Source organism: Sceloporus occidentalis, unplaced genomic scaffold (assembly GCF_023333645.1).
Source record: "Sceloporus occidentalis isolate IW3139 unplaced genomic scaffold, rSceOcc1.0.p SCAF_199, whole genome shotgun sequence".
NCBI classification, from domain to species: Eukaryota; Metazoa; Chordata; class Lepidosauria; order Squamata; family Phrynosomatidae; genus Sceloporus; species Sceloporus occidentalis.
Genome location: NW_028317179.1, coordinates 638851 through 783029, shown reverse-complemented (window position 1 = coordinate 783029; position 144179 = coordinate 638851). Strand labels below are relative to the sequence as shown.

At 41.2% G+C, this 144179-nt stretch overlaps 2 protein-coding genes across 2 annotated transcripts; both read right to left on the bottom strand.

The window, feature by feature from the left end:
* Positions 1–22348: 22348 nt before the first annotated feature.
* On the bottom strand, positions 22349–24880 carry LOC149278161 (toll-like receptor 5). The gene has a single exon (XM_089502272.1). It carries the CDS (start codon positions 24878–24880, stop codon positions 22349–22351), a length of 2532 nt encoding a protein of 843 aa, XP_089358398.1.
* Positions 24881–51633: 26753 nt separating this feature from the next.
* Positions 51634–125782, bottom strand: LOC149278160 (sushi domain-containing protein 4-like). The gene is made up of 9 exons (XM_089502270.1): positions 125668–125782; positions 85675–85887; positions 73514–73693; positions 66558–66746; positions 57524–57715; positions 54410–54554; positions 53500–53932; positions 52191–52500; positions 51634–51710 (listed from the first exon to the last, which is right to left on the bottom strand). The coding sequence occupies exons 1-9, from the start codon at positions 125780–125782 to the stop codon at positions 51634–51636; spliced, it is 1854 nt and encodes a 617-aa protein (XP_089358396.1).
* Between the last annotated feature and the right edge of the window lie 18397 nt (positions 125783–144179).

Genomic DNA, 144179 nt, shown 5'->3' with positions numbered 1-144179 from the left:
CCACTCCATATGTAACCCAGGCACACATACTAACACGCAAAAATCACTCTAACACTGTACATTGTAGAAAAGAGACTTCGCCAAAACTGTTCTCACAAAGTTGGAAGCAGAGCATTGTCCAAAATGTCCTGGTATGCCGAAGCATTAAGATTTCCCTTCACTGGAAGTTAGGAGCCCTAACCGTGATTTCAATAATTAAGGTGTGTCCCAATACTTTTGTCCATATCGTGGCGCACAAAGCAAGGGCCATAAAGCCATGCTTGGATGAGTTTGGGGTGGAAGAACTTGACCGGCCGCACAGAGCCCTGACCTCAACCCCATCCAACACCTTTGGGATGAACTGGAATGGAGATTGTGAGCCGGGCGTCTCGTCCAACATCAGCGTCTGACCTCAAAAATGCTCTACTGGATGAATGGGCAAAAATTCCCACGAAAACCCTCAAGAAAAGCCTACCCAGAAGAGTGGAAGCTGTTATAGGAGAACAACTCCATATTAATGTCTATGTATTTAGAATGCAACGTCATCAAAGTCCCTGTTGGTGTAATGGTCGGGTGTCCCAATACTTTTGTCCATATAGTGTATGTATACTTACGCCAGCCGCTATGTCTGAATATGTGGGTCACACCAAGCTTTGGCCGTGAGTCTACAGGAACTTACCCTGGTCTAGTGATAGCTACCCCCTCTTGTTCTGTGGGACAAAAGGTCTTCACAAGCACTATAAGTAGATTCTTACCACATATATGCCGTACGTGTTTCCATATATAAAACAACCAAAGGTAAAAACAGAACGCTAAGCCCTTTCCGTCGAATATTTACTTACAACAAATATCCCAACAAGCATCATGTATATTTTCCAGTTTGGCAATAAAGTTATTTTTGTAAAAGCTTTTGAAATAAAAGGTTAATGGTCGAAATAAATTTAGAACAAGGCAGATTTTGATCTACGTTCGCAAATGATTGCTCTTTCATTATACTGAAGCCAGAAAGGAAAAGTCCTATACGGCAGAATGAAAGCAAGCTCTCACCTCGACCATTCGGAGTTTGGCCGTTAACCGCTGAAGATGGTTAAACAAACCAAACAGATCTTTAAGTCACCACTCGCAGACTGAAACCTCTTGTCCTTTAAGGAAAAGAAAGAGGCGATCTAACTATTTAAGCACAAGAGACCTCAGTGTGGTGCAAAAGTTCACTGAACACCACTAATTCATACATGTAAAGACCCGAGGCGAGGAGCTAAGGATGCCAAAAATATTCCATTTCTGTAAAAATCCTGTAAACAGGACGTGGGGGAAATATAAACATAATCCAGGTAATTTACGGGCTGTAGAAAAACAACCGAGTCACCACAAAGTCTTTTTCTCAACCACTTTTCCAATAAGTTTTAGTCCTCTTGAGAGGAGGAGGTCTGGATACCTTTCATGAGACTGGAGAAGTAATAGTAGGACACCAGTCAGCAATGGGACAAATTAGGCAGATTCTAGAAGCTCACATGGGTTGGGGGGTCCTTACAAGACAAGCGGGGAGCAGTTTATCAGTATTCCTGCCAGCTGCCACTCACACATATGTTTTACCTATTTCTGGCTATGTTCATATCTGGGAACTTCCCTGGGTAGGCTACCTGGAGCTTTCTGCTCCTCTTCCCAGAGGAAGAAGAAACCGACCAAGAGAGATGAAGAAGAAGGGTCAACCCAGCGAGTTCTCGGGTATGGTTATGTTCCATCCTCTCTGAAACATTGCCACCCAGTTGCAGCATACGCTCACCCATAAAAATTTGTTTTATAGCATGGCACATCACTAATGCCTATGGCAACATAAATCTAACACTGTATCCAGTACATAACTCAGTGTAACATCGGGGCAACTTGTCAAATTTCCCCTGTCTATACATGTACATTACCATTCAAAAGTTTGGGGTCACTTAGAAATGTCCTTGTTTTTGAAAGAAAGGCAGATTTTGTCCATTTGAAATAACATGAAATGGATCAGAAATCCAGCGCAGACGGGGTTAATGTTGTAAATGATTATTGTAGCTGGAAAAGGCTGATTTTTAATGGAATCTCTTCATAGGCGTACAGAGACCCTTTATCACTCCCATCACTCCTGTGTTCCAATGGCCATTTATCACTCCCATCACTCCTGTGTTCCAATGGCCCTTTATCACTCCCATCACTCCTGTGTTCCAATGGCCCTTTATCACGCCCATCACTCCTGTGTTGCAATGGCCCTTTATCACTCCCATCACTCCTGTGCTCCAATGGCCCTTTATCACTCCTGTGCTCCAATGGCACATTGTGTTCCCTTACCATTATGCCAAAAGACATACAACTTGCTCGCAGGATACGGGACGTGAGGGCGTAACAAATTGGATTGTTTACTAAACTGTGTATAATTGGAGACAATTATCCCTCCTCCGTGCTATCCTTTGGGTAGTGTTCTCTTGGCATTTGCCAAACTCAGGTTTGTCCATCAGACTTCCAGATGAAGCATGATCCATCACTCCAGAGAATGCCTCTCCACTGCTCCAGATGCCATTGGCGGTGTGCTTTACCCCTTTCCAGCTGATGCTTGGCATTGTGACCTTCAGCTTATGTGCAGCTGCTTGTCTATGAAAACCCATTTCGTGAAGCTCCCGACACATAGTGCTTGTGCTGATGTTGTTTCCAGAGGCAACTTGGATCTATGTAAGGAGTGAGGCTACAGGGGACAGGAGATGTTTTTTAACACCCGACAACTTCACTCGGAGTGTGCATGGTCTATCACTTCATGGCTGAGCTATTGTTGCTCCTAGATGCTTCAATTTTAACCGGGGCAGAGATTTCACAAACTTACTGGTGGCAAAAGGTGGCATAGTGTATATGTATTAAAAAAATTCATGTCAACAGACATCTTATATCACAGGAGCAACCACTTTACCTTCCTGCTTTCTGGATCTGCATGATAACTAGACTTGGGCACCAGGGGGCTCTTCGTGTTCGTCTTCGTGCTCGTCTTCGGGGAAAAAAAAATCTTCGTATTCCGCGAATATTCGCCCGTTCCTGTCTTCTCTTCGGGCGAATATTCGCGGACATTCTTCGTGCTCGTTTAATCTTCGTTTTCCTCCTGGTTGCCTAGCAGGGGTTAATACGGGGTTAATAACACATCACAGCAGCAGCAGCTGCCGTGAAGGTACGTGTGTGCAGCTCTATTGGTCGTTTCGGCAGGGGGCTGGTCTGGCATCAACGAGTGAATTGCAGAACTGCAGAATGCACTTCATTCGTTGATGGCAGGCGAGCCCCCTGCCGAAACGACCAATAGAGTTGCACACACATACCGAGGTGTACTGTCCATAGATGTTTAATAAAAGAATAGGGAATATTTTACATTTTTAAATTGATTTTGGACCACTTTACATGCCTAACATTTGCTACCTATTTACAATGGCATACTTTGCAACAACCCAACTTACTTATTGGACAGGACTGGAAAATAGCAGGACTGTCCACCAAAATCTTGGGTGTGTTGGCAGGTATGCTGATGGAAAAATGTTGGACAAGAACTAAAAAATAGCTTAGGGTTAATGTACGGTTATGTTTAAGATTAGTAGCAGTGCACTGGTTTGGTTAAAGATGGATTATGTCTAAATAATAATAATTTAATTTTAATGTTTTTTTTTTTAAAAAAATAGGGGTTTATTTAAATGTATTTTAAAGTTAGATTTATTATTTAGTACTTGATTATATTTATTAAATGTTTATAGTAGCGTTACCTACCGAGCTATAACTACCTATGTGTATTTGCATTTTGCATACCTAGTTTAGCTAAATTAGATGGGACAGGACTGGAAAAAAGCAGGACTGTCCCTGAAAAAGTTGGGTCTGTTGGCAGGTATGTGGATGGAAAAATGTTATAGGGTGAAGTGTGAGTTATAGTGTTAATGTAATGCTATTAGTGAGTGAAGGCCAGGGCAAATAACAAGGAAAAGGTCCTTGTGTTTTGTGCATTGTAAGTGTGTGTGTATGTGTGTTATGTGTGATGTCACTGTGTGTTATATGTGTTATATGTGTTATTGTGTGTGTTATGTTTGGTTGGTTGTGTATCAGAAGGAAAATAATGAAATGGAAAAGGAAATGGGAAAGGCAAATGAGTGGGCAATTGGCGACCCGCTCACCTGTTTCACCCCAGGGCAAAGCACCCAAACACTGTCAGTCTTAGACGTTTGGCAGCAGACTTCCAGAGCTCAGACACAAGGCCCTAGCGTAAGCTGGCCACTCCGGCGGAGGTAGCAGGCGTTGCCACACCGCAAACAGAGGCAGCCAGGGGGGAGAAACTGCCCTTACCATTAGGGACATTTTGGGCATGACTCTAGCCAGGAAGCGAACTGGCAGAGAAGAGATGCTGGCACCACCACCAGCAGCAGCATTGAAAAGGCGAATGAGTGGGCAATTGGCGACCCACTCACCTGTTTCACCCCAGGGCAAAGCACCCAAACACTGTCAGTCTTAGACGTTTGGCAGCAGACTTCCAGAGCTCAGACACAAGGCCCTAGCGTAAGCTGGCCACTCCGGCGGAGGTAGCAGGCGTTGCCACACCGCAGACAGAGGCAGCCAGGGGGGAGAAACTGCCCTTACAATTAGGGACATTTTGGGCATGACTCTAGCCAGGAAGCGAACTGGCAGAGAAGAGATGCTGGCACCACCACCACCACCACCACCACCAGCAGCATTGAAAAATTGGAAAGGCGAATGAGAGGGCAATTGGCGACCCGCTCACCTGTTTCACCCCAGGGCAAAGCACCCAAACACTGTCAGTCTTAGACGTTTGGCAGCAGACTTCCAGAGCTCAGACACAAGGCCCTAGCGTAAGCTGGCCACTCCGGCGGAGGTAGCAGGCGTTGCCACACCGCAGACAGAGGCAGCCAGGGGGGAGAAACTGCCCTTACAATTAGGGACATTTGAGGCATGACACTAGCCAGGAAGCGAACTGGCAGAGAAGAGATGCTGGCACCACCACCAGCAGCAGCATTGAAAAGGCGAATGAGTGGGCAATTGGCGACCCACTCACCTGTTTCACCCCAGGGCAAAGCACCCAAACACTGTCAGTCTTAGACGTTTGGCAGCAGACTTCCAGAGCTCAGACACAAGGCCCTAGCGTAAGCTGGCCACTCCGGCGGAGGTAGCAGGCGTTGCCACACCGCAGACAGAGGCAGCCAGGGGGGAGAAACTGCCCTTACAATTAGGGACATTTTGGGCATGACTCTAGCCAGGAAGCGAACTGGCAGAGAAGAGATGCTGGCACCACCACCACCACCACCACCACCACCACCAGCAGCATTGAAAAATTGGAAAGGCGAATGAGAGGGCAATTGGCGACCCGCTCACCTGTTTCACCCCAGGGCAAAGCACCCAAACACTGTCAGTCTTAGACGTTTGGCAGCAGACTTCCAGAGCTCAGACACAAGGCCCTAGCGTAAGCTGGCCACTCCGGCGGAGGTAGCAGGCGTTGCCACACCGCAGACAGAGGCAGCCAGGGAGGAGAAACTGCCCTTACAATTAGGGACATTTTGGGCATGACTCTAGCCAGGAAGCGAACTGGCAGAGAAGAGATGCTGGCACCACCACCACCACCACCACCACCAGCAGCATTGAAAAATTGGAAAGGCGAATGAGAGGGCAATTGGCGACCCGCTCACCTGTTTCACCCCAGGGCAAAGCACCCAAACACTGTCAGTCTTAGACGTTTGGCAGCAGACTTCCAGAGCTCAGACACAAGGCCCTAGCGTAAGCTGGCCACTCCGGCGGAGGTAGCAGGCGTTGCCACACCGCAAACAGACGCAGCCAGAGGGGAGAAACTGCCCTTACCACTAGGGACATTTTGGGCATGACTCTAGCCAGGAAGCGAACTGGCAGAGAAGAGATGCTGGCACCACCACCACCACCAGCAGCAGCATTGAAAAATGGGAAAGGCGAATGAGTGGGCAATTGGCGACCCACTCACCTGTTTCACCCCAGGGCAAAGCACCCAAACACTGTCAGTCTTAACCGTTTGGCAGCAGACTTCCAGAGCTCAGACACAAGGCCCTAGCGTAAGCTGGCCACTCCGGCGGAGGTAGCAGGCGTTGCCACACCGCAGACAGAGGCAGCCAGGGGGGAGAAACTGCCCTTACCATTAGGGACATTTGATTCATGACACTAGCCAGGAAGCGAACTGGCATCGAAGAGACACTGGCACCACCACCAGCAGCAGCAGCAGAATTGGGAAAGGCGAATGAGTGGGCAATTGGCGACCCACTCACCTGTTTCACCCCAGGGCAAAGCACCCAAACACTGTCAGTCTTAGACGTTTGGCAGCAGACTTCCAGAGCTCAGACACAAGGCCCTAGCGTAAGCTGGCTACATTGGCGGAGGTAGCAGGCGTTGCCACACCGCAGCAAGTGCAACCAGGGGGGAGAAACTGCCCTTACCATAAGGGACATTTGAGGCATGACACTAGCCAGGAAGCGAACTGGCAGAGAAGAGACACTGGCACCACCACCAGCAGCAGCAGCAGCAGCATTGGAAAAGGCGAATGAGTGGGCAATTGACGACCCGCTCACCTGTTTCACCCCAGGGCAAAGCATCCAAAAACTGTCAGTCCTTGGCGTTTGGGAGCGGACTTCCAGAACTCAGACACAAGGCCCTAGCGTAAGCTGGCTACACCGGCGGAGGTAGCAGGCGTTGCCACACCGCAACAAGTGCAACCAGGGGGGAGAAACTACCCTTACCATCAGGGACATTCGAGGCATGACACTAGCCAGGAAGCGAACTGGCATTGAAGAGAGACACTGGCACCACCACCAGCAGCAGCAGAATTGGGAAAGGCGAATGAGTGGGCAATTGACGACCCGCTCACCTGTTTCACCCCAGGGCAAAGCATCCAAGCACTGTCAGTCCTTGGCGTTTGGGAGCAGACCTACAGAACTCAGACACAAGGCCCTAGCGTAAGCTGGCTACACCGGCGGAGGTAGCAGGCGTTGCCACACCGCAGCAAGTGCAACCAGGGGGGAGAAACTACCCTTACCATCAGGGACATTCGAGGCATGACACTAGCCAGGAAGCGAACTGGCATTGAAGAGAGACACTGGCACCACCACCAGCAGCAGCAGAATTGGGAAAGGCGAATGAGTGGGCAATTGACGACCCGCTCACCTGTTTCACCCCAGGGCAAAGCATCCAAGCACTGTCAGTCCTTGGCGTTTGGGAGCAGACCTACAGAACTCAGACACAAGGCCCTAGCATAAGCTAGCTACACCGGCGGAGGTAGCAGGCGTTGCCACACCGCAGCAAGTGCAACCAGGGGGGAGAAACTACCCTTTCCATTAGGGACATCTGAGGCATGATTTCAGCCAGGAAGCGAACTGGCAAAAGATACTGGCACCACCACCAGCAGCAGCGTTGGAAACGGAAAAAGGTGAATGAGTGGGCAATTGACGACCCACTCACCTGTTTCACCCCAGGGCAAAGCATCCAAAGACTGTCAGTCCTAGGCGTTTGGGAGCGGACTTACAGAGCTCAGACACTAGGCCCTAGCGTAAATTGGCTACACCAGCGGAGGTAGCAGGCATTGCCACACCGCAGCAAGTGCAACCAGGGGGAGAAACTACCTTAAACATTAGAGAGAAAAAATTTAACTTTCCAAGCTAAGAGCTGGGTAACCCAATTTGGGCAGATTGAATTTAAGAAAGGCAATCTGCTCCATCAGATGAGGTGCCATGCGTGAGCGCTGTGGACTCAGTATGTTTCCAGTCATAGAAAACACGCGCTCACTTTGAACAGTGGTTGGCGGACATGATAGAAGCTGCTGCGCAACCCATGAGAGTGCAGGCCACACACTCTTCTTTTCATCCCAGTAGCTAAGAGGATCAACATTAGGAGCAGAAGGAACTTCACAGAGGTAAAGTTTGACCATTTCAGCAGCACTACTCTCCTTTCTGCTGCTAGCTCTGTCAGATGGTCCAACTATACTGCCAAGTGCCTCTTCCCAAAACGCAGCTGCTCCACTCAGCTGTGTTGTGCTGCTTGTGGCACTGCTGTTGATGCTGCTGCTAGGGGTAGCAGACCACATCATCTCTTCCTCCTCCTGCACCTCACCCTCCTCGGACAGCATTCCCATTTTACGCTGCCAGTCACGCACCTTGTTGACCAATTGCTCCCGGTAGCTACTGAGAACATTGAATTTCAAAGCTAGCTTTCCCTTAATTCTTGGATCACAAAGGCACGCTAGCATCATTTCGGGACTCTCTTCCATTCGCTTGCGAAGGTGTACTTTTAGCAGATCCTTCAGCTTCCTGACTATGGCTGCTACGTCAGGATGTAGAGTGCCACCTTGAACAGCCTCACGGTTTCCAAGGAACACATCCATCTTGCTGCCTAGATGGGAGAACACTGGGATTACCTGGGCCAGACTGGCAGTGTTTGAGCTTAAATTTTCTGTGGCATCCCTGAATGGTTTAAGGACTGCCACTAGCTGGGCGATCACTGTCCAATCCTCCCTATTCAATGGAGAGGTAATCCCAATATTGTGCTCTGAGGCAAGATTATGGATTGCCCTCTGCTGCTCCAAAATCCTCTCTAGCATGTCTAACGTGGAGTTCCACCGTGTACTGACATCCTGACGTAGGCAGTGTACGGGAAGACCTGACCTCTCTTGCTCTTCCCTCAAAAGTTGGCTAGCCTTAACACTATGGTGAAAGTGCCCAGCGATCTTTCTGCAGTGGGACAGAACTACTGCTGCCACATTAGTTCCTTCTGACATTGCTGCCTTCACTACAAGATGGATGATGTGGGCTGCACAGCGCACACCAACAATATGACCATCTCGCAGCGCTTTCACCATATTGGCACCTCCGTCAGTTACCACAAAACCAACTTCAACATTGGTGCCCGCCTCTGCTCCCACCCAAAGGCTAAACATTTTCCTAATCGCATGCAGAATATTTTGGGAAGTGTGCTTTTCATCCATCACTTCTGCATGGAGAAGGAATGATCGGTAGCCTGCTGCAGCAACTTCCTTAGACACACCGGGCTGCCACCAGTGTGCTGTCAAAGAAAGAAAGGCATGCTGGGCGCTAGGTGCACTCCACAAATCTGTAGTGAAATGAACACACTGACCAGCAGCCTTGGAAAGCTCCTCTTTCACTGCTGCAACACAGGACCGATACAGCGAGGGGACAATGTTCCTGCTGAAAGTGGAACGTGACGGAACTGTGTATTGTGGAGCCACAGCCGCCATCAATTGTTTGAAAGGCTCCCCTTCAATCATGGAGAAGGATGCCCCTCCAACAGCAATGAACTGACCAATAAGTCGCGTTACTTTATTGGCCTGCTGTTTGGGCATCGTTCTCTTGGAGTGGAATGCCCCAAATTCTTCCAGGGTGGGCTGGGCATGCAGTGCTCCAACCTGCCTTGGTCTCTGGCTGCCAGCACTAGTTGCTGCTGCTGCTGCTGCTGCTATTGGCTCAGAAGAAGAAGCTGTTGGGGTTTTTCCACGGCCACCAGCTATGCTGCCTGCACTAAGTTTTACCTCTGCATCTTTCCCCAATAGCACAGCGTTGTGTTGAGTGCTGAGGTGATGCTTCATGCTAGCACTGGTAAAATGGCCAGACACTTTCCCTCTGCTTATTAGCTTCCCACAATGTTTGCACTTTCCATAGCGCCCTTCTTCAACATTTTCAAAGTGCTCCCAAATTGGGGCGCGCATAGCCTTGGAGTGTGCCTTGGGTGCTGCTCTTACTGCTCGGGGTGGATGAACAGAGGCAGAACTAGTGGTGGTGGGACTGGTGGTAACAGTACTGGCCATAGTGGGACTGCTAATTGCTTTAGATTTGCTAGGTTTTGCTGCTGCTGCTGGTGGTGGTGATGGTGATGATCGTAGCGGAGAAGGTGGAGGCTCAGGGGAAAATTGTGCACTAGTCATTTGGACACTGCTCCCTGAGGAATCTGATTCCTGACCACTCATCTCCTCTACTTCCTCTGGCTCATAGTCTAGCTCTTCATTAGCCAGATCGAATGGAATTCCTGCTAGGCTGGAGCTAAGACTGATATCGTCGTGAGACTCGTGACTAGTAGTAGTGCGAGCAGGAAGAATAGACTCTGCACTTGGCCTCTCAGTCTCAGGCTCCTCTGCTACCTCGCTAGGTGGAGTTCCACTATGTGTAGCCCTCTCTCTAACTGTCTTTACAAAAATTTTGTAAGGACTTGGTGGCTTGCTAGAGGTACTAGGAGGACATGGCGTGGCGGTACCAGTGGGAACAGTAGGCGCAGCACTAGTGGTGGTGGTGGTGGTTTTCCCTACAAAGGAATGAGATCGCTTTGGTTTGGGACCCCTCTGAGTCTTGCTGCTAATTTGGCTCTGCTTGGTACCTTGCATGCTGCTGGTGGATGGGGAAGATGCTGCTTGGGGCAAAAGGCACTTCTTTTTAGTCACTGGGCTGGTACTACTTGTGCTACCCTTTAACTTTGAACGTGCTTCTGGTGCTTTAGGCTTTCCGTAAAAAACCATAGAGCTTGTGGGCCTAGCCGCACTACTACTGCCTGCTTTTGGTGCCTTTCCTTTACTTGATGATCCTTCAAGCAATGCTTCCCCAAATGATAAGCGAGAGCTTGGCCTACTTGGCCGACTAGACTGACGCAAAGGCTGCATCTTAGAGCTGGTGGTGGTGCTGGTGGTGGTGCTGGTGGTGGTGGTGGTGGTGGTAGATGGAGCTTGTCCCTCCTTAGTCCCAAAAGGAGGATCCATTTCAAATTTTGTGTTGTGTGTGTAGTGTAGTGTAGTGTAGTGTAGTGTAGTGTTTAAAAAACTATAAAAAAAAAAATAAAAAAATAAAAATAAAAAAAAGGAAAAACGAATTAAAGACAAAAAAATTAGAGGAAGTTCTCTTCAGTGCTACTGCTTAAAAAGTAAAACTATGCACTACTGCACTGTGCTGTGTGCAATCTGCCAAAATCCTAAAGTTATTGAAATTATTAACTCAAGATTAACTATTTAATAACTAGCAGTATTTTATTTTTAATTTGAATTTACACGGGCCTAAGAGCTTAGCCTACCACTATGCTAGCCTAAAGCTATATTTCCTTACTATAAGTCTACCTCTAGGCAGACGCTCTCAAACCCACTAAGCTAAAGTGAGGTTAAATCAGATTCAGTATATGATTTATTAATTAATATTAAGTTATATAATATTAATAGATTAGAACTAATTTACTTATATATTATGTATTATAGATAGAAGAATATAGATTATGAATTAGAATTTAGAATTAGAATTACTTATATTATAGATTATGAATTAGAATATTATTATTTATAATATATTATAGATTAAGATTAAAGAAGATTAGAATTATTTTAGTACTACAGCTAGTAGCTTGAAGCTTTGCTTAGTACAGCTCGTCACAGTCAATTTTTCTTGAAAAGAATTAGAAATAAAATAAAATGTCACAGCAAAACAGTTATCTTCACTGCTTGCTGCACTCACTAGCCCAACAAGTTCACTTCACTGATGGACTGAGGTGAGCAAAACACTAAGGGTACTTTTAATAAAATTGAAATAAAATGTAAAATAAATGAGAAAATCTTTGCAAAACAGTTAACGTCACTGCTTGCTGATCAAAAAAAAACACAGCACTTATGCGGCTGCACTCACTAGCCCAACAAGTTCACTTCACTGATGGACTGAGGTGAGCAAAACAAATGAAATAAAATGAAAGATTAATTAAGAAAAATTGACTTGGTCTCTTACTGTTGCTAAAACAAAGCACAAACTATAGAGCTGCAGCACCAGTACTAATAAGATTAGCTGAACTATACGCTAGTAGTAATTAATTAATATTATTACTTTTATTTATAGCTAATTTAATTAACTATTAAGATAAGAAAGAATTAGAGAATTATTGATATTACTGATTTTAGATTAGACACTAGTAGATGTTCTGAATGTCTACAGTACACTCTACACTAGTATACTATTACTAACTATAACTGACAAATATATATATAATTTTATAATGAATTCAATTATTAATTATATTAATTAATATTACTGATTTTAAATTAGACACTAGTAGATGAATGTCTACAGTACACTCTACACTAGTATACTATAGTATATATATATATATGACTGACAAATATATATATATATATATATAATATTATAATGAACTATTAAATTATAGATTCTATTAAATTGTAATTTATAAATTCTATTTAATTTATTTAAGCAGGACAGGCAATAGGCACTAGTGCCAGCCCAGGGCAAGGGCACCCCAGTGCCACTGAGGCACTGGGTGCACTGTCAACTCAACAGCACTTACACTAAAGTTGATGACAAATTAATTTTAAAAAAATTAAATTAATCAAATTATTATTATTAAATATATTAATTAAGTAGCACTGAAGTGAGGATGAAGTACACAGTGAGAAATGGCAGGCTAAGGCTTACCAGTCTCACACAGAACAGAACAATCTCTCTCTGTAACGCTCGGATGCAGCACAGCAGTGTTGCCAAAGCAGTCACAGCGAAAAATGAATGGATCTCTCAGGCAAGCTCTGGTCTTATAAAGGCGCCTTCAGAATTCAAAAAACAGCAGCACAGGCATTGGACGAGACCCTTAGCGTTACGTCACAAGAGTGAGCTGATTGGACAGACGAGGATCAGCTCACTCCTGTTTGAAATTTTGGCGGTTGCGCGGCAAAAACGAAGACGATCACGAAGAATCTTCGATTCTTCGTGATTGTGAGTCTTCGTCTTCGCCTACGGTTTGCCGGCACTGTATTCTGTTCTACGTTCCTTCGGAACGAACAAAAAAACGGCCTCTTCGTGCTCGTTTTCATGTTCGCCCGAAGACGAATGCACAAGTCTAATGATAACTTAATGGGGAGAAGTAATCTCTTCCAGTTTGTTAAGCTGTTGGTTGTTCCTGATTGGTTCAGGCAGCCTTTGGAATGGAAAACCAGGCAAAAAAACCCCAATTTGGCAGTTTTACCGCATTTTGCCACATATCTCACCTTCAATGAACTACAATTAGTCCCTTACTTTTAAAGCAAGCATCTACACAACAATTACACTGTTTGAAGAACAAAAAAAAAACATAAGCTCCAGGTAGATTTAATAGATTAATTTAATAATACTAAAAGCTGTGCTGGCAACAGTTCCCCAATTTTTCTGGGCAGTCCCTGTGGCACCTCTAATAGACACGTTGTCTTGGCCAACGTCCCGAGTGTGACCTGACATTAAAATGCTGCCATGTAATACGAGAAGAACTTGGCTCTGCGAAGCCACCACATTATATGGGTGGAGCGTGACGTTCCGATTAAGAAGGTTAAAATACTGCCAAGAATATAATTTCATAATTTACATTTATGCAATGAGTATAAACCCTGTGGAAAACGCTTGAATGCATAATTCACAAAATAAGTGTTATTTTGTTTCATTCCTTAGCTCATGCATATGACTCCGTTCTCTCCGAGAGCTAAAATAATTTATTAAACCGTTACGTTTTAACTTATTCCTTTCTATAAAATAGCCTTATAAAAACGCAAGCTCATTAAGTGCCACCCATAAGAAATCCAAATGTGTAATCCCCATCCCTGCGAAATCCATTAATCACGGAGAAAAATAACACATATAAAGTGCTTCAAAAGTGATGACCACAAAGTCTCTAATAATTTCTGAATTTTTCCATAAACAGGTCTTAGAATAGGGCCGGTCTGGAAACAACTTTTCCATGTGAACTTTAAAAAGTTGCCAATTTGGCAAGAATTTGATTTCACAAAGAAGGAGGGTGAGCAAAACAAATACCGCAAAATACACTCATGAAAGAGCTTCTTCAGCTTAAAGCACGAACGTTCTTCACCTTGGTGATTCTTAAAAAATATATATATAAAAATAGAACTTATTGGCTACTTTAATTGAGTTTGGCCAACTAGTTTCAATTAGATCAGGGGAGGAATGGCAACTGGGTCGGTGGGCATGGGTTTCTATGATTTAAAAACTTTGGGCCACTTACTATTAGTAGTAAGTGATCCACTAGTGATCCTGTGTGAAATCAGATTTAAACTGTGTGACGGCTCTTGTGCTGGATCGTGAAGGGCGAGTCTTTAGAGGACAGTGTAGAAGGTCCTTTCTCGCAATGGAGTTAAAGATAACTGCTAGACGTGTTCATTCGGATTCAAGAGAATTGCAAATGAACCAAGTTATGGAAAATTTGGTGATTGGTACAAATCCACAAAATCCAGACAGCAAAAAGCTGTTAATTTTTGTTCTAAATTTGTGGGCCCTTTCACTCACACTCTCATTCGCTTAAGCTCTCTAAACTTCTCCCTAACTGCTTTGTCGACCACTTCCGCTTCTTCATTTTCTCTCTTCGTTCACATCTCCGCGGACATAACCTGGAAGAACTTCCGCCAAAATGGCGACACTTTCTGTGACATCCTCTTCCCGGATCCTCCAATTGGGAAGAAGACGTCACCAAGTGAATGTGCGCATCGGACAACATAATTCGTTGCCCAAAAACAAATGGGCCAAAAACAAACCAAACATTTTGCCCAAATGTTTTCTAGCCCACATGTCTAATAACTGCCATCTATCCTGCTTTTTGATTAAATAATGTGGGTAGAACATGAGACAAAATGATGCTGCATCAATATTTTTACATTCTGTCTCAACCTCGACCTGGAGGCCGCCATTGTTGTCAGTCGTGATATTGTGGATGACTTTCCTGCTCATTCACCACACTGAGCTGATTCTTTATGGCAATGTCAATGAAGTCCTGCCCATGATAATACACTTTCTTTCCTCTAAGACCTCAGTTAGTCAGAAGGTCTCCCTGGATGAGTAAGACTGAGATATTCTATTGTTTACCACAATGAAAGGAAGTGATCGTGTTTGACTAGTGTGTTACGCGAACGAGTTAGAACACATAGAAAAAAGCCGCTATAGAGTTGTTAAGAACATTGTACAGCAACTACAAAATAACACTATATGTTGACACAGTTTTTAATGTTACTATTAAAAATAGAAAAACTATGGTGGAAGTCCTATGATGAATGGAAAGGTTGTTTTTTTTCAACTTGATGCAACTCCATGGCCAAGGACTTAAGACAAGTTGGGCCAAGTCGATGGAAATCACTCAGTATGTCAGTGATTTAGTCGAATGTGTTTTGGTGAATCCATAACCCCATGCAAATAAGTAAAACTCCAACAAATGTTGTATTTGTTTTTGGATATTTTTATGCAATGTGATAAAAAAAATGTAGCGCTCTCCATTCCAGCGAATTCCGGAACAGATTACTTTTATGAGAGGCTAGTCACATGGTCGACTTCTTCATGACATCCGGTGCAATAACAGCTGCGTTGGCTTCCATACTGATCTCAGGGATAGGCAGCCTCTGATGTTACAGCTGTCACGGGCCAATGAACCTTTGTAGCTAAACCCTATGGTTTAGTGAATACATGACCCTGTATAACGTATCTCCAAATCTGTGAAACACAATTTAATAGAAAAATCGAAAAATAATAAAAGAATTTTAGTTGAAAGCAGCACACCAAATACTTATATAGGCTTTTATTTGATTATTATATTAGTGGACAGTCCCCAAAGACCCCATCATAACTAAATGTACAATAAGATCTAACAATCTTTAACAATCTGCTATTTCAGCATTTCTGAAAAACAAATTTGACAAAATAAACAGTATTTCTCAAATTTTTAAACATAGTTTTTACTAATAAAAGTAAAAAAAACGTGTTTGTTCATATTGAAAATCCAAAATTTTTAGTATTTGGCATGACCACAATTTGTCTTAATGACCTAAACTGGCATTCATTCTAGAAGTTTGTGCAGAATGTAATAATCCACATTATAAGCATCTCAGAGAGTGTAAACGTAAATAATGGCGAAGCGGGTGAAGAAAGAAGACGGAAGTCAGACGAACAAGAAAATGAAGAGTATGCTAGAAGCGGAGCTGTGAGACACGGAAGAAGTGGTCATTGGAGATGGAAGGGAAACATTCAGAGAGTGAGTGAATGAGGGTGTGAGTATGAATGTGGGTATCAGACAATTAATTTAGTTTCCAAATTTAAAAGGCCCCCCAGATTTTTGTCCAAAAACAGTGATGTGACCCTGTTGCATGCAAGACCCAGATGATTATCTAATGGAAGTGTCCAACGCATCCTTCTCTGCCATAAAGAATCATGGCTTCCTGTGAGCGTACGTTCTGTCTCCAACAGCCGCTCAGCAAAACAATAGCATCGGAAGGAAAAGTCCAAGCATTTCAATAGCCTCCTTAGATTAGGGAGGTTGTTTTTACGTTCTTTAAACTGCTACATATAGATCAGGCAGAAAATATTTGTGTTTCGAAGGAAGTGGAAATTTATTTTAAAGATAGAAGACAGATATATAATTAGGACATGAATATATCACAGTTTCCTCTCGATTTCATGGTATTCCTGACCCTGAAGTACAGACACTTACTCCAATGAGTTATTTTGGGTCAGCACAGATATTTGAAAGAACTTTGAAGCATATTTTCGTAGGATTCCGCAGATTTGGATGCCTCTTTACTTTTGGTTTATAAATTACTTTATATTGAGTTTTTACTCAAAAAACACACCAGAAGTCTCCGGTCCTACAGACTGTCCCTTGATATCGACCTTGAAAATGACCTAAAGGTTCATTCTTTTAGGTAATTTTATACATATTCATTACATCTAAAAATAATAATAATAATTGTGTTTAGAAGCTCCAGAGGTCCAGCGTAACCTCTCTTCGGTGGTCCAACGTTACGTGCAACTGAGATCTCCCCCTAAGCCCAGATCAAGAACGGTCCACATGGGACTGTTGTATGGACTTAACTTAACTTAGAAGACCCCATGTTACTAAACAACATGTTTATCGGATAATAGAAAGGAAATAATGGGAAAAAAAATCATATGACACGAGTTGATGTCAAACGCACATCTCCTCTGTGTTGCTTTGTGTAAAGGTGAATGGAGGAACATATCTCTTGGTACCTTTATGCTAGGAACACAAAGAGCTAGAAGAACCTAGATACCCGGTGCAGATAATTTAACCAGTAAATTCCCAGATTCCATACCTTTTCATTACACCTCATTTACTTTTAAACAACATAGACGAAGGGCATTTATAAAAAGTAATAATAGCCATTTGCACATGGTTTACATTTATCTGCTGGCTCGCTTGGCCAAGTTGAACTTTGGCTCTCCCAAGAGGCCAGAAACCTCATTACATTAATGAGCGATGACTTTTTCTTGTGAGGAATTCTGCCTTCTTATCGCAGATCTCTTAAGAAGGCTGCTATAAATAAATAAACCCCGGGAAGATTATTTAAGAACCTAACTGCATTCCCTCTCTAAACCCAACAGTATTTATTAGGTGCCGTGAGTGGCCATTAATCTCACACTCCTCAGAGGGCCCTAAATATGTAAAGAAATTTATGAAGCAAATGAGCTAATAACGTTTTTTTTTTAACTCTTCCACTACCGCGGGGGTGGGGTGGGGGTGGATAGTCTTGGCGCAAAGGGTTAATGTCACATTAAAGTAGTAGTTTGAAGAAAAACACAGCTGTGATTATTAGACCTCAAAAGGATTTTTCCTCTGATTCCATTATGACAAACATCTGTTCCGCTCCATCTCCTTAACAAATTCAGCTGAGGGGGATTAGGGGTGATACGCGGAGACCGTGTTTTGGCTTCCTGGACGCTCGGCCCGAGGTTGACGAGAAGTCAAAGAGATTCTGGGTCAAAAGATGGCATTTTCAAATTTCCATCAGTTAGTAAATCTCCGCTGCGTGGAATGTTGAGGAATACTTCCCGTGAATACTTCACCATAAATTCTTATAATTTGTTAGTAAATGTGCTTATCCGCTCTGATACCCTGAATACCACGACTTTCGGGATCCGAATCCCACTGTCTCTTTTTTTCTCCCCCAATGTCCCTCTTTTCTAGGTTGCAATGTTTAGTGGAAATAAGGGTAATATGGTGTCCTGCGGTATCCTATAGCCCAAAAGGCCACGACAATGTTTATATCAACACCAGAAAAGGGGTTTATAAAAAAAAATCCAGTAAAATACATTATGCTGTATCTAAATGTGTTATCAATAGGTCACAAAGTCACAAACATCTCAGTAAAGCCCTATTCCATAGCCATGCCTTTAAAGTATAAACGCACTCCTCTTTGACCTTTGGAAATGTTGGGTGGTAGAATACACTGCAGGGTCACTTTCACTCCCAAGTGGGTTTGGTCCCGTAGGGTAATAATACTCTAATAATAATAATAATAATAATAATAATAATAAAAATAAGTTTGCCTGAATAAGTTCTTCTTTCTTTCAGACACCAAACTCGCGTAATGGGCGCCCTCTAGTGGGCTTCAGCATAATTTTGGTTTTGTGTAATAAATTGCAAAATTTTGATGCATTTCCAAATAAAATTGTGAAAGGTTACCCCCTAATAAAGTAACACCTTGTCATTTTTTTAATGATTGGTGCCTTTTAGTATGGCTTAAATCTCCTAAACATAGCACAGCACCAAACTACGTTATACGACCATATAGCACTATACATGTGCCTCAAAGTCATGCAAATAAATTAATAAAACAGTATTTTTTATTCAATTCTCCTCATCTTTCTCTTCTCCTTTTCTCATTATCTCCCCCTTTGTCATCTCTCGCCTTCTTATCTCTCCCCTTTCTCCTCATCTTTCATTATCTTCTCTATCTCATCTCTTTCTTTTTCACTTTATCTCTATTCCTTCTCTACCTCTCTCCCTTTTGTCCTTTTCTATCCTCCTCATTATCTCTCCCATTATTAAATATCTCTCCCCTTTCTTCATATATCTAGTTTCATATCTCCCCCTTTTACTCTCCTCATTATCCCTCCCATATATCTCCCTTTATCTCCCCATTTTGGGCGGCACAATGTTCTTTTCTTCTCCCCGGGCACAAAAAGAGGTAGCTGCGGCTTTGCCCCTCTCGCTCAGCAGCTTCTTTAAGGTCTCAGCGCCAGATGTCACCAACACAGAGTAACGTTATTTGGGGGCAAGTAAATCACCGACGACCTGTTTGGGCCAAAAATGTCGCTGACAAGCTGTTTGGGGAGAAATATAGCATTGATGATCTGTTTGGGGGCAAAGTTGGCACTGTGGGAAGTGAGTGACATATTACATGGTGAAGTCAAGGGGCCCAAAGAGATGGCATAGAAAGTGGGTGTGGTTAGAGAGGTTATGTTTGTTAAGGGGAGGGGTTAGCAATATTGCCACACCCACCTGGACGTACCAAAAACATTTTTGGCACCCAGGTGTCAGTGACCCTGGGCTCGGCCCTGCTTGGCACTGTCATGGCATGTCACCTTTACCCCAAGTAAGTTCCTGAAATGTGCTAGCATGGATGTGTATGTGTAAGTCTTTGTGTGTTAACATGGATGTGTATCTGTAGCTGCTGTTGGAATAGAAATATACTTTCTAAATAGGTCAGGGGTATCCAAAACTAGACGGGGGCCGAATGATTATCTTCCATCTCATTCTTTGGGGTTTAGATGTCTTTGGCCACTTGGTGGCAGTATCTTCCATAAAAAAGTTACACAGGAGACCATGAACAGTTTGTAATATTTTTTGCTGTGAAAAAAAACACTAAAAATTTAATTCTGATATCTTGTCTTTATATGTTCTTAAAATAAAATTCCTGAAATTCGGTGCATCGTCAAACAAAAAGTAATCGATTGATGGTTTCATGTACCATGTCCCTCTGCTGCAAAACCGGGGGCATATCGTCGTATTAGGTGGTCAGACGCGACACCAATCCATGGGCCGGGTGAGGAGATCAAAGATCTTTTATCTGGCTCATATACATGTTTTTTGAAATAATACCCTTATATCCTTATCCGATTGCAGCGCAACACTATATAAATGGTATGGATAATACCACTTTTTACATCGTCACGGCAACAATCTGAAACGAAACCATTTGGAAATATAAAAATAAATTTTATTAAATTTTCAAGAAACGCACAAATATAAAACATTTCTCGTTACAGTGCAATAATAAGCTCTTCGAGGCATCTACTTCACATATAAGAGCCCTTTATCTTACCATAAAAAATCTATAGTTAAAAGCCTTTAATATACAGTATTCCAGTTATTGACACGTAACATAACATTAACATGTATCTAACACGCTAAGGAACTCTTGTTTGTTTTACAAATCCAAGAACAGCAAGAATTTATGAAAAAAATAGAGAAATATTTGATAAATGATGTAAATTACTCAGCTGGTCCATGACTCGTAACCCAGCCCTTGTTCAGATATACAATGTGGTTTTTCGTGACCAAATCACTTTTTTTTTTTTTTTAAATAAAATGATATCTTTTCGCAACTCCGCTGTTGTAGAACATTTTTGGCCTGGTTAACCTAAAAGGAACATTCCATGTTGCTACGGTGATTGCATCACCAAATTTGCACTTTATTAAAGCATTAATAAAACTGCTCTTTATAAAAAAAAACAAAAACAAACAAAAAAAAAACAGATTCTCAGGGACCACAAAAGGCTTCAGTAAATATTTTACTCTGATTTAATGATATCTGAGCCTCCCAATTAGTGCTTTTCTTACAGTTGTTATTATTATTTATTGTTTTATAAAGTGCCATCAAATTCCGTACCGCTGTACAAAGGGTAATGGACTACTTGGTTGCACTTGTACACCGGGTTGAAAGTAACCAACAGTAAGTGGGCTACGTAAAGTTATAATGTATTCTTGCCTATGGCGACGAGACCTGGGGTGACATTTCCAGTGGGGAGGCAGCCCTTTTGGGGGGCAGATCACCCCACTGAGCGATCAGGTTCCATGGTGTGCCAGTTGGGGAGATCTCATCTCATCTCTCTCTTGTAACCGGCCCACATACACCATGGAGAGCTGTCTAGCCAGTACAGCCACCATAGTGACCTCACCTCACTCGGTGCCGCGTATGCTGTGCGCTGGGATATGGGACATCGTAGATGCTGGCCATGGAGGTTAGTGGTGGGGGAATGATGGGGGGGGCTGTTCTGGGTCAAGCCTAGGGTAGCGCCCAGCGAAGCTACATCTCTCTAACCCAAAGTTAATAGTATTTGTAAGAGGTAGGCAAAACTAAAGAAAAATCCATATATACTTTATATATAAATTCATTTTTTTTACATATATAAGTTCTACTTCACTTGGATCATCTGAACTGCGCCGTTAGAACACAGGGTTATCTTAAGCCACCTAACATAATGATGTGGTGTTCTGACGCATTTCTCTTTTCCCGTTATCACCGTCTTTTGCGGTCATTATGAGATTAGATTAGCCATTGACCAAATAAAAAACATCTCTCCAGCACCAGGAACAGCTCCCCGCGCTGCGATTCACTTAATTAACCGGAATAATAAACATAAGGTCTCATTCAATGTTGACATAATTTAATATTTACGATCCTTGTTCCCAGCCGCATTCGTTACAATTGATTGAGGCCATGTGAGCGAGACATCTGGCAAATCAAAGTTCATTGGTAAATGCTACCCAAAATTAAAGTAAATTCAAACCCCTTGAGGTTATTCTTATTTTCTTTAGTTGATCAACAATTATTTTCTTATAATAGTAATAGAAAAATAAACTTTTTTTTTTGGTCTGTTCCAATAGTGCTTCATTCATTCACACAGCTTATTCGCATTTAGATATTTTATCTGTAGTCTTGAGAAAGAATGAGAAATCTCACATCTGTCAGTAATGTACCAATCCAGTTATTACTTGCACACTAAAAAAAATAAAATAAAAAAACAAACAAAAAAACAAAACAACCAAAACTGATGAGGTATTGTGAATTATTTTAAGAGTGACATCAGCTGCCAAAAAATTGCTATAAAAAAATCAGACTTTCAGCTACATGTTAGCATTTTAGGCTCTATTAACGTTGGTATGCATTAAATCTCATAAAAGGCTAATTAATGCATAAAAAAAGTAAAAAACAATATTTTAATACTGAGTTAGAAGACATGATCAGTTCATGATGGAAGCCCCCAGTAATGTGAGCATCTTGGAAGGCGAGCGAGCTTTCGGGTTGCTAAGATCATTGACTTAATATTCTTAATAATATAGATATATTAAATATTTGGCAAACACAGGGTTAACTTTTTCAGACCCCCCTCTCCCAAAAAAAAGCCCTCTTTGTAATGTCTTCCGCTATTACCAGACAAGGACGTACCCGAACTGCAGTTGGCAACGAGTTTCAAAAGTTCAAACATCATTTCGACCCTTTCGATGCCCAAAATGCTGGAGATGTACACCTCTAATGCGCGGCCTATGAGATAGTGGCTATATTCTGTAATTCCAGCGTTGGCGTTTCCTTTGCTGCTTTGGTGTCCTTTTTTGCCACTTTTTCTTCTCTTAAAACTTTATAAGTAAGCCTACCGAGAAACCAGTCTACATCTTGGCTGTCTTCTGGCCATTTTAGATACGGAGACCTTTGTACAAATGCTCTGATGGGCTCATATCTCTTCAGCTGGAACGGGGACAGTCTGCCCACCACCACCATGATCAGCACGTCTTTCAAATCTGTGAAGTATCGGCTTTGAGCGTGGTTAAATGCTTCTAAGCACCAGCCGTCCTTTAGAAAGTGCTTCGTCACTATGCAAATAGTCTTCCTGCTGGTCCAAATGGCTTGACGGATGTTGGTGATGTGATCTTCACCTGGAATAAAGTCCCTTTCCTCAAAGCAGAAGCGGAGGCGATTCTTTTCGCAATACTGAGAATCGAGGTTCTCCAGGAAAGCACTTTGGACCCACTGGAAGTCTTTCTTGTTGTAACACAAATAAGCGTCGTATTGGCACGTGTCACCTGTGCCTTCAGGTCCTGGCGCGTCCAGTATCGCGTTTACAGACATCTTGTACAGGCCAAAACAAAACCATCGGAGGTGCGTGTACACGACCACTGATGTCATCAACGTCACGACGATTAAAGTCATCAGGACGAACAACGTGAACCTGAGCGGCATCAGCACAAGGTCCTCGTCGCAATCATCTACTATTAGAACATGAAGAGGACTATAAAGAAGGTGTCGAGGAGACAAGCAGTAAATGTCATCCGGAGATTCCAGTTCGGTGGTGTTTGTTTGGTTTAACCACAATATGAAACTCACAAGTCTGCAGTCACAGATGAAATTATTGTGTGTTATGTTCAGGTATTTAAGCGAGAGGAACGTTTCGGGATTAGGCGAAAGCAGCCGGTTGTGAGACACGTCTAGGATTTCCAAATTTGAAGGGAGCAAGTCGGGCGACAGATGAACCAGAAAGTTGGAAGACAAGTTAAGCTTTTCTAGCGACGACAATCCATGAAATATTCCCTCCGGAAGGAAACTCAGATGATTGTTATTAAGCTTTAGAACTTGTAGCTTAGAAAGCTGATGGAACACATTTAGACATTGTCCTCCATCCCATATCAAATGGATCATGTTTTCAGAAAGATCCAGGAAGGTCAGCGAATTATTTTGGGTAATATTGAAAAAAGGGTAGCAGACGGACAATCTGTTCAGCTTTAGGGTAACAGTATCGACCGGAGTGGATTGTAACATTTTGTACAGGTCACCGAGGTCTAGCAAAAAGTTACCAGATAAATCAAGGAAAGACGTTTGAAGACTGGTGCTGTCAACGCGTTTCAACTTATTGCCTCCAAGCAAGATGTAGGTTACGAAGGGCATCTGTTCGCAAAATGTCATCGTTTTAATGGCATTTTCCCGGAGATCCAAGAACTGCAAATACTTGAGGTTTTGAAAAGCATGGCGCTGTATCGGTCCGATGTGATTTTGTTGCAGCTCGAGTCTCAACACGTTCTCGAGTCCATCGAACGAGCGGTCATATATTTCACCAATTAGGTTATTTGACAGGTTAAGGTGCTGAAGGTTATTAAGTCCATGGAAAGCATATTGCGCGATGCGGTTTATTTTATTTTCGGCGAGGTTAAGCAACAGGAGCTTAGTGAGGTTTGCAAATACGTACGGGTTCAACGAGAATATGCGGCCGTTGGATAAATCTAGAATCTGGAGGTCGCTGTTTGCCAAGCCGACAAATGTAGCGTTATCCGGATTTTTAAAGTTGTGAAAGCCGAAATCAGAGCCCATTATATGAGAACTTAATTTTAAATGCATAATTTTGGTCCCATTCAGAGAATTGCAGATATGTTGCGCCAGTTCTACAGTGAGTCCATTGTTGGAGAGGATGAGGGTGTCGAACGCAACGTTTCGGAAGGGTTTTCCACAACTCTCCCAGTCCGTTGAATCTGACTTGTAGAGGTGATTATTTGTGATATCCATAACCACAAAGTATTTCCTCTCAAAGCTGTGAAGGTTGCCTTCACAGATACTCGAAATCTTGTTGTGTTTTAAGTCCAGGAGATGAAAATTGTAGAGATAGTAAAACAGCGGATGGGGTTTCAGATACGTTATGTCGTTACTAGAAAGGTCGAGTAATTCCAATGATATCAAATCCTTAAAGTAGTCGTTTTCCAGAATCGAACCGTTTAAATTGTTGTAGTACATGAAAAGCGTTCGTAATTGTGACAAGCCGGCGAAGGCTTCTGGATCCAGTACGAGCATTCTGTTAAACGACACATCCAACACAACAAGTTTGGGTACGTTTCGAAAGCTGTGGTTGCGTATTGTAAGTTTTTCTGTCTTCTGGGAGTCGAGGTGTAACACAAGCAAGTTCTCCAGGGCAGGGAAAGATGTTGAATTTATTTCCAGAATGTAGTTAAAGCTTAACTGGAGTACTTTAGCATTCGTCGGGACGAGAGGGATTTCCGTGAGGTTACAGGAACTGAAGAAGCCTACAGTGTCCATTGTCTGACATTTTGCTTTGTCACTACGGACCAATACCAACCCTTGGACGACAAATACCAAGTGGTATATCCTGATCCCCCTAGAAGGAAAGACAAAATATATATTTTTGAAACAGAAATGATCAGCCAACACTAATCAGATTAACACTCCACTCATACAGTTAGCCGTACACTTAGCTCAGGGGCGTCCAACGTGCGGCCCTCCAGCTGCTGCAGGACTACAACTCCCACAATGCTCTTTCAGCTAAGGGGCTGGCTGAGGAGTATGGGAGATGTAGTCCTGCAGCAGCTGGAGGGCTGCACGTTGGACGCCCCTGACTTAGCTAGTAAAGTGTCAGAACGTTTGGGTGTCTGTACCCTCTGCTCTTTCCTGCATGCAGTTGCTTGCAAAGAGTGGAAAAAATGTTGCAGTGGCGCCCCCTGCCTGCTCAGCCCCATAAGCAGCCACCTATGATGGCTGGGCTCCCCTGTTTCTCAGGATTTCCGTGTAATAGTGACGGGTTATCAGATAAGAGATTGGGCGCCATTACAACATTCTAGAACGCCTACACCACCTGGAGCTTGCGTATGCCCATTCTACTCAAGAAAATGTCACCTTAGTCACTTGCCCTTTATCCCAACGCCCCCCAACAATACCTTCCTATCCCAGATTATTTTTTAGAATATCTGTTTTATGTGTCCTTCCCTTTTGAGGAAAGAACAAGCCATTCGTAAACCAGCCGCCTTTTTTTTTGTTTTGTTCTGTTTTGTGCATTTCCGTCTCGCTTACCCATGGCCTGCACCTCCTGCCAATTTACTTTGTCAAACATCCAAAATAACAGAGTATCAGTGATCTCATTGTACGTCCATCCTGGTTAAAATGCGTCTGACCGCTGATGGAGAACAACGATAGGTAATCTTTCCTGCTACTAATTTGTAGCTTCGGCCCCCGGTACTGATCTTACCCCCGCTGCTACACGACGTGACAATAAAAAAAAAGTCGTGTAACTTAAAGAAAACATATAGATGCATCCATGATTATTTAATAGCATTAATATTATTCCATTATTCAATCATATTAAATTATTAAAGAAACATTAATATCCAATTCTCAATATGAATTTATTCTTGCAACATTGTAGAAATATTCATATTTAGAAGTTAATATTAAAGAAACAGTACAATGACCCAAGAAAGCACTTTAGAAAATATAGGCTGCTTCCCCCTGCTTGATAAGAGTGAGTCCGGCAGCTCACACTCACTGCTCTTGAGGAGACAAGATGGGGAGATCCAGACGGCCCTGCGTAACGTGTGGTTTATTTAGTAATATTACTTAAAAGAAATCTCCCTTATTTAATCATACATTGTACCCGGCAAGCCAGACTTATTCCAGCAAAACCTCACTGGGGCTGGAGCGTTAATAACCACGACCACCCTGCCAACATAAACCCCATGATGGGTTATCATATGAACCATAACCAGCAGATGAAAGGACATACCGTATATTCATCTTCTCCCCTAAGTGTTCATTGACGTTTCTCAGAACTGTCTGCGTTTTGCGGGAAAAAAAAAATGAAAAATGAGTGAAAAAGCGAGTAAAACGGCGAACGATTTTAGAAACACAGAATTTGGCAGCAGATAAGAACCATTCGGGACATCTACTTAATCAGTCGTTGGTCTCGTCTTAGATTCAGCCGTATGCCTATCCCATGCGTGTTTAAATCCCCTTGCTGTATTTACCTCCACCACTGGAAGGCTGCTCCACTTATTTACCACCCTCTCCGGGAATAATAATCACGAACATATATTATCAGATCTTAAAAGGCACAACGTAAACCAAAAGAGGTGATTTATGTTAAGATGATTAAAATCACCAGCTTTTTTATCTGTATCTCCACCTCTAGGACAAGTGAATGATCCACTGAACTTAAAGAAGTCTTCTCTCTGTTAACCCTTTGTAGGCAGATGCACTACAAACATAAAAGAACAACCACAACCAATATACACTTTAAGTATAAAGATGACGAGGATAAGGGGTCGCTTGGCAAATTAACCATTTGAGTGCCAGCAATGTGTAGTGAAATGGTTAAAAACGCGCAAACCCCAGCATGCAAATATACGAATGAAGCGCCTCTTTGTTCTTTGGTTAAAGCAACATGCCGTCTATTGCTTGGCGGGGAAATAGTGTATTGTTATTCTAATACAAGTGATTCATTTACAGTCGTGTTTACAGTTCTGATCATTAATCCTTATGAATGAGTGATTCCCAAGGATTATTCTGTAAACGAATCCTAAGAAAATAAGGAAATATCTTCCGTTCTCAACCAAATTCAGCCCCGCAGCCTGCGAAAATATACGCCGCGTGCATTTTTTTTTCATTTTGTACAGAATTCATTATAAATCACAAACATATCGAAGTTCAAACTTATTACTAAATTGACTTCCGCTTCAACGGAAGGAACTTGAAATCACTAATTGGGCTTTTTTGTGATACTTCGTTTCTTATTTTTCTGACTTTAAGTCCCGACCACAAAGAATTACAACATAACACAATGTCACAACTACAATACAAACCCGTTGGTTACGACATGAAACGGCGTCTGCCAGGGGTCACGTCTTGTGAATCAGATGGGCTTGGTCTGATATTTTTTTAAATCCACGAGTAGAGAAGATTAACCTCATCACTGCCCCGGGCTGAATATAATATAAGGTTTATTTCACACCCCTTGGAACATTGTATTAGTGTTATTCAAGGTCTAATAGGATATTTGGTTAGGTCAAACGTGACCCAATTAAGTGCACTTCACGTGGAGAGATGGGAACTTGGGCTGCTCACCCCCATTAGTTCCTGGGATGTTACAAGCAGGAGCTCACAGCCAGAAAATAAACTCATTTACAGGTCCACGGTCTACAAGCTTCAATCTTAGAGTGTGTTATAAGTAGACACTTAGACGTTGATAAGTTTAAAGAAAAGAGAAAAGAGCCACATGGGATCTGAGAACCGCCAAAGCCAAACTTCCCAAAATCTCAAAATGCGTCCTGGACTTGGTCCATATAGCTAGTGAAGCTTTACCAAGACTTTGTAAGTGAACTTGTTGTGACCTACTGAAGAATAGTACACTGTTCCAAACAACTTATAAAGACATTTCCTCTTCCTATACACATTATTGTGACTTTTAAGGCTGTAGAACCCTATGTTACTCTCCCAAAATTCCGAGCCAGAAAACAAGGACATCGAAGGAAGAAAGACGCAGGGATCCGGGCCCAGAAGGATGAACGACCCTTCTGAAAAGGTACACTTGATACTCGGAGAAAGGATATGAGAAACAATTCAAGATGAGTCGCAAGTACGGAGGAGGATATTACAGGGGGGATGCAGGAGATAGAAGAGGAAAGACCTGGCTTTGGGTGCCATGATGCGATGGAAAAAATATTCCGGTTTGTATAATATATTAAATGCATTTAAATGGTATCTCAAACAATGTTTGTTGACCAGTGAAATTCAATAAGTTTATATATGTGAAGAATGAAGTAGAAGAACAATTCTTATTTCCTAAGACATCATCTGTTTCAATGGATTAAAAGCTGAAATGCCAGCAACTGTACAGTTGACTGATGTAGAAACTGCAGCTCTGCAGCTGGCCTCCTTCTCTGCCACCGAAGCAGCCAATCAGCGGCAGGAAATCTCTCCTACTGAAATCAATGGTTTCCACACATAGGAGTTTTAAGATTTCCCCGAGCCAGTGCTGGAGCTCACTGGAGGCATATATCACACGTATAGGGAGGTGTTCCACTGAACAGAGCTGGGTTGGCGGGGTAAAGGGCAAATATATACGGGGTGATTCTGGAGAGTCAGCTTTTTAAAGAGGGTTTTCAGGATGATAAATATAGTTGTCAGTGATGTACACCTCATTACATTTTATTTAGCTTGAAAAGGTCTAGAGCATCATTTGGGAGAACTATTATCTTTTTCATAAATTAAAAAAAATAGCTAGTAACAGGCTAAATGTGGTTTAAGTATTGAGCTGGAGCCGAGCGGACAAACTCTTCTTCTCGAGGGCTTTCCTTGTGGCGCCACCAACCACCTCGCCCATCAAAGAGCTTTACAGAGCCTTACCGGATCCTTTACATTTTACGAATGAATGAAACATATGAATGAAAGTATGACGAAACATCACAAATCGCTAGTTAATGAACAGCTAAAATGAATTGAATTTTACCTTTTATCTTCAATACGCTCCTTGTTCCTTGACGTTTGGGGATTAACTCGTGAAGGGCTTGTGTGCTACTCAAAGTAACACTTTCCACATTCCTCCCGTTTATAGTCACATGGGGGGGGGGGGGACGGACAACCGGAAAAAGTCTATTTACTTTAGCGATGAGCCAATCTTTCTTCAACTAACTTTCTCCCCATTCGAGAAGAAGAGAGCCAAGCCACAAACTGACCAGCGTGGATTGGCTTGGCCACATTTACTCTCATTTCCTCTTTCTAGTCTTTTTCCTCTGTGTTCATCTTTTTCTCTCTTGTACATTTTTTCATCTGCTCCTTAACATTATCCTGCACTAACATTAACCCTTTCAAAATGTTTCTTCTATATATCTGTTGTCAAACCCCTCTCCCTCCATGAGTTTTTAATATCTTTCCTCCCCAGCCATCTTTCATTTCCCATTCACTTGTGGCTACCTTCAACTCTTTTAATACTACCATTTTTTTTAGCAAAATATTTAACCTTTAAGTATGCATTTTCTACTAGTTTAATTAAAACAAAAAAAAATTACCCTAGTTAGGGGGGGAAGCTCTGGGCCACATCTGTACTCCATCGTACGTTGGCGCCCGGCATATAGAAAACCACTAGAAAGTGAAGAGTATTAAATATTAAATATTAAAAAATGAATCCCTAATCATTATTGCCCCAGGTTCCAGGGCTAGTGTACCCTGTCTGGTCCCATTGGAGATACTAAAAGGGTACAAGACAAAGCCGGCATTCATAACTAATGCCTTTGGTCTTTTCTACATGGCCATTATTGCTTTAGCCAGTGAGGCGGTAAACCAAATCTATTAAGCGCTTCTATTTAATACGTCCAATTTAGTTGGTCGAATGCCTTTTCTCCATCAAGGGACAAGACTGGTATCTGAGTTTTCTCTGAGTAATATGTAAAATATTGATCATTTTCCTTGTAGTGTCTGACACCTGGCGTCCCTAAATAAACCCAACCTGGTCTTTTTGTGGATGGGGTGCCCGTCTATTGGCTCTGATTTTTGCATAAAGCTTTAAACCTGTATAATATATAATATATCATATATAATATATAATATGGAGATTGGTCGGTAATTAGGACATGCATCAGTAGCTTTCCCAGACTGCGATCAGAGCTAATAGTGACTCCGGTGTCGACTACCTCTCACCCCATCTCTGTGCCTTATGTTTGTCACCCCATTCCCTCAAGATTGTAAGCTTGCGAGCCGAGCCTCTCCACCTAATGTATCGGTTTGTCTTAGTCTGTTGATTCTCTTCTCGTCAGACCCCTTGAATTTATGTATTGTATTAAGCGCTGCGTAAACTGTTGACGCTATATAAATAAAAGATAATAATAATACATCTAGATTAAAAATAAAAATTAGAGAGATTCACTATATAAGGAGCCAGGATCTCTTTAAACGGGCTATAGTGTACATTCAGGAAGCCTCCTGGACATAAGGTAGGATTTTAATACACGTATACGACCATAACTGTTATAAAACTTTTTTTTTTTTAAATGGACACATGAAATACAGCAAATACATATTGCACATATAATTGCCAAAGTTGTGTCAAAAGATACAATGTTGTTAATACGGCCAGAATTGTATCGTATCAGTAACCGCCATTCCATGGGTGATTCAGGAATAGTGAAGGATCCGGGAAACTGCTGGTTTGGCAGATCACACGGCCCTGTAACGTGCCGCAGTCCGCCTGTAACTATCTCAAACGTGGCTTCACATGTTCATCCTCCAACTGGATATACATGGCCACGCGCCGTAAAAGCGGACTCCAGCAGGCAGCTACACGGTAAGTCATTTTATCAGCTGCTGGCCTTAAAGTGCCAAAGGCCAATTCTAAACCTGACCCTAAGGATGGATGTGAGAAGACTCACCCCGTTTCAGCAAATGTGCTTGCAGGTTAACTTACTTCCCAATATCAAGTCAGGACAACATTAGACTCTATTTGGCGATGACCATGGAACCAAGCAACATTTCTTCCGCAACGCAACGTTTCTCCATGTAACCAGGAGAGTTACCACTAGAGGTTCCCAGGTACAGATGCATGTTTTTACATTATATATATATATATATATATATATATACACACTATGATTCCAACGTCTATATCCTACAAAATTTCCCACCACTTGTTAAGGTAATGATTGGGTTTCTCTAAGAAAAATTCTAAAAATATATTAAAAAATAAATACACTAATAAATAAAAAAAAAAGACAAATTATTGGTAGCTTTAATTCATTTGTTTTGGTTGTGTTGTCATGGTTGCCCTTGGAGACCTCTTAATAATTGAGTTGGGGACATATTAAGGAAAGAAGTTTCTGGACAGTTGTTTATGGATACACTGACAAAGGTCAAGCAAGAACGTACGGCTCCGGATGTGCAGCGTAACAGGATGTTTCAACACAAAACGCAAAATCAGGAAGCCGTATCGCTGCCTGGAGAGCAAAACCCGAGAAGAAATGAAAAACATCTAATCAGCAGGTTACGGCAGAAAAACATTCATCCGACCTAGAAATCTCACACCAGCAGAACGGTTTACTACTCTAGAACCATAACCCCCCATCGGCACTTTAACACACAGTGTCCCATAATGGGGCAAAAAAGCATTTATTTGAGGAAGAAGCTGCAGCTTCTGAACAGAACCCTGCCCCCATTTTTCATTGGACCAGTGCTGGAGCTCACTAGTTAGCATATCACTTGTATGGAGATGTGTGAAGCATGGAAAATAGCCGGGGGGCAAATTCTGCAGAATCTATCCATGCATTTGCAAGGGGGCAGCATGGATATTTAAAGGGACCACACAGCTATCATACGCATTAAAGTGCTTAACAGATAAAGACAAGAACGCAAATAAAAACGCACCGGCTGCTAGACAGGAGGATGCAGGTCCCTGCAGCGCTGCGGGGGATCTGGATCTTAGTCTTGTAGTCAGACCTCTATTTGAGGTTGGATTATAAGACGACCTCGAACATAAGATGAGGGATATTTTTCAGAGCATTTGCACTGAAAAAAACTACGGTAGTGTGTAGTGAGATAAAATCACGTTATCTTAAAAAAAAAAATCTTAGAATAGCTGCCGGCAGTTCTAGATTTGCCAGGAAAGTCCTGAAAATTAGGATCGCCAAACTGTAGAGGCTGGATAAAGTCCGCATTGTGGTATTTCCCAAGGGCTAGAAGTTTCGACACTTTACTTCAAAAGTTTGTATCACAAGTGCCTTATCAACATTAACCCTTTCCGTTAGATACAGCTAATGTTTCATGTTAAAACCTCATTAATATATATATAAATATATTTAAATATGTCATTTAATTGTGTTCGTCTTCTTCAGTCTTTGCCCCCCCGATCAAATCTCCCTACAATTAAAAAAGTTTTGAATAGCCAAGTAAAAAGTTTTTTTTAAAATTTAAATAATCCTAAATGATGAAAAGCATATATATATATATATATATATATATATACATTTGAAATAACCAGGAAAGCATTGGGCAGCCGCGGGCCATAAGGGGTTAATCAAGCTGCCTATGTACATTCCTAAAGAAGGGACTTAACCTGGTCTTGAAAGCTTGCAATTAGCAATTGAAATCTCGGTTAACCAGTAAAGGCTATCACCTTAACTATACTTTCCTCCTGTTCTTCCACGGCAAACCTTTTGATCATTTCAATAAGTACCTTCCTGCAGAGTATTTAATTACGAGTTGGGGGGCTAGTGGTCCCCCTCACTGGTCCCTTTCCTAGTAAATCCCTTAGTACCTCCGGTTCATTTTCGTTAGAACGCTTACTTCATGTACCTTTCGTTGCCTTTGTCTGTTCTTAAAGCCCTGCGTGGTATGGAGATCGCTCATAAAGTAGCGTATTTACTCCGCGGACCAGACCGGCTACCCATCTCGTAGCTGGGGAGTAGTTAGAGGAAGACGGGGATAGAGTGGTCACCCTGGTTCCCGTCGCAATAACCATGAGGCTTTAGTACAGTATTTTATCCAAACCTTTTTTCAATGGTTTTGGCCCATCTTACGAAGCGATCCTTATCTAGGCGGAATTTTACCATCACAGGCCTCTATTACAGCAAAACGGGCCGTAATCTTAATATTTTTTTGGTACACAGCCATTATCAACAACAACCTAAAAAAGACTTGGCGCCAACCCAGTATGGGGTGTGTGGTTATAAATGGTGCCAACTATTCACCAGTAACTCCACTGGACAAACATTCAATAGAAAGTCAACTTATTCCGCTGTATATCTTATGTGCTAGAGTGAAATCCAAATATATCGGTAAACCTTCAGAAGGGACATTTCAGAACATATTATTTCTAGACATCTGTTTCTAGACGTGACAAAACACAATGACATAAACCGCATTGTTTAGAATTGATGATTTATCACTTAGTCCCAGAAAAAGGAACCTAAACGGCAAAACTTTTACAAGGGGAATCCTTATGGATCTATAAAATGAAAAAAATAGCTTTAACGTGGCTTTTACAAGGAATTTTATTGTACGTGTTATATTGTCTGTTAACGCATTTAAATACTATTTTTTTTGTTCATTTTATAGCATGTTCCCACTACCTTCATTCATGAGGCCTTCAAACCTCTGGATTGTCAGATACATCAACAATGCATTCATTCATTCATTCATTCATTTTTAATTCCTTTACTAATAACTAAACTCAATTCAATAAAATGTTATAACCTAGATTTTGAAACAAACTGAAACAAACTTACATCGATAAGTAAAAGTGAAGCTCTCGTGACAGCAGATTCCTGGGAATCCACCCTGTAGTGAGGTTGTTAGGATCAGTTATTGCAGGGGTCCTCCAGCTGCGGCCCTCCAGCTGCTGCAGGACTACATCTCCCATAATGCTCTTTCAGCTAAGGACCTGGCAGAGGAGTATGGGAGATGTAGTCCTGCAGCAGCTGGAGGGACATATTTTCCCGGGTCAGCTAAACATATTTAACTGAGACTTTCTAGCGGTCGTAGGACTGCAATTAACATTTCTAACAGTGATTTTATCAGTGGAACGTATTTATATGTAACGGGGTGGGGGGGGAGCAGGTGAGTACAGCAGCTCCTCTACATAAACTATTCCTAGGGGTCCAAGTGGTTAGCAGTGGTTTGCTGGTATAGATCTCACTTCACTATGCAGAGCGGGCAGAAGGCCAAATCTCCCAGCTCCATGCTGGACCGCCAAGGTCAGACCCCAGATGGGTCTCCAACCCACGCGGCAAGCAGCAGGGAAGGCTAGAATTCCTCCATGGCATAGGGTCCGTGGCATAGGGTCTCAGCTGCCACCCCTTATGCAGAACAGAACTTTTACTAAGACTCATTGAAAAGTGTTAATTGTGACTGCACCCTCCATACCCAAGCGTTTACAATGCATACGCCCTTTAAACTTTCATGGTGTCTGGCTTGCTAATACGTGGAGGGATTCTGCAAAAAAAAAAAAACCCATATGCATTTGCCCTATTTACCTACCCCCCTATTTACCGAGCAGGCGTTCGGCTAAACACATCTCCACGCGGATCATATACTCACCCCCAGCACTGGCTCGACGAATGCGCCGGGCGAAAGTCTCTGCGCAGGCAACTTTCTCGTCACTAATTTGCTCCTTCGAGAAGTTGACAAAAAGCGTGCCTACCTCCCCGAGTCCTTCATGGTCTTTTATAAAGGAGCCTAAATGTCGCAGTCGTATTCAGGTCCTTTGTTTTTGTTTTGGGAGATGTTTCTGGTGCCTCCCTGGTGTGTCAGGCGCGGGATTCCGGCGACTTCCGACCCCCTCGAAACGTAACTAAATAAAAAAAAAGGGAAATGTCAGCTAAACACTCGACTTCATTGAGTCCGATCTAACGCCGCAGACCTCAGCTCCCAATGCTTTTGTTACAAATCCCCAAACTCTGACGCAGGTAACCGTCGGGTACGGCGGCACAAAAAGGCCAAACATAAAGCAGAATACAACCAGGTAAAATGTCACCCAGCGCTGGCTCATTAAGCCTTCAATACAGTCGCCGTTTAACCCTTCATGTTCTGTTACCTGTTTGCCAAACTCATTTACTTACAGGGGGGCGGTTTATTTCATTTAGCCTATGGGCATATCTGCCGGCTTTTCAGTCCATCTTTGGGACACAAACCCATCCCAAGTCGTTTTCCTTCTTAGATTCCCCTCTTTTGTCGGAGCTCAGAAGGATTATTGGGTTTGAGTGACGTAAGAAAAGTCCAGCCGCTAAGGAGCTGCAGCTTCTCCTTAAGATTTTAAAATCTTATTAAATGATGTCTATGAAAGTACACAGCGTACGTTAATATAAATTCGTCTTTTCCGAGGCTTTCTGGGACGCTTAACGGTCCCTTAAAGAATAACTGAACCACGCAGTTACTCCGTGTAGAATAAAAAGAATAAAGCCTCTATGTGCGGGACGGAACATCAAATGTCCGAGGCCGGTGAATCCACCCAAATTATAAACTTGGAAAGGCTATTTACAAGCACTGACGCATACCTGTACCACCCATCCCCCACACAGAAACAGAAAATCAATAAAAACTACAGTACGGCTGTAAATCTGATTAAAATGTGTTATTTCCATACAATAGGTGGCCTCAATATACCCCAGACTGCGGTTTCATTCATACAGGTATCCGGAGAATAGCCATCCCTACCACTGCTGGTCTAGATCTATGATAATAATAATAACCCTGTCTGGATGATGGGAATGCTAGTCTACCCTTACAAAAATTACTGCACTTTTTCTGAAGTAATACTGCAGTTTTTTGGACATGAAAAAACTGCAATACTGCACTTTTACTGCAGTTTTACTGCACATTTACTGCACTTTTTTTTTTATATTGCAAACCTACAGTCGTGCTTCAATGTACCGCAGCTTTATTGCATTTGTGCTTCCGTACAAAAATAACTGCAGTACAGTGAAGTACAAATGCAGTAAAACTGCAGTAAATGTGCAGTAATACTGCAGTATTGCTTCAGAAAAACTGCAGTATTTTTTTTGTAAGGGTATCAAAATATAAAAGATGTAAGTAAATGTCCCAAAACGACAGAGCTTTTACATATTACACATTGCAAATATTCCACATGGAAGAGTGCGCCAGAATACATGGAGCGGAGCTGCGGAATATGCTGGCGCTATATAAAACAAATAATAAAATGAGAATGCAAGGCAGAATTTATTGTCGTTTTTTTTATTAGTACATTTATTTGCTCCAGGCTTGTAAAAAAAAGAGGGTTCAGGTGAACAATACCTTAAAGGCTTTAGGCTTTCTTTAACCATTTGAGTAAAAGAAAATTATTTAAAAAAAAGACTATTACTGATTTCCATGATGCAAACACACAAAGTAATACTAATCTTAAAAAGACGATATTCATAATAAAGGGGGTTATTCCGTGTATTTTCTCAAACTTATAGTATGAGCTTCCGTTCTTATATTTCATCTTCAATTTCAAATATACGTAACCGTGACGATTATTTCAGGGCCCCCGGTTATCAGTGATCCGTAGGACAGAAAAGTGCAGAAAGCGGGAACTTTTAACTTTTAAGTAGAATCCTCCTTATTTTTGTTTCTGTAAAATCCCAATTATTTGATGCACTCATTTCTATGTCTTGTGTTCAGTGCTGAATATACTAAAAACCTACTGAAAATACTAAAAACCTACTGAAAATACTAAAAACCTGTATATAAATCAATAATAATAATAATAATTTAATGGTAGGAGCGTCAACAATATTCCAGTGTTAACCTTAAAAACTAAATTCCTACATTGTATTCATTGCGGTGACGGCGTGGAAAGTCATATATTCTGTGTCCGGAGCCATCGGGTAATGTGTGTCTACTCTATCACAACGATCACAAACATATAACTCCGAGCACAATACAGGAATCAAACATTTGCCTGAAATCCCACGCTTTCAAGTAGTTTCATAGTAATTATTCATGAATAAATTGATGAGAATGGGACAGTATTCTATTAAGTCTCTCTCTTATTTCAGTCTTAAAAGCAATATGTGATTTCTATTTCAGTGTTAATCCTTTTTTTTCAGAATGAGCCCACTTTATTATGCATTAAAATTATAAATATAACTATATATATATATATGTAGTAGGGTCGGAAATACAAAAAACCTACTGGGATGAATAAAAAATTATTTTCGATAGGATGAATGTAAATAATTGATCCCACTATGCACAGGTGGCCAGGTAAAAACATAGAAATTGACAGCATCAGACCCATCTACTCAATTTTTTCCTGCTGTAAAGACTCAAACCTTAATCAGTCGTTGGTCTCGTCTTAGATTCACGAGCCGTATGCCTATCCCATGTATGTTTGAATTCCGGTACTATTAGCCTCTAACGCTTCTGCTGGGAGGCTGTTCCACTTATCTACCACTCACATAGTATAGTAAACTTCATACATCTCAGCCTTTGACCCTCTAGTTTATAGATTAGGAAATTTTTTTCTCTCCTCTCCTGACAGTGTATCCTGCCAAACACTCACCCAAGCGTTTAAAGTAAAAAGACCCCGCCGTTCACAAGCTGACTAGAACATCGGCAAGAAGGACGCGGAGAACCAGGAGGCGTCCACTGCGTATGTCAACATATCAATACAAAAACTATGGAAGAACTGATTCATCGGCCCCCGACTGGGGGCACATTCTCCGAGAATTCCATGCAGATGTACACAGCACTGTACATACCTTCGGGTTTAACACGCAGATACAGCGCGCGGTGAACCGTGACAGCTCTCTCTCTGTGTCGAAATCTATCGCCCAAACTGTTAAGTGTCGTGAAAGACTCCTTGTATCGGAGTTCCTCCCCATGAAGGAATTATATTCGCTCTCCTCCCTTCCAGGAATAAATTCCTCCCCGTTTCCTGGCAGGGAGAGTGGCCGGCGTGTTGAGGAGTTCGCTAGGAGCCTTTTTTACCGACCTGCCATGTGGAGAAGAGATCCAGAATCGCAGAATCAGAAAGAAAAATGCGTCCTTTTTTCTAAATATCCCCCCCGCCGAAGTCCGATGGAATTATTCCGCCTCAATCCAGCCTTCTCCCCCCACCGCCTGCCCAAAGAAAAAAAAACATCCAGCATCGGATAACTTAACCTTTTTTCCCCCGACGAGAAGTTTGCTCCGGATAAACAAAAAAATGCCCAGATTACTAAAAGAATAGACAATAAGCTATTGTTACCGGATCGCTATAATTTATGCGATCCGCATTTCCCCTTAGGTTATCTCCATTAGAGGACAATCGGGACGATGGAATGGAACGGTACAGCGCTGACCTCCTTAAGTTATCACAATGCGTCGAGTTTGTGTAGTTCTCTTATTTACCAGAAAATGGAAGAATTTAGCTGTGGCGATGATTGCGTCACTTTAATGACAGACAATATCTCAGACCAGCGGGAGAATATATTAACTTCTCCATGGGGACAGAGGCTAAACGACAGAGATTGGTCACTAATACTCCATAACTGGTCTAACGACGCGTAGAAGGCCGGAGCGGAAGTCAGCGGCTGTCTCTGCGCTGAAACGTACTCTGTTCATTGGGAGGACTGTGTGCAGGAACAGGCGGCTCGTAAGAACCCCTGCTAAGGCCTTGGGCACTTACATCATAGTGACTGGTACAATATGGCCATTAAATATAAAAAATAACCAACCAGACACAGAGCAGGGGTAAAAAAAGGTCACAATGTATTGAACAATGTGAATTTATTTCAAGGCCAACTGTAATAAACATACGAATAAACTATTGAAACATTTTAGCTTAAACTTGCTAACTGATGCGATCTTGATGACTGTCTGGGGTCTACGAGACTAATGACATCACCACCGGCATGACTTCCCCTAAATTCCGCAGATGCCGGCCCTCAGGGACCCCCTGCCAGCACTTGAAACCAGGTAAATCGGGGGGGGGGGGGGGGCGTGCAATTATGGGCTGTGATCTAAACTCTAGAGCCAAAACACCCCTTCTCCTGAAACTATTACTTTGTATCCCAATAATTTCCCATCCACTCCAGCAGCCCTGTTAATGCTCTAAAACATAATACTCGGCAAGATCTAACTACCCCGAAACATTAAATGTACCCGATGTTAATAGATAGCGAACGTATATATATATATATATATATATATATATATATATATATATATATATATATATATATAGCAAAAGTGTATCAGTGAAGACATTATGAATCAAGTGCTAAAATCCTTTTAAATGATGTCCTAGTGAGAGTGAAATATAGAAGATTTAATTGTTTTCATTCCATGGATTCCAAAAAAAGGCAACATCAGGAAAAGAGCAACGGTGCGGTAACTAAAGTAGAATAATACGATTATAATCCAATGCCCTACGGACCGTTGAGCACATTGTCCAGAATGTTCAGCTCAGGAGGTTTCATAAGGCGCCAAATCTCTCTAAAGTGCTTTTTTCTGGAAGGTGTCGTCTGCATAAAGTGCTCAATTTCATAAAAAAGAATTAAAATCCCAATGGGGGTAATTTAAGGGAATCTCCCCACCAGGTCAATGAATTTGGTCATTTTATGCATCTTACTTGAATGTACACACCCCTCCCTCTAGATTGTAAGCTTGTGAGCCGAGTCCTCTTTAATGTATCAGTTTGTCCTGGTTTTGTCAGAGCCTTTGAATGTATGTGCAGGATTTGCTGGCGCGATAAGGAGAAAAAAACATAACAGTCTCACCACAAAAGCAATGGAAAACGTATTTTTTACAAGTGGCTTTGACTATTAAATGTTTTTAGGTTTCTAAGCCGATTTTGATGGATCAAAACAAACGGGATAAGTGATAAATCGGGAAATTCACTTTATGAGTTAAACAATGCTAGATAAATACCTCTGGTGACTTTTTCACTCAGTTTAAAGATCCGATGGCATTTCTTTGCCAAGTAAATATTACGTTGTAGAATATTGGGATGTAGGAGGACAGGACGTAAGAGGTTAAATGCATTGGGTGAGATAAGCTGGATGCCTGGCAGACCCCTTCAGAAGCTACGATAAACAATGTAAAGAATGTATAGGTTAATATTTAGCAGGCTTAAACTGGTTTTAACCCCTTCATGATAAAGCCCGTACATGTACGGGCTCACACGGCATTGTTTTTAAAGGGTTTAAGGTCAACCTATTGTCCTTAAGGGGTTAAGGAACCGGACCATAGAGCGGGCTAGGGTACAACTTCAGGGCAAAAAGGTATATACTTATTACTCTTCAAACAGCAGATCTGACCTTTAGAACAACTTCTAAAGGCGTATAAGGCATCTCTCGTATGTGATTTTGTAAAGTTGTTAGAAGTACTTGCTTTCGGCACCTGCCATGTATCAAGAATAAACACATCTTCTGATTATCACAGCAGCCTCACGAGAAATAGTTTCTTGATAAGTTACCTTTTATGAATTTAAACGCTGTACCCTTTCAGGGATAGATTAGAAAATGACTTAAAGGGAAAGTATCATGAGAAAATCTGGCTTTCTTTGAACATTAAATAGTGTTTTGTACAGTTCTGTAGATTGCATTTAGGAAAACCTGGTTTTAATCTCATTTTGCTCCAATAAACTCTCTTTATCTGCAGATCTGGAGGCGCCATTGTTGTCAGTCATGTGATATTTTTGGGTGACTTTCCCGGCTCAGACACCACACTGAGCTGATGCTTTATGGCAATGCTAATGAAGTTTTGCTTATTTCATTCATGTTTTATCATTGTTAGTTTATTATGTTGCTCATTAATAAAGGGTTCCTGTTTATGAAGTCTCTGGATCTTGCCTGCCACCTGCTGTTGATTGCCTGTCACTACATATAATCCATTAGGTTTTAAATAGGTATTCTATTTCACTGACCTCTGATCTCTGTTACAAATGGTTTTTTAAAGGCTGGCTATATGGGCACATACAGATTTTTTTTTGTGCATAGATCCAAGGGTCCATACGTTGCCCAAAATCCCCCAGAGTATTCAGCAGCTACCTGGCTGCCCCATAGTTTGAGCAACCGGCAGCATTCTGGAATCATTGGCCCTGTTTGTAGAATTCCATTTATTACCATACATATTCAAATGCTCCCAGGTTTCATAAAAGTCACCCCATCATTAATACAACAACAGAGGGAAAATATATTGTTGCGTGTCATTTAGTATCCACCTGCATTTTAAAAGTATCATCGTAATCCAAAGAGAGGCATGTTCATCGAGCTCGCTGCTAATATATGCTGAGACATAAAATATATATTGTTGTTTTTTTCAGCACAAGTTAGTATGAAAAATATCTAAAAATGTGGGGAAAATTAGGAAAAAAAGGCAAAATTTTCAGTTTCACCTAAAAAAATTATATATATAGACAGTGCAAAAGGGAAAAAAAACCCCAAAAATGTATTTAGGTATTTAGCCCGTTTTTGTCATATGCCTGGTATTTTCATTTATTTTGGCAGTTAATTAAAGGGTTAAATATGAATGACACACACATCATTATTTCTAATTTTTAAATGTGGTATGCTGGGAGTTGCGCCCCAATAGCGGCCAGAAAAAGAAAAACTGCTGAGCAAAAGTATAGATATTTTGAAAGTTGACATTCCGAGTACAGGAATACCCCATATACACGGGTAGGGGATGTCTCTCCGACACTGCGGGTTCAAAATTAGAACATGCGCATTACAGTTTTCAAACATGGAATTTTGACAGATCAGTTTGTTGGGTCCAGGTCTCATCTGAGACACGGTAGATGTCACAATATTTCATTTTAACCCCTTACAACTATATATATAGCATTTTATTAGGTTAAATATATATTGTATTTTTACGTATAGCTGTCAGATCATTTGTAAGTTTCAGGTTTAGGCCGCTGACATTGATCAGGAAGACCGATCAATAATCAGTGACCTAAAATGTAACTTTCAAGTGATCAGGTAATAATTATGTATTATATTTTTATTAATAATTTTTTTTTTATTACTACCTTAGGTGACCCCTCTCTCTTTCTAGGGCAGGGTCATCCAGGGGCTCCCATAACGAGTCAGATCACTCCTATTGGCCAGAAGTGATCTGATCATCAGCCCACTTTTGATTGGTGCTGCAGCAGCTTGAACTCGAAAAGGGTTACAAAGTAATCGCAAAGAGTTTACAAATGAATCAGTCCGCAGTCGGACAAGTTGTTATAAACGGAAAGATTTAGTACTGTGGCTGCTCTCCCTAGAAGTTGGTGTCCAGCCAAGATGACTGCATGGTCACTACGCAGAATGCTCAATGAGGTAATAAAAGAAAAAACATTGGCCAGGCACGGAGTCCATGGCAGGACCCCACGGAGGAAGCCGCTGCTCTTCAATTTAACATCGCTGAGGGCCGGAACTTTGCCAAAGAGCGTCTTGACACCACGGAGTCCACAACACCACTGGGAAAATGTTTTGTGTACAGATGAAACGCACAGAACCATGTATGGCATAAAAAGGGCATCACATACATATATATGAAAACATCAACCCAACGATGAATTCCCAAGAATTCTTTGTGTTCGTTTTCATGTTCGTCCGAAGACGAATGCACAAGTCTAGTTATTAGCCAATATCACACACACAATGCTTAATATCAGTCCATACAGTAGACAAAATGGGATAATGCTATTAATCATGTAGTAGAACCCAATCAAAAGCATATAATGGGGGCTTTGGAGCCCACTTGTCACGTCTCACTTGTTTCCAGAGTCTTTCTGTAAGGCTCGGTACCTTTTGGCGGATTGGTTTCATGCATTGATTTAATCCTTTAATCCCTCATCATCCCATTTAATCCTTCTGCTGCTCAATTTAATGAAACAAGGTATGCTTTCGAATACATTATCTCAGCAAGAAGGAAGGAGATACCTGTTGCCATATTTTAGCACAAGTTATTTATATTTTATAAAATAAAGATTGTTGGGGCCAAAACATCTCACACGATTATTGTATTAATTTAATAATTAAAATTACACAGCCGAAATGTATTTACACTCACTGTACTGTCTCTTCTGGTTAAAGTCAAAAAGTGAAAATCAATAACGGCCCAAATGATGTAGAAGTTGTAGAGAAATGCATATGGAAAATATACTCATGCAAACTTGTGAATCAATACCTTTCGCCAGCTCACAAGATCAGGAAAGGCTTGACTGTGCCATGGTATCGGCTTTCAAAAACTCATCTCGCATGAAGCCACAGACATTCAGATCTCCAAATAATTTTAGGTTTAGTGAAAGGGTTGGCAGATTCTATGAAGTCCCATTCAGATTCCATGAAGGACAAAATAGCTAATATTGCCCAATCTTTGACTTCTAACAGATAAAGCGCACTCTCGGATATGTCGTCATAGAAAATGTTCAGTTTTGGTGGTTTATATATTCTTACCTCAAAGTCATTGTGGGTAGGGATCCCGGACAGACAGAGACACATATGTGAGGATAGGGAACTGGTGAGAGGGCAGCAGAGTAATTTAGGCACTGGAGAGGAGCGGCTGGTCGCAGCTTGATGTACTTGGGCGACCTTGGGTGGTCTGCGCACACGTGGAGCGAAGCATTTCAGTAGGTGATGACTAAGGTAGAACTTATTTTAGTGAGTGGATCCATCTTCAATGCTTACAAAAGCAAAATGGTAGAACTTGGCAGAGCCCTGATAAAGGAAGGCTTTTGGCTACATTATTTGATTAGGTATAATTATAACATTCTGTCGATGCATTAAAATATGGTTGGTTTGGTATAAAACAAATACCTAACTCCATAAGGGTCTTTCTGCCCCCACACGGATCATGATATACCCTTCAATCAGAGCAAACTAAAATATCAGCGTGTGTTACATTCATGTTTGAAACTAAAAGTTACTCCCACTCATCGGCTGCTGCTGATGCCTTTTTTAAATCTTCTTCTTTCTTCGGTCCTCTTTTTTCCTCTTCTTTCTATGTGACCTCCCCTCCAAACGAAAAAGTAGAGGGGGAGCTTGGACCTCCGATTCCAGGACGGTGGCCTGGAAGGAGAAAAGCAAGCTCTGCCCATGTGGGTGCACTCCGCACCCCCCAAGTGATAACACTACAATAACGTTGCTGTTTCATATGCACAAGTATGAAAGAGCAGGCAAGAACGGGCTTTAGAGGAATGACAAGTGTTTTTAGGTTATTTTTTCAATAAAGGTTTAAAGATCATTAAGAAGAAAACCAAAAAGACAAGTTTCTTAAAATTCTCTCTGCATGATGCAGAAATTATTTGGTGATATTTTAAGAGGCCCTCTAGGTGGAGCAGCGCCTTTAATGCAACCTTATATAAATTACGCTTTAGACATACTATAACTATTTCATTTTCAAACTAGGATTTTCTCATCTCACTGATGTCCAAATCTCTTGAAAAAATAAGCAGCCGCTTAATAAAACTCCTTTTTTTTTGTGGAGAGATAAGAACCGATACATAATATGGGGTGTTCTGACATTTTTCATGCAACCATTAGGTAAAAATAAACAGGTACTCTCTATAAAGATTTAATATGTCTTTTATAAATATGAGGGACACGCTTTAACAAAAGGCTGTAGTATTCCATCCAAGTATTCGGACGACCGTGATGGAGTAGAATATATCCCCGAACCTATGGGTCTTTCTCTATCTTTAAGGACATCTAAAATCTTTCCTTTTTCTAGATATGGATTTAATACCTTTGATATACATAATTTAATCTGTATTACTCCATTGTTGTAAGACTTCCTTTTTATAATCTTCCAAATTTTAAGCAATGCCTGGGCCACAGAATTAGGAGACGGGACTGACTAAATTGTAGCTTTTTCCCTGGCTAATGGTCCAGCCAGCAAGCCGTTTTTCCAGTCAAAACACTAAGAACTTTTTAACACTAAATCCGGCAGCTCTCTCTGTTCCTTCCAGGATCACGGTTGCTCAAACTGAGACAGCCTGTTTTACTAAGCCATGTATATAACACTCAGAGATTAACCCCTTCAATCCCAGGGGTTTTTGGTACCTCAAAGCCCAGAGCAATTTTGCCATTTTTGGGGTATGTCGGTTTAGCGATGATTCTCTTTTCCTGTGAATAGTGTACCCATATAAACTATATATTGTTTTTTCAAGGAGAGATAGAGCTTTCGTTTGATACCATAGTTGGATGATTAGCTGAAAATTTAAAATGAGAAATTTTGTAAAAACTAGCGAAGATTAGAAAATCCCCTCCAAGTTTATCAATTCAGGTGTCCTGATTTCAGAAATACCTAATTTATATAGATTTTCCAGACTTTCCCAGCACCAGGGAGCATACTATTAGGTGTACAATTTTGTATAATTTTTATGCCTATGGCTTAACGGGTTTGGGGGTTGTGAACGGGGGCAGGAGGGTTATACTGGCTAGATGTTATGCTAGGGAAATGGGAAGTAAGGTTTTTTTAAGAATTTTTTTTATTATCTTTTTTTATATATATTTTTTTAATTTTTTTATTTTAATTTTTTTTTAATTTTTTGTATTTTTTATATATTTTTTTTACACAGTAATGGTTAGAGGTCCTCCTAGGGACCTCCTGAACATGCCAGTGATGTCACAGTGACATCACAGCTCACATTATAATTTTTTTTAGTATTATTTATATTCTTTTTTTAATGATTAATTTAATATTATTTGTAAATGCCTAACTTTTTTTTTTTTCCAGCTTTTCTGTTACAGGACGGGAGGGGGAGTGAGAGAGATGGTTTCTCACTCCCCTCCCCGCGATCCCCCTGCACCGATCACACTGTGATCTCTATGCAGGTCCTCACAGACCTGCATAGAGATCGCAGCGTCTCTGTGCCTCATCGGAGGGCAGGATATCCCCGCAGGGGATATCCTGCCCTCCGATGACCTTCCGGGTTACGTCAGCAGTGACGCAACCCGGAAGGGAATGCCCGATCGCGCGTTTGAAACTGCGCGATTGCGCGATCGGGCAGTTTACCGGTAACAGCTTACCGGCTTTCATGCCGGAAGCTGTTACAGGCGATCGGACAGCAGAAAGCCGGCAAAGTTGGCTTCTGCTGTCAGTTGGGAGTCCAGGCTGTCAAACGACAGCCTGGTCTCCCGTGCAGCGGCAGGGATGTGTCCCTGACGCTGCACGAATGGCTGGACGTACCGGGACGTCCATAGGGGTTTCTTTGTGGGCGTTTTTTGGACGTCCCGGTACGTCTATAGGGGATTGAAGGGGTTAATTACACCAGAGAAAGCTGTGTTAATTGGACTTTGTTAACCCCTTAGTCACAGGGAAACACTGCCCTTTCCAATCTACTAATGTAAAAGCCCGCATTCATCCTGTCAGAGTACTTATTGACATTTAATATTTATAGCAGTGACCAAAAATATACAGTGACACAATATTAAAATTATTATCCCTCCGCAGAAGTTTGGGTGCCCTCTTGCCTTTCTGTGTTTCATTGTCACATCAGAAATATAAACCATGTTCTTGCACGAGCGCCCTCTAGATGGTGGTAGCCGGAACTGCATGCTGATTTATTTAGAAGTAAATATTGGGTGTAAGAACTCGTTGGAGGAGTAAGGATAGTCACAGGATCAGATGTCTACACATGAGTACATTTTAATATCTGAGAACAGGTTGCCAGCCTTACTAATGCGACTGATGTATCCACATTACTACATGACCCAAAAAGCTTATTACAACCTAGAAGAGGAGGCTGCCAATTATACCCAGCTTAAAAACAGAAATCTTAGAAAGCATGTGGGTGACGGCCAAAACTATTCAAAAACTCAAAACTATTCAAAAAGGATCACAGTTTACATTTTTTCAATACTACTATAACTTTTCACCATTAACCTCCTAGGATGGCTAATTAAGGCACATAGTGTATAAATATTTAGCCTTTAGTGTAGTGCAATACAAGATGATATGCCGAAGCCAACGTGGATTTGCAGATGATACATTATCTACCGGACACACTGTATGCGTTTATTGACCTGTACGCTTAACTCTTGCAACATCTGACCCATTCAAAACACAGAACTCCTACAAAAATCAGAGTTTTATCATTTTAACCAGACTGTGATATTTATTTGCAAGGTGGCAACAGCAAATTCAGCAGGATAAATGTATGGCTGGATTGAAGAGGATCCTACAAGGAAGGCACATATGTAGCTATGGAATAGACGAGCTATGTAAAAAAAATCTCAATGGTTAAAGGAACTAGATTAGTTAAATCCATATTTTGTATTTCTTCTCTTGGCTATTAATAACACAATGATTATTTTCCTAATAAATAAGTTCTTATTGCCATTATGTCAAAAAATGAAAAAAAAACTATCTAGATCCAAATCGACCTTTTAAACTGTGTACAGATTAAAATATAACTCTATAGTGTTTATAGGATGCTTAATATTTCCATTGTGGGTATTGATGGGCTCTGTTCCTTCCCGATTCCATGCACAGTCATTAGGGTCTTGAAAACAGATCCGCCTGTCATCTGACCCCCCCCCCCCGCAGTTTCTTGGAATCCTGGTTTTATTGTTAATACATCCAGATGAAATTGTCCTAAAATGTCTGACAGTCACTTCTTCTTTCGATTTACCAAACATGTCCATAAAATAAACAGCAGCTGCTGGTAAACGAATCTCTTTTTTTAATTTGTACTAAAATCCAAGCTGGTCTTCTCCCATTAGTTGAATTTCTGAAAAACAAACACAAAGGGAATAGTGTTATTGTTTTTACATAAAAACTAAAATAGATTTGATACGATTAAAAAGTGTTATCCACCTTTTTTTCTTTTAATTTTATATTGAATTTAATATGATCAATATCATAAATGTTTACATTTACTACAAACTTTGGTATGTAGAAAAAAATACACATTGAGTGGTAGTGCAGGGGGTCACTGGCTGCCGGTTCTCTACTCTTTTCTGGCCTATGCCAGAGTTCCTGCAACTGCCCCTGAGACTGCTTGACCAACCTGTGCCCTCAAGAAGTCAAGGTCGAGGAAGTAAGCACCAAGGACTACATTAGCAAGGAGAAAATGGAGATCAGACCACAACTCCGAAAAGACAACATGGTAAAATCTCTGCGGAGCTGTGGCACCTTCACCTTCAGGTTGGTTCTTCTTACCACCATGGCCATCATCCTGATCATAAAGAACTATAACCTGGCATACTGTATTGTGTCTTCCATGGTGCATCCTCCATTGTGTGCCTGGTTGCCTTCTTTTTGGCCTTACAGGGACCTGATGCTAACGCTTTTGGAGAATTTCCGGCATTCATTTGTGTCCATGTCCTTCGTATGCTACATCGTGGATGCCTTCAAATTGCTGTGTGGACTGGCTAAAATTATTACCATCCTTTGCCTCCTGCCAAAGTGTTTAAGGAAATATGTCCGAATGTATGTGGAAAATCCCCATCATCAATATGCTACATCAAGTACAAGTTTGAGTTTAACGTGACAGTTGTTTCATGAATTCATAACCTCCAGGAAGAGCATCAAGCCGGTGGAAGTCGGCATCTGAAGTTCAGAGCACACCGAACCCCTACCTGTCTGCCTCTTCGTCTACATCATGGCCCCTCGGTACCACTGGAAGTTGCTCTATGAAGATAACTGCGACAACATCTGCATAACACTGTCCTTAATTGAGTTGGATGTGATGAGAGCCAAGCAAGGACACAAAACACTCCTGCCCCTTTGCCCCGGAAGGCCTACAGCCTCGTCCTGCCAGGTTTGCCTCACCTGACCAGTTACGAGGGCAAAAGATTTTCTTTTTGTCTTCTGGAATGTTCTAGTGGTCTCATTTCTGATGGTGATGGAGTTCATCATGTGCTAGACATGGTTTGTTACCTGCTGCAAGTGGACGTGTTTGCCAGAGCTCCAATGACGTTCTACATGCTGATAAATGTCTCTGGTTACGCCAGCAAAATAATTTCAATGTAGCACCTGCATTAGACATTCTTTAGAGAAGGGACTTGACTGTTTTGAATGCCTAGTGAATGAACCCAGAACCTTTAAGCGATCCAGATACTGTTTTTTTCCACTAGAATCGCCTGTATCCTTTTAGGCAATTTAGCAGTTTTTTATTGCCTCTCTCTCTTGAATACACGAGCTTTGGTTTCCAAAAAAATAATTTGCTTCTTTTAGGACATTTTCATTATTTCTGCAGGTCTATTGAATTATTTTCAACATTTAATGTCCCCAGATGTGAGTCACTACTCCAAACTGTGGAGTCCTATCCATTCATATGACAAGCAGATCCAACAGAAATTTTAGGTCATTATCGCTGACAGAAGATAATCTATACCTCCTGAATAAAGAACTTGACTGCGAAGTATAATTTTCAAAGTGAATCACGCTGCAAACTGCAAAATATATCATGGGAAAAATAAAAAACTGTTTTCCATATTGTTAATTTCTTTACTCAGATCCAATGCTCATGTTGTAGTATAAGCTATATAGTATAGTCTCAGATGTTTATTAGTACTATTTTAATTCTAGTGCATTTTAATGTCCAGAGAGAATGAACAGAGCGATAGAATGAAAAAAAGATGGTGTGCAACCAGGCCCGGACTGGGACAAAAAATAGGCCCGGGCATTTCAGACTGAGCAGCCCATTTTTATGAAAAAACATATATCTACATACATATACATAGTACTTGGTCATTCAACATGGGTAGCCTGAAGCCACAATTTAGTGCGACTAATCCTTGAAATAAATATTATAGAGTAAATAACACAATACCTTAACTTTTTCACTAAATGATTTCAGGGCCTTGAATGTTTTGTCCCCTGAAGTCACTACAAATTCAGGAGGGCATTTTATCTCTGGATAAGTAAAAATGAAATAGTTCCTACTGTAAATTAAGGAAACAGATAACCAAACACACACACCAGGACAGGCTTTTTCACACTGACACCCAAACACACACACCAGGTCAGGCTCTGCCACACCGACACCCAAACACACACCAGGACAGGCTCTGCCACACCGACATCCAAACACACACAAACCAGGACAGGCTCTGCCACACCGACATCCAAACACACACACAACAGGACAGTTAAAAAAAGAAGAAATGGTTCAGCACTCAACTCCCAGGAAGCTGGGAGCTAGCAGGAAAAAAGGGCAAAACAAAAACAGAAAGCATAACAAAAATAGCAACGTTTCGGCCAAACAGGGCCTTTTGAGCTTGACAAAGGCCCTGTTTGGCCAAAACGTTGCTTTTTTGTTTTGCTTTCTTTGAATAAAGTAACCTAAGGATTGGAAGCTGATTCGAGTGCTGGGGTTCTTTTCTGTGTCCGTACACATACCAGGACAGACTCTGCCACACCAACACCCAAACACACACCCCAGGACAGGCTCTGCCACACTAACACCCGAACACACACACTAGGACAGGCTCTGCCACACTGACACCCAGACACACACATCAGGACATGCTCTGCCACACTGACACCCAGACACACACACCAGGACAGGCTCTGGACAGGCACACCGACACCCAAACACACACACCAGGACAGGCTCTGTCACACCAACACCCATACACAAACACACACCAGGACAGGCTCTGCTACACTGACACCCACACACACACACCAGGACAGGCTCTGCCACACCGCCCACACACACCAGGACAGGCTCTGCCACACTGACACCCAAACAAACACACACACAACAGGATAGGCTCTGCCACACTGACACCCAATCACAAACACCAGGACAGGCTTTGCCACACAGACACCCGCATCCAGAGGGTTTCCAAGGATGGTTTCACTCAGCCTGTCTGTGGTATCTTTGCCCCCAAAACAGCCTGTCTGTGGCATCTTTGCCACCAAAACAGCCTGCATATGGCATCTTTGCCACCAAAACAGCCTGCCTGTTGCATCTTTGCACACACATATTCATTCACTCGTTCACAAATATTTATTCACTAATTCACAGATAATCATTCACTCATTCAGATATTCATTCATACATTGATACTCATTAATTCCCTCATTCAGATACTCATTAATTCCCTCATTCAGATACTCATTTACATATACTCATTCACAAACATTCGTGATAGGTGTGTGATCAGTTTATTTTTTAGTGTGATCTGGTTTGCAAATTTCGGGGGGGGGGGATCTGCCAAATGCTTTTCCCCATCCCCCAGCTAAATACCATGCATGATATGCATTTGGCCAAATGCATCTTCTGCTCATGATGGAGTCTCCTCCAGTCAGATCTGGTGCTGGCTCTGGTGACCGCTGTATGCAGGGGTCTGTTTGGACCCCAATACACATGAGTAAAGTCTTTCCCGCTGCGGATTAGCTTCGTAAAATGAATTCATATTAATTTCATTGGTTTCAAGTGCTTTTCTACCACTGATTGACAGATTAAGCAGCCAATCAGTGGCAAGTAACGTCAGATAATTGAGTAAGAAACATGATTTGGCACCATGGTTGCAAACTCAGCGTCAGGAAGGGTAAATAAGTTTTTTGTTGGAAGAATGGGTATTAAAGTAATGCTAGATCATAATCAAGCCAACGATTATCTCTCATTCAGTGGCTGTCCCAGGCAATCAGCCTTCTCCGCTCTGTTCTACCGGAGCCTGCTGTCGTGTATTATGACAGACACTTGTATAGCGATTATGCGTAACTTGGATGAGAGAATATCAGAGTAATCTTAGTGAGTTACCTGAGAAGTATAGTAGGTAGATAAGGAATTTGCCTGGTCATATAATAGAAGCAAAGCAATTGACGGTAGGTAACCATCGGTCTGGTCTGCAGAGACTCTGACCTTAATCAGTCTTTTGTTCTGTCAGATTCAGCATAGCTTTAACAACAGTTTTACTCCAACGTTTCTCCTCTGAAATAAACTTCCCTCTTGTATTTTCTTAAATCCTTTTAAGTAATTAAATGTTTCTATCATATATCTTCTCTCTCTTCTTTCTCCCATTTTACTTGTGCTAATGGACCATTCTGATAATTTTTTATTTTGGTTGCTTTTGGACAACAAATTTTGTTTCCTCCCCTTTCGGTTCAGACTAAATTTGGAGAGCTTTTTCTATTCGGAAACAAAATTTGTTGCCATAAAATCGCGCTCTTTCATTTGCTCTTTTACTCTTTAAGGACTTACCTTCATGGTCACATGGGTGTCCTACAACTTGCTCCTTGATAGTCCGCTTCTCTAACGGGGACATTGTGGGCCGACTCCAGGAAGCCCCTTCACCTCCTCCTTCCTGATGGATTCTCTGAAGTAGTGGGGCGCACCAGCACTCACGCGCTACCTCTTCCACATCGCTGGCTTCGTGGTAGGCCGTGTCAGAACATAACCAGTAATGCCCAATCACGTAATCGTGCGTCAGGCAAATGCGGATGTGTGACCTCATGTTGTCCCAGCTGACCCTTTTATCACCTAGGATAGTCTTGTTCTGCTGCTGGACGGCCTAAAATAACACCAGGACCTCACTTTGTTGGTGCAACATTCCTGCGGTCCAGTGATTCCGTGATCTTGTATTCCTGACCCAGCTTGTTTTTTGACCTTGTCTCCTGCTCCTCTGATTTGGCATGATGACTTGGTTTTGACGTGGTTGGTTTCTTGACTTTGCCTTCTGCATTATAATTTGGTTTTGGTAGCTTGAGACCCTAGCTTCTCTGGCTGGGCTGATAGACTCCGCTGCTCCTGAAGTACTTCTGCAAAAAGGCGGAGCCGCAGTGCACAACCTCTACCCTAATTGGAGAAACTGGGGGAAAGCTGACCCTATTGGATGTGCCGTGGCTCTGCCCTTTAGCAGAATTACCGCAAGAAAGCCTAGAATAATGCAGGCGGATTCACAGAGGAGAATCTATTTCTCCAGGAATCTGTCTGTAGTATTCTGTCCTCTTGCAGTACTTCTGCAAAACGGCTGAGCCACGGCACACCCCACGTGGAAAGCCTCTGGCTTGTTCCTTCAAGCATGGGAGAGGGAGTGCGTGGAGGCTCTACCCCTGTGCAGAATCGCTCCGGGACTCCTGGCTACGGGATCAGTTCCCGGGGAGAAGCGGACCAAGAAAGAAGACAGAAGAACATGAAACGGCAAGACAAGCAGTGCTGCTGCAAAGAAAATAGGAGACACCAAAGGAGTCGGCAGAGGAAAGAAGGAAGACATTGAGAGAGTGTGAGTGAAAAAACAAAGTAATGCAAATGTACTCTGCTTGTTTTTGTGGGGGTCCCTCCTTTGTTTTCCAGACATTTGTATGGATTTTAACAAAATTTGCCAAGTCTACCATATATTGAGATCTCTTAGTCTTTCCTGATGCATTTTTTGCAGGATAAAAAAAATGATCATTTAGCATATATTTACATACCATAGAAGTGATTTCAAAGTGTTAACCAAATAAGTTTGGTGTAAATTTAAGTTTGAATGCTTGTACTTTTATATATATTTATTAACACTTGTGTTTACATTTAATCTGGTTGCTAGTTTAACATTGCGGGTACTGGTAGTTTCTTGAGCATTGAATGCATCTAAAATACCATTATTACCATCGGCAATATCAATGCTTGGACTAGTAGATGCCGCCTCTCCGCTGTTAATCTGAGTACTGCGTGGCCTCGTGCGCGATATCGAGGAGGATTGTAACGTTTGAAGAAGGTCCGTGGAATCCAACATGCTGTCGAAGGTTTCCGATTCTTCACACAGGCTGTCGGGGTTACCCGGATATGCTGGAGGGTAGGAATCATCGGTCTGGGTGGGACTCCTCTGGCCAGCAGAGGATAGGTAGCCGGGTGGCGTAACATTAAGGCCATTGCTTACAGCCTCATCATAAGAGGGCAGCATAACTAGAACCCCATCCACCACTACAAAGTCTGGCTCGTCCGAGTTGTCCTGTGGACTTCTGCAAAATACAAAATAAAAATGGAAGTGCGTCTTGGCTCAGTTCAAGGAATGTGCTATTTTGGCTCACTTCATTTTGACTTGTTCTTACTTTATCCTATGCAGAATGCTATGTTTTTTCTTAACTATATATCTTATAAAATTAACCGCTTACAAAAAACCTACACTTTTACGTATAATTAGGGACACATCAGAGTTCTGTTTTTTGACACCACGACTTTAGTGACGGCAGAAGGACTTCGCAATAAAGAGAAAATAAAATTATGGATTCTATCGCCACTACTATAGCCTAAAATATAGGCTAATCCTCCTTCTACAGATTCAAGCATCTGAGAAATTCTTTAGAGATTAGTACCTGCCAATACTTAATACCATTTTTTCCCCTATACTAAAATAGAAAATATTATTTTTAAGAAGAGCAACTGCATCTCTTCCATTCTCGACACATCTCAAATTAAGTAAAAATAAATCAACGAACCTCTGAAGCAAATGCGTCTTAAATTTTGTCTGGAAGTTCCTGGCGATAATGACGAGCAACAGGACGAGGAGAACACTGCTTGCTGTAAAAGCCACAATCTTCCATGTTGTTAGGAGAGTGTCCTGTGTATTCGGCCACAATTTCTCTGGTCCGGGTTAAAAATGTGGAAAGAGAATAAAATTTGACTATTTGAATATTTTTAATAGCTGCATTAACCCCTTCGTGACAAAGGCTGATTTTACTTTTTGTACCCTTCGTGACAATGGCCTTTTTAACATTTCTGCGCTGCTCGTGTTTAGCTGTAATTTTCTTCTTTCCCGTTTACTGAACCCACACACATTAGATATTGTTTTTTTCAGGACAAGAAGGGCTTTCTTTAGATGACATTGTTTTGATTGTATCATATTAAAAAAAGTATAAAATATGGTGAAAAATTTAGAAAAAAATGACTGTTTCTAACTTTTAGTTGAAAAATCTTTTACTCATCTATAAAAGGTAATGAAAAAACCTGCTAAATGGATTCTACTATTTGTCCTGAGTTTAGAAATACCCAATGTTTTTATGTTTTTTTGCTTTTTTCTACCCATTATGGGGCAATAAGTACAGGTAGCGTTTTGCTATTTCAAAGCCATTTTTTCCAAATCTGGTAATTCTTCCCCCCATGTGCCATTTCGGGTATCTTTGAACCCGGCCAATGCAATTTACCCCATCAAATCATATATTTTTGAAAACTAGACAGCCCAGGGTATTCCAAATGCTAGTATTTAACTATTTCCATGCACCATATCTACCACCAGTTTTTGTCAAACTTTGTGGTAGTCATTTTTTTGCATTTGTTTTGTCACACACATTTTACTTCAGGTATGAATTAAAAGGTTCTCGTTTATGTCACTATCACAAAACACCCCAATATGTGTTCAGCAACATCTCCTGAGTACAGCGATACCTCACATGAATGATTTTGCCTGGCTGTTTGGGGGCAAAAGGGCCACATTTGGGGCATGCACATTTTTCAATGTTGAACTTTGGCATTTGGGGATCCACTGCCTATGCCCTATTTGGTACATCTTTGAGTCGGGCCATTTCAGTGTGGCCAATAAAGCCATATATTTTTGAAAACTAGACACCCCAGGGTATTTCAAATGCTAGTATTTTTACTCTTTCCATGCACCATATCTACCACCAGTCTTTGTCAAACTTTGTGGTAGTCATTTTTTTGCATTTGGTTTTCCACACACATTTTACTTCAGGTATGAATTAAAAAGTTCTCGTATATGTCACTATCACAAAACACCCCAATATGTGTTCAGCAACATCTCCTGAGCGCAGTGATACCCCACATGAATGATTTTGCCTGGCCGTTTGGGGGCAAAAGGGCCACATTTGGGGCATGCGCATTTTTCAATGTTGAACTTTGGCATTTGGGGATCCACTGCCCATGCCCTATTTGGTACATCTTTGAGCCGGGCCATTTCAGTGTGCCCAACAAAACCATATATTTTTCAAAACTAGACACCACAGGGTATTTTAAATGCTGGTATTTTAACTCTTTGCATGCACACATTTTACCACCAGCATGTTTTCAAAGTTTGCAGTAGTATTTTTGTGTGTGTATTTTTTCCACACACACCTACTTTATGTATGAATTTACAGCTCCTGGTATATGCCGCTGTCACACGACACCCCATAATGTGTTCAGCAACATCTCCTGAGTGCAGTGATATCCCACATGCATGGGTGTGTCATTTTTGTGGGAACTAAAAGGCCACATTTGGGACGTGTGCATTTTTCTAATTGGAAATTAGGTGTGTGGCCATCCTTCCCCCGGTGTTAATTGGGACGTTGTTGAACCTGGCCAATTCAATTTACCCCATCAAATCATACCTTTTTTAAAAGTAGACACCCCACGGGCATTTAATATGCCAGTATTTTAACTCTTTCCATGCGAGAATTGTTTTAAGCTAATATGCTAATTTTAGGACTTGCTCACAAAAATATATTTTTTATATATATATATATTTTTTTGTCTTTTTTAAAAAAAAAATTTAACATTTTTTTTCAACTTGGAGGTTCCCCTGATAGTGACATCAGTGGGAAATGATTTTTACATTTTACTAGTTTTTTACTATTTTTTTCCTAATTATTATTAATTTTATTTTATTTTTTAATTTATTTTTACTAATCACACTGTGATTAGAAAGCTGGGTTCCATTGACTAGCATGGTGAATGCAGTACCTGTATTCAACCTGCAAGTGGAGCCAAAGTTCTCTAGATGGTCTGGACCATCTAGCGAACTTTTAAAATTTGTTGGTTCCTGTTATAGGGCAGCGGCCATCTTGCTTGATGGCGAAGATCATCGGCAGCTGCGGCTGTGACCGCTCTCCGGAGCGGTCACAGCCCATCGAAAGGTAAGTGTTTGGTGTCGCTGGATGCCTCCTGATCGAGGCATTCCAGCGACACCATTTAAGTTTAGGAGGCGATCGTCGATCGCCTCCTAAACGCTTTTAAAACGGGCGTCCGCCGCCATACAAAGTATGGCGGATGTTGACACCCCGTGGAGGGGCCAGAGATGGCCCCTTCGTTCCGATAGCGGCGTTGCTGAATGCCTCGAGGTCGAGGCATTCAGCAACGTTTTTTGGGTGCAGAAAGCGAAAACAGATCGCTTTCTGCACCCGTTTAAAGACGTGCCGGTCCTGGCACGTCAATTGTCGTAAAGCACATGCTTTTCCGTGTCGTGCCAGGACCGGCAATTGTCGTTAAGGGGTTAAATAACATTGAAAACAATAATAGAAACCTAAAACGGAGTTAAAAAAAATAAATAGAGAATCACAAAGCTGCCAGACCTCTTAAAAACAAGCAACAATACAAGACGTCGGCTGTAACAGGATTGTGGTTGAGGCACGCTATACTAGAGGACTTTTACTGAGGACATCAGTGAAGCAAGCATTATTTGCTTCACTGACACCTAGAAAGAAAGCGATTTTCTATTTTTATAAAGCTAAAAGTGGAAGAGATATCATGCTGGCACCGACTGCCACCCTTCTTTGTGACACTTCTTCATATGAAAGTCCATATTGTAAACGTATTTGATATTGAATGTATTTGTTACTCACCTGTTTTGACGCAGGACACTGGGAAAGATGGAAACCATTCACCAGACTGGCAAGTGAAGTACTTGTAATCATTGGCAAGAGTATAACCCGGGTCACAATAAAATTCGATCACCGTCCCATGGTTGTAGCTTTCACATGGCTGCGGATGGCAAGTGTAATCCCCGTGTATCACCATCGGAGGAAGTGGACAAACTAACAGAAAAAAGAAAGGAAATTGAAAGATTTATTTTCCCCTAAATAATAAATAGGTAATAGCTGATTATTACTGGCATTTGGAGATTGTCTGGGATATGTATCCATATTTGAAAAAAAATACTGTATATAATATATACATAGATCTTCCATGCTTTCAAGCTGCCCTGTCTTCTGCAGGACAGCCCACGTTTTTGAGCACGATCGGCTTTTGGAGGCACTGGATATCATGGGCCGATCAGGGTGATCCTCCAACTTGTACAATCCAGGGCAGAACACCCTAACGAACCTGGGGTACTTCGACAGTTTGGATAAAAATCAGGCCTTCGTTACCGACTGCGATCACTTCTTGACACTTGCTGGCTTTGGGTTTCTTTGAGCAGAGCCGGTTGCCAACAGAGCCGGTAGTATCCAGAACTCATATTGGAAGTAAGAACCCGCAGTATAAATGGACATTGCCAATGAATGGCTTTGCCTACAGGGACCCGGGGAAAGCAGACGACAGGAAATCCACTACGATAACTGGAAATTCTAAAGCTTCTATTTCATTTAAGCTTCTGGGATTATGATTCTGCAGACTTTTCATTTCATACAAGTTAGCTTTGCTTAATCATTTTCATAAGGGTTAAAAAAATTAATTGCACTTTAAAAATGGAAATATCCCCAGCCACACAAGGTATTATTTGGGGGGAAAAAAGAAGCAGCAACAAAAATCCTCTTGTAGCTTTCAGATGTAACTAATTATCTTCACAAACAATATTGAACCGATATTCTCTGCCTTTATTGTTCATTCTGATAATTCTTATAGCTACATGCCTTCCCTACTTGCAAAGAAGCCCAGAACATTCTTTGTTCCTTTCCTTTTACAACAATACCCCAAGCACAAGGAGTACAATATTTGGAACAGATCAAGGACATTACAAAACATATATATTTAATTACAATTTTTTTTTCTACAAAACCCTCTTACATTCCTGTGTTTGCTTGTTTAAGATTATGAATAAGTACTAAGAACGCAATGACAATGGAGTAAAGTGTATCCGTTTTTGCAGCGATGCCTATACTGTCTATAGAAATCTACATTTTTCTAGACCTTTGAGTGCCCAACGTTGTAAAGATCACTTTTATGGAGGAGAAAATATTCTTTGGTCAAATTTAGTAGCAGCTACTAAATCTATTTTAGGGAGCCATGGTTAGAATCGGATGTGTTTCCCCCATGGAATAATTCAATTTTTTCTCATTTTCCAATTATTTACCTCCTAGGAAATCTGTTGTTCCAATCTATTTTTTTCCGTATTACAAAGAGTACATCTGATGTCCCACATTTAAATGTCTTTCTCTGGAGTCTCATTGTCCTCAAAACTGTTTCTCATGGGTTCCATTACCCTCAATGGTTGAGTTGGCTGCAACAAGACCACCCTGGGGCATCCTAACATCCCTTTAATGCTCTGTTTGTTATACATGTTTGGGACTGGGAGATTTAAGACAGCTGGAGGCTGCGCTGGATGTCAGCCAATAATGTCTAAGCCTCGAATCGAACTATATCACTTTCTCAGTCTCTGCCAGTGACTTCCAGGTGAGTTAAACTATGACCCAAAGTATGTCTTCAGGTCTCAAGGTTGGGTTACACATTTTAAGTGAGTCCACAGTTGACCAGGGCCGTTGACATTTAAATCTCCAATCTTGGCTCTTCACTCCAAAATACAATTATTAAAATCCTACATCTTGTTGATGCTATTTCATCGTTTTTTTTACATCTGGCTCTAAAATTTTAGACAAGCTCACTCAAATGTCACCAAAGCAGGAAGATCAGAATTGACGTGCTGCTGGATAAGAGCATGGCCGAGGCCTCAGGATTCCGACTTACTTAATTTACTTAAAAGACATAGTAGGATTTAGGACCTGGGAAGTTTTATTGTATGATATTCATGACTCTTCCTTTTCTGGGGGAGCAGCTTTGTGAAAGGGTAGGGCCAGTGGCCAACCATCGCTCCCCAGCCCAGACAAGGAAGAAACTGACCTGGTGACCCGGTCCTAAGTAGGGCTTTATCCAAAGACTCAACATCAAAGGAAAGTTTCTCCTGAAAGCGCTTGATATTTCTACTTTATTTGTGAGTGATATCCCAGGTATGGCCTTCACTGAGCTGCTGTTCGTCGTGGTATTTTCTTCATCAATCCCCTTAGATAATCTTTATGACTTGTTACCTCTAATTTGCTTTTATTCTCACTGTTTAAAATATTTGAAATTGTTTTATCCCCATTTTTGGAATAATGACTGGAGAAGAAAATATGAACAAGTAGCAAATCAAAATTAAATAAATACCTGTACAAAGTTTGTGCACGTTCTAGAGATCAGTAGCGGACACCTTTGGTGGGACACCTGTGATCCATTTGGACTGGGGGGCCACTAACCTTGTAAGAATGAATGGGGGTGGCTGGGAGTTTTTGCTCTTTTGGCACAGAATATTGCTGATATGTACTTAGATTAATGCCGAGAACATTTTTTTTATTTTAATAAGAACATTTGTTTTTCCATTTTAATTAGTTTTGTTATGTATGTTGTTCTTCTCATTGTGGGGTCACTTTTGACTTTATGCCAAGCTATATAATCTTTTCATTGTGGAAACTTAATTGTTATCTGACTCAAAATAAGAACGGTTGTTTCCATAAAAAAAGAAAACGGTTCTAAGATTACTGACCCTGTGAAGGTTTATTTGCTTACTATACTTGTGTGCATTTTTTTTTGTTTTGTGGAACGCCACCTTTAACGTATGCGTTCATTAGGTTTGTGAGGGCTGCGTTGAAGCAGTTTAAATTAGTTCAATCTAAAGAAGAAAACGATAGCGTAGAGGTCAATGGTAAGAAAAGCCAGAAGTAATTGGAGCTTCAAATCATTCCCCGCAGCAAAGGGGTTACGAGCGATTGTGCTCCTTGAGCAAGAGAGGTCTTGCCAGGTCAATATTGTTGCTCCAAATAGATTGTCGGCACCAGTTTATATAGATATTGGCTTTTCTATGATAGTTTCCATGAACATCATGTTAAAGAAAAATATTTAATTTTACATGCCACTTCTGATCCAGCTTATATATATAGATAATATTATATATTATATATATAAATATATAATATATATTATATATAACATATACCGTATATATATTATATATATATATATATATATAAAATTAAAATTATGGTGGTATATTTGGTGTGTGTGTATATATATATATATATATATATATATAGATATATATATATGAAACCCTCGGGTTTCCAGTCAGTTGTATCATTATAGAAAATGACTAGTAAGACTGTGATAATACATTGGCGTAGTGGGGTTTATTCACTAAAGGGAGAGTTGCGTTTCAGCTCTTTCTCTTCACTATATATGATGAAGACAAATGTTCCAGTTCTTGACACTAATTTAGTTTTTTTCCTAATAACCCTGTGTTATTGTATTAACCCTCCAGAGTCTCGGTCTTGTATTGTCTGGATACGCTCGGCAGCCATTAAAACAATAAAGAAAAATTAAAATCAACTTTTTCTCTATCGCTAAGTGTATTCCGTTAGAAACTCGCTAATAAACACTTTCAACCTGCTCTGAAATTCATCATTCTGTGTTTAGATGTACACCCTGGGCAGACGTTACTCTGTCGCTCGAAGGCTTGGCTGCTACTAGAGAACAGTATGAGGATATATAACGCAAAGACATCAGTGTTCCCCTGATAAATGGGAAGTAACCAACACATTAACTATTTTGCCAATGGGACTGTCACTAAAAAGACTTTTATACGCCTTGCTCGATGTGATAGCACAGCTAATTATTTCACAGGTAATGCGATCCTTCCTTTATGTTGGTTTAATTGAAACTTAGGCTGGGATTAATGACTTGGGGTGCCCTTACAGAGATTCTTCCACTTTCCCAAATCTAACATTTTACAGCCCTACACAGTAAATAAACCTGTGCAATGGTGTTTACAGACTAAAAAAGAAAAATCTATGTATTAACCCTATTTACAGCTGTGGATCATCTGGACCTGCAAGCCCCACTGTCTCAGCCGTTATGGATTATACAGTGGCGGAACTACCGGAGGGTCGCAGGGGTCGAGACTGCGATCGGGCCCTGGAGTTCTGCCACTCAAGGGGGCCCAAGCAGGGCTGGATTGGCTCACCGGGATACCGGGAAATTTCCCGGTGGGCCCGCAGATTCGGCCGGCGGAGCCGGATTGGAAGCCGCCTCCGGCGCCAGGGGCGGGCTGGGCAGGGGGACAACTGCCCCCCAGGCTGCCCGAAATCTAATCTAAGCGGCTGCTGGGTGCTGATGCCGCCGGCCGGCGCTACTATAATACTTGTTTTTTTAATTTAATATGGCAAGCTGGTCCGGCTTGCCATATTAAATTTTAAAAATGTATTAAAGCAGCGCCGGCCGGCGGCATCAGCACCCAGCAGCCGTGTGCAATGGCCGCCTAGTGATGGGAGCAGAGCAGCATGAAGGGTGAAAGCTCCGCCCCCTCGCACTGACCTTTCACCCCTCACGCTGCTTCCATCACTATGCGGCCATCAGACTGCTGGGAATGTAATCTTAACGGCCGCTGGGTGCTGATGCCGGCAGCCGGTTCTGCTTTAATACTTTTTTTTTTACTTTATATGGCAGGCCGATCCAGCTTACCATATAAATAAAAAAAAAGTGTTAAAGTAGCTCCGGCCGGCGGCATCAGCACCCAGCGGCCGTTGAGATTACATTCCCAGCAGTCTGATGGCCGCATAGTGATGGGAGCAGCGTGAGGGGTGAAAGGTCCGTGCGAGGGGGCCGAGCTTTCACCCCTCACGCTGCTCCCCTCGCACTCAGACTGCTGCAGCACCGGATGTCAGGTCAGTGACTTCCTGTCAGGATAGAGAAGAGAACAGTGTGCAGCTACCAGAGGACAGAAGTGAAGACAAGTAGAAGGTCAGTAAACCAATGTCTTTTTTGTACAAACTGTATAATATTTTTTTGTATTTGTTAAAAACAAAAAAATCGGCATGTGTGTGTATGTAAGTGTGTCCCCCTATATGCCACTCTGCCTCCAGAAATGCCTTATACCCCCCTATATGCCACTCTGTCCCATGATATGCCTTTTAACCCCTATATACCACTCTGTCTCTATAAATGCCTTTTAACCCCCTATATGCCACTCTGCCTCCAGAAATGCCTTATACCCCCTTATATGCCACTCTATCCCATTATATGCCTTTTAACCAGAGTGGCGTATAGGGGTATAAGGCATTTCTGGAGGCAGAGAGGCATATAGGGGGTTAAAAGGCATATCAGGGGGCAGAGTGGCAAGCCTGGGGCAGATGTGCATAACTGGGGGGGGGGGTCAGGTTGGCGAATAAAAGGAAATAAAAACAAAAAAAAAATGTAGATAGAAGGGGGTAGGGATAGGGTAGATAGCCTGAGAAGTGGGGGTAGATGGTGTGAGAGGAGGGTAGATTGGGTTGGGGGGGCCCTTAACAGATTCTCGCACCGGGGCCCTGAGGCTTCTAGTTACGCCCCTGTTTATATACATATATATATATATATATATAATAATTTAATATTCATTTAAAAATAAATGCTGGGAAGAACAAAACAAACCTATGAACTATTTAAGGTGAATAGTGGAGATAGAGTTCCTGGATATTAAATCCCCCCAATCGCAATGGAAATGTAACAATACGCAAAATCCCTATCCTCCTAAACATACCTTTACATATAACTACATAACTTTAGTGCATATATATAACTTTAGTATATATATATAGGAGAGCGTGAGTCTAGCTATATAAGTGAATGATCCCGGCTCAAATATAGTATGTTGATGCCCAGTACAAAAAATGAACCACCCGTACACGGCATCATCGGGGGGGGGGGGCTTAAAGTGTTCCAGTTCAATCCCTGTTCTTAAAAAATTTTTTTAAATCACCAAAGTATTTTATCAAAAGCATCAAACCCCCCAAAAAATTTAAAGTAGACAATCTAGAACTTCTACAAGTTTACTGTTTTTGCCTCAAAACACCAAAGAAATCAAAGAAAGATCTTATGAGCAACACCTAATACTATATGTATGTATTTCTGTAATAACCTATAATAATACAAAGTATCCAGCCTCAGTTTGTTTATGGTCTAACCTATACCATTATAGGTAATTATTAAATTGTTATTGAAAGCTCGAATGATACAAGATATCCAGCCTCATCCGTACCATTCTATTATTACATTTAGGTTATCTGATTACAATCAACTATATTATATGATTCTAAATGACGTAACCAAAATTTTACTGTTTGCTACGTGTATCTACCAGATTTAGATTCAATGTCTGTTACATTAAGATAACAAAACCTATTTATTAATTGGATATGAGATCCATTCCTTGTGTTTATTGTCTATATACATTTTCACCTTGAAATTACTTTGTCGGATACATGTCGGCAAGTCTGTTGGGAGATCTAGATTATCTGATTAGAATGAGCTGTATTGTTCAATTTGATTTATCGGACTCTAAATAATGTAATCATGTCAGATCCATCTATAAAATAGCCTATTTATTAGTTAATAGAAAGTGAATGGGATTCATTCCTCGTGTATAATGTCTATAACATATGTTGATATATTTGAAAAGATTCTAATACATATCTGATCTCTATTATTCAACCAGGGACTAACTTATTTGCAAGCACAGCATGTCTCACAAGTGTAATATCTCCTAATGGTTGAAAACAAAGGGGCTTTTCTGCGGTCTACTAAGGTTCGGACATCGTCTAGTTGTAATGGTTGGATTACTTTTAAGTCGCCGAAGTAGTTGGAAGGAGTTAAATGAGACAAAAGTCTCATTTTCTAACTCTAGAGGTGTACAAATTTGCATGCAGTAAAGTGCATTGGAGCCCGATAGTCAATTAATATGAAAATCATAGGAATAGTTTAAGAAGGGAAAACCAATGACACATATACTGAAAACAAGACAAGTTCTCTTATGTTCTAATCGTTGAATGATGCCAAACGCTTGTTAGCTGGCAATTCCTTAGTAACAATTTACCTTCAAACCCATGAGAAGCTTCCTGGTCTAGTAATCTGGAATAACGTTCGTGACGCCGCAGTGCCATCTTTGTGCTTGTGTTTTTAGACATGGACCATTTGTTTGCAATGTCTGCCAGGGAGCAACCGGGCAGGGGGCTGTCTGGGCCAACGTTCGTTCGGAGGTGATTTAGCTCTAATGATGCCTCTGACCTATGCCAACTCTATTTCCTTTGCCAAATTGGATATTCCCACACAATCCTACCCTCATTACTTCTACCCTCTTCAAAGAGAGGAGGACGGATACGCAGCAGAGGCTGACAGCGATCCAAAAAGCTTGGCCAAGCATTTTAACGCTTTTCAGACAGAAGACATGCCTGGTTTAAAAGCAGACATCTGGTAACCTCCATAAAACAGATTAGCTGAGCACGCCACGTTGAGATGTGTAGGATTAGAAGAGAAGAAGCCTGGGTAAGGGGAGTGCAATGTTTGCTTGTAAATCTTTATGGTGCATTAAACCAGGGAGGGTATGGATCGAAGGGAAAGCTGTGAAATTAGCAAACACGGCTTTGGGATGTTTCAGGACCAGAGCGATACGTCTCTGCTGAGATCTCTTCAATAACCAGGACTTGAGACTATAATCATACTTACCGTGTGCCACTGATCTGAGCATTTCTTATTTATATGCAAATCATACTGACTATTCCTATGCAAATAAAAATCACAGCATAGTAGCCCATTCATAATATAAATTACTTCCTTATGCGTTGCGTATCATAAGTTGGCTCATAATTCCAAACATTGCATTGGTTTACATGATGACGGCTTCACATTTGGAACTTTTCCATCAAATCGGTCCTCAGAAATACAGTCCATTCGTCAATTACCTGGTTTTTACACCTCTACAGAATGATGGAAAGCCATACCTATGTTCCACATGGATTAACCACACTTCCCCTTGGTGGGAACCAGTTGGTTCAGCAACCTTACAGGGAGGATAGTGTAGTAGGGAGAACAATTCAATGCGGAGGACATTATACAGGGTTTGCTATAAACTACCACTGGAATCAGTTTTAATGAAGTCAAATAGTCCTTTGCTTTTAAACCAGATACGCGACAGGGAGGGTTGAGGAGAAGGGGGAGAACTTCAGGGTAGGAAATTGATTTGATAATGCTGACTCTGCCACAGACTGCCACCACTCTCAGCATAGAGTAATTATCTTCATACTAATTTAAAAACCAAGATATAAAAGCTTTGGGTAGTAGGTAGTTAAAGTTTATTTTAACGGTAATGTGTATGTATATTTCGGGGCACCTAGTGATTCTAAGCCCAGTCAAAGCCACTGGGACGCCTATAGTTATAAAACTGGTAATAGTCACGTAGTTTGACTATTTTATTTTGTAATTGTTGCTAAAGGCACTTGTTCTTATTGTGCTTTTGGATCTCTGGCACGTAGCATTTGTATATTCTGATTGCTGCATTACAAAGCCTTGCGTATTTGTATTAAGCGCGTGTGCCAGTTGGCCGGCGATTAAGGTTCCTCAGATGGTGGGTAGTAATGAACAACAATTCGCGTCGGAGACCTTGTAAAATGAATGTAATAACTCAAACATATGAGCCCTTGTGTGAGCATCTTCTCCAGACCCACCAGGATACTTCGTGTAAAGAGTGGGTCCCAATGAGACATTCAGAGCAAACGGCTGTGGATATAATGTATCTTTCCCTACAGACTAGCATCACAAGCTCAGTTGCATTAAAGTGACATATTCTTCATTAGACATGGAGCGGAAGAAAGTTTTTTTTACCTTCTACATCGATGCACCTAGGAGGCTCATCCGACCAGATGAGATTGTACATGCATTCTAGATATTCCGCTCCTTCCAGCTTATGTCCGGGAAAGCACTGATAATACACAACTCGTCCCACGGGAAAGGAAGAATCAAATTCTGAGATGTTAACGTAACTGTGAGGAAGTACCAATGGTCTCAGGCAGCCTGCAAAGACACGTACACATAAAACATGAAATTAAATTAAAGCTGGAACTGAGCACAATCCTTCTGTATAAGCTCCGTCGGATTCTAAATTCTCCACCACGTTATGTTAAGAAAAAATTTGCCTTTATATAGAGCTAACACGTTTGTATCCCAGCAGCGGTTTATTATATTACAATATTTTATCTGCCCAAATGGAGATATGCCGGCTTTTAAAGTGGCAATTGTAGAGATATTCCGTGGATGCATTGCTGAGATGTATTTATCTGTATATCTATATTCCCCCCCAAAAAAACAGCCTCGTTCTGCGCACATAACTGGAGACATATCGGCCTTATTAAAACCGTGTCTGGTGGGTTAGCAGGATCTGTTATGCTTACCCCATATTTGCTGTATGCGATATGTTTTGTTAGCCCATGGAACAGATATTCAGAGAAAACTGGATTAGAATTCTGCAATTCTAAGGTGTTTTTTTAGCAACTGGCACACATTATACCTGTTCATTTGCATTTTGCTAACATTTGATTTGGGGTAAAAAGTAGGGCTGAAAAAACTAGTTGAGTAAGTCGATAATAATCTATAAGGAAAATCGTCAACGATTTGCGTTATTGATTGGTTGGTTTTTCAATTAGTTGTTCTGGGTACAGCGTGCACTATTGTATAAAAGTCAAAGATAAGACGGTATGTAAGGTATGAATTAACTCCATCCCACCCTTCAGTGTAATCCAGTCCCCGGTCTCTCTCTCTCTCTTATCCCATCATTAACTCCGCCAGTCCCTTCATTAACCCCCTCCCACCCTCCGGTCTGCAAATAAAATAAACTCCCAGTAACTCCCCCCTGATCCGGTCCCCATTTCCCATCATTAACTCCCCCGTTCCCATCATTAACACCCTCTGGTCTGCAAAGTACTTTTTTTTTTTTCCTATACTTTGTTTGTAATTAAATTATTTTAAATAAACAAAAAAAATAGCAATTGTTTTATCTGATTAATCAAAAAAATAACCAGCCAACCAATCCATTATGAAAATCGTTAATTGCAGCTCTAGTAAAAAGTCCAACCTTTAAAAAGTAGATGATCTGACATTTTACATGCTTTGTTTCCTGTTCAAGCAGCAAGAAATCCAATCATCGATGACCCTGCAACAACCCATCCTTAACACAAACTACTAGTCCCTGGAATTCCTTACCAGATTCCAACCTACACCTCACCCAAAACACCTACTGGTCCTCCAGAGGGATCTACAATGTAAACCAGACTCCGTCACTATCCCGTGTTTGCAAGATTTTACTTAAGATTTTATGCTTTTGAACACTTTTCACGTACTATCTGGTAACTGATTTTGGATTTATTTAAATATACTCATCTGATAACATCATGTTTTAATTTAGTTTGTACTATGACCATTAGTTAAAAATTAGTTAAAAATATAACAGAGAATTACGGAAGTGAACGCCAACGTAGTTGTCATATAATTGGATAATTGATCTATTCCAGGCTCACCGTAATTTGAGAAACTGCATAATCTCTCCATTAATACATCTTATTAAACCTTGAAGCCGTCTTCGTAAGCAAGATTCATGCTTGTCCGCTGTTTTTTTTTTAATCTCGAACTTATTTTATTTTAATTTGTCTTGATTTTTATAGCTTGAATGTTCCCTCTTGTAAAATAATTCAGCCGGAATGAAGCCTTGCCTTTTAAACATTTACATTTGTATTTAAATTGCTTCCTTTTCTCAGCAGTGGCGTCGGCAGGGGGGGCCAGAGGGGGCCATGGCCCCCCCTACATCATGCTGTGCCCCCCGGTGTGCCCCCCCAATTGAAACGCCGGCTTTTTTTTTTTTTTAATAGACCCGGAGGAGAGAGTGAGAGGCGCCGAGCGGTTGCTGAGGAATAAGTTCTCAGCAACCGTTCGGCGCCTCTCACTCTTCTCCGCGACCGCGAGGCCTCTTCCTGGTTCGCAGTGCCGGCATTTCAAGCCGAGCGCCGGTATATGTCGTCATATCCGGCGCCCAGCAGTGAAGCCGGCAGAACCAGGGATACAGAGACCTCGCGATCTCACCGCTGGACAAGCCCAAGGTAAGTGAACTTCAAAGGGGGGGTTAGAAAGTTAGGAGGGGGTTAGAGAGTCAGAAGAGGTAGATAGGAAGTGAGAAGGGGTAGATAAGGATAGATTGGGAGGGAGAGGGGGGTAGATGGGATAGACTGGGAGGGAGAGGGGATAGATTGGGAGGGAGAGGGGGGTAGATGGGATAGATTGGGAGGGAGAGGGGGTAGATTGGGAGGGAGATGGGGGTGGATGGGATACATTGGGAGGGAGAGGGGATAGTTAGGATTGATTGGGAGGGAGAGGGGGTAGATAGGATAGATTGGGAGGGAGAGGGGGGTACATAGGATAGATTGGGAGGGAGAGGGGGGTACATAGGATAGATTGGGAGGGAGAGGGGGGTACATAGGATAGATTGGGAGGCAGATGTGGTAGATAGAGAGGCAGTTGTGGTAGATAGGATAGATTGGGAGGGAGAGGGGGTAGATAGGATAGATTGGGAGGGAGAGGTCTTTATGGGACAAAAACGGCGTACGTTCAGCTGTTTGGGGACAGAGTTGACATAATGTGTAACTTAGGTGCTGGTCAGGTTCTATGTGGGCAGTGTGGACACCAGGGCTGGCTTTGGGGTGTGTGACCAGTGATCTATGCCTGTAATTTAGGGGGGTTTATCTATACCTTTAATGCAGAGTTTATATGTAATTTCCAATTGATTTATATCTGCAAAGCTGGGTTTTGTGTCATTCTGTTCATCTGTATCGCCTATATTTCCATACATTATTAATGTTTACCTGCAAATATAGGATTTGCATGTCTTATTCAGTTGATCAATACCTGGAGTGCTGTTTCCATGTGTTGATTATTTGATCTATACCTTCAGTGCTGAGTGTTCATGTGATTTCCAGTATATATATAACTGCAATGCTGGGTTTGTGTGTTCTGTTGGTTTATACCTGCAATGCTATGTTTCCATACATTATTTATGTATACCTGCAAATACAAGTTTTTTTTTAATCTCATTCAGTTGCATGTGCTGTTTCCATGTGTTGTTTATTTGATCTATACCTGAACTACAGGGTGTAAGTAAAAGAGCGCTATGGTTTAGTGAATGAGGGGACAAAGGGACTCTGGGGATGATTACAGGGGAGAGGACCTCTCAATGTCACAGTGCAGTCAGAAGGAGGGAACACTGCACTGACTCTCAATGTCTTCCCCTGATCTGCAGTCAGTGTGGCAAATATATTGGCAGCAGGGTCTAATATTAATATATATTGGCTGCAGGGGCTAATGTTTATATATATCGGCAGCAGGGGCTAATATTAATATATATTGGCTGCAGGGCCTATTATCAATAAATATTGGCTGCAGGGGCTAATATTTATATATATTGGCTGCAGGGACTAATAATATATATCGGCAGTAGGGGCTAATATTAATATATGTTGGCAGCAGGGTATAATTTCTATGTATATCGGCAGCAGGGTATAATATAAGTATGTATCCGCAGCAGGGGCTAATATTAATATATATCCGCAGCAGGGGTTAATATTAATATATATCTGCAGCAGGGTCTAATATTTATATATATTGTCAGCAGGGGCTAATATTAAATAATGAAAAATAACTGTCACTTTAGCTGTTATTTTGAAATCATATTTTAATCACAGTCTTTACTTCAGAGATAAATACATATTATGTAGTTAAAAATGCACGTCTAACGTGTGTGTGTGTATATATATATATATATATATATATATATATATATATATATAGTGTATATGTACCGTTTTATAATTGGCCCCCCTACTTTGGTCCCTGGCCCCCCATGTGCCCCCCCTAAATATGAAACCTGGAGACGCCACTGTTTCTCAGGCCACAGCTTTTGTGGTATAAATTGTATAATTCTATCAAATATTATTTGGTTTGTGCCTAATGCTCACGGGAGATTTAGGTTAAACACCACTATTCTAGTTTAAGGCTACAATAATATAATATAACGGTAGACTCAATGTTGGTTCTTTCGAAACTTCCACCGGTTCTAGATTTCAAGATCTCCTCGGATCTCTGAAAATTAGGCTTTGTTGGATCAATGTTGAGTGTTTCTTGGAATTTTGCTATGATGGCATTTTTTTCCTTTAAAGTTGATGTTAGAAGCAGGAAAAATGGCCAAGCGTAAGGATCTGAGCAACTTTGACACGGGCTAAACTGCGATGGCTAGACTACAGCTCTTGATCTTGAAGACCTGCTCTATGGGTACTTTTGGGTCAATGTTGAGTAACTCTAGCAAGTACAAAGCTGATTCCAAATAACAAAGCTGACACATTTTGTTAAAATCTCCCAAACTACCCTTCAAAAATGTCATTCTTACTTTCTAGACTGCATACTCATGCACATAGCATACATTAATACCGTACCCAAGGAAGAATGAACCCCAAGTCCTGGGCAATACTAAAACACAGCTTATTTTTGTGAAATATTACAGACAAGTAAAAATAAATCCTTGAGAAATATGAAAATTCTAAAGAACAAAGGATGATATTTCTACTTGACCTTAGTAACAGGAGACTAATAATAATAATAAAAAGTCTACCATTCAATCCATCGGCCAAAATGAATCCTATTTTTTTTATTACAACTGAAATAACATAAAAAGAAAATGTGGACACTGTGCCACAGAAACCCATATGTCTTGAAAGAACGCGGGTCTTCCGAGGCCTATCTAAATCATTAAAGAGGTCATCGCATGGTCAATGTTCCTTTCTGTGAACGCTCATAGTGTTCTGCCTCTGTACCTAGCTTTAACATAGCAGATCTAATGATGAAAACAAACATGTGGACGTTTATTGAGAAAAGCAATATACTCCGCCGCTGGCACAGCGTGCGACGGAACAACCAGAAAACAATAGAAATATAGATGTTTTGGGTCATGTAATAGGAAATGACAGGAAAAAGAGACCATTGTGTAGTGTATAAAGTCAATTGAAGAATAAAAGCCTTCACTCTGAATTCTGAAGAAACTGCAGTTAAAAACACCTATAATTTTTACTGCTTTAAAGGTTTTTATATAGAGTAACATTTACTTTAGGTGTCAATGGTAATTTTTATTTATATAGATTACAGGTTAACTAACATATGTTTAATACTATATTACATATGTATTTACGTTTTAATATATATTGTGTAAGTAAGAATGTACTCAACTGATAAGCGTTCTAGAAATATACTAGTTGGTTTTTTTTCCCATGACATATTCAAGATGACATTACTCAAAGTAATTTTTTAGAACTTCACACCTTTATTTTTCTGGTTTAGAAGTGGTTATCCGAATTGTATGATCATATAAGTGATCAAGAGAGACTACTTCATTAATATGCTGGTATTTAAAATTTCCATTTGATTTTACCGGATATAAATATTATTTGGGCATAATATTATTAGTAAAGGTCCCAAAACCTTCCCATTTAAAATAAGCAAACAACAGAGATTATAAAGCTATAAAAGAGGAGAATAACAGGAATAAACGATTTAGTCGTTTGCATTACTCTTGGTATTATTCAACACTCATCTAAAGACTAAAGGATTCTGGGTAGGTGCATGCATATAAGGTCAACAATTATCACCTTTTTGATAATTGTTGACCTTATTTGCATGTGCCTACCCAGAATCCCTTGTGGTTATGGTAGCACCATGAGATTTTTGAGGGAAAAACAAGCCTTCTGGCTTGTCTGGTGTCTGTAGATGAGTGTTTAATAATACTTCTACTACCCCCTAATTTTTAGTGGAAGGGTTTTCCATCACCTTTACTCACCATAACTTATGTAATTGGAATATCTACATACTTTTGTTTTATTATTTTCTCAAGCATTTGGCCAACGCACGACAACAGACATTTCTTGTCTGTTAAACAAACAACTTAAAAGAAAACTCTTCCTCCTTCTGATTAATCCTTTACCTGATATTTCTGCTATTTTTATTCTCATCATACGATTTCTGGTAATTACCTTCCTTCAACAAAACGAAGGGAGCCAGACTGGTCGCCAAGCAATTACTGATCAGGAACCCGTAATCACACGTCGGGAGTATCCTATTCTATCATAGTCTGCGGTGAGTTGGCTGCGGTTGAGGGGAGAAGTAGTTTGTTGGCCAGCTGGGTCAGAAACTCCAGCAGTCGGCCCTGGGAGTTAGATGACTATTTGGGGGTAGTGATCCAGGCGGTGGCATCCAATGAATTCTGCATCTTTGATTGCTTGTTACTGATCTCGGTAGAGGGATAAATTACTTAAATAATATTGGCCAAATTACGCATTATTTAGTTAGACCCTTAAAAAGTAATCAAAGTCATGATTCGTTATAGATTGTTTTGTTTTTATCCAAATAAATTAACAGTTAAAACCAATCATTAATGTAAATATGTAATTCCTAATATAATTATAATGATCAGTTTTAAAGGTTATGTATAAAGAGCAATTGTGGTGAATATATTTTTGTTTTTGTCCATATTATCTAAAAAATTGTAAGATCACAAGCACATGACCCTCTACTCCTCCTGTATCCATATGCCATGTATGTTAATGATATTGTCAAATTGTATACAGTTATTGTTAATTTTCACTGTTTCTCTGATTATCGTAATGCCACTGAATATACAGACACTCTGTGAGTGTAAAGTAAATGTAAGTTGTTCTCTCCATGCTAATACAGTACACTTGAGTGTTCGTACTAACCTTGACACATAGGGAGATTGTCCCATGTTCCGTCATCTTGACATATTGAAGCCATGTTGTCTACATCAGGATAGCGAGTCTGGAACCCTTCTCTGCATCTTATTGTTAACTTGTCTCCGTTTCTATATGTTCTGTTAAGTGTATCTGCGTCTTCAATGTACGGAGCAGAGCAATCTGTGACTTCATAAAGAAAATATAACAGCATTTAAAAAAACCTCACAAATCGGTAAACAGGAAATCTTTTTGGAACTGTAATTAATATAATAATTCTAGTGAAAAGAGTAGTATTTTATTGACCTAATCACATATCTGACCCATTGACTCTATCAGTTTGGCATGCAGCTGTTCAGGGGTTAAAGCCTTCCCTGCCACTTGTACTTGTGATCACAAAAACCTGAAGTGCCCATTTTCAGGTAATCGACCTGCTGCAGAGGTAGCCAACATCTCCAGCTTAACACCTGAAGGCTGCATTGGATTAGTTTGGAGACCTAGCATGCGTGGCAGCGTGAGCCAAGACCAAAGGTGACCTCTGGGAAGTCATGATTCAGGGTTGAGTGGCGGACCGGTTTTGATTAACAGCCTCTTCCCTCACGGGATCATCAGGATAGGACAGTGAGCACTCCCAGGAGAAGTGCTCCAAAAAGGGAAAGGCTAAATTGCTTCAGAGATGGTGGCCAGAGGTCTACATTCAAGAGTGACCTGAAAAAATGTAGAAGTCTTCTCCATGCATGAAGTGTAAATGTTGATGAATGATAAACATGAGCATGTCTTCTCAAAGAGTCGGTAAACAAGGGGCAAAGGCACAGACCCACACGGGGCTATTTTTTTTAGCTTTTACTTTCGTCCCTTTATTGTTCGACAAGTCTCCTGCAGAAATGACTAGTTTGAGCAAAATAAATGGGTGCAGAGATTACCGAGAAGGAACCTTGCGTTTTCAATTATAGGTGAACACAAGATGGATTGTTGCATTAATACTTATGAACAACATGAGCTCAGGAGGGCCAACAAACGAAATCAATGCTAAGTTTATAATTGGTAACTTTGTGCTGATGTCCTACATTTATTTATGCAGCCTCGCAAAATGCGATGGAACAAATGCAGAGCTAAAGCTGTCTTGGGTGTATTTCTGAGAACAAATGTTCGATAAATGTGATTTGCACAGAGATGCGTTTTGGATGTGTTTTTAACAATTAACCATTACAATGTTGCTGATCCTACAGGGGGTCTTTCATCATTACAGTTTATCACAAGTGAATTCATCTATTGAAAGGACCTACGGTCACCATTAAAGGCACACTCCAGATGTCATTTGCACGTTAATGCATATGATAGCTGCGTGGTCCATTTAAATTTTCGTGCTGAGCCCCCTTTCCCTGCACCCCACCTATTTTCTACCAGTCATATCCAGAGCTGGCTCAGCAAACCGTGCAGGCAGGGCTCTGTTTAGGCACTCCTGCGTATATGTGGAAAGCGCTCCCATTGATTTCATCAGCGAATCCGTCGCAAGAATTGTCAGACCATGGAGGAGGAAGGCAGCTGCAGGATGTTATCAGTTAAGTGGAGGAAGATGGTGGGCAATTGCACCCCTTTTTGGTTAACAGGGGGTCCCGAGGACCTTTTTTTTTTTTTTTACTCCTCTGATGATTTCCCGAGTTACAGATGAGGACGTACGTGTCTTGCATGCCCTTGCCTGTAACTTGCAAAACGTAAAGTTGAATATCATCGCAAACAACTCCGATTAGTGATTCTGCAGGTTCTTTTGCATCTGTATGTGAGTAGAGTCTGGTAGTTCGAGTTAGCCCTTAACTTTAGTGACCACTGGGTGAATAGACCCAAATGTCTTTGGACTACGTTATAATTGGAAGAGAACGTATTAAAATATAGTATTTATGATGTAATTGTAGTTTCTTTTAAATATTAGCAATTTTTCTTTATTTCTTTTTTTTCTTGACATTTCAAATTGTACTCTTCTGCTTAAATGCACCAATGGAGCGATACGATGCATCGAGTTAAGTGGCCTCATGTACTGCAGAGATGACTTTTCATTCTCTTGCCCCTCTTTTCACGTGCTATGGGGCTTTTTTTTGCAGAGGGCACCCTCTGTCAATTAGCACCTAGGGCACCAAAATTCATAGGTCTTGCCAAACTTATTCCTACTCTCATATTGTAAAACACACAAAAATGAAATTCTCTGTATTTTTACATTAATGTTATTTTTTTATTGGTGTTTGCATTCCCATGGCCTTCATATAACTTGAGATTTCATCCCGGCTACGAGTTGCAAACTGTTCTGGACGGCTTAAGTAAACCACCAATTAATCATCCAGTGAATGAATGTCTCTGCATGGGCTGTGCATGAATCAAAGCCTGCATTAGACGTTTCGGCGATGAATCAATACAATTCTAAGAAGTTGGCACAATGCAACGTGGTTATACAGTATTTTATTTTTCTGGATAGTCTTGTAAGAATATTGTGTCCTCGCATGAAAACAAACTCAGCGGTTGTCTCATTTGGCAGTTTCCTCTGTCTCTGATTTAGAGGCTCTGGCTAATCACACGCAGCATCTTGGGAGGAAAACGACTGCATCTGATAAAAGGGTTTGGAATCCGAGCCAGAATTAATAAACTTGATAACCGCAAGATGCAATCTCCACGGATTCTGAGCCTCATTTCTCTCTTTTTTTATATCACATAAAATGGTACTACATAGTGTTTAAGTAAAAGTGCTTAAATAGCACCATTCAATATTGGCTCCACTGACTTAAACTATCTTAAATCCTACAGTTACCCGGGGATGTGGTGGTAGGTCCCTCCTGTAATAACATTTTACTGGGACCGGAATCAATCATGAATTATTCAAGTCAAGTATTACAGGATAAGTCTGCAATAACAAAGATGTGCCAATCACAAGCTGAAATGTTTAGTATAATTAAAAATAAATGTCTTAAGTCACAAAGGACCGGCCAGCGATTTATTTATGGGATTTACTACCCTTTTGGGAAGCACACTCTAGTCCTACTTTAGTATTCCTCATCTATACCGTTGGTCGTCTGGCTGCAGTTACAAATCAGGTCACCGGTAAAAGATGCTTTGGAGGTCGGCACAGACCTTCATATTATAAATAGGTATTCAAGGAACATCTTTTATCCCCCACAACCAGACCGGTCATTTGGGAACACAATTTGCCTATACGCTGCTTTGCTAGCAAAGGTATAGGTGGAAAGTCTGGGTGGCTAAAGATTTTAAGCTACTATACCTGTGTCCTAAATACACAAGTAAGGCCATCAGGCGAGCTGCGCATGTACCCGCAAACACCCTCAGTAATGTCATGTAGGATTGTGCGTTTTTTGTGCGGCACACGCAAAAGTATGACTTATCTATACATGTTGCCTGTACTGGTCCTTGTCGTCTACGAGTATGTGAATTAGTGTTTAAAACAGCCAAACACCTTTTGCTTTGTGACCACAATGTTCTGACTAGTTTCTTAATGAGCAGTAGGAAAAAAAGTACCGTATTTGCTCGATTATAAGACGACCCTGATTATAAGACGACCCCCCAAAATCTGAATATTAACTTAGGAAAAAAGAAAAAGCCTGAATATAAGACGACCCTAAAGGAAAAAAGTTTTACCAGTAAATGTTAATTCATGTAAACTATTTTTTTTAATAAAAGCTATGATTGAGAAAAATATTTTTTTTGTTTTTATTTCTTGTATTTTCCAGCCTGTCCCCCAGTTACGCACATCTGCCCCCAGGCCTGCCACACCAATATGGCACTGTGGCCCATGATATGCCTTTTAACCCTCTATATGCCACTGTGCCCCATGGTATGCCTTTTAGGGGGTTAAAATGCATATTATGGGGCAGAGTGGCATATAGGGAGGTATAAGGCATTTCAGGAGGCAGAGTGGCATTAAGGGAGTTAAAAGGCATTGTATAGAGCACTCTGCCTCCAGAAATGCCTTATACCCCTATATGCCACTCTGGCATTTAGGGGGTTAAAAGGCATATTATGGGGCAGAGTGGCATATAGGGAGGTATAAGGCATTTCAGGAGGCAGAGTGCTCTATTAAATGCCCCCTTAACGCCACTCCAGAAATGCCCTATGCCCCCATTTAACTAACACACACACACACACTCTCTCCCCCCCCTCCCCTCCCCTCCCCTCTCCTCTCTCCCCTCTCTCCCCTCTCAGCCCTCTCTTACCGGTGCTTCCAGCCGGGGCAGCGGGTTGACGTCGCCTTCTGCTGCAGCCGGAAGGAGGTGGAGTTGGCAGCGGGGGTTTGTATGCGTCCGTCGCGTATACTTTCCCCAGAGATCTCTGACAGTCGGGGAAGGTCTACGCGACGGACGCAGACAACCCCCGCTGCTAGCCACACCTCCTTCCGGCTGCAGCGGACGTTGTCTACGCGGATCGCGTAGACGTCAACCCGCTGCCCCGGCAATACAGCAGGAAGCACCGGTAAGTGTGTGTATGATGGGGGGGGGGGTGAGACAGGAGGATCCAGGTCCCCTGCAGCGGTGCGGGGGATCTGGATCTTAGTCTCCTAATCAGACTCTATTTGAGGTCTGATTAGAAGACGACCCCGATTAGAAGACGAGGGGTATTTTTCAGAGCATTTGCTCTGAAAAAAACCTCGTCTTATAATCGAGCAAATACGGTACTTATAGTGTAAAGTTATCCCACTACGTTTGTTTAATCTTGATCCTTTCTCACTGGTTATAGTTAGTAGGGCTGGAGTAGTGGCCTGCCTATGGGTCCCAAGGAGCCCTTTAATGTTGGACCTCCTGAGTACCTTCTGTTTGTTTGTGTCTTCCTCAAATAGCTCAGATCTTTCTTCTAGGACCTGTCGGTGAACGCGGATATTCTGATGTCCTCAGTCACTGCCAGCATTCATGATAAAGAGAAAGAAATCTGGCATCAAGTATTTTGTTGATCCAAGGAATATTTACACTGCCTCTGGAGTCTTGAAGAATTGCTTTTCCCGTCTTTTCGGCTTCATCTGTATCAACATAGGGATTTCTTGTTTGGTTTGAAAGTGATGGATGTATGTATGTTTTTTTAACCTTATTATGTAGCTTCGGCTCCTCTGCTAGTCTACCAGTGATAGGAACCCTAAGCCTCACCTCTGTGCGGAAAAGTATCAAAGAACCCGGAACTGCCTGAGTGTCCAGCGCAAATATAGAGAATTCCCATGCGTGACTGTGTGTTGTGTGTGTAATTCTGTAAGCGTATGAATCTAAATGAAACAACTGCGTGTTTTGAGCATGAACCTGAGTTTTGATCCGGCTTTAATTGGGTAAGACGCTAGAGACTCATCGGCAATCAGAGCTTCACCGAGCAGCCAATGGGGTGAGGGGTTTCTCCGCAGAGACTGCGGCGAACGTTTCACTGCTTATTACAGGTTCTGATACCAGCAATGCCCTGCTTTCATTAGATTATGCGCAGGTGGTTATCAATTTAGGTTACCCAGACATATGCTTAATAAGTTGGAATGAGGATGTGCTACATATTTATTATTGAGATGTATGGGTAAGAAAAAAAATGATATTTTATACCCCCTTAGGGTCAGCCCCACCATAAAGAAAGTGTAGACAACCGCTTAGGGTGCTAAGTAGCCGGAAGGTGCCCCTAGGGAGCAGGGCCCGTTGGGAAGATGCATGATATACCTGCAGCACTTAAAAAATGCGAGGGATTGGAAAGATGTCTGCGCATGGGATGTGGCTTCATATGCCGGTTCAGCATCACCGGCCAACCCATGGTACGAGGGAGAGCTGTTGTGAAGATCTTTGTCAGTATGGTCTTCTTTTCACTCCCTTGCACTTTTTTTTTTAACTCCTTAAGGACAATGGTGCGGTCCCTAAACCCATTGAAAACAATGCATTTTGAGCCCGTACCAGGGGTGCCGCATGCTTTGTTGTTTGGTGCCTAAGACCCCTGAAGCCCTGTGTCCAGCCCTGTATGCATTACACACATATAACAAAGTGGATCTCTCTCCCCAAATTGCATGGTATGGAACATATATAATGGTGATTCCGGAATAAAATCAGGAATAGAAATAGAATATCTGCATGATTAGGTGCATCTTACCAGTTTTCAAAGAAGCACATAATACTTATTTAGTAGGAAGAGAAATGTTCCTTTTTATTGAGGACTATAGTCATGGGATATGTTACACTGATACTTCAGACAAATCTTCCCATTTTCCAAAATCATTCAGTTTAAATAAACCCATGTAATGGCATCTACAAATTAAAATAAGCTTTATATATTTATTAACCCCCCCCCCCCCCGTTAGTATTGAATGGGAGATTCCATCTTAGCTTCCTGTTCTTAGGATCTGCATGATTATTCCTCCCTATTAAGTCTATTCCCCCCCTGTTGTTATGTTACAGTCTTTAAAAGGACAGATAAGAAGAAGGAAGAGAACTTTAGGTCACCAAGGCTCCCTTAACTTTAAAATAAAATATCTCTAAAAAAAATCATTGTTAACACAAAGTACAAGCTTTAGGTGGTTTTAATAAATAAATAAATGTGCATATACTAAACGTTGTGAAGGCAAAAAAAGATAACCATGGTGAATATCATACTAAAGTACTGGGCTTTAACCATGGCAATTATAGTTTGGGGCTAAGGGTCCCCCTTACACCTCTACTTAAAGAAACATTGCATGCCCTGACTGGGCATTTTTCATGAGGTCAATATTAGTTTGGGGCTAAATGTCTGAAGCATGTGCGTGTGATGTTTAACCCCTTCAGGACCGGCGTTGGCAAACTGCGTCTTCCCTTGAAGACCGCAGTTTTTTAAAAAAATATTTAAATTCTGTGCTCGTGATTCGCTGCAAAGCGATCACGTGCACGGAATTGAGGGGGAGTGGCTGCTGCGGATCGCTGGGGATACCCAGCGGTCAGTAGCAGCCGCCCCTCACGATCCCAGCGTTCATAGCGACGCTGGATCGCGCATCATCGATGACGTACCTGGTACGTCCCGGTCTGCCGGTGACCTTTGACCCAGAAGTACCAGGTACGTCCCAGTCTTGAAGGGGTTAAAGGGGAACCCTCACAATGTTTTTGTTATTATTATCACATAAAACAGTTCCCATTTTTGCATAGTTATATTTCAGGCAGCATATTGGGCATTTCTATGAGTTCCTCACTCCTTATACCAACTGTGGTAAATAACAGAATATATTGGTCCTAACCACCCACATCGAGAAATAAAAGTAAATGGAGGAAGGGACTTCATTAGCATTGCCATAAAGCATCAGCTCAGTGTGGTGTTTGACCTGGGAAAGTCACCCAAAGTATCGCATGACTGACAGCAATGGCGGCCTCCAGGTCTACAGATAAAAGGAGTTTATTGGAGCAAAACAAGATGAAACCAGGTTTTGCCAATGCCGACCTACATTACTGTGTACAGCACTGGATTTTATTTTCAAGAAAAAGAATCCACTGGAGAATTTACCTCCTTGGTAAATGGAGAATCTGACCTAGGGAAGTAGGGCTTTACTTGGAGCCTTCGGGTCAAATGCCAATGAGACATAACAGTAACAAAAACTGCTTTTTTATCATTCAATACATTCCATATTTAAAATATTTATTACTTAATTTAAAATTATTTAATCCTTTTAAAATATAAATTATATTAATCCTTAATTATATTAATTTCAACAAACGACACCTAAATCTTTGTACATGAATGGTGAAAGATACCTTCATTAGCAGGAGTGTCTGCAGAGGATAATTTAGCAGCTTTTAATTTCGGTACAAGATTTAAGCAAATCCGATAAACCAAGAATAAAGGGACATCTAAACATTTTTCATCAAAGGGTAATAAAAATCTCACGTGAGCAAGATTTTCACCTTCAAAAGGAAAATTTCGTAAAGGTGACCTTTAGGAATGTGTTAAAAAGCCCTGGGTCTGTGTCGGATGATGCGATGTGTCTTTTTGCAGACATGACATTAACAACCGCTGCAGCAATGTTTCCGTCACAAGTCGTTAAAATCTAAAATACACTCTTGTATTTTCAGCATAAAGTATTTTAGATTCTGTCGGTTTTGTTAAAGAGAAACTGTTGCCCCCTCGGGCTTTTAGCACAAATGCATTAATCTGCCTTGCGAGTTTTATTATTGCGCAATAATACAGTATTTAATATTTAGGTGATAATTTATAATAATAAAAAAACAACAACTGTCGTATTTTACCTAAATGGCAAGGCTAAGTCAAATCGTGCATCACATCACACAACAGAAAGAATGATAAAATGTAGCGTATTTGCTCGATTATAAGACGAGGTGTTTTTCAGAAAATGAGCAAATGCTCTGAAAAATACCCCTCGTCTTATAATCGGGGTCGTCTTATAATCAGACCTCAAATAGGTCTGACAATGAGACGACTAAGATCCAGATCCCCCGCAGCTGCAGGGGACCTGGATCCTCCTGTCTCCCCCCCCCCCCCGCCCCACTTACCGGCACTTCTGAGTCCCCGTTGTGTAGCTGGGGCAGCGTGTAGATGTCTACACGATTCGCGTAGACAACTTACGCTGCAGCCGGAAGGAGGTGTGGCTAGCAGCGGGGGTTGTCTGCGTCCATCGCATGCGGGCAACTCTGATCTCTGACAGTCGGGGAAGGTTTGCGCGATGGACGCAGACAACCCCCGCTGCTAGCCACGCCTCCTTCCGGCTGCAGCGTAAGTTGTCTACGCGAATCGCGTAGACATCTACACGCTGCCCCGGCTGCATGACAGGGGAGTCGGGGCAGCGTGTAGGCACTCTGCCTCCAGAAATGCCTTTTTAACTCTCTATACGCCACTCTGCCTCCTGAAATGCCTTAAACCTCCCTATATGCCACTCTGCCCCATAATATGCCTTTTAACCCCCCTTAATGCCAGAGTGACATATAGGGGTATAAGGCATTTCTGGAGGCAGAGTGGCACATAGGGGGTCAAAAGGCATATCATGGGGCACAGTGGCATATAGGGTTAAAAGGCATATCATGGGGCACAGTGGCATATAGGGGGTATAAGGCATTTCTGGGGCAGATGTGCATAACTGGGGGGCAGGTTGGAAAATAGAATTAAATAAAACCAAAATATTTTTCTCAATCATAGCTTTTATTAAAAAAAATAGTTTACATGAATTAACATTTACTGGTAAAACTTTTTTCCTATAGGGTCGTCTTATATTCAGACTTTTTCTTTTTTTTTTCCCTAAATTAATATTCAGATTTGGGGGTCGTCTTATAATAGAGCAAATACGGTACTTTTATTTTCTATCATTAAAATAGTAAAAGTATTTATGGGCATTTGCTTATCTTTGTTGGTTTTTCATCAATAAGTATAATCCTTAAGATTGTAAGCTTGCGAGCCGAGCTCTCGCCACCTAATGTATCGGTTTGTCTTAGTCTGTCAATTCTTGTCTTGTCGGACCCCTTGAGTATATCTGTATTGTATTAAGCGCTGCGTAAACTGTTGGCGTCATATAAATAAAAAAGTTAATAATAATAGTATTAGGAGATTGATTTCTCCTTTGATTTGACGGCGATCAATTTGAGTAAAAATGCGTAGTAGTAACACACACCTGCTGCGCCTTAAAAACCAAAATCATTCCCAGGTTTATTTAATCAATCATTTTTTGCGGGGAACACTTAATCATCATGTGGTAAAAAAAACAGGCACTGATAGGTTGCTGCTATAGAACTAAAAAAAACCCCAGAAGGAATAAAATCACAGCTCTGCTAAAAACATACTAGAGTTTTCAACAGGACCTTTGTTAAAGGGATACTTCAGCCTTCGTAGGCACTTTAATGCATATGATAGCCGTGTTTTCCCTTTAATTTTTTGTGTGCCCCCCCCCCCTTTCAAATGCAAGGAGTGATTCTGCAACTTTGAAGCTGCAGCTTCCCCTAAGGGTAAAAGGTTTTTGTTTTTTTTCTACAACTTTATTGAACTTAAAATATCTTTTATTAATACCGCGACATAGGTCGGGAAATTATGAATGACATGAATGACAAGTATGTGCTCATTAAGGAAGTGTAAGCATTGATTGGTTTTTTTCTACAATTAGACGTACATTTTTTTGGCAACAAGTAAACTAAACCATCATTTTCCGCGAAACAAACGGCAGATCTGATTTGTGTTTTGGAGCAGTTTGTAACAGATGTCGACCGGAATAATGCATATGTATAGCTTTCTGATTAGAAGATCCCGGCATGTAATTATATGATTAACAAATTACACATCTTCCACGGTGTATTGTTGTGCGGGTTGAAGAGCATATGCTTAGTTTGGGCCGACACACGAGGACACAAATCCTTTAATATGATACATTATCTGCCGGTAAAAGGGAAACTTTAGATAAAATGCGCACTTAATGTTTTCCACCGATCGGTTGTTTTAAGGGTGCTGTCCCACTTACTCTGCTGCATTTAATACTTTTGTAACAGTATTCCACTCTTCGGTCCTAGTTTTGTTGAATACACAGACCTTTACCAAAAATAATAATTTAATCATGTACAAATATCACCTGTAGGATAGCATCTTTAACCCTTTGAGCGCCTCGGTACATGGTTAGCAAAAAAAAAGGTCCGATATGCGTACGGAGGCTATTTTTATTCTTTGACCGTTTTTAGCACACCGGACAGGCCATCTGGCAAACTGAGCAAATGGCCGGTGGCGCCACACACTTTATTGCCAGCAGCTGGCTTCTTTTCATCGCCAGTATATATATATATATATATATTCACAAATATTCTGTATATATAAAAAAATTACACATAGCAGCTAGGATAGCATTTGTATATAAAAGCAGGTTTTTAGTGCATTACATTGAGCAGCCACGTATAGAAGCCTTTAATTTTAAAATTATATTTGGTGATATGAGTCTAGAAAAACTAACTATGAAGCACATAAATGTATCTTATTTTGCTGCGGAGGTAGCTAATATGCCGCATCTGACCTTGCATTATCAAAATATACTTTTCCAAGTAAAAAAGCAAAGAAAAGGCAGCTTTGTTGTTACTGTCATTTGAAGTCCTAATGATTATTTATGGGATATTTACATGAAAGACTTTAGATTTATTCAAACTCTTGCACAAGGTCAGGATGTCTTATCCTATAATGTATTCCTTTGCACAATGCCTGAAATATATTCAGGATTGGAAAAACAAAATCTTAGTCCCCCCTTTATCTGCCTGATAACTGTCTAATAAAATAATTCATCATATTCTGTCTGCATTGTTTTTGTTCACGTTTATCTAAGAATTATAAAAATTTGGAAAAATACGGCGGTGCTAGACCATGGAAATTTGTAAAGAGAGAAAAAGGGACAAACCGAAGGAAAGTGTTCTAGAGCATTGAGGGGCAGCAGAGTTCCCCCAAGTCAATTAAATTAAATTAATGGTAATTGTATTTTTCATGCAAGTTTTACTTTGGAGTACAAATTAAAGTTCATTGCACTCGTTGCAGAGGATTTAAATGTGAAACACTCTGTAGAAGCAGTCACTGGGAACTTCCTAAGGTTGGTTCCTGACAGCTGTCCCTCTTCATGGGGATATAACTACAATCATGGTTAGGTCTAGCCCCAGTTTGACTTCAAAAGACAGAAGGATAAGCAGATGGATGGAACCTGGACAGGCACTGATTAACATACCTGGGAACTTCTGAGCTCCGGCTACCCGGAGCCTACCCTGGCGGGATGCGGCCATGACTGCCTGATGACGTCGGTGGGCGTTCCCGCTGACGCCGGTGGGCGTTCCCGCTGACGTCGGTGGGCGTTCCCGCTGACGTCGGTGGGCGTTCCCGCTGACGTCGGTGGGCGTTCCCACTGACATCGTGGGAAACACCCCCATTTAAAGGGGAAATGGACACGGGATGTGGTGTGTCAAGACCCCGCTCCTGCAACACGGATGATTCAGGGGCTTCTCCCAGAGTTCTCCTGGTCAAACCCGAGAGTTCCCAGGTATGCTGATTAAGCACAGTTCCCCCGTCTGGAGATCGAAGATACTAAGCAGGAACCTTGGAGTAGGCAGTGGTTCACCTGTTGACTCTAGGTGGAATTTAGGCTTCAGTAACGGGACACTAAAGGCTGATTGATCACACAGTAGAACATCTCCCCACATAGTATACATACATTAAACAGAATGGATAACAAAATGACAGCCTACCTTCTTGTATGCACACTGGAGTCTCGCTTGGCCTCCATGAAAGAGATCCATTATACAGCTGAACACACATCTTCTTTGAAGGACCTTTGAGTTTGTAACCATTCTGGCAGTGGAATCGAACAACAGCATTTTCAAAGAAGACCCCTATATTCTGCGTCCTGTATCCGTTTTCTGGAACCTCTGGAACGCTGCAAGTATTGAGATCTTCGAAATCTAAAAATGAATAATACATAGTCTGATCAGTACAAGTACTTTGAAAAGCAGTAACTTGAATTGCTCACATTATTTTTCATCCTAACAATTAAGCTACTGATGTCAATCCTACGGATGAACCAAAAATGCTGCTGAATAGATTTCCCATTGGCTACATCTGGAAATGCAATATTGGATCAATGGATTAGACTTATAGTGCTCAAGCTTCGTAAAGATCCTGAGATCCATCAAGTTTCATAAAGATCCTGAGATCCATCAAGTTTCATAAAGATCCTAAGATCCATCAAGTTTCATAAAGATCCTGAGATCCCTCAAGCTTCGTAAAGCTCCTGAGATCCCTCAAGCTTCGTAAAGATCCTGAGATCCATCAAGCTTCATAAAGCCCTGTGTGATAGTTACTTGGTTCACAATGTAGTTCTAGGCTGTATATAAAAGCTACAATCCTGGTTCAGTTAACAATATTTGTGGATGTTTGCGTATTAGACATCGGTGCGGAGTACTGAAGTAACACTAAAGACCAAGTAAAATTATGGCTAAGATGGGTCTGAATTGTTATCCTGCTGCGATCTGATGTAACGTTTATAGCAAAATCAATAATATACGGTGAAAGAAATCCGAACATCAGATGTAAAGAAACTCAATACACTAACCTTTAGTAAACAACTACTTCAAACACCAATTCAAAAGAATAAACAAAAGGGACAATATTTATAACTGTGTCTTTCTGCACAAAGCCCGGTTACTTTTCAGACAACAGACTTTCACTTCATCAAATTCAGTCGGACACAATTATTTATTTACAAAGGTTTGGGCTTTAAAAAATAATAAAAAATTAAGTGCCTTTTGCAATGCTCTTTAACCCTTTAAGGACCAGGGTTTTTTTTAACACTACAGGACCAGAGCAGTTATTTTTCTCATTTAGCAAACTCACAAAAATTATATATAGAGAGATATTAATTTGGGACAAGTAGGGCTTTTTTTAAAAAACCATATGTGTAAGACATTATTTTTTATGAATAATTGATTTTTTTTTCCACAAAAAAAACACATTTATTTACAGTTTTACAGGTCAAGAATTTATCCACAGCTGGTATAAATGTGAAAAAATGCAGAATATTCCTATTTTTTCTTTTATTTATTTACATGTTTTAGGTTGAATTTTTTTAAACCCTAAATCTAACCCTACCCTTATCTAACTAATTTCACGCCACACTAAAAACACATATAAAGAAATTCAAATGTAAGTTTTTTAAACCTGGGTCTTGGGTACCAAGGAGTTACTGTTTCTTACTGCGTTCTGTCTCTCTCAGCTCACAATCACAGTGGGAAAGAGGGAGACAGATAAAGGAGAGAGTGCTTACAAACATTGCCTTTGTCCATTAACTGTATCAGTGCATCCGATTGACTGTATAAGTGTATTATTATTATTTAATATAACGTCATCATATTCCATAGCGCTATACAATGGATAGATAGGACATAAGTAATATATACCAAAAAATAATAATAATAAACACACACAAAACCCCAATCATCATATGGTTGCAAAGTATCAATGACATCATGGGTTAATCTGCACATGGGGCCGTTTTGATGTTTCTATTTGATCATCTTGTTTTGATGTTTCTATTTGCTTGGGATGTATACGTTATTTAATAATCCCAAAGGCACAACCTCTATTAAATGGAATTTTGGCTTTTGTTTTAAAATAAAATCTGTTTATAGAGGGGCGCGCGGCAGAAATAAGTCTAGACGCCTGTTGCTTAGTATGACAAGCGGTTTCTATGAAACATTTTACGTTCACAAAAGAGATGAAGTGGCCACTTATGTGAGCAATAACCGTTATCCAGAATATAGCTGTCCCTGTGTAAGAGGTTCGGTGCAGAAGCGGCACAGCCGAAATAACAGAATGTGGAATGAAACGGCCGCATTAAAGCAATGATCTGAATTGTTCCCGACTTATGAAATAAACCTTGTCTGCCCTTGGACGTGCACTGGTATAAAAACACGCACCAGCACGAACGCTCAAAAAGAGACAGATGCCAGATTACATGTTACAGCGACAGGAGGCATGCAGCTGAATGTTATTTACTAACATCAAAGAAAGAATTAGAAAGCGAATATTGGAAGGGCGACAAGAACTATCACGGCCATCTAAACCTCTCATTTTTTGGATGCTGTAAGACTGGGAACCGTACTTCAGTCCTTTCCTTAAGCCTATCCCACAAGTGCAGAAAATCCCTCCTTGTATCCTCTTACCACTTCTGCTGTATGGCTGTTCGGTGCATCTACCACCCAAAGTAACTATAACTAGATTTAAGCTTCTGGTCCTCTAATTTTAGCACTCTACTCCTTTAAAAACACACTATACTTCTCCCCCACCCGCTTTATTTAATTTATTTCACCCCTATGATGGAAACTTAATTGTCTTTGCCGCTTCAGAAGGAGGACAGGTAAGTTAAGGACTCAGACGTGTTCTGCTTTTGCAATAAAAGTAATGTAAAGTCATACATTATCCAGTAACCAATACTTTTAATATTTATAAAACCAGTTGCACTGTTTGAAAAACAGAAGACAGAAGTTGGTTTATTTAGTAAAAGGCGAGTGCATGCGAGCTGGAAAAACTGCAGCAGCAAACCCATCCAAGCTGGACTAAAGTTCAGCCTGCAAAGTCAGTGTTCCTAAATAACATTTACACAAAAGAAGGACTTGGAGAGTTACCCCAAATACCCACAAAATATATATATAAATAGGAGCACACCCTAAAAGCATACACATTAAGAGATCAGTGAATATCCAGCAAATATTATTCAAAAACATCTATCTAAAGCATTAATATCAGGGATTCCGTCACATTATACGGCCATATATTTCTTATTCTGCCACTACGTCAAAGTACTCAGGTTTGGAGAATCTTATTTCATTTTTCACGGCTATATCGCTTGCCGAGGAGCTGAATCAGTGGGACTGCCAGGGCCGGCCCGACAATGGAGCCGAGTGGGCAGTGGCGACTCTAGAAACAATATATAGGGGGGGCACACAAGATACCACAGTCAAACTGGGGGGGCATTAATAATTTCCACCATTAAATCATACCACTGAAAAAACATATATATATATATATATATTGCCAAAAGTAATGTGCTATGGAATGATACTTTTGTTATTGGACAATACAATACTTGATCATTCAACATGGGAAGCCTGAAGCCACAATTTAGTACGACTAATCCTTGAAATCCTTTAAACAACACAATACCTTAACTTTTGCACTAAATGATTTCAGGGCCTAATATTAGATCCTGCTGCTGATATATATATATATTAGCCCCTGCTGCCCATATTAGCCCCAGTTGCCGATATATATTAAGATTAGTCCCTGCTGCCGATATATATATAAATATATATATAAATATTAGACCCTGCTGCCGATAGCAGGTATAGATCAACACATTAACACACAAACCCAGCTTTGCATGTATAGATCAATTGAAATTCACTTGTGATCTCAGCACTGAAGGTATATATCAAATAAACAGAATCAGACATACAAATCCTGTATTTGCAGGTATACAATAATAATATATGAAACGTAGCATTGCAGGTATAGATCAAATAAATACAAGGAAACAGCATTGCAGGTATTAATCAACTGAACAAGACATACAAACCCTGTATTTGCAGGTATATATAAATAATGTATGGAAACATAGCATAGCAGATATGGATCTACAGAAGAACACACAAACCAAGCTTTGCAGGTACAGATCAATTGGAATTCACATAAAAACACAGCATTAAAAGTATATTTAAAACCCCCTAAATTACAGGCACAGATCACAGGTTGCAAACCCCAAAGCCAGCCCTGGCGTCCACACTGCCCACATAGAACCTGGCCAGCACCCAGATAACACACATAAGATTTGCCATCTTTGTCCCATATACACCCTGCCTGTGCCATCTCGGTCCCCAAGGCTCAAACATCCTGCTAGTGCCATCTTTGCCCTTCCACAATTATGCATTTATGATACACACAAACACATTAACTCATGCTCTCCCTCATTCAGACAAATCATCCACATATTAACTCATGCTCTCCCTCATTCAGACAAATCATCCACACATTAACTCATGCTCTCCCTCATTCGGACAATTCATCCATTTTAAGAAACTACGCCCCTTGGAGCTTCAAATGAGGGGCTACATGTATTTCTAGGACAAAAGTTGAGTGCACAAATAATGATGGAATATGTCGCTTTGGCTAGAAAATATGTTTTTTCTATCCATAGCGACATGTTCATTTGTGTCTTGCGCACTCCAGGTTTGTACTAGAAACACATACAGCCCCTCATTTGATGCACCAAGGTGTGTAGTTCTTGGAAATGTGTACTTTTTGTGCCATAATTTAACTTCTTACGTGAGCAGTAATGCCACGTCAAGGCTTCAACCCTAATTACTGACTGATTCACACGCCTTTCATATCTCCATTCACTCGCAGAAGCACACACCATACTTTCCATACATTCACTCACAGAAGCACACACCATTCTTTCCCTTTACAATCCCAAAGAAATGATGGTAAAGGGAGAAAAAAAAATCACTTTTACAGCAAAAATAAGTCTTGCAGTAAAAATGCAAGGCACTGCAGGGATGAGATGGTTAGTCACGTACCGCACAGGCTAAATGGCTGATTTTAATAATATTTGCAGTTCATCAGGATTTCAAAAATTTGCTTCCCTCAACCGTTGGCTAAATTTAACCCCATGATCAAAGGGATCGTGGGATTAAAAATTAGTATCGGCCATTTTTAAAAAGGGAATGTGACTTTTTATAGCTATATGATCGCTGTGGTAACATTGGCTACCACAGTGATCATTTAGCTAGAATACTTAAACTTTTTTTTTTTAAAGTTAAACTACTTTATGTTTAAATAATTTAATTTGGGGGTCTCTAGGCAATTTTGATCTTTTTTTATCTGCCTTTAGAGACCCCCAAATCATTTTTTTTTACAATTTTATTTTTTTAACTTAGTATTTTTTATTCTTTTACAAGTAATTACGTTTCCAACAGTATATGTTGCGCGGTGACGTCATCGCGTCATTTCGCGAGACGTCACCAGCCGGATCGGGTGGCCCCGGTGATGCCCTTCAGTTTGAGGGGCAGATCGCCGGGGTAGGTGGTGATGGAGGTCCACAGACCTCCATCAAGGTAGGGTAGTGCTAGTGACGGCATGGTGCCGTCGTTAGCACCTGACTGTGACTGCTAGCGACGGCACCATGCCGTCGTTAGCAGTCAAGGGGTTAAAGTCCCATTGCGGGACTGTCCTGGGTGGCTCCAAATTCGGTGGCGGGGCAACAGAGGGGGCAAGGAATATCCTAGGGGGGGCAATTGCCCCCCCTTACCCCCCCTGTAGCGACGCCACTGCGAGTGGGGCAACCGCTCCAGGCGGCACTTTTGAAGGGGCGGCACTTTTGAAGCCCCTTTTTTTTTTTTTTTAAAGCGAAAGAGAGAGAAAGGGGCGCCGAGTGGTTTTCGTTTACCAAGCTGTCAGTACCCGCTCGGCGCCCCTCTCTCTCTCTTCTCTGCGGGAGTCTCCCTGTTCGGTCTCGGTGCCGGCTTGTAATGCTGAGTGCCGGAAGATTTCCTCATAGCCGGCACCGAGACCGAACAGGGAGACTCGCCGGAGGACTGCTGAAAGGTAAGTACAAGAAGGGGGGGCGGCAAGGACGGAGGGAGAGGAAGGGTAGATAAGGGGGGCGGCAGGGACGGAGGGAGAGGAAGGGTAGATAAGGGGGGGCGGCATTTTAAAATTCACCCCAGGCGGCATTTTGCCTTGGGCCGGCCCTGGGGACTGCAGCGCATTTTAACCCACTGAGACTCTCATGCACTTTAAAGGCTTCTCTGGACACCATTAATGAGGCTCCTGTGTACCAGGAGCGGCTGCTCAACCCTAAGATTTGGTCAGAGCCTGCAAATATGCACAAAACATACTCAGAAAGGGGAGCGCATGCTCAAAAGAATGCTTTAAGTTGCATGTGAGTCTCAGTGGGTTAACAACACAGCTCAGTCTCACTGATTCAGCTTCTTGGTAGGGAATATAGCCGTGAAAAATTAGATAGGACTCAGTGGCGGGACAAGCAATATATGGCCGTATAGTGTGACGGAATCCCCGACATTTATGTCTCAAATAGGTGCTTTGACATAGTATTTGCTGGCCGTGCACTGATTTCTTGCTTTGTTGTAGTTACCCCGAATACCCCTACCCTGAACCCATGGCTCTGGAACTTTCCATGCACTCAAGCAGACGCCTTAATGCTAATTCCAAGCTTTTACTACCCTGACACATTAACTTAAGGGCTTCCCTTTGGTAATACTAGTTATCAGCTGGTTCTAAGCTCAACAGGCTACCTTACCTGATGCCAACACTCTGCATATCCTACCGTGCTCTGATCTACAAGGGGATTAAAGCCTTCTTAGAGAGATCCAGGTTCTCCTGCGCTAAAACCGGCTCAATATATTTCATTTCCATTCCATGCATTATCCCGCACCCCTTCCTTAATATTTAATTCCAGGTTCATTCTGCCCCTGTAGAGTGAGATCTGTCCATTCTGCCCAATGTCATCCTAGGGAATTGTTTTGGAGATATTTAGTGACAGATCTGTGACAGTGTCAGCCCAAACGCCCATGGCTCTATTCTCCTGGAGCAAATGATTTGTTGCAAAAAAAATGCCACATTTCCCCTCTGACTCTATAACCAGCCTGCGCTCCCATGAGCTCCCTTTTTCCGCTCCAACTATGTGTCAGACTGGACGGATTTGGAGACTCATAACGCTGTAGGGTTTTGCATATGCAATGTCTTCTTCTCCGTATTACTAATCCCTGCAGCGGTGAAACCGTAGACTCAGCTGCAGCAAACCGTTGTTTCCACCTGATCCCAGCACGATCTGCCGCATCCAGGCTTCACCAAATAAGTTATATTATTCATTATTACAGAAATACTGGTAATGCAGAATAGCGCTGTTTTTTTTGTGTCTTTTTTCATTAAATAATTATGAACCGTAATCAGTCTTTGGCCATTGTACTAGGTTGGCATAAATAAAAGATATTCCGATCACTGCATCAAAAATTCAAGGTCGTACACATCTGCGGAAATTCTAGTTTCTTAACCATCTAACTGCCAGCTGGTGCTGCAACGCCGTTTTTGTATCCTGACCCTAGCACTGAAATGGTTAAAGATGTCCATGCGGCTGCAGTTAAAGTTTTATGTATTATACGGGTTATTCTAGGTTCTGTTGGGCAGGCGAATTTTACTTTGTTGGGTGATCTATGCCCTGGCAGCTCCGCGGCTGGCCCTGCCAACTCTTTGGTTTCTGCAAGAAATTAGTGCTTTGATCTGCTGATTGGTACCTTTCCACGCTGAATAATGCTTCCCGTTAACTCTCGAAACAGCTGCGGATCTTAAGTGAAAACATAAAACCGCTATTTCCACTAAACCCAGAATCAGTCTTATTCTTTTCAAGTTAAAGGGTGAAGGGTTTTCCTATTATATTTTATAGCCCAATAACTTCTTTTACTTTTCAGTTACCACCCCAAAAGCCCCTCTTTAGGGCAGTTGCGTGCCCCCAATATTTCAGTTGTCCAAATGGGGACACCAGTATTGGGGAGTGTGGATGGAGAAGGGGTGAGTGGGGGCAGATACAGGACCACCTAACTCGAAGAGCCAACTCAAGGCGCTACACTGTGGACATCTGGGAGCAGAGATGGAGGTTACTATGTATCTATGACCACACATTAACCAAAACAATATTTGTGATATTTATGGGCACACTAAATAGCAAAATAATACTATTGTGGCCTTAATATATGGCTTATTTTATCTTCAGATTCAGCAGCCCAAAAAACAAATAGGTGGCCTGCTTTAGAAGTTATGCATATGAAAGAAGGGCTGTCTGACCCTTTGGCAATTCTACTTACCACTCTTAATGCTAAAACACAGACACAAGAAGAAAAGTATAAAAAATATATGAATAATCATTAAAATCTAGGACAAATATCATTTCGTAGGGTCTTCTTTTTATTAGCAAATATTGTTGGTTTTTTTTAACAAAGCATCATTTTTTTTCAAGCTGCCACCTATGAGACATTCTTATTATCGGACCTTGTAAGTCCTAACCTATCAGGGGATATCTGGCGACCAAGCAAATCGTGCATAATTCACCTCTAGGTATGGACCTGACCCCTGAATATAACCAGGATCATGGTTGGTGTTATAAGCAGATGCTGGAGCAGATGGCAAAGCGATAGAGACGAGTGCCAGAAGGATGGGTCAAGCTCACAGTCACAAAGTTAATATTTTTTAATAAATCAAAAGAATGTGAAGGGGAGAATGAATGGTTGTCATTTTTTGGTAAGAAAAAGGTTATCTTGATGAAAATGATAATGAACAATATTGGATAAGAAACATAACTGACAAGTTCTAGCCCAGAAGATGACCACGTCAGGCAACGCATACTGGGCTAATAATTAGACATTTGCTTGCTGCAGCCTCTGACAATGATTAAGCTATTAAGCTTCTCCCTCCCTACATCCAAGAGGGCAATGATTAATTGATCTGCAGTTTTGTGCTGTGGATGAGAAAAATCAATCATTCCTCTGTTACTTGTGAAAGCATATCTTTACCAGTGACTTGTTCCAATGATTCATATAAGAAGGTCTTGTTACTAGTGGGGTATCCAGGGGTCAGAACTTGGGACCCTCACCTTTTAATATTTCTATTAGATAGATTACAAAGGGTTAACAAGGTAAGGTATGTCTTTTTTTTTGGAATAAGCCAAATGGCTAAAAATATATTGATCAAGTAAATTAGTAGAACGGTAAAGCAGCTGGAGTTTAAGGTTGATAAATGTAAAATGATGCACTTGGGATCTAAAACGCCAAAGACAAAATATAGCATTGTGCTTGGGACTCGGGAATAATTATTTCTGAGAACTTAAAGGTAATTAGACAATGCAGTAAAGCATCAGAAAAAGCAAGCGGGGGGCTGCCTCTGGCCAGAGGCATTAGGGGCAGAAAGAGAGGGAGGTGGTTCTGCCACCAAATGGTGTAATTGTTATTAGGAAAGACTTAAGGATCTTCATATATATAGTTTGGAGGAGAGATATACACATTTAAATACATAAAGGAATTTAACAAAGTACAGGAGGGAAGTTTATTTCAAACAAGCAGAAATGTTAGAACAGGGGATCATAATCTTGTTTTACTTTACTGAGAGAGTAGTAGATAAGTGGCTTGGCCTCCTCCTCCCCCATTTTGACATAGATGGCAATATTTTTAAACCCTAGCGGGATCGAGCATTACAGAATAAGGTGCAGAACGATTATTTCTTATGCAGCTGAGCCAGGTACATACGGTGAATCCCACCCAGGCACAGGGAATAATTGGTCTACTGTGTACAGCTTCTTTCTGTTTCAGTACTCCCTCACGGTGCGGTTGGCAGCAATCGCAGGAAAGGGAGCACTGAACCTGGCGTTATGAACAGACCTTGCACTCCCCTCATTTTTTTCCCAGCCGATGTTGCTCCTCCAGCGGTGGGCGCCCCCGTGATTAAGGAATGCCCCGGGCGGCTGCCTCGGCCACCGGGTACAAAGACCAGCCCTGATCCATGGGATAAGCTCGTGAGTATTTACATCAGGAACAATGGGCAGAGAAGGCGAGCTAAATGATTATTACCTTAACCAATTCTATGTTTCTATACTATTTACAAAAGCTGAGAAAATATGAATCTAAATACAGCAAAACTATGAAACTCCAGCAATACCGGCACTCATAGGATCAAGAACACAGTTTTGGGTATAATCTGCTGAAATCAAAACCAGGTTACGACCTGCTTCCTTTTCATTGCGTGTATGCGCTATAAAAATGTTTTGTTATATTTTAAAAAATACGGCTGCTTCAAAAACAGAGACGCTTGATGATCAAAGTGTCTGCCCTTCACTAAGACGATTAATCAAGCAGGTTTATGTCACCCTAAAACCTGTCAGATCTTTAAAGTCATAAGAAGGGGGAGAAAAAAAAAATAAGAGGCACTCATTTGCCAGGATTCTCTTATAGAACACGACCACATTAGTAGAAGTTAACGTTGCCTGTGCTGAATGTACATTGATACATTACTACAAGTTATGGGGAAAGGACTAACATTCTCCAGTCCCCAACTTCGTCTGAGTACGTTTCACCCTACTATAGTACAACCCTTGGTGTGCTTGGCTAACAGCACCTCTTTTAAAGGGAAATCTTCATGTCTGGGAACTCTCAGGGTTTGCCCCAGAGTCTCACGGTTTTTGCCCCAATCTCAGGGTGAAGGGGCAGATTCTTAGGGTCACACAGTCTGGAGCCGACTCCTTCGTTATCTACACTACTGTGATCACATAACATTTTCTACCAGTATGTTATGGCTGATATCCCTGCTAGAATACCGGTGACTCAATTAAGTGTCTCTTTAAATAATGGCAAGTCAAGCTTTCCACGAGGACAGGTATTAGAGCCATTTGAGTAACATATTTGCCAAGTCACTACATAGAATCTTCACGATGGGCTATTAAAGAGTTTTATTTCAAGAGTCTCAGGGTCAGCTCATTCAGAAAGTCTAAATTATGGACATTTTTAATTTTAATTATGGAAACCAACATTTTTTAAAAATCTCAACAACCTTTTTAGGTAAATTTTGGTAACCACCTAAATTTCAGTGAGTAAACAGGGGAGATTTATAATGTTGTTACAAGTCCAAATTGGCATCTGTGACAGGCAATGACAATAAAAGCCGACAGAACTGGAAGGTTAGCTACAAATTCACCAACCTGCTAAACCTGTCAGATTTCTGCTCAGATATCTGTGGTGCAATCTATGACATTCTGGAAAACTCAGACATAAAACACTTCCCACAGATGAGATCTTAATGTATAACAGCAGCTAGGATGCCGTACTCCATTTGAAGCTTGAGGTTGTGTTAATGTGCAGCATCACAGACATTAGTCCATTATCTTTGTTTCACGTCGTGGGTTGCGTTGCCTAGTAAGTCTTCTGGCATTCCGACGGTTGGATACATTATTCTGTCTCTGTTCTACACACCACGGTTCTCTATAAACTGTTTAACATTGTTGGCTGAATAAAGTCTATAACAGTGGTACACAATCACTCCAGGTTTAGTGAATTCCCCTATTATGTACTCTAGCTGCCCTGTTAGTTTGCCTTGAGGACTGGGTTGAGAACCACCGTCTCAGTAACACACAAAAGATACAAACTCGATTAGATTAAAAGCAGTAACTGCGTTAGCAATATATAATAATACAGAGGATAATCAACATCAGAAAAATAATAACATTAGTTAGAAGGAAGAACATGTTTCCTTTTCTACAAGAACGTAATGCAATAAGTATAGTATTATATTCAGTGGTGTGTTTAAGGTGGTGGCTCGAACTACAAGTGTCTGGTAGACTCTGGTCTTTGGGTGCTGGGACAAGACATTGCGTCCTGGTACTCCAACTCTGAAGGACATGTGGAGAGGGGGGAGAGTATTACAGAAGCTGGTTAGGCACAGATCTCCATAGTGCAAATGAGTCAGTGACAACCAGCTTGGTCAGTACGCGGCGCACCAGGCAACCCAGTAAGCCAGCTGTCAACCTGCCTCTAAATATACTCTAAAAGCCTAAAAGGTTTATTGGAACCACAGACCTAATGCATACCCCTTCTATTCTACCCAATTACACAGGTTTATAAGCAAGCTTTAAAGTACATTGTGGTATGTGGTCACATGTTTAGTTTAAAATATATCTGCAGCCCCACATCAGCGGCTTGAAGCTCATGTCTAAGGGAGGGGACATCAGTGAACAAGTGTGGGAATTTAAGCATACGCAATGCTGAGTGACAGCCCAAAGTTAGGTGACTTGGTCCCTTTTGATGTCCGAAAACCAGGGCTGGCTGATGAGGACAGGGAGTGAGTGGAAACAGAATTATTGAGGTTGGTTAGGATCTTACTAACTGCTATAAGAAATGGTTTTTGGGAGTCTAAAAGTTGCCCAGTGAATGGTATTAAAGGGTAGTCCCTAAATTTGTTCAGAAACACCATTTCCCTATCTGGAGAAAGATGAAAATGACACAGAGACCCAGGGAAGCAGGGCTTCATCCAGAGATTCTCGGTCAAACCCAATGAGTTCCCAGGTACAGTCTGTCTATGACTCTCTGCACAAAGATCTCTCAACAAAGACCAAGAAGGAATTTGGTGCTCAAGCTTTTACTTAGGAACATGATCTCTTGCCAGGTGTCCATGGGTTTCCTGGCACTGATCTCTCTCCCTTGCTTTGTGCCCTTATCAATGGAGTTAGAATAAGACGCTATATAAGTGTCATGGAGGCACAGACCTCCTGATGCCCCTACTAGACACATCTGTGATTGATAGAGCTGGTCACGAAGGACTCGCATAGACAGGATAGATGTTCGTCTGATCTTTTCATCAAAGAAGATATTGAATTTGAACACTTTTATACCTAAAAAAACTACATAAACAGAAATATCACTGCTGGTGCCATAACATTTCTAAATCAGTCCCGTAAATAATTTACTTATGTAAAAAAAAAAGTTGTTTCTAAACTTGCCGATACATTTAACGGTAATCGTGGGTAAGAGGGATCTCTGACTTCAACTCCCGTATCTCGCAATCAGGCACATTTCATAAATTAAAAATACTGACATTTTCTAATTGGCGTTTTATTTAAAAAAACATTTACATTAAGTCTCTACATCCGTGGAGTTATATGGTACACTAGACTGTCTGCTTTAATGTATTTTTAATAATGATGGATTTAAATTGTTAGCAGCAATCACGAAATAGTGTTTGATATATTTAAAAGAGATAACCAGTACGAGGCATAATGTACATATAATAATTATTATTTAAACCAGTTTAATCAGCTGTAATGATCTGTTAAAAATAAAAAATATGACTTTTTTTCTCCTTGTGATTGGGAAAACATTTTGTAATGGAACAGTGAATCATGATGTAATACTTTAGCAAATTAGCAAATGATACAAGAATCACTTAATGACCATACATGATTATTTTCTAAAAAAAAATCCTGCAGTTCTCCTCTTAAAAGTCACTGAAGCATTTGAAGAAGGGTTTTGAAAAAGTAATTAAATATTTTGCATCTCAAGTTTTAATTACTTTGATTATGCTTGAAAAACATTTCGCTCTCCGTAACACAGTGACCTTCTTAGAAATGTTCTCAGGCAAAAATGAGCATTTTGTTTTAGTAATTAAATAAACAGGAATCTGAGATGGCGTATATAAAATAACAGAAGATGTGTTAAGCTCCCACTAGCTTCGGGGGAATTGGTTATTATAAGGTTTGATTTAACCTTCTAGTCTGTATGCACTGGGAAAAGTCTATTGTATCATGGTACGCTACCTGGAGGTAGGAGGAGGAGTGGCTTTGGTGGGAGTGGGTGGAGAAGAGGCGGGGAGTGGGCATGGCCACTGGAAAAAGAAGAAAATGACACCGAGACTCACGGAAGCCAAGCTTCGCCCTAAGACTCCAGGTCAAACCAGTTTTCTGCCTTGGCCTTTTGCGCATGCGTCCCCACCGTACCAGCGGCTTTCTTCTCTTGGCTGGATGGAAGCCATATCGGTAAAAGAGGATACTACAGTAAATATAAATAAAAATATGGCACCGTGCCATAATATTTACCAGCATGCACCCAACATCCTCTTCCTGATTGATTGATCAGTATAGATAAGATGTTATGTAGGGGTTATGTATAAAAAAACCCCCCAAAAAACGCTTCCGGTGCAAATTATTCCTATCACCGTAGCAACCAACAGAATATTACATTTGGCTAAAAGTTTTATCCGTTGCATAATATAAAATGGTTTTAGGTGAAAGATTAATACAACTTCTATGTCTGATAATCAGATGAGGACGCCACATAATCATATTATTTGTCATCTTCTGTAACCTTTTTTTGTTTGTTCTTCTTTTGTTGTTTTTTTTATATATTTCACCAGCTGTGAACGTTTTAAACAAAAGCTGCTTATATTTTGTATGGTTTTTTTTTAGTAACATGATATTGGTTGCTATGCAACGTTACTGTATTTCACCTTTCAATGCAGTTATTTTTCTGCAATAGTTTAAAGGCACGTTACAGGATAATGTTCGTTTCCCACTCAATATTCTGTACAATGAGATTCCTGTACATTATTCCTGACTTTATTTTTATAAAAGGTATAGCGCTAAGTGCCCTCCTTACCCATTGTATCGGTTCTTTGTATTGATCCTTCTTCTCAGCAATATCAGAATTGTAGACTTTTGCCGGAAAAAAAAGGGCTCATTCAAAAAAAGGTTTCTATTATAAGCGCTTTTGACAGATAAAAAGTTATAAATAAATTCTAAAAAGGTAGAGGCTGTACGAAAAGTGAAAAGTTTTGCAACCTTTAATCAAAATACTGTAGATATACTCCTTTAATGATGCTCTCCTATGACGGATCAGAAGGATCTTTTCATGATGGACCAGAAGATTAATGGAGAACAGTATGTCTGTTTTTTTAATCATAACAGGAAAAAAAATACCTTGCTTGGATTAGCAAATCTTTCGCCTCAAACCAGAGGCAATTAACAGATAATTCAGACCTGTTCAACGGACCTTGGGAAGCTGGCTTAAGACCCAGACACTTTATTTAGCCTTAGTTTAAGTAGATAGGAGATGGTGAACTTAGTATGGTTAAAAAAAGAAAGTTTGCACTACAAAGCCAGACCAAAGATTTAGTTATTACAGAAAGAAAAACTAATTCCGGTCACAGGCTACGCTTTGGTGAAACAGCAATATTCTCCGTCTCTTTTTGATTATTTGCAAGCTGTTTAATAGCTACATTGGACCCACCACCTGGAAAAAGCTTTAATTGAATCAGCAGACCATACAAATTCACTCACCGTGCTAGTCTTTTTCCTTAGAAAAAAAATAAATAAAAAGAAAGAAAATTTGTGGGGAGAAGTCCACGTCAAAACAAAAACCAGAAGATCTTACATATTATTCCATTCAAGTTCGGCATTCCAGCTCCTAGAACATGCAGTAACCAAGTAAACCATCAGCACGGAGACAATGATCAGAATTTATCAATCTTAAGGAGGTAGGCATAGTATTATTCGTTGCTCTGTATTAATACGGTTCATGGGTGCTACAAATTGCATTTATCATAAGCCTCAAGTCGGAAGAATTCTGGTTCTAGGCTACTAGGGGGTCCTTTAAGACGGGGAGTCCAGGAACAGTCGCATCACTGAGAATAATCCTTTGATACATTTATTGAGTTGAACAATTAAAATGATTAAAAATTATTTGTAATCACAGATGCATTACCTGACAGTAGAGGTGTCACCGTGTCACAAATGACTTCCTAAAGCTTTTTGACTATTCATCGTCTAGTTTAGCCAAGGGCAGAAAAAGGACAGAATAATTTGATCTACAATGACTTTGTCCTTTGTACAGCAGTAGGAATTTAATCTATGACACTATTTTTAATCTATGACTGCTGGTGTTTAATCCTTTCATAACCAGATTCTGCAAAAAAATATGAAGACAATGCCGAAATCTGGTATTTAAACCTGAGCCTAAGTGGGTGTCACATAATTATTGCTTTGTATCCTAGAAGTTCTAGAACAGTGATGGCGAACCTATGACACGCGTGTCAGTGCTGACACGCGTAGCCATTTGGGGTGACACGCGCAGGATTTCATGCGATTCATCCTCGGCTCCTGCACGGCCGGCGAGGATGAAAGAATCTGTGCACCCAGCAGCCGTGTGCGATGGCCGTCTAGTGATGGGAGCAGTGTGAGGGGTGAAAGCTCCGCCCCCTCGCACTGACCTTTCACCCCTCACGCTGCTCCCATCACTATGCGGCCATCAGATTGCTGGGAATGTAATCTGAACGGCCGGTGCGTGCTGATGCCGCCGGCCGCCTCTGCTTCAATACTTTTTTTTTACTTTATATGGCAAGCCGATCCAGCTTACCATATAAATAAAAAAAAAAGTGTTAAAGTAGCTCCGGCCAGCGGCATCAGCACGCACCGGCCGTTCAGATTACATTCCCAGCAGTCTGATGGCTGCATAGTGATGGGAGCAGCGTGAGGTGGAAGCTCCGCCCCCTCGCACTCAGACTGCTGCAGCACCGGATGTCAGGTCAGTGACTTCCTGTCAGCATAGAGGAGAACAGTGTGCAGCTACCAGGAAGTCAAGAGAAGTAGAAGGTGAGTAAAATAATGTATTTTTTGTACTGTATAATGTTTTTTGTATTTGTTAAAAACAAAAAAAATCGGCATGTGTGTGTATGTAAGTGTGTCCCCCTATATGCCACTCTGCCTCCAGAAATGCCTTATACCCCCCTATATGCCACTCTGTCCCATGATATGCCTTTTAACCCCCTATATGGCAGAGTGGCATATAGGGGGTATAAGGCATTTCTGGAGGCAGAGTGGCATATAGGGGGTTAGAAGGCATATCATGGGACAGAGTGGCATATAGGGGGTATAAGGCATTTCTGGAGGCAGAGTGGCATATAGGGGGTTAGAAGGCATATCAGGGGGGCAGAGTGGCAAGCCTGGGGGCAGAGGTGCATGTTTTTTTGTCGAAGTGACACACCACGCGAGTTATGCTCGATTTTTTGCCGATTTTTGACACACCACGCCAAAAAGGTTGCCCATCACTGTTCTAGAACTTGCTTCTCCATAGCTTCCTAAATTTATCTGCACCAAGTTGTGGATTGCAGGTGACTGCTGCCCATTAGATGGGGGCCATGCCCCTACTACTTGTATGTTGGGTAAATGATTAAAATGGGACACAGGTTAACCTCTAAAGAGTAAACTACTACGTTGGTGGATTTTCATATGCTGGTGGTTGGTCCCACCTTCTATAAAGTTGGCGTGAGATTCATAAGGATAATTGTGCAGCCGTACTGTCGTACTGCAAATGACTGATCAGTGGATGTCCATGACATGGTCAAAGATTCACATACTGACAGGGACACTCTTAGCCCCAGGCATCTCAGGTAGCTGCCTGGGGCAAAAGAATCAGGGGGTGCCGAGTAGTAGTATAGTCTTTCTAGAGATACAGGTCTGAGGTGGTAGCAGCTTATGGGGGACTTTACTAGGGGAAATCCCTGAGTCACTCTTTCCTACTATGATGCTCCAGCTTTCTAAGAGATCAGAATGTTTTGGGGTATTCTTCCCTGGGGGGGCACTCAGTCTAGGACTGGCCCAACAGAATGCGCTCGAGTCTGCAGCATTAGGGTTCAATGGAGCTTAAAGCATATTGAAGGGTAGCAATAAGAGAAAGGGACAAGTAGAAAGGAATCATACTGGAGTGAAGAGGAAAAGACATAAAAGTAATAAAAGTATTATGCAAGAGTAGGGGGCGTGAGAGATAAAGACTGCTGGAAGGGAACCATGGACTGGTAAGGTTTCCGACTCATATACAGTGTATATATATATATATATATATATACGATGTCAAAAAATAGAGTATTGCAGAGTATGCGGTGATACCTTTTTTATTGGACTAACATAATATTAAAAAGACAAGCTTTCGAGAGTTATCCTCCCTTCATCAGGTCTGAAGCAATACTGATCAACATGATAGAGGTTACAACTTAAAAACTTCAGACCTGATGAAGGGAGGATAACTCTCGAAAGCTTGTCTTTTTAATATTATGTTAGTCCAATAAAAAAGGTATCACCGCATACTCTGCAATACTCTATTTTTTGACATCGTGTCTACTGGACTAATACGGCTTCACCCTTTTACATATATATATATATATATATATATATATATACAAATACAAAAAGGAAGCACTCACCTGAACTAGCTTTAATTATAAGGGGGTGCTGCTAAAGACCAAAATCATACACAATCTCTAAATCAGCGCACACACATCAAATAGATTATAAACTCTCATGACTGTAGTTAAAACTACTTAAAAACACCTTTCTAAGATGACAAAATTGGAGTTTTAGTCACATTATATGGCCATATTATGCTAAGCCCACCACTACGCCAAAGTGTATTTGCAAGGATTTAGCTCCATATAAGCAACAGTATTTAGGTTAGGACCCACCTACATTGGAGTACTTTGGCGTAGTGGTGGGCTTAGCATAATATGGCCATATAATGTGACTAAAACTCCAATTTTGTCATCTTAGAAAGGTGTTTTTAAGTTGTTTTAACTACAGTCATGAGAGTTTATAATCTATTTGATGTGTGTGCGCTGATTTAGAGATTGTATATATGTATGTGTATATATATATATATATATATATATATATATATATAGCAGCTATAAGGGCAGTGATTAAGTACAGGATAAATGGAGTGCAGATTGGCTGCAGATTGGCGAGTGAGAGAAAGGCAATGACATGGTTTGGGGTAGACTGGAGCAAGACAGAAATGAAGACGCAGACAAGGTGCAGCGTGAATGGAGAAGAGGCAGATTAGAGACAAGGAGAGAATGGTGACAGATTAGATAAAGAGAAGGGCAGTGATGAAGAGCAGTGTCACGGAGCTGGCTTGTCCGACCGACTACCTCCGCTGTCTTGTGCTCCCTTAGCCTGGGACAACACACTTTCCCCGGTTCCCCAGTCACTCGCCGAAACTCAGTGTAGGGTAAAACCAAACGAAGACTGATTTATTTTAGACACACAGAGCTGGATATATCCAGCAAAACACACATTAACATAAAACAAGATATTGGGACACAAACCTCCCCCTTAATCTGCCTCTCAGAGACAACAGGGGCAGTAACGGGATTAACAATACAATAGGGGGGAGACTGATTTATACAACATTAAACATCAAAGAATGGTGGTCACTCCCTGGTGGCAGATCCTGGCTGTCTGCCGGAGATAATCCCCTCAGCCAGTGATGAGATGATACTGCTGGGGGTAGCCACAGAAGTCTCTACAAACCCAGGGCCCATAGTCAATAGGGAGGAGGCTGGCAGTCAGGCTTCTCCAGTGGCCCCAGTGATGGAGGCTTCTGTCACAAGCAGTATGCATGGATAGTGGGCAAGTTAGACAGACAGTATGAGTGGAAAGATGCGAAAAGACAGGGATGGTTAAAATAAAGCATAGCATTAATATTACCGATACTTCCTCTATATACAATTGCAGTCATCTGTTCTACATGCGATTACTATTTTAGTGTGCTGGTAATTAAAAAACTGAGAAATGTTCTGTAACTTCGGCCGCCCAAGAAGTAAATTAAGTGGACAACCTTTAATTTAACAATTCTAGTAAGTACTGTATATCGTCTGAAAACATTGCTGTCATTTCTTAATGTTTTCACTCTAGACAAAAGCTTTTAACCGAATGACTCTGTTTTTAGGGTAACTGTTTTTTTTTCTAGGAAGATCATTTCTTTTTCATGTTTCTGGTGTTTATTCTCTTTCCAGCAGAGCCCATTACTGTTCCGTTCCCGCTGCAAGGTCATAATACAAGGGAATAATATGGTGTTAGTGTTTCCACCCCTCCGCCTTACATCTGAAATGTACAAGATAAATGGAACCGTCAGATTCAAAAAGGGAAGAAAAAAAATCTAATGAGAAGAAGAAAGTAACATCGGGTCATATTTATGAAGAACAATTACGTTGAAAAGGTCAAAACGAAGATCAATCAGCAGAAGCTTCACTGGTTTCCATAACGATTGCTCCAAAATATAGCAGAATATATTCCTTATAAACATGGCCCATTATGGTTCTAAATGTACAGATTAATTAAAATGACAATTATACTAGCCACAAAACACTTGGGTGTAAATAGTATGGTTTCGAAAATGATAAAAAAAAAATTAGTACTGGAATCAGGGCTGATCTTAGTGCCAGGTGACTCAAGCAGCCAGGACTGGACTAGCACTTTAAGGCCAGTGGCCACCTGATGATGTAAGTGTGGCGGACCGCTGGATATGCACAGTCGCTTGTTACGTTATGCTCATGAAGCTAGCGGCCAGGCATATACAACCGGTGGCCGCAACAAGTTTGGTCCTCACAGGTATCCAGGCTATAGAATTTGTCAGCAGATTAGAGCTGTTTGGTCCATCTAGTCTGCCCACTTTCCTACCTACTTTAAGAGCTTAAACCCTACTTGATCCTTGGTCTTGTCTTTTGTTCGGGATAGCCTTGTGTCTACCCAATACCTCTACCATTTCTGATATTCTACCAATTCACTATCCGTAAAAAACGCAGAAGCATAGAAATTGACTATTTGGCCTCATCCACTCTGCTCATTTTTCTTGATGTGAAGACTCAGAGCTCAATCAGTCGTTGGTCTCGTCTTAGATTGAGTAGCCATATGCCTATCCCATACATGATTAAATGCATGAGCGGCTGCTTCATTTAGGTAAGGTAAAAAATCCACTTAGGGAAACAGCCTTTTTACATCACATATAACCGTGTTATTTTATATGGCTTTTAGTCCTTGTATTTCTTCTTGTTTCTGTCTGTGTGCATCGCTATTAATGATCAGCTAAGTGAGCGATAAATGGGGAGAATAGGGGAACAAAAATCACTCCAGTAAGTACACAGAAGTGGTTAACATTTATTATAGCAAAAAAAAAAAAAGAATCCAATAAAGGCATCTGTTTCTTTATTAAAAGTCCCAAAGCGAATCAGCACTCCCAAATAATAATCATAAATATGCCAAGACACCATATGGTGAAGTTGTGCATTCTGATACGGAAACATAAACATTAATATGTATCGCTGGAGCCGGACTGCCAGAATTTAGCTGTGAAAAACACGCATCAAAACTAGGGATTTAGAAACATGTTGATTTTTGTTTCAAACAAAAACATAGCCCTGTGATGGCTTAGGAATAATTACCCTTTCAGCCAGTAGACCTCTCAAAGAACTGCAATGCCACCTAAGGGTTAATAGCTCCCATTAGGCTTTGCCAGCATCCTTAAAATGTGGGGTATTTCTGGTTGACCACAGCATTATGGGGGTTGTAGTTCACAAGAACTTTAACGTGAAACCTATTCTATTGCCTGCTGCAGCCAATCTTTGCGTTAACGTTTGGCCAACGCATTTAAAAACCCGCAGGAATGACGAAAACAAGAATACAAGACACAGTAACTTGATAAATGATACATTGATTCCAAACATGTAACTTCTCCTTTAAAACGCTGGTCTGTTTTATACATGAGGTGTTTATCAATCAACCTACATGTAGGAAACATACTCCGCAGACCGTTCTGCGTTTGGCTACTCGTGTAAATCTTTTTTTTTGCTTTCATTCAATAACTCGTTATCATTAATAGCGCGTGCCCTGAATGTTGTTATAAGCCAGAGAAGGTGAATGCGGAGAATGATATGAGACCCAACGAGTTTAGTTATTTCTTTCCAAGCTAATAATCAATATTCTCAAAGAGCCGTCAAATATCAGCCTTCGGGAGCTTATCAGATGGTTATCATTTGCTGATGAGTCATTGATACAATTGTATCTTCATTCCCCTACTCGCTCTTTTATTTAGATTGATGCGGGGGATCTCTAGAAATCTATTTCAACTGAACACACGTTAGCGTCTTTGGTTAAGCTATAAAAATATACAATGCTCTCTAAATGTAGGAAGGGTTAATTTTTTCAGTGGGTTTCCCAAATCCTACAAATTATAGTTTATAGGTTAAAGTTTATGTATTTGAAACCTACAGCAACCTACTTCCTCGGTTCCTCCAAGGTTAATATTCAAACTATATCTCCAAAACAGTTGCACTCACTGCCAAACAAGAAGACCAAGCTATAGGTGGTTTTATTTAAAGAATTCCTCCTTTAGGCAGAACTCTCAAGTGTAACGAGCTGAGCTTAATTTATGCCATGGGATAGCGCCAATTCTGAAGCATCTTTAGAAACTTTAACATATCTCACTACAGAGGATGAAGCTTCTACCTTCTACACACATCAGACTGATGGATTTCTGTGCTTCCATAGGCACAATTAAGAGAGGGCAACCGGGGCAATTGTAAGGAGGGAAGCTTATGTAATGGGTCGGCATAACATTAAACAAGAAAATGAAGGGTTAAATGAAGTAAGGCAGAGGTATGGTTAAGATAAAGAGGAGGAGGTGTATTAACTTTGAATACTTTGCTTTAAGTCTCATCAGTAGTATATAGTGAGCTCTTGAATTATATCATGTAAGCATTTTCCCCTTCTGGTACTTATAGAGTTAAAAAAGGGGGGGAAAGTAAGAAAGCCTTGGCATATTTTGAAAAAGGAGGTGCAGATGAAACTGAGCTGCAAAAAATATCTTTTCGTTCCAACATATTCATAATGGAGTGCCAGCTTAGCCCTTTAAACAGGAGAATCTCCCAATCGCTGGCCTTCATCATGTATAGTTAATGCAACAAGATTTCTTACCTCCTCATTTAATAAGCCTCATTCTGTAGGAAAGAAGAACTCTGTCTATAGCTCTGTTGGGTTCTAGTGGAAACCTGATGATGTTTGCATGTCCACATTTCACTGGCCACCAGATTGAGTCTTTAGTGGGAGATGATACCATTGATTGGGCCACCATAGAAATAGATGCCGAGGTATGTAAGCTTTTCGGAATACATCTGGGTTCCCACAAGCTAATGGGACTCAAAATCATTTTCTATGTTGGACCATGAAGGCTCTTTCCCAGAGGTGGAGATCATCAGACAATTTGTGCAACAGAAAATCACTTTAATCTTGCTGATGTCAAAAAACCCCCAAGAAAACATGGAAGACCTTGCCTGTAGGTATCACTTCAGTCACCTTGTCCATTTCTTAAGAGGAGGCTTTAGACAGCTGAAACTTTCCAAGGCTGCTGTCCACCATGCTGAGGATGGGATATGATGTCATATCCTGACATCACGTCAGGATATACATATGCGGGACACGCATGTGCTGCATGGTTACTATGGAGGCTGTGTCGCTTGGGCACAGTGCTCCATAGTGTACTCGAGGTCCCTGATATCCCCAAACAGCACAAGCATAAGTGTTGCGACAGGGTACCCGATCACCCAATAGGGCAAACTCCTTAACTCATTTAATACCCCCCCCCCGAGACAAGAACCAGATGTAAGAACCTTTGAAAACCACAGTGTTTAAAATGTATTAAATCTTAATACTGAGTCCTTTAGTTGTGCAAAATATTGGGTTCATTGTACAACATAATTGCTTTACATTAACACAAATATATGAATGTGTTTCAATTAAATTTCCACATTGCTGCTTTTATGATTAAGAGCGCTAACAGCTTTTTCACTTCCATTATTTCCTTCTAATTGTTGCTAATTTTCACCTAATTGACAGAGGGACAGGTGTTCCACATTTCCAGTACCTGCAACTAGTCCCTGTGGAACAAACCTCATTAAACCATTAAATAAGAGCATGTGTGAAACGCGTCAGGCATCGCTCATAATGTACACTTGTTTTTTCTCGGTCTGATATGAGTTTGAGCCATACAGTTTTGGCTTTGTGCTCAACTAATAGAGTTTTAACTCAAAAACATATTTTTCTCCATGTTGAGCAGCTTGCAGAAATGTTTAAAACAGAACTTGCCGGATTCTGGTAGCTCGCTGACGCATGGCCACAGCGGGACACAAGAGCTCACAGTAAGTTAGGCAGGGGATATAGAGGGTTCAAGATCAGAAAGACAGCTCGGGGCAGGGCCACAGCCTGTGTGGGACTGGACATGGGGCAATTGGAGAATATACCTCCTGTTTGATTTAATTACCTCTCTGCTCCACTCTACATGGGGTGTCTTTTGTCTCTTTTTTATTATTTGTTGGGGACGTTTTTTGCACTATATTCTATGAGTCAAAGGTGTGGACATGCAAGTTTTGAATCAACTTGCATGTCCTCACCTGAACCTAGAAAAATGTAACGTTGAATGCACTCGCATATCCTCAACTGAAACTAAAAACAAATGAAAAGTTGAAAAAAAACACATCTTTTAGCCAATATGCATGCTCTTTGTGAGTGTTAAAACGAGAGGGCATGCAACCTCAGTCAAGTCTGGTGAGTCAAGTTAACTCTTGAGCACTCCAACTACCCACTCGACTTCCTAGTGAATAGACCTGAAGGAGTCTTCACATTCTAGGAACAATACAAAATACAGTAACCAAAATAAACAGAAATCACAGAAAGTGTAGGGGGTCTTCTTTTGTGAGCTAATATTATGTTAGGAGGTTGAGGGTGATCAAATGGAAATACGTCAATCTCCTAAAGATATCGGAGTTGGGGGGAGTCTATATCTGGAACACAAGTTAAGAGGTATTAAAGAATACGTTATAAACTTTCTTAACGGATAGGGTTGAAACAGTTTTTAGTGTTTTTTATTTCTATATAGTTTTATAGATTTTATAATTTTACTTTTTTATAATTATGTAGACTGTACTCTATACATTAATATGCTTGTCATAAATCTAGTAAGCATGGAGTATATATTGAGCAGAACTTGACTTGTAGAGGTTTGAGTTATTTTTCTCCCCCATCAGTTTTACAAGCCCTTGAGTTGTATGTTACATCCAATATATTTTATTTGTATTGCTTTGATTCAATTGTTTTTTCCCATTTGCCTTTGAATAAGTAAAGTAAATATGTAAAGTAGGCTGTAGCAGTCACTAAAATAAAAAAAAAAATTATAGTGATAATAATGGAAATGATTGCTGGATTATTCCTGTTTCAGTTGATGAGATATTTAGATTAATATTTAACGAAACAATGAAATTTAATCATTTCAAGCGTATAGGCTGCAACCCATTTATCATACAAGATTATAAGAAAAATGAAATTAATGCAAAAAAATATATTAGAAACATAGAATTTGACAGCAGATAAGAATCATTTGGTTCTATCTGCCCATTTCCCTGATATAGAGACTGAGACCTCAATCAGTGCTTGGCCTTGTCTTAGCTTTAGTGTAGCTTTAAGCCCATCCTATGCATGTTTAAATCCCCTCTACCACTTCAGATTGGAGGCTATTCCATGTATCTACCACCCTTGCAGTAAAGTCAAAATATTCACGATAAAGAGTTAACAAATCTAACTGCCTCCAATACATCTAAAAAATACACTCCCTCGACAACTTAATGTATATCCAAAATAGGTGTAATCATGCAAGAATGACAAAAATAGCCAAATTTTATAGTGAATCCATTTCCAGAATTCATTCTTTCATGTAAGACTAAAGAATGGAAAAGGGCTGTTAAGAGCTACTTAGTATAGAAATGTTATACCTATACTTATGCAATTCAGATAAAAAAGAGAGACAACCGCTGCGCGAATTTTCACATTAAAGCATCCGCCTTCTCTACCCACTCCGAAGAACATTAATGTAAGCGACTTAGAAACGATTCAACGGTTCTAGTTAAATGTGTTTGAACTGGATGAACACTTAACATCAATTTAGCAGACGCAAATATTTACTTTATTCAGCAAATGCGTTGATTTGCTATGCTAAGAATGTAAGCTCGGTTTATGGTGGCAATGACAGTTTTATGTATTCGTTTCCTAGAACGTGCGTGACTTCCAAGGAGTTAACAGAAGGTTCAATATCAGAGTTTAAAGTCAGAAATAGCTTAATATTGAAGTGGGTACTCACACCTGACATGTCTGACATACAAAAAAATGTCAGGCATGGAGAAAAGAGATTTATTTTGAGTATAAACCCCAGGGTGGTATACAATAATATACCCCCATCGCTGTATACACTAATAACCCCCCCCCAGCGCTGTATACAGTAATAACCCCCCAGCGCTGTATACAGTAATAACCCCCCAGTGCTGTATACAGTAATATAACCCCCATCGCTGTATACACTAATAACCCCCCAGCGCTGTATACAGTAATAACCCCCAGCGCTGTATACAGTAATATAACCCCCCAGTGCTGCATACAGTAATATAACCCCCAGCGCTGTATACAGTAATATAACCCCCAGCACTGTATACAGTAATATACCCTCATCGCTGTATACACTAATAACCCCCAGCGCTGTATACAGTAATATAACCCCCAGTGCTGTATACAGTAATATAACCCCCAGCGCTGTATACAGTAATATAACCCCCAGCGCTGTATACAGTAATATAACTCCCAGCGTTGTATACAGTAATATAACTCCCAGCGTTGTATACAGTAATATAACCCCCAGCGCTGTATACAGTAATATAACCCCAGTGCTGTATACAGTAATATAACCCCCAGTGCTGTATACAGTAATATAACCCCCATCGCTGTATACAGTAATAATCCCCCAGCGCTGTATACAGTAATATAACCCCCAGTGCTGTATACAGTAATATAACCCCCAGCACTGTATACAGTAATATAACACCCAGCTCTGTATACAGTAATATAACCCCCCAGCGCTGTATACAGTAATATAACCCCCCAGCGCTGTGTACAGTAATATAACCCCCAGCGCTGTATACAGTAATATAACTCCCCAGCGCTGTATACAGTAATATAACCCCCAGCGCTGTATACAGTAATATAACTCCCCAGCGCTGTATACAGTAATATAACTCCCCAGCGCTGTATACAGTAATATAACCCCAGTGCTGTATACAGTAATATAACCCCCAGTGCTGTATACAGTAATATAACCCCCATCGCTGTATACAGTAATAATCCCCCAGCGCTGTATACAGTAATATAACCCCCAGTGCTGTATACAGTAATATAACCCCCAGCGCTGTATACAGTAATATAACACCCAGCTCTGTATACAGTAATATAACCCCCCAGCGCTGTATACAGTAATATAACCCCCCAGCGCTGTGTACAGTAATATAACCCCCAGCGCTGTATACAGTAATATAACTCCCCAGCGCTGTATACAGTAATATAACCCCCAGCGCTGTATACAGTAATATAACTCCCCAGCGCTGTATACAGTAATATAACCCCCCAGCGCTGTGTACAGTAATATAACCCCCAGCGCTGTATACAGTAATATAACCCCCCAGCGCTGTATACAGTAATATAACCCCCAGCGCTGTATACAGTAATATAACTCCCCAGCGCTGTATACAGTAATATAACCCCCAGCGCTGTATACAGTAATATAACTCCCCAGCGCTGTATACAGTAATATAACTCCCCAGCGCTGTATACAGTAATATAACCCCAGTGCTGTATACAGTAATATAACCCCCAGTGCTGTATACAGTAATATAACCCCCATCGCTGTATACAGTAATAATCCCCCAGCGCTGTATACAGTAATATAACCCCCAGTGCTGTATACAGTAATATAACCCCCAGCGCTGTATACAGTAATATAACCCCCAGCGCTGTATACAGTAATATAACTCCCCAGCGCTGTATACAGTAATATAACTCCCCAGCGCTGTATACAGTAATATAACCCCAGTGCTGTATACAGTAATATAACCCCCAGTGCTGTATACAGTAATATAACCCCCATCGCTGTATACAGTAATAATCCCCCAGCGCTGTATACAGTAATATAACCCCCAGTGCTGTATACAGTAATATAACCCCCAGCGCTGTATACAGTAATATAACACCCAGCTCTGTATACAGTAATATAACCCCCCAGCGCTGTATACAGTAATATAACCCCCAGCGCTGTATACAGTAATATAACTCCCCAGCGCTGTATACAGTAATATAACCCCCAGCGCTGTATACAGTAATATAACTCCCCAGCGCTGTATACAGTAGTAACCCCCATGTGATATTTTGGGTGACTTTCCCGGCTCAAACACTACACTGAGCTGATGCTTTATGGCAATGCTAATGAAGTCCTTCATTAGGGTGATTGAGACTGAGCCATTCTACTGTTTACCCAAGGCAGTATGATAAGGAATCAGGGTGTTTGTCTAGTAGATTGGGGCTCACATAACAGAGTGAGAACAAAATGCCTAATATGCAGCTAGCTGGAAACATTATGCTATTATGGAAACACTGAAGCTATTTTTTTTTTAAAATAGCAGAATTCTTTTTGAAAACTTATTTTTAATCTGATGCTGGTAATAAAAAAACTCGAAGATATCAATCTCACAACTTGCTGATGTTTTGATGTTACACGAATAATATAACATTTGAGAATATATCCGTTGATGTCTTTCCACCATAAATGTGTTTTTTTACAGCAAAGGTTACAGGTCAGTAATGAAAGTGGCTTCTATCTTGGTTGAAGAATTTCCAGGTGGTGCGCTGAGTATCTGATATATTTCTAACCGCCGGATCACCGGGAAGACGTTATTTCCGCAAAGACATTGATAAATTGGAGGGCATTGAAAGAAGGACGGAGGGATGTCATGGTTAGATGCAGGAGACTCTTAAAGAGACACTCCAGCCATCGTATAAATACAGTCCCAGTACGTATGTGGGGAACGCGCTCCCACTGAGCAGCCAATCAGTGGCAAGAATTGTCAGACCACTGAGGAGGAGGGCAGCTGCAGGGCTGCAGATTCACTTGTTATTCTTCTTTGATAGAATGGATATTAAAGCACTCTCAGAGTGCTCTAATATACCTTCTTTCTTAGTGGAGCTATCACGAACGGTGAAGTATAATATTAACTAGGTTGATAAAATAAATTCAAATAAATGACAGAATTTATATAATTAATAAATATAATAATGTCAAAAATATTTTGGATATTTAAATTTGACTCAATTACTGTGTTCACACTGTGATTTAATGACTATGAATACATAATGCTAAAACCCCAAAGTTTACACCACTCCCAGACCTCAAATACAAGAGGGAAATACCCTTATACCCTTAATTTAATACACAGCAGCAAAACGCACCCAACTCGTGCTTGCAGTGTTAGTAGGTCACATTATTCCAGATTAATCCCTGCGCATATTTATCGTTGCAGCGGAAGTAATTTAATTTCCATATCGCAGAAATAAATAGCATAATCCCAGCAGATTAAGTTCTGGATACGAATTAATTATATTAATGTTATTTTGTTAAACTTGGTTTCATATTATCACCCCCCAGATCCACTGTAATAGTCTTATGCAAAGTAAATCTCTATGGGGCAGAAATAAATTGTACAGACCTAGATGTTCATATAAGCATGATACATGTATTGTATGTTTTAGATATTTTATTCAACAAACTAAATTCTCAAAAAACTAAAATTTACAAAAAAGAGTAACGTTTAATTCCTGAAACAATTAGACTATTGTTTACACGGCAAAAGAGGGACAGTGGGGCTTTATGGGGACTGTCATACCAACTTGTGTAGTGCATACATGGACTTGCTACTTGGTAGAGATGGTATGGCCAATTTCAGTATGAGAGGGGTTAATTTGATTGTACAGTCATGTGGTGCCAAAAGGTCTTGTGAGATAAATTTGTCCTTTGAAGCTCGGACTCCAACCGGGGCCTTCTACAGGGTGTTAGGTCCTGCAGTGGAGCTGCCGTTTTGTCTAGGTTCAAATGTAGACGACCATATGCCTGTATCCCCTCATAGATACTGGATTCTTTGATATGCTAAGTGACCACTAGCAGTCAGGAAAACCATCTCATATCCAGGTCATATCCAACACATATCAATAATAACTCATATATTCATTATCATACCTCCTTGTGTGCATACCTAGAACGGGGAAAGCGCACCCTACAAAAAGAGTACAAACATGGCGGCGCAACGTAAACGGTTTGGAAGGAATTGTGAAGTCTATGATGTTCAGTCATATGTAGCAAGTGTGACATATCTATGGACTTCACAATTTACAAGAAATTCATAAGCGCATAAATTATTACTGTGGCGAGCACAGGAGGAACGATAAAATGAAAATAAGTTATTTGGACTGATATGTTTCCACCACACAAGGGGGAGGTCACTTATGGTACACCTTCCCTCCGCTTATACCACCTCTGGGCCGGCTTGGAAACTCGAGATGAACTGGGAAAGAGTATAAAGTTAGTGAAAGAAGATTGGTGAGTGTGCTTACTAGGGGCCAAGATCTAATTTTGAGTAAGTCGCCATCTTTCCTTGCCGGAGCCCTACGGACAGAAAAACTGTTACTTGACCATTCAGTGAGTAGTTAGGTTTTCTGTAATTTTCTCCTTTTTATTTTATCTGTTTGGTGTAAATAATCTGTTTATCATCTTTTTGTGTATGCACTGTGATTTTTTTATTCATAATAAATATTCCTTTATTAAGTTCTGCCTTTGTCTGGTAAAGACTCGCGTTACCTGAAGAGACCGTTTTATTGGTAATTTTAAATCACATAATTTTTGTGTTAAAATATACTGTGTGGGTTGTTATAGTCTGATTCACTTGGGGTACCAAGACACCCCATTTCTAAATTGTCTTGGTGGTGGCAGCGTTATTTTGATATTTGTTATATCATTACAGTTAATTGCGGGTGGTATTAAGGTGGATATTTGTATTTTTATCACTATTTCCGGTCTAGTGCAGACAGATAGTGAATTTTAACCCTTTTACCACCAGAACCAAGTCACGCGCACGCTTGGAGTAGAGTGCGTTCGTGACAGGGACTTTTTAGGCTATATTTCTGTATCAATGGGTTTTGTTGAAACTAATTAATAGATGCATTCATTGCTGTTTAACCCCTTAATGACAATTGCCGGTCCTGGCACGGCACGGAAAAGCATGTGCTTTACGACAATTGACGTGCCAGGACCGGCACGTCTTTAAACGGGTGCAGAAAGCGATCTACTATCGCTTTCTGCACCCAAAAAGCGTTGCTGAATGCCTCGACCTCGAGGCATTCAGCAACGCCGCGATCGGCACGAAGGGGCCATCTCTGGCCCCTCCACGGGGCGTCAACATCCGCCATACTTTGTATGGCGGCGGACGCCCGTTTTAAAAGCGTTTAGGAGGCGATCGACGATCGCCTCCTAAACTTAAATGGTGTCGCTGGAATGCCTCGATCAAGAGGCATCCAGCGACACCAAACACTAACCTTTTGATGGGCTGTGACCGCTCCGGAGAGCGGTCACAGCCGCAGCTGCCGGCAATCTTCGCCATCAAGGAAGATGGCCGCCGTCCTGTAACAGGAACCACAAATTTTAAAAGTTCGCTAGATGGTCCAGACCATCTAGAGAACTTTGGCTCCACTTGCAGGTTGAATACAGGTACTGCATTCACCATGCAAGTCAATGGAGCCCAGCTTTCTAATCACAGTGTGATTAGTAAAAATAAATTAAAAAATAAAATAAAATTAATAATAATTAGAAAAAAATAGTAAAAAAACAGTAAAATGTAAAAATCATTTCCCACTGATGTCACTATCAGGGGAACCTCCAAGTTGAAAAAAAATGTTAATTTTTTTTTAAAAAAAAATAATAAAAAAAAAATATATATATATATAAAAAATATATTTTTGTGAGCAAGTCCTAAAATTAGCATATTAGCTTAAAACAATTCTCGCATGGAAAGAGTTAAAATACTGGCATATTAAATGCCCGTGGGGTGTCTACTTTTAAAAAATGTATGATTTGATGGGGTAAATTGAATGGGCCAGGTTCAACAACGTCCCAATTAACACGGGGGGAAGGATGGCCACACATCTAATTTCCAATTAGAAAAATGCACACGTACCAAATGTGGCCTTTTAGTTCCCCCAAAAAATGACACACCCATGCATGTGGGATATCACTGCACTCAGGAGATGTTGCTGAACACATTATGGGGTGTCGTGTGACAGCGGCATATACCAGGAGCTGTAAATTCATACATAAAGTAGGTGTGTGTGGGAAAAATACACACACAAAAATATTACTGCAAACTTTGAAAAAATGCTGGTGGTAAAATATGTGCATGCAAAGAGTTAAAATACCAGCATTTAAAATACCCTGTGGTGTCTAGTTTTGAAAAATATATGGTTTTGTTGGGCACACTGAAATGGCCTGGCTCAAAGATGTACCAAATAGGGCATGGGCAGTGGATCCCAAATGCCAAAGTTCAACATTGAAAAAAGCGCATGCCCCAAATGTGGCCCTTTTGCCCCCAAACAGCCAGGCAAAATCATTCATGTGAGGTATCGCTGTACTCAGGAGATGTTGCTGAACACATATTGGGGTGTTTTGTGATAGTGACATATACGAGAACATTTTAATTCATACCTGAATTAAAATGTGTGTGGAAAACCAAATGCAAAAAAATGACTACCACAAAGTTTGACAAAGACTGGTGGTAGATATGGTGCATGGAAAGAGTTAAAATACTAGCATTTGAAATACCCTGGGCTGTCTAGTTTTCAAAAATATATGACTTGATGGGGTAAATTGCATTGGCCGGGTTCAAAGATACCCGAAATGGCACATGGGGGGAAGAATTACCAGATTTGGAAAAAATGGCTTTGAAATAGCAAAACGCTACCTGTACTTATTGCCCCATAATGGGTAGAAAAAAGCAAAAAAACATAAAAACATTGGGTATTTCTAAACTCAGGACAAATAGTAGAATCTATTTAGCAGGTTTTTTCATTACCTTTTATAGATGAGTAAAAGATTTTTCAACTAAAAGTTAGAAACAGTCATTTTTTTCTAAATTTTTCACCATATTTTATATTTTTTTTAATAGTAAATAATATGATACAATCAAAACAATGTCATCTAAAGAAAGCCCTTCTTGTCCTGAAAAAAACAATATCTAATGTGTGTGGGTTCAGTAAACGGGAAAGAAGAAAATTACAGCTAAACACAAGCAGCGCAGAAATGTTAAAAAGGCCATTGTCACAAAGGGTACAAAAAGTAAAATCAGCCTTTGTCTCGAAGGGGTTAATCAAACAATAATGTGTGTATTATTATTCCAGAACAATGTGATACACTTGGTTCCTAGAAAAGAGGAGCATCAGGGGAGGTAAGAGGGACAAAAGTGACTTGGGTCCCAAAGAGGGACTGTCCCGCTTAAGCAGGGACAATTGGGAGATGTCATGTCTATGTTTATTGACAGAGAAGGTTACACCAAAGTTTCTTCTTTATTATTTGGGGGAGGGGGGGGGAATACCGGTAGATATTACTATTTTGCATTTTCTGAAATCTTTTTTCCTATCGAGGATTTCTTGACACCAAAGGTCTCTCCGATATGTTATAAGAACAGGTATATCAGGTTAAATGACCTCTGCTATATCTTCATGCTCTTCACCCTGGGCTTACTATTCCCTCAACTGGAATTTAAAGGGTTAATGTCATGTTTCTTAGGAGTCCACAGATATAAGTAACAGGTACTATATCTTCTAAAAAAACTGCTTTTTTAAGGCTACAAGAAAGCTAATGCCCCCCCCCCAAAAAAAAATAATGGCTGCCAAGTGAAACGCTTTAGAAATGGTGGCCCCCTGGCCCTCGTGAATCCAGCCTCGCTCTAGTTAATCTGGCCCAGTGTTGTCGCCTTAATTGTGCATCTCATCACAAGCAGCATTTTCCCCGGCCCCGAACACCGGCTTTCTTTCATGCTTGACAGCGTTTGTGTCCCGGCTGACCTTCTTTCTCCTGCATCCTTGAAGCTTAAAAAAAGAACATGTAATAAACTTTACTGTTCCAGCATACCATGGCAGGATTCTTAAATGACCGTATTCATTTCCTTTTCATTTTTTTATGTTGTTAAGCAGTCATTTAAAATGAATATACAGTTTAAATCCCAAGCCACATGGTTTTTTTTTTATTTCTTGGCAATTTCTGCAAATCTATATATTTTCCATGTAATTATTCTCACCTGTTAAAGGGGCACCGTGCTCTATAACTCAGAAGCAGGGCCGCCACCATAAATCTTGGGGCCCTGTACAAACCTAAAGACAGGGGCCATGTGCCCTGCCCCACCCCATGCTCCTCCTGCCACCCTATCACTGCTTCCCCCCATTTTTGCACCAGGCCCTAAAGCTTGCAATTGGGGCACCAGGCCCCATAGTCCAGAAAGGGGCAACCAGCATAACTGGTAACTTTGTGCCCCCAGTTACCCAGAGCCCTCCCCTGTGCAGGTAGCAGGTCCTGCCAATGTTGGTGGGCAATCCCGCTGACGTCAGTGGACGGTCCTACTGATGTTGCGGGACACAGGCCATTGTTCGAGGGGGAATGGGGCCTGATGCAACGCCACCTCCTAAGAACCTGGAGTTTCCCCAGCTATGGCCACCAGACATGGGTAGCAGACCACTAAGGCAAATGGGGGGCTTGTGATAAATCTGGAAGGCCAGGTCCCCATGCTTACCCGGTACCGTTTTTACCTCCATGATGGCTGCCCTGCTCAGTAGCACCGTGTGTCCGCACACGCATACATATGTTCACCGTGTACATTCCCCATCATGGCCAAGTTCAGCAGTAAATGCAGCATCACCCTGTCCATGCCATTGACCGAGAATCATTTTGCAAAGACTTAAGAGCTAGATTCAGCAAGGGAGAGCAGTCTAGCCATTAAGCACAGAGTTTCTATGTAGTAGGGCGATTAATTATTATTATTTTTTTAAGTTCACTATATATATGCCTTACTATTCCCATATGGGGTTTTTCAGTATCAAGTAAGAATGATGTTAAAGCTACACCTAATTATCCTAGGAAACAGAAAGCCTAACTTGAATTAATAAGCCTAAGGTTATTAGAGGAATGAATGCCGCAGTGAGAGAATGTCACACAATGTGGTGACTGTACTGGTTTCTGAAAGCTTTCTTACTTGTCCTCTGTTATTATGTTGATTCAATGGGATTTCTAGTAATGAGAATAGTATTAAATGATAGAATTCCTGTTTCTTATATATATTTGTGAAAAGGGCAACAATCAGAGGTTTTGTGAAACGAGAAGAAATATTTCCGTTTTAAACCAAATCAGTTTTGTTAGGATATTTGTAAAAAAAAAATGTTTCTTGCTTTTGATGCACTTTGGCTATTTTATTGGTTATTATATTAAATTATATTAAAAAAAATCTATATATATAAAAATTATATATATATAAATAATATTATATATGTAGATCTGTATATATGTATATATATATATATATATATATATATATATATATATATGTATATATGTGTGTGTGTGTGTATATATATACATAAATATATATATATAATATATATATATCTATATATATATAAATACACACTCACAAATGCATGTGTGTGTATAATGTGGTGGTATCACAATGACTGTCCTTCAAAACAGGAGTGAGGAAGGCACTTCTTATTACCCCGAAGCACTGTAAACAATTATCGATTCGTTTCCCAATCTTCTCAAGATTGGGCAATCACTTACGCGACATAATGGTGAGAATCAATGTATGTCTACCTGCCAACCGGCGCTAAGTTAATATGCTCAAGGTGTGCACAGCCAAAGCGATGAGGTCCTCTGGGTATGGAATTCACTTAACACAATTTAACAAAAGCAACATTGTAACCCACTGAAAAATTATAGGTTTCCAATAAAAAAAATAATTAGAACACATCTAATTAGACACACAGGATGGGTACATATAACATTGTACAAGCAGTTATGGTCTTTAATCGTGGCACCATTAATCTCCATGATATACCGTTCCAGCAATGCGTCTGTGTAGCTGATAAAGCTTGTGAAGTAGATTTTAGATCATTAGAAAGGATTCATTAAAATATGTTCGTATCATTGTAAACAACTAATTCAACATAAAACCCCTTTAGTTTATGTAAACGAATAAAAAAAGGCTGTGCGTGATAAATACCGAGCTCCATTTATAACAGAAATCTAGACTGCTTCAGCCAAACGCATGGAAAACAGCTGGGGGGGTAAGGGGGCAAATGCATATGGGTGGATTATGCAGAATACCCCCAATGCATATGCAAGAGGGGCCGCCATGTAAATTTAAAGGGACCCCATCAGCTATCATATATATTAAAGTGTCTATGATGGGTGGAATGTCCCTTTAAGGAGACCCTGCACCTCGCTGAGCAGTCAGACAGGTGGCATTAGTGCACAATATTCGGCACGTTAACCATGTGCCTAGGGGCCTCAGGCTCTTGTGACTCCCAGTGCTTTGCTGGATAATCCAGCCGCTCAGCGGCAGTTGGGTGTCCAGACTACTATAGCTGGGAGGTAGGATGTCGGCGATGGCAGCTTCCACCAAGCTCAAGAAGTGGAGCCAGGCACCCGACAAATACGTGAGAGTGGGCGATTGTGGGAGCATGTGCCTAGAGGCCAAGAGGGTCGGTATTCAGCACCAATGCCACCATACACTGATTCGACTGCCACCTCCACTCTTTCTATGGGGTAAATAACATAAACTGCCCTGCTTATTAGTTCACACATGGCCCTACATACCCTAGGAACCAGAACATGGGTTGCTTACAATATCGGAAGCATGCAGCTAAAGATGATACAAAATCTTATTTATTTCTCAAGCAAATGAAATTCTTTCCCCGTTAAGAATTTATCACCTTGTTCATAACGTAAGATTTCATGATGATAACGATAAAAACAATCAGATGCTGTGATTACATATCTTCCTTAAAACTGCTGATTGCTGATATCCTGTAATTTTTGATAGTTTATAACGCACAGATTTGGCAGACTACCATTATACGGCAAAATGTCTTCACGTTGGTACCCCCTCCGAAAGGAATGAATCCAATACTTAACATAATTGCAAGCTCTCCAAACACAGGCTAGCGTGGCTTCACCCTACATGCTGCAGTTCTATAGACGAAATAAGCGTAGATATTGCGTTTATAGATTAAAATAAGTAATATATATAATAGAAACCCGCCTTATATCTATACAGGGAGCAGTCACCCTAACACTCTTTTCCCAGAATAGGAATCATTTTTGATCCCCCTTAAGCTACATCCCCCTCCATTGCTTCAGATAAGAGAAGTGAAAGACCTTGAGGACTGGAAATAAATTATTATTATTATTATTATTATCTTTTATTTATATAGCGCCAACAATTTACACAGCGCTTCTTACAATACATATATTCTGGGGGTCTGACAAGACTAGAATCGAAAGACCACCTTTTGCCACCTTGCTTTGAGCCTGAGATAAAAGAGTCCCCTACTTTTAAATCAAATATATACAAAACAATAATCCTGCCTGCCCATCAATATAGCAAAGGATGTTGTTAGTTTATAATTAAGAGTCATTATAATTAATAGTTATTATAATTAATAGTTATTCTAATTAATAGTTAATAGGTTAACTTTAGTTCTGCTAAAAGCTGTGATGTTACCTTAACTGGTTAGTTCTACATCTGGACGCTTTCCATAGAGCTGTTCTTTCAGCCAGGGATGGGCTGGGGAATATACGTAATTGCCCCTGGCATTTTAAGGCCAACGGTAGGATGACCACATCGACCATGTTTTCCAGGACACACATAAATTTTACATATTGCTGACCAGCCCAGATAAAATGCTGCCCTGCAGTATGGAGGATGTATAGCTGACTAATTGGTTCCCTTCCATGAGTCTATACGTCCCACATACTGCGGTGCAGCATTTTATCTGGGCTGGTCAGCAATGTGTGAACTTTATTATATGGGTCGTGGAAAACATGGCCGATGTGGTCACCCTAGCCAACAGCCAAATAAGTGACCCACGTGTGGACGCCTGCTGGATATACACAGCTGCACCATACGCTCTTACACATTTGCAGCTTGGGGCCGTTCGTATGCATCCAAGGGCCACACACTAAAAGACAGGCCATGTCAATACAAGCGACAATAAAGGTAGGTAAGAGGTGTCATTGAGCACTGGCCCAAGTGGCATTTGCCAAGATGGCCCCATGGAAAGCCAGGGCTTCCTTTATTTCTCAATGAGTAATTATTTCACTGCCTATAAAACATATTGCAGTATCTTTTACCCTTTATGATGCCCGCAGAATGTAGAACACAACCTCTCTGGCAGCAGAAGTGTTAACATTATTCCGGTAATAACATGGAACACATATTTATAAAGAATAATTCTGTTCCAAAGTGCCAAACGCGGAGTCATCAGTAGGAATATTCCATTAGTTGGCATGGCGACTGCTCCACAATTAGAACTTCGCCTTAGAATTGTTCTTTTTATTTACGGCCGAACGAGTAGGTGTACGTCTCCCGGCGAGATGATGCCATTTGCATAAAATCAAAGCTCCAAAATATCGATACCGTAACCCGAAATACATTCCATTTATTTCCCGCCCGCAATTGGCTGATTTAGAAAAATAAAAGGCATTTATCATTATTTTTTTTTGCTTTTCAATGGTTTTTTTTTACGTCGTGAAGCATTCAATAAAGAAATCAGATTTTCTGGCTTGTGGAACAGCGGAGAGCGGAGCAGATAGTCTAAGGCTCTTTGTATAAAACCCCGCACGTCTTATTAAATTCCACACTTTTGAAGCCGTAATAATATTATCAGGCTGTAGCTAGTGTTAAAGCCCAGGGCAGAAGCAAGCACGCTGCAAATCCTATTAATACCCGCACAAAGAAATCCCGATCTTACAGAACTAAATATATATTTAAATGTTTAATATATTAGAGTGTGTGCTGGGAGCTTGTGGTTCTGTAAAGTGCATTAGCCTGAAACAGAAAGGGGGGAAAGAGAGAGGGAAAAGAGCCAAAAAAAAAAGAGAGAGCCAGCGAGCCGAGTGGCGCTGATTAATTAAACGGTGAGTTATGGGTTTGTTCCTATAATTGTATGCGCTACGAAGGGTTAATGTTGGCCTTTTTGCAATACGGTCAGCTTTAGCCCTGCCTTGGAAGAAGAGAGTGAGATTGTATAAAAAGGAGAAAGGGAAAGTGGAATGGAGATAAAGGGTAAAGGGGTTCGTTCACGAAAGAGTTGTCTTTCAGCTCACTATACGTTATGAACCAACCCGTTACCTTCCGTGTGCAGGCAGAGCGTGACTGGCCCTGTATAATGTATAGTTAAATCAGCCAGATTTATTAAAACGTCTCCTTATGTGTTGGATCGTGCATTAAACAGGGCCAGCTCAGCACTTCATGCAGGAGAAATATGTCAGTGTTGGCCGTTTATAATGAATAGTGATGTGAGGGAGTTTATACCACAACTCGCCCCTTTAGTGAATAAAGCCCAGGGTCTCGGAGGTAACGGTGGAATAGCCAGTGAATGAGACAGCGGTAAAGAAGTAGCAGCACTTACCGGACGGGCTGAACTCAAGAGCGTGCAGGGTTTGCCCTCTCCAGGGTCCTGAACCGAGAGTTGTTTGGCAGCGTTCTCTGCTATTTTTATTTGATATAATCTATGGATGTATCCATGCATTATCTATCTGTCCATCTGTCTTTCTGCCTATACATTAATCTACCTGTCTGTCATATCTATATATCCATCTATCTACCTATCTATCCATCCATCCATCCATCTATCTATCCATCCATCCATCTATCTATCCATCTTTCTATTATCATCATCATCATAGTTTTCTATAACCATAATCCACAACACCCCCGACAAGTCTCCCTTTAGTGAATAAAGCCCCAGAGTCTCGGAGGAAACAAAGGAATAACACATGAATGAGACAGAGGTAAAGAAGTAGCAAAGAACAAAAACATCTGTATAGGGGGCAAGGAAAGGAAAGACAGATCCAGAAGGAAAGAAGACGGAATAGAGCGGCACAAATTGGAGGAGATCCTAATAGAGAACAGGAATGAAAGCGAGAAAGCGAGAGACAAAGAAGAAAGGGATGGAGATTCTCTGTGATGTTTGGGAAACACCGGATAATACATCAAAAGCCACTCCAAGCAAAAAAAGTGCATGCTTACATTGTGTTAACCTATTCATTGCCGGAGACAATAGAGCGTCACTGACTTACCAACAGAGAGCTGCACTGGACCAAAGCAGACGGAGAGCCGGACCCAGAGGAGAAGGGCCAGGAGAGGCTGACCTAGAAGCAGCGCTGGCCTCCTGCCTCTTATTCCATGACACATCTTTCTTCAAGCAGAGGCATCCGCACAGCCAGCCCTGCACAACAGAGAGGTGTAAACCGTACAGCCAGGCACCAATGGGTTAACTCGTACTACAATAGCCCAACGCTCCTGGAGGCATTTACACCATGCAGGGGCAGACTGGCAACGTTCAGACACCGGGGTTGGGGGGGGTCAAATAAACCAAGTGGCCCAACAATAAAGATCTGTGTGCATCGCCCATGCTTATCAAAACACTTTCACTGAAGGAGAATGTATAGAAAATCCATGAAAGGGTCCAGCTGGTGACTACTATGGAAATGCTAGAAAACACAAAATCTTTAAATCTGATCAGCCCAGAGTGCCCCCCCCCATGCCCCCCTACCCTGACACTATCCAGGGGAGCACTATCCTGTGCTCATCCTGGGACTTTTTCACTATAATTCCCTTCATCTTAGGAATGATGGGAGTTGTTGCCCAAAAGCAGCTGGGTGGCCCCAGGTTCCCAACCCATGACTGTGGACACAATATCCGTCAATGTCTAGCCTGAGTCCCCGCTCACGATACTGCACTCACTTAGTGGTGGTCCGTGGGCTGTGCGCGGTGCTGGCGGGGGTGCATTGCCTCCTTCCCGAGCTCGTCTTTGTGCCCAGCCGTACCAGGGAGCGAGACCCCTCTCTGCTGCCTCCCATTCACTGATTCGTTGACAGGTTGTGCTTGTCAGCAGCCCCGCTCCATGCTCAGGGAGACTGCGTGCCCTCCTCTTCCCTCATCAGACATGTATGCCTGTGCCCTCCCACCCCCTCCCGTGCTTCCTCATAAGGTCACAGGGAACATATGAAATATGCCCCCCCCCCTCCGTGGCTCGCGCTTTGAAACATGTTCTTTGCAGCAAGTAAAGGGTTAAATCTCCTTGCCCCAACCCCCACTTCACCGCCATTAGGATGCGCTTTACCTGCAGCCGACGCGCGTGCCTGGGATTCCCCGGGGATCGCGCGAGCTCTTCCTTGGCTTGGAGACCAGCCAGCGCGCTCCCGCTCGCCGCTTACCTGACAAGCGCGGCCACGCTTTCCAATGAACTCGAGAGCGCGCGTGCTTGGCGCTCTCCAGGGTCCTGAACCAAGAGCTGGTGGACTCTGTCTTCCTCATCGTATCTTTCTATTGTCATCATCTGTCTGGCAGGCTGGCTGGCTGTGTATCTTCATCATCACAGCTATCTATCTATTGTTATCGTCACCATCCTCATTATCTATCTATTTACATATCTATATCTATCTTCATCTATCTATCTATTATCTATTGTCATCATTCTCAGCATCTATTATCTATCAATCTATCATATTTCTATTATCTATCTATTATCTATCTATCATCTTTCTATTATCCATCTATCTATCTATCTATCTATGATCTATCTATCTATCTATCTATCTATCTATCTATCTATCATCTATCTATCATCCTTCTATTATCCATCTATTTATCTATCTATCTATCTATCTATCTATATATATATGTACCTTTCTCTCTGTCTACTTATCTATTGTCATCATTATCGTCATCATTATTATCTATCTATTTTGTTTGTCTATCTGTCTTTCTATAACCTAAAACTAGAGGCTCAGAGGCTTAACTGAAATTAAAGAAATGTTTTACTTTACTGAGAGGGTGGTAGATAAGTGGAACAGCCTCCCATTAGCAGTGGTAGAGGCTAATATAGTGAGGGTAGTGATGGGATAGACATACGGCTCCTGAATCTAAGACGAGACCAACGACTGATTAAGTTTTGAGTCGTTACAGCAGGAAATAAAGTACCGTTGGAGTAGACGGACTGCATGGGTTTTATCTGCTGGCAAATTCTAGGTTTCTATGTATAGCAGTTTTCGGTCTTAAATTCCCTCCCATTCTTCTCTTGTTACAAAAGCAATCATCTTGCACAAAGAAACCGTAACCTAACTACAGGGGAGAATTAACTTAATGGGGAGGAATAATCATCCAAATCCCATGGCATACACAAAAGGAGGATTGTGCTACTATTTTAATCGATAATCACCATTCCCCCGGTTTATTTTGCGCTCCGAACTGCAAAATGGCAGATGCATTCTAAGGGGTAGTACATAATATGTGCCTTTTTAGAGATATTGCTTGCAGGGGAGGAAAAATATTGTCTATCTATTCCCTGTATCCCATCACTACTCTTCTTGCAGTAATGACGAAGAGGCCTGCTACCTGAGATTAAGGCACCGTATTATGTTCCCGTGTAAATGAATACGCCTTCGGAAGTCATGGAGTATGTTTCGAAGAGCTGGGCAAACAATTTGGACAACATCTGAAGATTGCTGAAAATTCCTGCTAAAAAAAGCTTTGCTTCCCAGCAGAGGTGGGGGGATTTAAACACGCATGGGATAGACATACGGCTCCTGAATCTAAGACGAGACCAACGACTGATTAGGGTTTGAGTCTTTACAGCAGGAGAAACGGGCGACTAGACGGGGGCTGATCTGACAGTAAATTCTACACAATATGGACAAAAGTATTGGGACACGCCTCGTAAGTATTGAATTCAGGTGTTTCACTCCTATTCCCACAGGTGTATAAAATCAGGCCTCTAGCCATGCAGCCTAAAGAGCTCAGTGAAATTAAGTGTGACGCTGCGATGGGACGTGTGGCGCTGGGATAGGATTAGTGGCACTGGGATGGGGCGCGTGGCGCTGGGATTGGACGCGTGGCGCTGGGATGGGGCGCGTGGCGCTGGGATGGGGCGCGTGGCGCTGGGATGGGGCGCGTGGCGCTGGGATGGGGCGCGTGGCGCTGGGATGGGACGGGTGGCGCTGGGATGGGACGGGTGGCGCTGGGATGGGACGGGTGGCGCTGGGATGGGACGCGTGGCGCTGGGATAGGATTAGTGGCGCTGGGATAGGATTAGTGGCGCTGGGATGGGGCGCGTGGCTCTGGGATGGGACGCGTGGCGCTGGGATGGGACGCGTGGCGCTGGGATGGGACGCGTGGCGCTGGGATGGGACGCGTGGCGCTGGGATTGGACGCGTGGCGCTGGGATGGGACGCGTGGCTCTGGGATGGGACGCGTGGCGCTGGGATGGGGCGCGTGGCGCTGGGATGGGGCGCGTGGCGCTGGGATGGGACGCGTGGCGCTGGGATGGGACGCGTGGCGCTGGGATGGGACGCGTGGCGCTGGGATAGGATTAGTGGCGCTGGGATGGGGCGCGTGGCTCTGGGATGGGACGCGTGGCGCTGGGATGGGACGCGTGGCGCTGGGATGGGACGCGTGGCGCTGGGATGGGACGCGTGGCGCTGGGATGGGACGCGTGGCGCTGGGATGGGACGCGTGGCGCTGGGATGGGACGCGTGGCGCTGGGATGGGACGCGTGGCGCTGGGATGGGACGCGTGGCTCTGGGATGGGGCGCGTGGCGCTGGGATGGGGCGCGTGGCGCTGGGATGGGACGCCTGGCTCTGGGATGGGACGCCTGGCTCTGGGATGGGACGCGTGGCTCTGGGATGGGACGCGTGGCTCTGGGATGGGGCGCGTGGCGCTGGGATGGGGCGCGTGGCGCTGGGATGGGACGCGTGGCGCTGGGATGGGACGCGTGGCGCTGGGATGGGACGGGTGGCGCTGGGATGGGACGGGTGGCGCTGGGATGGGACGGGTGGCGCTGGGATGGGGCGCGTGGCGCTGGGATGGGGCGCGTCGCGCTGGGATGGGACGCGTGGCTCTGGGATGGGACGCGTGTCGCTGGGATGGGACGCGTGTCGCTGGGATGGGACGCGTGTCGCTGGGATGGGACGCGTGGCTCTGGGAAGGGACGTGTCGCTGGGATGGGACGGGTGGCGCTGGGATGGGACAGGTGGCGCTGGGATGGGACAGGTGGCGCTGGGATGGGACGCGTGGCGCTGGGATGGGACGCGTGGCGCTGGGATGGGACGCGTGGCGCTGGGATGGGACGCGTGGCGCTGGGATGGGACGCGTGGCGCTGGGATGGGACGCGTGGCGCTGGGATGGGACGGGTGGCGCTGGGATGGGACGCGTGGCTCTGGGATGGGACGCGTGGCTCTGGGATGGGACGCGTGGCTCTGGGATGGGACGCGTGGCTCTGGGATGGGACGCGTGGCTCTGGGATGGGACGCGTGGCTCTGGGATGGGACGCGTGGCTCTGGTATGGGACGCGTGGCTCTGGAATAGGATGCCACTTTTGTAGTAAGTCAGTTCATGAAATGTCAGCCCCGCTAGATATTCCACGGTCAGCGGTCACGGTTATTATTGGAACAGCAGCAACTCCGCCAAGCGGAAGACCACGTAAAGTCACAGAGCGGGGTCACCGAGTGCCGAGGCGCATGGTGCATAAAAGTCGACAACCCTCTGCTGATTCTATAGCTGAAGACTTTAAAGACTGTGCGGCGGGCGCTTCAGGGAATGGGTTTCCATGGCTAAGCAGCTGCATGCAAGCCTCGTCCAACAACATCATAAAAAATAAAAAAAACTACTGCTAAAAAAAGTAACAAGTAATTCAAATCTTACATCGTTTGTTTAGTACTATCAATAAATATTACATGTTACATAGAGCATACTGTACTGTATATATACAGTATATACAGTGCTGCACAAACTACACAGTGAAACATCAATCACACCGCTACATAATTTATACAGCGAGATTTATCAATCATACATTCCACGCTGCGTGGCGTCAGAGGAAAGTGTCACCCCCTAGTCACAAATGAGTTACTTTCATGGCTTTTTCAATGACTGAAGCCCCCAATGGGTCTGGCACATCAGGGGTGCGTGGAGAACCTCACTTTGTAGAACATTACCTTTATAAGATGGTAATTAACCATACACCATGGGCCATACAAAAGGCAATTATCATCCTCATCACCATCACCACCATCACCATCATCATCATCACCATCATCATCATCAAATGCTATCTGGCATTTCCATCATTTTATTGATTTCTTGGGTATCTGGTTTTATTCTTCATTACTAACTTATTCCACTTATCCCCCACCATGTATTGGGACTCAATAACCAATAACAGTATCTGAGACTACTCTTTCCTATTTGAAAATCACAGATCTATTCACTAAGGGCTAAAATAAGCAAGAACATGTATACCAAACCCACTTTATTTGTATACCATGGGGGCAGAAATCTTAAAGGGACCGTTTAATATCCATGCAGCCTCATCAAAGAAAAAGCATATTAAAGTACTTTAACATACATTATTTCAAATATGTTTTAAAAAATAAAAAAAAAGTTAAATAAATATACTCACTTTAGGGAGAAGCTGCAGCTCTAGAGTGGAACACCTCCTCCGTGGTTTGAAGTTCCGCTGCACTGAATGGCTGCTTGAACCCCCCCCCCCGTGTATTTCCAAGGGAGGCTGCACAAAAATGTATGGGCACCATTCAGCTATCATATTTATAAAGGTACATTTAATTTAAGGGGAGTCCCTTCATGCAATGGGTGTTAGCGCCACATACAGATTCAGGTTATAGTTTTATTTATAGTAAATGCAGGAAAAATAATAAGATAATAGATAAAATCAAATGAAAACATCTTATTAAAATATTTTTATCCTGGGCAGTTTATTTGGAAACCCTAACGCGTTTCGCCATAAGGCTTCATCAGAAGGTAGGTGATGGATAAACTAGAATAATCTTACTTGCTTGACATGTTGTAATTCCCTCAATGGAAGAAAGTAGTAATATCAGTATTTTGGGTATTTGTTCTTTATATATATATATATATATATTATGTTACTCCAGGGAAGTAGTCTGGTAGTAATTAGATTAGATTTATTTTCTTGAAGATTTAAAGTATTGCAGGGATAGATTGTCTCCAAAATTATGTGTGTCAGGACTAGGTAGTAAGTCCCTTTTACTTAGAGATCTGCTCCTTCCCTTTATGTTATTCCTGTGTTTGTGAGTTAAGGTGTGACGAGGATAAGGAAGGACCCAAATTCAGAAAAAAATACTTTTCCATACAATCAATTCAGGTAACATTCTTTTTTTAGAGATATATACGCAGACATATATACAAATAATTCCATTGTGCTGCTACTCTTTATTACCGCCATCAGTGCCATCCTAGCAGAATTGTTTTGCAGCACCTTTGTGGTTGGGCAATATGTATTCATATAATAGAGATTGCTATTTTGTAGCAGATTTACTCGTCTGCATTCTGACTCACAGCAATACAATAACCTACAGGCAGCCATAGTAAAATGTAATTGATTCCATCTGTTTTGCTTTATTGACCTCATTATACTTCCAATGGAACGCAAAGAATTGGAATATATTCTGTTAGAACTTCTTCGGCTCAGTTTTATCTCTTGACATTCACCAGCCCACATTGGTATATACTTTACTGCTGCTTTTATTGTGTTGCTAACTTTTTTTTCCCCCAAAGCAAAATGTATTCTCAGGAACCAAAGAATACTTTATTTCCAAACAATAGAAACTTCATTTTTTAATGAGATGACCTTCAGTGATCAGGTGGCTCCTTGGACCTTCACTTTGGTTGCCCAGTGGTTGGCCGTTGTGGTGGACAGAGCTGTTCAGGTTCTTCTCTACGATCCCACCAAGCCTTGATGGGTTGTCACCTATTACATTATTAGTAGAACAGCGCTCAACCTAAAACCGCTGATATTTAAATTATTTTCAGTACGTGTGATTGACAGCTCTTTTTTTTTCTCAGTTGGCCTGGGGCTATAAAATAAAACCCTGGCTCTATTATGGCTACGTTAGAATTAATTGCTATGATTAAATCCATACATGTGTGATTAGCCGCGCTTGAAGAAAAATACAAACTAGTTATTAGAAATCACAATAAAAACAATAGAAGGCGATGTGTGAAGACCAGAACAGGGATGTATGAGGAATATCCACCAGTCAATGCCAACAATAAATTCCACAGCTGGGGAGCAGACCAACAAAATATATTCTGCGAGACAATCCTTTTCTCATAGGAATAAAACAGAAAGAGGTGAAAATCAAATACATTTTTTATTTAAAAAATAATAATAATAAATCATTTAAAAAATAAATAAATATATATATATATATATACCTATATACAGTAAATATACACATATATATTTATTGTTTTTAAATAAATACTTAAAAATACATATAGTCTCTGCTGCTACGTCAGAATGTAATCCCCAAAAAGTATATTAATGGCAATATTTGTTTGGTAAAGAAAAATTATGTGGCTAACAAATATCCCTAATAACAAACGCAAGGTTTTTCAGGATCAGTAAACATTTTTAAAGAATTTCTTGTGGAAAGTATGATGCAAAAAGATACATGGAAATTTTAAATAGGGAACAAAAGAAGAAAGTAATAATAATACTAATATATATATTTTTTTTAAAATGTGCCTTTGTTATGAAGTACAATACCGTTGAAAGGCAATTTGCAAATAAAACAGAAATGCAGATTCTGCATTTTATGTCAGCTTCTTCAAGAGGTTTTTATAAATGTGAAATATGGTCCACAGTATTAAACATTTTATTCATGTTCTTCAAAAAATTGTGTTTATATCCTTTTTATAACTGTTGATTTTTACTTCAGATAAAGGGAGTTTATTAGAACAAGATGTTTGTCAATTCCGACCTACGTCTCTCTATACGGTGCTGGGGGGTTATTACTGTATACAGCGCTGGGGGGTTATATTACTGTATACAGAACTGGGGGTTAGTACTGTATACAGCGCTGGGGGGGTTATTACTGTATACAGCGCTGGGGGTTATATTACTGTATACAGCACTGGGGGTTATATTACTGTATACAGCGCTGGGGGGGTTATTACTGTATACAGCGCTGGGGCTTATATTACTGTACACAGAGCTGGGGGGTTTTATTTCTGTATACAGCGCTGGGGGTTATATTACTGTATACAGCACTGGGGGGTTATATTACTGTATACAGCGCTGGGGGTTATATTTCTGTATACAACGCTGGGGCTTATATTACTGTATACAACGCTGGGGGGTTATATTACTGTATACAGCGCTGGGGGTTATATTACTCTGTACAGCGCAGGGGGGGTTATTACTGTATACAGCGCTGGGGGGTTATATTACTGTATACAGTGCTGGGGGTTATATTACTGTACACAGAGCTGGGGGGTTTTATTTCTGTATACAGCGCTGGGGGTTATATTACTGTATACAGAACTAGGGGTTATATTACTGTATACAGAACTGGGGGTTATATTACTGTATACAGTGCTGGGGGTTATTACTGTATACAGCGCTGGGGGGGTTATATTACTGTATACAGCGCTGGGGGGTTATATTACTGTATACAGAGCTGGGGGGTTATATTACTGTATACAGCGCTGGGGGGTTATATTACTGTATACAGCGCTGGGAGGTAATATTACTGTATACAGCGGTGGGGGTTATTACTGTATACAGCGCTGGGGGGTTATATTACTGTATACAGCACTGGGGGGGTTATATTACTGTATACAGCGCTGGGGGGTTATATTACTGTATACAGCGCTGGGGGTTATATTAGTGTATACAGCGCTGGGGGTTATATTAGTGTATACAGCGCTGGGGTTATATTATTGTATACAGCGCTGGGGGGTTATATTACTGTATACAGCGCTGGGGGGTTATATTACGGTATACAGCGCTGGGGGTTATATTACTGTATACAGCACTGGGGGTTATATTACTGTATACAGCGCTGGGGGGGTTATTACTGTATACAGCGCTGGGGCTTATATTACTGTATACAACGCTGGGGCTTATATTACTGTACACAGAGCTGGGGGGTTTTATTTCTGTATACAGCGCTGGGGGTTATATTACTGTATACAGCACTGGGGGGTTATATTACTGTATACAGCGCTGGGGGTTATATTTCTGTATACAACGCTGGGGCTTATATTACTGTATACAACGCTGGGGCTTATATTACTGTACACAGAGCTGGGGGGTTATATTACTGTATACAGCGCTGGGGGGTTATATTACTGTATACAGAACTGGGGGTTATATTACTGTATACAGAACTGGGGGTTATATTACTGTATACAGTGCTGGGGGTTATTACTGTATACAGCGCTGGGGGGGTTATATTACTGTATACAGCGCTGGGGGGTTATATTACTGTATACAGAGCTGGGGGGTTATATTACTGTATACAGCGCTGGGGGGTTATATTACTGTATACAGCGCTGGGGGGTTATATTACTGTATACAGCGCTGGGGGGTTATATTACTGTATACAGCGCTGGGGGGTTATATTACTGTATACAGAGCTGGGGGGTTAGGCTGAAGAAGAAAAAAAAAATTCTTTGGACTTTCCCTTTAATAAGAAAAATAAACACTTTTTCATTAGTTTTCTTTCCGCAGCCTTTTACCAAAGGGAAGAAAAGTCAAGTTCTGGGATTTTACGGAGCTTTCAAAATGTTGGAGTTATTCCAAAGAACAAAGATAAGGACAGTAAGTGAATATAAAGTGATTCCACCTTATGATGTTTCCACATCAAATGAATATTATTATCAACTTTATGCTTTATGCCAAGGCTCTTATCTTAATTAAACACACTTTTAGAAAAAAAATGAAATAAAAAAAACAACACAGGAAGTTGTGCAATAAATCGTTTGCTTTATTAAAGAAGCAGTGGGGTGGAAACTGAGGCCTCTGCATCCCGGGGGCCTCACAGTTGAAGGACCAGTTGTGTGAAGGATAGTCCATTCCAGCGACATATCCTGGCCTAGGGCCACTGGGCCGGACCTGTTGCTTTTCTGGACCTCTTTTCCGGACAGGGGCCGCTTTTCCAGACAGGGGCCGCTTTTCCAGACAGGGGCCGAGCACGGTGGGGCAGCGTTATTTGGGGCCACAATCCCATGGTCCTGACTGCAGTTTGAGTGACACTCCACCTCCCAAGCTCCGCCCCCCCAGTGTCCCGATTCCTGAAGTTGGGAGGAATGGGATGTGATGTCATATCCTGGCACCCTGAAGTGAAGATGGGGGCTGCAGAGGGGCCGACTGGGGGCCGCTTCCCTAGGCCAATACCCTGCAGACCTTTTTAATAACCCTTAAACCCTTTAGCTCGGTGTCTGAAATGCTGAGTATTTTGGTTGTGTTACTTTACTTGTCATCTGGAGTCGTTTGCTTGACCTGGAGCCCAGAACAGCAGTTTTCATCGATTTAACCCTTAGAGAACATAAAGCTCATTAGACTGGGAAAGCACTAAATATATACATTCTTGGCTTGTTATTGAGGTTACCCTTTTTTTGGTGCATGCTTGAGTATGTTTCATTTTAAATGTGTACCCATTGGAGAGAGAGCACATTTTATTGCCCATAAAGGGACACACCAGCGTACCAGGGAGCCACCTAAATAATCAATAAATATGAAAGAACTTTAAAAATGTACTTACCTTAGGGAGAAGCTGCAGCTGGAGAGTGAGGGATTTTAAACATGGGTGGGATAGGCATATAGGTTTGAGTCGGGGAAAACTGGCAGAATAGATGGGGCCAAATGGGCCGGATCTGTCGGCAGATTCTGTTTCTATGTAAAAAAAAAAGAGGGATAACCAAATGAGGAGGAATAACCATGCAAATAGTAAGAAAGATGGCTGCTCCAGTGTCATATGTTATACATCATTCCGTAAGATATAAAGCAGAGGATTATTGCAGTGACCATAAGCATGTGACGCGCGGCGTTACGACAACGGTGTCAACTATAAACAACAAGGAACCACAAGGAGCCCCAAGAAGAATAACGGCGTCTCTGCTGGTAATTAAGGAAAGGAGGCACCCAGCTGTGTTGCGCATGCCACGCCGTGTAATCCTATACAAAGTGCCAAGCACAGCAAAAAGCAAATAACCGCAAATAATTAGTTATGAGTAAACACCATGCTGGCAGAGTGTTTTATTGATTTCATTTATTTAGCGTATAATTGAGACCACTTTCGTTAATGAAAAAGCTGGTGATCTGCTGGTGATGCCCCATGTAATATTTGTCTAAAAACCGATTTTATATGCACAGATGACCTTTTAGTTTTAATATACGCCCTTTGTTACCTATAGAGATATAGGTGATAAGGTAATTTATTATTTGGAATTTTAAATCTAAATGTATATTTATACAGGGTTTTGGGCTATAAAATGTATAAGCTTGTATGACATTTGGCACATGGGACAGCTGGTATGATAATATAATGCATTATCCCCAATGCACAGAAATGTCGCAACAACTATGTGATGTTCTTTTAACAACTATGTTATGTTCTTTTTATTGTTATTTGATCACGAAACAATGTAGCAATATGACAGGGGAGTGCCATCTTAGGGCGCATGCGCAAGAATGCAAGCGACCCTTCGCACGCCATGATAACTCCCCGCCGTGTCGCCAGAGGGCGCGCGTTGCTCACTGAAGCATCGGGATGGTTTATCCGCTTCCCCGACCTCCACGCCCTCTATGCTGCCAGATCACCCATAGCAACCGAGAGACGCGTCAAACTGTCAGCTGTACCGACACCTTGCACAGGCCGCGGGGAAAAACGGAAAATCGGTAGCCAAGGAGTATGGAGGACGGGTCCCGATCTCCAACTCTTCACCTGGACCTCAATAACTTTGAGGACGGCCAAGGAAGCCGCTACGTGCTCACCAGCCCCCGATCATTGGAAGCGTGTGCACGGCTCGGTATCAGGCCTGTGGATCTGCTGCACAAGTCCCGGGAGGAGGTAATGGAGGAGTTCCCCGGGGCCTCCATGAAGATGGTGGCCGATATGCACCGATCCCATGAGAAGGAGAGACGCATGAGGGTTATGATGTGCAGGGAGCTGAGGACCCAGCTGATTGAGGATGAGGAGATGGAGAGGAAGCAGAGAGAGTCTGGTACGGTCACCCACCCACTCACCTCCACCATCACACCCACTGACTGGTGGGAAGATGCCCAGAACAGACACAGGGGGGCCTCCCAAGCCAGAACAGGAAGTGATCCCACCACCATGAAACCCGCTGATTGCTGGGACCATACAAAGAGCAAGCACAAGGAGATCCCCCAAGCCAGGAGAGCAGTCCAGCCCAACAGCCTCAAGAAAAGTAGAAGCCTGGAAGATCTGAAACAGCCGGAGCTACAGGTCAGGCAACTGGCCAGAAAGTTAGAACGGGAATGCAGGGTGTCGGTGTCCGAGAGGGATAAAAAGATTGCAGCTCTGATGTTACTGAGACACAAGGAGAAAGAGATGTCAAAGCAAAGGAAATTGGAGGCAGAGCAAGCCTGGGAAGAGGTCAAGACTCAGGAGAGAAGTTTTAAGGATGTTCTGAACCAATATGAAAAGTTGGACTACAAGACAAAGAAGATGATCAATAAGAGCTTGAAGGATGACAGAGATATTGATGCGCTCTTAAATCTGAGCACTCACAAGACGCAGTTAAAAAAGGGACTTGTAAAAGTTGGAAATGAAACGGAGAGAACGCATAACTCGGATAGAGAAACACCCTCACTGCTTCCTGAGGAGAAGGTAATTCAAGCATTAAAGACCAAAATGATCAGGGAACTGCAAAGTAAGGAAAATATTAGGATGAAAAATCAGTATGATATGCTAAGACACTCCCAAAGGAAAGAGAAGGTCGATAACCAAGCGAAAGCCGAGGAGCTTTTCAAGAAGATGTCCATCCAGCAGAAAGAGCAGAAAGCTCAGGAACTGCATGGGCATATGCTTGAGCAACGGAACCAAGAACTGAAAGAGAGAGCTACCAGGGAAGAGGAGCAAATACTACTGGCAAAGATCCGGGCAGAAAGGCAAAAGAAAGAGCAAATGAAACACAAGAAGATGCTGGTTCTGGAAACCAACCGCAAGATCCGCCATGCCAAAGACTCGCAGGAGAAGAACATTAAGTACAAAGCTGAAAGAACAAGAGAATTGAACATCATCAAGGAGAAGACTCACCAGTTTTTGAAACAAAAGGTGAATGAAGAAGAAGAAATTCACAGAAAAGCCGTAGAGCAACAGATAAGAATGAAAGATAGGAAGAGCGACAAATTGCTTATGGAAAGAGAAGCCACTATTGAAGAAGGGAAGAGGATTGCTAGGGCTTCTTTTCACATGAGAGAGGCGATTAGAGAGAAGACGAAAAGTAGAACCTTTGACCAAATGGCCCTCCAGGCTCAGCTAAACGCGAGTCTCGTCAAATTTACTCTGTGAGGGAAGCCTGATTTCCAGCTGAAGGGTTGCGATGCTTCCCAGGCCATGGCAATATCATGCTTGTCATGGAAAGTCGCGGTATTTTACATTTCTTTGGGTGGCTTAGTATTATTTGTTAGAATGGGTCCTTGATTTACGGCCCTTGATCAGAACGTTGCACAAATGCATTACAAAAGTAACTTTCTGCTAAGGTACTCATCATGATTTACAGTTATTTTGGGTTTTAATGTTGGTTACTGTTTTTCTTTTTCTTCTAAAGCACGTAAATTAGCGGTACCTAAAAAGACATAAAATACTGTTAAAATGGTATTGATAAAAACTCAACCCAGAGCCAGATCGTTGCAGATTTGTAACAAGGAACCAACTTGATGTTGAGGTGGAACTTTTTGAAGCCTAAAATGGTTTTGTTTGTTTGTTGTCTTTTTTTAAACATTCCCAGCAGCTATTTTTGAAAGAACTTTCTTTGTTCATGAAGCCCGCAGAGAGACACATGATACCTCGTGATGCCCTTTTTTTATTTTTGAGGCTATCCTTTCCGAATTCTGCTTGTGTGCGACACACGTCCCGAGGTTTATTCACTAAAAGGGAATGTTGTCAGAAGAGTTGTAGTTTTAACTCCTATACATTATGAAGGGCCAACCCCAGTGAGCTTCTGCTGCAGGAAGAGCTTGGCTGGCCATGTATAATGTATAACTAAATCAGTGGGATTTCCTCAGTCTCGTTACACATTGAATTATACTTTACACAGGGCCAGCTGAGCCACCGTTTCTGGAGAAATTAACCAGTGTTGCCCTTTAATAGTGAAGTGAGGGAATTAAAACTACAGCTCTCCCACCAACTCTCCTTCCAACTCTCAATCTTTAGTAAATAAACCCCCTCTGTCTCTCCCCAGGACATGTATAAATTGTACGTGTTTCTGCCCCTGCAGTATATGGGGGCATAAGCGAGTAAGTAATTCTTTAATGTGGGTTTATACCAACCGCATACTGCAGGGGGCAGCACTTTACACATGCAGATCAGCAACATGTAAGCTCTATGGGTTCTCTGGGGAAATGGGCAATCTGATCATCCAGCCCTGTGTGCTATTCCAGTGCCAAACAGCTAAAGCAATGCATTCTTTTTTCACCCCTCTAGTTGTCAAAGTGGCGTTACTTTTTTTCACGCTTAAGAAAACAATGACCATCTTTACTCACGTTGAAGTTGTTCCCTTAAGACTTCAGGCAAAAGTGAGCTTCGGCAAGAGGGGTTTTTGTCTCCTAACCTCTTAAGGGAACAGTTGCGCAACACTTTCTTTAATAAAAGTAAAGTTTGCTAGATCATTTCCTTAAGTGTAAAAACAAATGTTCATTGACACTTTGAAACTTCTATATAACCAGCGTTGACAAGTTGGACGTTTTTAAGATTCCTTTACAAATTTTTTTTCTTACTTCCCTCTTGTTCTTAGAACCTAAATTATATCTTTGAGTCACAAAAGCTTCTTATATTTCTTCTCTTATTTTTTTAGTACATCAGGACAGGGTCCCGTGCATATTTCCGTTGCGCCTTAATTTTTTGTTATTTTTTTTTTTATAAAATACTGTCCTGTTAATTGTTAAAATTTATGAATGAATGATACTCTTGTAAGCATTGTATTTTGTACAGATAGGACACATTTTAATTTGTTGTGTGAATTTTTCCCCTACCACTACATGATTGAAAATGATTCTGAAAAAGCAATGAAGTGAATTCAACATTGTGCTGCTTTTAATGGGGCAACCGATCCATAGCACAGGGAGGGCGGATTTAGGGCAAAGGAACCTTACTTTAAAATATATATATATTCTTTTAAGTTGTGAAGATATGTGAATTGAAAGTATTTTTTTCCTTTTATAGGACAGTTATTATTTATTTATAGATATATATATATATATATATATATATATATATATTAGCGCCACCATATTCCGCAGCACTGTACAATGGGTGTGCGTTATAATCTAGTCTTAAATAGCATGGGCTGTATGTAAAGGTTTCCTGGTTAAGGATAGAAATATAGAATTTGACGGCAGAAAAGAATCGTTCAGCCCGTTTTTTCCTTATGTCGAGACTCAAGCCTTAATCAGTCTTTGGTCTCATCTTCAGGAGCCGTATGTCTACCCCATGCATGTTTAAATCCCCTCACTGCATTAGCTTCTACCACTTCTCTTGAGAGGCTGTTCCACTTATCTACCACCCTCCCAGTAAAATAAAACCTTATCCTTGAGATTTTCAGTACTGTATGTTAATGTAGATCGTTTTTGGACAGCAAGGATTTTAAGACGGTAATAGCTTGAGCTATCCGTATATGTTTGATTTCTCCCCATCTCGTCGCAGTGTCTTGCTCTTATGTGCAGTTATTTCCCTCAAAGTGCTAAATAATGCAACTTTTGAATATTCTCCTATCTCGTGGATTGTAACATTTTTGTAACATATGCCGTCCCTTACGAAATGTGAAAATGGAGTGACGTAAAATATTTTATTCTTAAATTAGCTTTACGTGCATGTTATGGCAGGTCTGGTATTTTTCACCCTTTTTGGAACTCTCGTTCAAATCCAGAATGTGAAATATTTGTAAGAATATATCAGTAACCACAGAGGAGACATATTTTGTATGTATGATAATTTTCAGATCAAAGCATTGCTCGGTATTTTGCCAAATGTAACTGTTACTTCTATCACTAATCTATCCACAAAGAGGTTTCCATCTGTTTAAAGGTGCTGTTCCACTTTGACAAAAAACACTACACTCTCTAGTATTGTGTAAGAAGCTTTTTCTGTTTCTATAGCAACAACCAGTGCATGCTGTTGTGTGACATGACAGTGAAGTGTTCCTGGCAAAAAAATGATGAATGAAGTTTACATGATTAAAAAATTTGGGCATTCGTCGGTACTAAAAATGATGTTTCTATTTTTTGTTTAGATTTTATCAATAAAAAGGCTTATGTTTAACATTGTTTTGTTGAAGGGAGAATCTTAAAGTATATCAGGGGTTAAAAATCCCATCGCTGGAGGGACCATATCATTACTATCAAACCATCTAAGGATTGATCCAGGGAATTATCCTTGGTTTCTGTAAATAAACCGGATATCAGCGTTGGCTTTTGCCAGGTTTATGGGTAATGAAACGTAATTATGGGGTATTCACAAATATCACATATAGACAAATGTTACTGATCCAAAGAATTCCACTTTTAGCATTTTGGAATTCTAACCAGCGTGCGCCTCTGGCATTTACGGGATTAATGATAATTCCCTCCCAGTTTGTAGAACGCAATCATCTTAAAGTGCTTTCTGTCTGTGCCAAAAATAAATGGTGTTGTTTTGTAAATGATAGATTACGGTATTGAAACACTCCAGCTGTTGCTTGACAGCAATGCTCATCATCCCGATGTATTTAATGTAATGAGAGTTATAATCCAGCCATATCTGGTGTATAAAGGTTTCACAGCCTTTTATATTTTTTTTTTGATTTTTTTTTTGAAAGAATAAGTAAGGTGCTAAAAAATATCTAGAAAAATATCAACATTAAAACATTATAAAAATCTTAGTAAAAATATGCAGTTTATTTTTTACACATTATTCATATGCATCTGGGCAAAAGTTATCTATAATATAATAAAATATGTGGTCACCAGAAACATGTTTAAAATGGTTTTCTATCCCGTCCATGACATCATAGTGCGAATAGAATGCCGGTAGAAACCCCCCGGCATCTATTCGCTAAAAGTGAGTTGTCATCGTTTGCAGGAGAGTTGTGTTTCAGCTCATGTGCAAGAAGTAAGATTTTGTTCAGTCTTCTTACCCATTGAGTTATACATCATGCAGGACCAGCTCTGCCCTTCACGATGGAGAAACTTGCCAGGATTGGCCCTTCATAATGATTAATGAAGGAAAAGAGCTGATGTCACAACTCTCCCTTTAGTTAATAAATTACAGTATGTCCTCACAATTAAAGTACAAGGATTTTTTGTTTTCAAGTAAATGTGAAATTAAAAAAATAGAAACTTTAAAATAAAAAAAAAAAGCAAAAGGGAGTTTGGCCACCAATTCTTAGTAACCAACAAGTACATGGGTAATGTGCGACAGCTCATTTCTGCTATGAAATTCTCTGGAGCAATATGTGTATATATCTATATATATATATAGATATATATATATATATATATATATATCTATATATATATATATATATATGAGACTTGGGCTCCAGCAGAAAGTTGGTGTTCGTTTTCGGGGGAAAAGATTTCCTCATATTCGATGAAATTCATAAGTCTTCGTCTTCTGTTCGGACGAAATTCGTCCAACATTTTCATTTTCCAAAATCCCATTTGTCCAACCAGGTTGCCATGGAAACAAGAAATAAACTGGTAGAAGAAGTTGAATTAAAATGACGAGATTCTCCTCTTCGGCGACGAGCGAATGAATGGAGATTTTCCTATCGCGCACATTCGTTTTTCTTTTCTTTCATCCAATGTTGCGTTCATTCGTTCATTATTCGGGCAAATGCCCAAGTCTAACATACAAAATATCATTATATAATACATTATATATTACGTAACTATACACAGTCTTCTCTGGACTGTTTTATTCCATAAGCTCTGCTTACCAGCGTTACTTTATCCTTAAGAGTAAAGCCAGGGTCCAGACACTTGCTGGTTTAAATATAAGTGAAACGTTTACATAGATAGCATTTCCCATATAGTTTTGTAACAATAGTTTATTTAATGTATGGTTAAATAATTGTGTCCTTTGAAACAAAATGTATCCATGAATCTATTAAATCTCTCGTCCTTCTACCACTACGTGATATTTATACTGATTATCAATGTGTTAATGGGGTTTATATGATTTTTTTTTAATAATTGCCACTTTTTTGGTTTTAGATTCTGTTCTTGTGATTAGTAGCAGATAAGAATAATAAATATACGTTTCCTACAGAACTTGTGATCGGTCCTATTCTCTATTACCCTTTCTTGGGCATTTAAAGTCTCTTATAATGTCGTTATGATTTGTTGGTAAATGAAAAAAAAAATGGTGGCTAAATTAATTGCAACTGGAAGCTCCACGTTAGAGTTAGAACTACAACTCCCATGATTTGCAGCCATCCATATGCATTATCAGAGCGCCTCATCCATGCTGAATGATTTATTCTGATTTATCCTTGAAGATACTACAATAGGCCTGTCCAACAACTCGGGCCAAGGGA

Excerpts from the sequence above, each read along its gene's own strand:
- LOC149278160 (XM_089502270.1), bottom strand. The coding sequence starts at position 125,782 with ATGTGTCATGGAATAAGAGGCAGGAGGCCAGCGCTGCTTCTAGGTCAG. Across the intron at positions 73,694-85,674 it reads TCCAGTGTGCATACAAGAAG|TCACAGATTGCTCTGCTCCG; the intron begins GTAGGCTGTCAT and ends TTCTTTATGAAG. Across the intron at positions 51,711-52,190 it reads ACACCCATGTGACCATGAAG|TTACGCATAATCGCTATACA; the intron begins GTAAGTCCTTAA and ends CTCTCATCCAAG.
- LOC149278161 (XM_089502272.1), bottom strand. The coding sequence starts at position 24,880 with ATGGACACTGTAGGCTTCTTCAGTTCCTGTAACCTCACGGAAATCCCT.